We start from the raw sequence: 138,328 nt of genomic DNA on the forward strand, positions 1-138,328 counted from the left end.
CCAGAACAGACACAACCCACAGGAGTACTACACAGGGGTTTTTGGGTTTGTCTTTTTGTACTTGAAAGTCTTTAGAGAAGACACTGCTCTCAAGTTGCTACCAGTTCCCGTTTCTCCTGCGCCCAGTTCTTTTCATTCATTCATTCATTCACTCACTCACTCTACCTGATGAACCAGTCTTTGCACTTTTCTGTACTGAATGATACTGAAGACTCCATCAAGTTTAAAGAACTCCTACCTCTCATTCCAGTCATGAGCTCTTGGATGTGCTATAATGATATTACACAAAGCATACTGACACAAAATAAGATTAGCCAAATTCAAAGTCCTTAATACTTCTATGTAGCAGTCCCTCAAAATGCTTGACATTATCAAACCTTGTGCTTTCAGAAGTCTGTTCTATTAACCTTAATATTCTGTGCCTGCCAAACACCAGCCTTTAAAAACAAAATCTATTTGGAATAATTCCAAACTTGCATAAAAGTTACATACAAAAGAAACTCTGTATACTCTCTACCCAGATTCACCAACTGTTAAGTTTTTGCTCCATTTATCATTTGGATTCATACTGAGTAGCCAGTGCATATACACATACATACAAATTGGTTTTCTGAACATCTGACAGTAAGCTTCATGTATCATGCCCCATTATCCCTATAGTAAGCTCATATATCATGCCCCATTATCTCCTAAGTAACTCAAGGTGTCCTTCCTAAAATTGAGATGATTCCATTAAAAATCAATAGCAGAATTAGCAACTTCAAGAATTTTGACCATGGTATGATACTGTGATCTACCATATTACTCCTGTTTTGTCAGATGACACCAGTGATGTCCTCTGTAGCATCAGATCCGGTTCAGAATCACATATTGCATTTAGGTATTATCTTTCTTTAGTCTCCTTTAATCTGGTACCTATAGATTCTCAGTCTTTCTTTGTCTTTAACAGCAAAATAATTCCTATTTTTCAATGGCTCATAGTTTATTACGACCCTTAGTTATTTTGATGCTCAAAACATCCCAGATTTGGTCATTGGAAGCCCCTTGAGTTGGCTCCTGTGTCCTCTTGACATGTCCTAATTTGCTTTTTTTAAAGTACTTCTTCAGTTTCTGGCATAACGCATTGTTCTAGGTTCATCTTGTACCTTTCCTGCCTTAGCCTTGGAATTAACAATTCCTACCGGAGCCTAGATTCCTTTGTTAGTTTGGGAGACTGTATTAGGAACTGATCATCTGGGTGCCAGATGTACTCACTCTGGTATGTTTCTGGGCCTTTTCAGCTGACAGAGTTAACAATACATAAGTGTATGTAAGCATACACATTCAAATATATCTATGTGTTTGTGTGTATTAGAAATGTATTAGAAGTCATGAGTTTATGCTGCTATATCCAACTCCAATGTACTGCCATAGGGTATTTTTTTCCAGGCTTTGCCCCATTTCATATCTGTATCTGCCTTCTTCCACAGTGAGAATCCTGTCTCTCAACAACATCAACATATTTATTCACTCAATTCTACTATACACTCCAAATAATTTCATATTACTTATTTCTTACAACTACAATAAATCTTCTAAAAAGTTTAGGATTTGTTTGTAGACATTCCCTCCTCACTCAACTAAGGGTGAAAGTGAAAGTGAAGTCGCTCAGTCGTGTCCGACTCTTTGCGACCCCGTGGACTACAGCCCACTAGGCTCCTCCGTCCATGGGATTCTCCAGGCAAAAATACTGGAGTGGGGTGCCATTCCCTTCTCCAGAGGATCTTCCCAACGCAGGGATCAAACCCAGGTCTCCTGCATTGCGGGCAGATGCTTTAACCTCTGAGCCACTAGGGAAGCCCCCAACTAAGGGCATTCAGTCAAATGACATGTTTAGTAGTTAATTAGATTAGTTTTTCTTCCTATATGGTTATGCTATTCATTTGCAATACAACTGGGTTCATTTTTTTTCAGTTTGCTTACAGTTTTAAGGATTTTTTCCCTCTCATTCTTACTTAATATATATATAATATATATAATATTAACATGCTACCAACAAAAAACTTAAAGAACAAAGAACAATAAGCAATTATAACAAGGTCACAGGATGCAAGGTCAATAAAAATAATCAAATAATTTCTAATCCACCAGCAATGAACAATTACAATTTGAAATTAAAAATACAACACCATTTATATCAGCAACAAAATCTAAGAGAAGAAATACTTAGGTATAAATATAATAAGATATGTACAAGATCTATATGAAGAAAATGATGAAACTCTGATGAAAGAAATCAAAGAAGATCTAACTAAATGGAGATATATTCTATGTGTGCATACAGATACTCAAGAGTGAAAACCAATTGGATTTATAGACTCAACACAATTCCAGTCAAAATTCCAGCGAGTTTTGTGCCCATCAACAGACTGATTCTAAAGTTTATATTCAAAAAACCCAAAACAGCCAACCAAAATATTGAAAAAGAACAAAGCTGGAGGACTGACAGTACTCAACTTCAAAATTTACTATAAAGCTACATTAATAAAGACAGTATGGTATTGGTGAAAGAAGGGACAAGTAGATCCACAAAACACAATGGAGAGCCCAGAAAATAAACCCATATGAATACAGTCAACTTATCCCTGACAATGAAGCAAAGGCAATTCAGTGGAGAAACTATAACCTTTTTTAATATAAAAATTTTTATTTAATTGGAGACTAATTACTTTACAATATTGTATTGGTTTTGCCATACATTGACATGAATCCGCCATGGGTGTACATGTGTTCCCCATCCTGAATCCCCCTCCCACCTCCCTCCCCATCCCATCCCTCTGGGTCATCCCAGTGCACTAGCCCTGAGCAGCCTGTATCATGCATCGAACCTGGACTGGTGATTCGTTTCACATATGATAATATACATGTTTCAGTGCCATTCTCCCAAACCAGAAACTATAACTTAAAAAAAAATTATTGCAGAACAACTGAATATCCACATGTAAAATAATGGATCTAGACAAAGACTTTTCACCCTTTACAAAAATTAACCCCAGATGGATCACAGATCTCAATGTAAAATGCAAAACTATAATAAGAGGAGAGAATCTAGGTGATTTTGGATTTTTAGATACAACGTCAAAAGCATGCTCCATTGAAGAAAAAGTTCATATGATGGACTATATTACACTTAAAAAAATTGTTCTGTGAAAGACATTACTAGGAGAATGAAAAGATTGGCCACAACTGGGAGAATATATTTGCAAAACACATATCTGATAATGGGCTTGTATTAATATACAAAGACCTATTCAAACTCATCAATCAGAAAATAATCCATATTTTTAACAGGCAAAAGATCTATCTGAATAGACAACATACCAAGAAAATATGTGGCAAATAAATATTAAAATATGCTCAACATCACATGTCATTTGGAAAATGCAAATTCAAACAACAATGTGATACCATTACACACCTGTTAGAATGGCTAAAATCCAAAACACCAACAATGCCAAATGCTGATAAGGACAAAGAATAACAGTTACTGCTGGTGAGAATGCAAAATGGTACAGCCACTGTGTACGACATTCTGGAAAAGGCAAAACTATGGAGATAGTAGACTTCCCTAGTGGCTCAGATGGTAAAGAAACTGCCTGCAATATGGGAGACCTGGGTTCGATCCCTGGGTTGGGAAGATCCCCTGGAGAAGGGCATGGCAACCCACTCCGGTATTCTTGCCTGGAGAATTCCCCCACGAACAAAGGAGCCTGGCGGACTACAGTCCATGGGGTCTCAAAGAGTCGGACATGACTGAGTGACTAAGCACATGGAGATACTAAAAAGATCAGTGGTTTGCAGAGGCTTGGGAAGAGAGAGGGATGAAAAGGTGAAACATATAGACTTTTTAGGGTGATGAAACTATTCTGATAATATTATAATGGTGGATACATGACAGGATGCATTTGTCAAAGCCCAAAGAACCATACAGCTCAAAGAGTGAGCCATAATGCAAACTATAATTACATAAGTTAATAAAAAATGTATCATTATTAATTTATCAATTGTAACAAATGTACCAAACTAGTGCAAAATGTTAGTAACAGGAAAAACTGTGTGCAACAGTAGAGGGGAAGGGTATATGGGGACATATAGGAATTCTGTACTTCCTACTCAGTTTTTATGTAATTCTAAAACTATTCTAAAAAATAAAGTCTATTAATTAAAAACAATTAGCCCTTTACCACTGAGCTGCTCAGTGGTAAAGAACCCAGCTGCCAATGCAAGAGATGCAGGTTCAATCCCTGGGTCAGAAAGATCACCTGGAGAAGGAAATGGCAACCCACTCCAGTATTCTCACTTGGGAAATCCCATGGACAGGAGGAGCCTGGTGGGCTACAGTTCACAGGGTCGCAAAAGAGCAGAACAGGACTTAATGACTAAACAACAACAATTTAAAAAAGCCAATGAGCTACCACTTCACACCCACTATGATAGCTATAATCAAAAGATTGAGAGTAACAAGTGTTGGCAAGGTTGTAAAGAAATTGGACACCTTGTACATTGGTGGTGAGAACATAAAATGATATGGCTGGCCACTTTGGAAAACAGTCTGGTGGTTCATTAAAATGTTAAAGGTAGAGTTACCACATGACCTAGGAGTTCTATGCCTGGTATATATCTAGGAGAAATGAAAACATATGTTCACATAAAAACTTGTATATATATATTCCTATTATTCATAATATCCATAAAAGTAGAAACAACCCAAATGTCCATTAACTGGTAAACAGATAATGAAATTTGTTATATTTATGTAACTAAATATTATTTAGCTATAAGAAGAAATGAAGTATTGATATGTGCTAAATATGGATGATCCTTGAAAACATTATCCTAGGTGAATGAAGCCAGACACAAAAGACAACATATTGTGTGATTCCATTTATATGAAATGCCCAGTAGAAAGATACTCAGAGAGACAGAAAGCAGGCTGCTAGGGGATAGAAGGAAGGAGAAATGGGAATGACAGCTAGCTAGTATGATGTAGTTTGGGGGTTCGGGGTAGTAAAAATGTGGAATTAGATAGCAGTGATTGTTCCACAACACTGTGAATATACTAAAGTCACTGAATCCTACACTTTAAAAGAGTATATTTCATGCTATGTGAATTATATATCACTAAAGCTGTTACTTTAAAACATAAAAAAAGCTATCCAGAAAATATTTCATTTTCATTTTTTAGGGCCCAACTTGTCAACTTTGAGGACTTCCAGGGGAGTAAATCATGTGTACTTGTGAGTTAAGAGTGAGCAGTCTAAAATCTTCTCCCTGCCTCAAAATTCCTTTTTATCTGTAAAAAGAAGATAATTCTGCCTATTAGATAGCATTGTATGGTTTTAGGCTCTCAATTTAAATTGCGTTATTTTTATCTCTTCTTTTTTTCCCTCGGAAGAACTGTAGCTGTTTCTTTGGACTCCCCTGGAAAAGAAAAAGATCATATAAATAATTCCATTTCCATCTTGAGCCTTGATATGGTAATAATTATCTACTTTTATAAAACACTTACTATATCTATATACTTTATATACATTATCTTAATCTTTGCAACAACTCTTTGAGGTATGTGCTATTATTATTCCCATTTGAGGTATGAGAAAATTGAGGCTTAGAGAAATTAAATGCTCAGAGACCTACAAAGTAAGTGAGATAGCCAGGTTTCAAACCCTGTCTGTATTCATAACTAAGACTCTATGCTAAACCCTATAACAAATATTTCTAGATTTTAGAAAGAAAAATTAAGGCCTACATTGCATTAACTTTATATTTCTCTGAATATCCTTCTGATGGGCCTTTCATATACATGGATTTATACAATACATTGTCTTCTGTGTCTCCAGGTACGTAATCTTAATTAAGAAATATAAACACATAACTCAACAATTTTTCCCCTACCGAATTTTACACTGTCACTGATGAGTTTCAAGAAGAGTTTCAGATTGTAGCAATGACAAGAAGGAAATTCTAAACTTCCACATTTACCTTTTAAGAACAGGTTAATATTTATGTGAAAGCAGGACTCTGATGTCCAAAGCAAGAGCTTGCTGGTCTTCATAAAAACAGTTATTATTTAGGAACGTTTCCTCTTCCCTTTATATACTAGTTGCCATGTAGGCTTCTAAAGGATGGACGTAATTAGAGAATGGGAACAATAAAGTCAACTGTATCTAAGAGACTGGACATCATATAGAATCAGGAAAGAACCAGAACAGAGTTTAGGGATGCAGTGGAGGCCAGGTTGGGACTGGGCTGAATAGGTAGAGTGAGATAGGCTTAGTTCATCTGAGTTGGCAGTGAGAGGTGTAGCAACCGAAGGACAGGATAGGGAACAAATTGAGAGGTATATTGCAGAGAGTAAGACCATCAAGGTGGAATCTGAACACATAGCTAGAGACAGGTAAGGAGAGAAGAGAAGCACGGTTAACAAGGGAGTTTGGTACAAGGCATTATATAACTCAACATGTATATTTTTCCAGCTACCTAAACATATGTTCAAATACTAACTGGAATCAACTTTAAAAGACTTAAATAAGGCTGTGCATGCATGCTAAGTGGCTTCAGTTATGTCTGATTCTTTGCAACCCCATGAACTGTAGCCTTCCAGGATCCTTTGTCCATGGGATTCTCCAGGCAAGAATACTGGAGTGGGTTGCCATGCCCTCCTTTAGGGGATCTTCCCAACCCAGGGATTGAACCTGTGTCTCTTAATGTCTCCTGCATTGGCAAGTAGGTTCTTTACCACTAGGGCCACTTAGGAAGCCCTTTAATAAGGCTATGTAGTCCAAAGTCCTTATTTCATAGTTGAAGAAATCAGAAATGGTGAAGTAAATTGCCAAGACATACTGGCTAATATCCTACTGTGATATTTCTTTACCACTATGTCATAATCAAAGTTAAATCTTAAGTCAATCTAAAATGAGATATAAAACATAGCACACATGTGTCTTATGTTTCACTTCTTTTTTTGCTATATTTTGCATCTAACCTGCTCATACATAAACAACAGTCCATTCTTTAATATGGTCTAAGACTTTTGCTTATTTGTAGTAGTTCTTGTATTAGTTACTTTGGTTATAAATTTTTTAAAATCCATATGTTGAAAATTATTCAAGGAACTATCATCATTGGGTTCATGGAAAAATGGACTTTGGGGGTATGACATAAATACATGCCTGTGGTTGTGTGTGTATTGGTTAAGTCATTTAAAAATGATTACCGAGTACCCTTCTGCTCAAATCAGTGTGTACATATTATGCGATCAGGTGGTCTCTCTGTGGGGGAGGTGAAGGAATTCTCCCAATTAATCAATGGATTATCTTCCTTCCTCTGAATGAAATATTTCTATATAAGGCTGTTTAAGGTCAAGCAGATCTCATTTCATCTGATATAGGCCTGGGGAACTAACCAGTATGGGTGGTTGAGAGACACAGTTTTTTTTTTTTTTAAAGGGTGTTTTTAAACATTTATTTAGTTTTTAATTGAATAATTGCTTTACAGAATCTTGTTGTTTTCTGTCAAACACCAACATGAATCAGCCATAGGTATACACAGGTCCCCTCCCTCCTGACGTCTTTTACAATGTTTTGTTGGTTTCTGTCATAATTACATGTCTATCCCACATGAGCATCGCTCCCTTCCCCACATCCACCCCTCTAGGTCATCGCATAGCACCAGACAGCTCCCAGCGCCATGCAGCAAGCCCTCACTAACAATCCATTCTGCACACAATAGTGTAGATCCTGCGCCAAGCAGCAAGCCCTCACTAACAATCCATTCTGCACACAATAGTGTAGATATATTGATGCCACTCTCTGCATTCGTCCCGCCCCCTCCCCGCCCCAACTTCGTCAGCCAGTCCATTCTCTACATCTGCATCTCCATTCCTCCCTTGCAAATAGGTTCATCAGTATCGCCCCTCCACATTTCATACACACGTGTCAATATACCATAACTGCCCCTCTGTCTCTGACCCACTTCACTCTACACAGCAGGACCTATGTCCATCTACCCTGCCAGAACTGACTCAAATCCACTCTCTTCTACGGCTGAGCAATGTACCATTTTACATATGTACCACATCTTCTCCATCATCTGCCAGTGAACATCCAGGTGGCCTCCATGCCCTGGCCACTGCAAACAATGGAGAGACACAGTTTTAAAAGGAGAATAGGACACTCACAGACACAGAAGGACTAGAACTTCCAGAAATTTCAACTTATTACAAGATATCTTTTCTCCTGTGGATGAAAAGGCAGTGTTTACACAAAGTGTCACATACAGATGTATTTACATTCAAGCTGTATACTTCACTGCAATTTGATGACTTTCCATTTTCTTCCATGAACAAGCACCTGCATAAAACTAGAATCGAAATAGGCTCTATAAAGTAATTCATAGCAGCAAATGCACTATGTAAAAATGAATCAATGCAAGATATGTAATGTTTTTAGACTGAAGCTGTTGCTTCATAAAACATACATGTGGCAAAGACATTTCTTTTAGTGGAAGTAACTTGCTGTAGATGAATTTGAAAGGACCTTTTAACATATATGAAACAGACCAATCAGAAAATAAACAACCACCAAGAAAACTGAGTCTATGGTTACTCTATTTTTGAAGCAAATACAGAGATACATGAATAAACAGAATTTTTTTCATCTTTGTGAATTTATAGGAAGTCTTACAAAAGTATAGAAAATGAATCGCATTCAGTTCCTCTTTTAAAAACTTAACTGAAATGAATAAAATCACTAAATCTAAATGCTCTGAAAAAATCTTGGATATGTGGCTCAATAGTAGTTAACATAATCATGAGATCCTAAGAATTTTGCTCTCATCTTTAGAACTAGTTACTGATGACAGACTAGAGGTAAACACTTTGATGCCAATTCCAACTCTTTGTTCCACAAAGGGGGGGGGGGAAAGTAATGTATAAGAAACTGTGAAATAGCACAAATAAAACCCCATTTTGTATGCATATTATTAAAGTGAAATTAGTATTTTAAATTATCAACTTGTATAACATTTTCAAAGCCAATATTCACTTAATTATCTCAATCTTTCCAGATCCATATAACTAAGCTAGATATAGATGTAACTCAACTATCAACTTAAATTTATATCTATATATTTGTGCAAAGTTAAAACACTGAAACTTGATTAAAAATATCTGACTCAATGAAAGCAAAATCATTATTATTTGTGAAAACCGAACACTGGCCATGATGAATAGCTTAATTATGTTGATATATGAAATACACAATGTAATATCTTTATGATGAATTAATTTCAAATTTTCCTACATTTCCTGTTTAGTTAACTGATGTACAATAACTGATTTTTTCACATTTAAAAAAATGAACTTTGTTAATTTTTAAAATCCTGATTTACAAGTCATTACTGCCATCTGCTGGTTTTACAGTTTCACTGCATTTTGGCATAAAGAGAAGCAATTGCTTTACTAAAAGAAAATTGAGACAACTTTTAGACATAGATAACTGGAAAATCTCTATGTGAGGGAAACAATTTGCTAAATCAAGTTTAATCTTCATTTCAAAGAGATAGAAATAATTTGAGAATATATTGCATTATATAAAATTATAATGCACTGTTAGTTCAGCAGAAAATAAGTATTAGGAATACTGATTTAAGTCATTGTCATTAACAAGCATGTAGCTAAATATGACTGCAACAACTGTGTCCAAAATAGCTAGCTCAAAATAAATGAACACTGTTAGGGAAGTTATACAAGATGAAAACATGCCATGATTCTGTTCAACAGAATAAAACTGAGTGTCATGTTTCCCCTCACATACATAATCTATCCCTCCCCTTACTGAGAGAATGCAAAATCATTTAGGCAACTCTCAGTTTTCTCAGTTAACTAGTGAACACAGAATTCTTATTACCGTTTAACAATAGAACTAACATAAAACTAATGACAAAAATATAGGTGAGCAAAACATTAATTGGAAATAATATTCATCAGTCTATTCTAAATATGGTCACTCTAGAGCACTTTGTCTTATTTTTTGGTCACAGTGTACAACATGCATGATCTTAGTTCCCTGACCAAGAATGAAAGCCCTGCCCCTTGCAGTGGGAGCTTGGAGTCTTAACCACTGGACCACCAGGTAAGCCCCAAGATATAGCAACAATTTTAAAAGTGAGCACGTACTCTTATAGATGCTCTACTGTGCTTTAAGTGCTTCAGCGTTTTTCAGGTCAGGAGATAAATATTAGGGTGACTAAGTTACTAACTAAAGGTCACACACTGGTAATTTCCCATATATGAGTCTTCTATGTAAAAGATTTACAGGGGAGTATGTGAAGTCACTCAATTCATATCTGACTCTTTGCAACCCCATGGACTGTAGCCTGTGGGGTTACTCCTATGTATGGGGTTACTTCTATGTTAAACCTATGTAGGCTCCTCCGTCCATGGGATTTTCCAGGCAAAAGCACTGGAGTAGGTTGCCGTTTCCTTCTCCAGGGGATCTTCCTGACCCAGGGAGCAAAGCCAGGTCTCCTGCATTGCAGACAGACGCCTTACCATCTGAGCCACCAGGGAAGTCCATGGGACACAATTAATTCTATGTGTTTACTATACACTGAATCATATATACACTGCTTATTTTACCTTTAACACTATATGCATGCTAAATCACCTCAATTGTGTCCAACTCTTTGTGACTTTATGGACTGTAGTCTGCCAGGCTTCTCTGTCCATGGGATTTTCTAGTAAGAATACTGGAGTAGCCGCCATGCCCTCCTCCAGGGGATCTTTCTGACTCAGAGATCAACCCACATCTCCAGTATCTCCTGCACTGGCAGGCAGGTTCTTTACCATTAGCTCCACCCGGTAAGCCCATTTTTAACACTATAAGTATTTTCCTATACTGTTAAATTGGAGAAGACACTGGCAACCCACTTCAGTACTCTTGCTTGGAGAATTCCATGGCCAGAGGAGCCTGGTAGGCTGCAGTCCATGGGGTCGCGAAGAGTCGGACACGACTGAGTGACTTCATTTTTACTTTTCACTTTCATGCATTGGAGAAGGAAATGGCAACCCACTCCAGTATTCTTGCCTGGAGAATCCCAGGGACAGAGGAGCCTGGTGGGCTGCCGTCTATGGGGTCACACAGAGTCGGACACGACTGAAGTGACTTAGCAGCAGCATACTGTTAAATATTCATTTAAAATTACTTTATTGAATTTAGTAATGCTTCACCATCATTGGTGTTCTGTAATTCACTGTTTGACATGGGAGCTCTAATTTTCACTTATGTAAATAATAGTACAATGAACATCATAAAAATTATTTTTTAAATGGAGAATATGACCAGATTTGAACCTTTGAGGGCTAGACTAAGGGTAAGCATATGCTTTATTCTGTTTGCACATGGAGTGATCCAAAAGACAACAGGAAACTCGAAGAAACAAATTCGCAAAGAGAGAAACATAAGAAGCAGACAAAACAGACTGAAGATAAGACCAAAATCATAAATTTCAGTTCAGAGTTATACAAGAAAATGTCACTGAAAATGACATTTGGCCAACATCCCAGTAGCAGCCACTCTTTGCTCCCAGAAAATTACCCACTCCTCACAAAACACAAAGATGCAAAACATAAAATCACTTAAGTAGATAATCTATCAACAGGGACCCTCAAATTACCTTTGAAAATATTCAACAAGACATAACTTAAACACATCTAGGAAAAAATCACAGAGTTGAAGAATAAACAGATTATTTGGGAAAACACTGATTTTTAGAAAAGGCACAGGTGACCATATCGATTTCAGGTAGAAGAGTGTATAATTTAGTTGACTTGAAATGTCTGTTGGAAAATATAAATTCCCCAAACTGATACCAGAAGTAGTAGCCTGTAAATAGATTCACAATCAGGTTGATGGAAACAAACAGCCCCAGGTCATTCACCTTAAAACCTAAGAAAAGAAACAAACAGTCCGCCAACCAGAGGTGTAGAATTGGTATAGAATTTAAAGGCTCAAGAGACAGTTTTCCATGACAGTTAACCTGGGGTATCCTCTAATGCACATTAATGATGTCTCCTTTATGTACAGTTGGGAAGGTCCCCTGGAGGAGGAAATGGCAATCCACCCCAGTATTTTTGGCTAGAGAATCCCATGGACAGAGGAGCCTGGCGGGCTACAGTCCATGGGGTCGCAAAAAGTTGGACACGACTGAGCAACTAATAATATATACTATAAATATATAATGATAAAGAGAAATAAAAAAGCTTCAGAACCAGATGCTCTATCTAATACATACATAAAGGTGCAAATGCACCCAATTCATGTCTTACATAATTCTATAATTAAAGGAAAACATAATCACAGCACTCCAAAAACAATATTAGAATATTTATATGAAAAAATAAGGTATTTTTTGAATTCGCATATTTTTTCAATAATATATTTTTATCAACCACCCATAAGTGCCTTGTATTTTAAATTCAGAGTTGGATGATTTTTCAGTTGTTAAAACTTGGGTAAATCACTACATCCTTAGTCCACGGTTTCCTAATTCATAGTTTATGTCTGAATTAAATACGACTAAATACGAAAACATTTTGTTAATTTTTTTAGCCTCGCGGGGGTGGGGGTGGAGATGGGGGTGAGGATTGAATCTGGGCCCTCAGCAATTAAAGAGTGAGGTCTTAACCACTAGACTGTTAGGGAATTCCCTAAATGCGTGCACATTTTAAGCAGCAAACACAGTACCAGGAACATAGAAAGGCTCCTTGGGGCGGGCGGGAGGGGGGGCGGTAATCTTACAAACCAGCAAATTATTAAAAACACTTACTGAATTTAAGTGACAAGATTTTAGACCTGCAGAATAGGGAAATTAACCTGGGCTGGAGAAACCGGGTGGGGCTTGGAAAGTAACAAAACTGAAAGAGGCAGGCAAAAACAGATGAGAACGCAAGAGGGCTTCAGGGTATGAGTAGAGGGACAGTTACGGAGTCACATTGAAGACCTCACTTGGAATTACTGGAGAGGAAGATCTGTGTCCGGGGACGTGGGAAACTGAAGTTGAAAAGGTAGATGGGGCAGGCCACTAAAGGTGCCAATAAACAAGCCAAGGAGTTTAACTTATTTATGGGCTAATGGGAGTCCTGAGCATTTCTGACCGGTGTGGCATCCGGGAAATTAACCTAGCCGCAGGGCGTCTAGACCAGATGGGGGGAAAGGGGTTTTAGGGAGTTGGATCCGTTGGGAAACAGATGGCACGTGAGGCGGTGTGGGATCCGGCCGCAGGGCCGGGAGCAGAGGACGTGACAAGCGCCAGGGTCCCTGTGCATCTTTGCCAGTCGCTGTGGCGTCGCGTATGGCTGTGCAGTGACTGTGGGTTTCTCCTTTTATGTGGTCCCGGGTGGTTTCTGGTTCAGAAAGGTGAGAGTGCTGAGCACAGCCCCGCGCTCAACTGCTGAGGAATTCTGAGCAATCTGGTTTGGGACACAATTTCACTTCAGAATAGATGGATAAACTCTGTCCTCAAAGCGGAGAACACTGAATTCGCATTCAACCTGAGGCTGTGCGGTTAGACTCACCGGGTTCACGCCAGCTCTGCTACCTGCTGCCTGCAGCCTCGGGCCACTGCCTCGGTGTAGGAGATGAACTCTAGGTGTCCCATACCAGCCAAGTGTTCCAAGGAGGCGAGGAGAGACGCTCCTAGTAAGTGCCAGGCGCGTCACACGCTCTAGCTTCCTTCCCTCGCTTTTTTTTTTTTTTCCTACTTTTTTTTTCCCCTGTTACTTTTAAAATTGAGATCTCCTTTTTTTGTTAATAACCTTGAAACAGACAACCTTTTGGCAAAAACAAAGCTAAGGCTAAACCCGAAGAAAGGAATTAAAACGAAGAAAGTTCTTCAGTCTTGTCCCCTAGCAGGGTATGACAGCTGAGCCGCGTACGTGAGAAAATGCGCGGGGAAACGCGCGAGATGTGCTTGGGGCGCGGAGCAGTCCGCTGACTACAGAATGGACACGTGGGGGCGCACGTGGGAGAGTCCGCAAGGGGCGGTGCTAAGGACCTGCGCGCATGGGGCTGCACACGTGGTAGCGCACGCGGGAGGTTGCGCGTGGTGCTTTGGCTAAGCGCACGTGGGGCTGCGCGCGTGAGCGGCGCACGAGCGGCGCCAGGCAGCCTGGGTTTTGTTTGGCGGTCGCCTTGACGACCAGGCAGCCTGCAACGGCGCTGCGGCGAGTCGTTGAGACTGTGAGCCGAGCCAGGCCTCTTGCGGACCTCGCCTGACTGGGCCGGACCGGCGCCGGAGAGAGTACCAGCCCCATCCGAACGGGGACTATGAGAAAATGGTCGGGCAAACGAGGAATAAGCTCAGAGGTGCGGCTTCAGAGCCGTCGCACTCCCTCCGCTCCACGCAGTCTAGGCGGCGGCACCGGGCCACAGGAACTGGGGAGCGGGAGTTGGAGGAGGAGCCGAAGAAGGAGGTGAAAAGGCCGGAGCTGCCTTTGCGCACACGCAGGAGGAACCTGCCAAGGGGCGCCCGGAAGTATTCGCCGCGGAGGATCCGAAACCTGAAAACGCAGAATTGCGTGCCAGTGGAGATGGTCACGAGGCCCGATTTTCTGAACGGCCGCTTTCCGTTTCTCAGCTCTTTGCTGGAGCAGCTCTGGGACAAGGCGCAACTATTGCAAAGACGTCAGGTCTCGGGCAAGGGGCCCATCGGCATAGGTGAGCGGAACCGACCGAGGAAGGCCCCTTGCTGGAGCCCCGACAGCTCCAGGACCAGCACTCCCGGGAGGCTAGGCTCACAGTGGAGAGACCCGTGTACCCTCTTGAGCCTAGGGTTGGACGTGGTTTCCGTGAATCTTGAATATCAGTTTAACAAGAAAGTTTGGCAGCAATAATGGCGAGTTCCAATATCTGGAAAATCGCTGACAAGAATTCCGAGCCCCCTTGGTTCTTATTTTAAAACATTTTCAAAGGTTTGCAGGCACAGTGATAACTTCATGTGTCACCAACAAAATGTCATCTTAAGGCAGCCATTTATCCCTAGTGAAAATGGTAGCTTTGGGGGAGGGGGAGGTCAGACTATATTTTTCTGCACCTTGAATGAAGCAAAATAATGTGTTGGTTTTAATGAGTTGAGAATCTTTCACAGGGGAAATAGGATCAAATTAGGCAATATATTTCTCCATGTTGGTATCTATTTACTTTCATCTTGCTGAGGAGCTTGATGCCTAAATTGCCTTCTTTAAGCCCTTGAAAGATTTTTCTTTATTTGCATTCCTAATTTTTGAAGATGTAAATTTTGCTGTTTCATTAAGATCAATTTTGAGCCTAGTCCTTGCTCATAGTGGCTGCTGTTACATATTGAAACACAGATGTCTCCTAATGTAAGCTGTGATTTCTTTTCCATCGTAAGTTGATTGCTGATATTAAAGTAGAATGGATCTCCACATCTGGAGCATGTAGACAATACTTGAGAAATAATAGGGGTTCATATTTAGATTTTGTCAGATGTCTAGTTATGGAAAATGTGAGATTTTAATTGGGACCAAAAAAGGGTAATATTTGAATGTGTGGAGCAAAGAACAAGTATTAGAGGCCTATAGAACAGCATAATCAGAGCCATGGAAGTAAGAAAATATGAAATAAAAGTAAGGGTACAAAAAGAGAACATAAGAGTGTTCAAAAAATTGGTTGGGGCCAGCTGTGGGGAGTCTAATTCAAGTCTACATTTAAGGCATTTGAACTTCATTCAGTAGGATGGCACTGATGGATTCTTTTCTTTAGGAAAATAATTTTTTTTTAATGAGGTGAAATGCACATAACATAAAATTAACCATTTTTAAAGTGAGCAATTTTGTGACATTTAGTACATTCTTGATGTTGACATTGAATGACTTAAATAGAGTGACATGATCAGAAGTGTGCTTCAGAGATTGATTTGACAGCAGTGTGTAAAATGGACTGGATATGGACTGAGGTAGAAAAAAAGAGTTGTATGCTAAAATCTAGACGCTAGTGGTCTTTTTAATATTTATTACTTTATTTTTTGGCGGTAATAAGTCTTTGTTGCTGCATGTGGACTTTCTCTAGTTGGGGTGCACTGGCTTCTCTTGTTGGGGAGCACAGGCTTTAGGCACCAGGGCTTCAGTAGTTGCTACATGTGGGCTCAGTAGTTGCAGCTTCCAGGTTCTGGAGCACAGGCTCAGTAGTTATGGTGCTCAGGCTTAGTTGCTCTGCAGTGGCATGTGGGATCCTCTGGGGCCAGGGATCAAACTGGTGTCCCTGCATTGCAGAGTGGACTCTTAACCACTGGACCAGGGAAGCCCCAGGCAGCAGTGGCCTTAATGAGGGTAGCAACAGTAGGAATGGAGAAGTCAGAGGTGAAAGTTGATGGAAACATGTTGAGAGGAACTGGGTAGGTGATGAGGTAGGAGAGAAGAGGAATGTGATGAGAGGAAGAGAGAACATTTGGTCAGGCATGAGGATTGTAGACTTGGGAATTACTCATATATAAGTGAGTTGAAACATTAACATTGAATGAGATTTCCAAGATTGAAAAGAGAGCAAAGTTAAGATACTTGGGAAAACCCCTGCATACTTCGTTTTAGGAGAGAAGAGAAAAATAAAAAACAGAGAAGCATATAAAAACAAAATGGTCAGAAGATGGAAGAATTGGCAGGTTGGTATGATGAGTCTTGATAGAGAAAGAAATCTAAGGATCTGGTGAAATTCTACAGAGATTGAAAAGCAGGCAAATTGAAAGAGACTGTTGCTGATGTTGATAACTGAAGGGTCATTGGTCATTTAAAAGAGTTACAGGAACTTTATAGAAGTTGGCTGATTATCTTGTCAGACATGGCAGGGGATGGAGAAGAGAATATTTCGTAGTTGGAAGGTCTACTACATCAAGAGAAGTATTTCAAGGCCTGGGAATATTAAAGGCTTGAAGGGGAAGGACTGGGGAGAGAGGGTGAGATTGAGGTTTGAAGAGAGTGAATACCTGATGGTGCAGTCTTGGAATAATTGGGAATGATGGAGCTAAAGGCATGAATTTGAGAAGCTATCAGTAGAAAAGAGAAGAGATACTTCCTCTTCAGAGATGGTAGAGAACAGAGAAGCAAAGATCACTATATAGAGAAATGTTGAAATGGATATAAGAGATGTTGAGAGTGCTTGCGTCAAATGGTCTTTGTGTCAGTAAGGTATAAGGTTGGGTCACTTTCAGAGGTGAAATTGACAGAGGTAGGATACAGGAGACAGGCTTTTAATCACAACTTTAGAAGGAGCTGTGATAAGCCCTTCTTTGCATTTGCAGTATTGACATCATTACACCTTACAATTTTGTTGGGTAGGGAATGTGGGTTAAGGGGAGGGGGTGAGAGACACTAATATTTTGAAGATTTTGGAAAGCTAGATGGACTTAGTAGGATATTTGATTTTTTCTTAAGTATTATATTTAAGAGTAATTGCCTTGAGAATAAGAAAGAAGATACAAATATAGTTGAGTAGGACATTGTCTATCTTAGAGTTAATGAAACCTTATCAGAGTTGAGAGGGAAGGTATAGGTTTAATTTTAAAGTGGTTCATAGTATTACCGTGTATTAGATGGAAAGTTAACATATGTAGTGAGTATATACTTTTTCTGTAAAGACCCAAGTAAAAAATTTTAAACTTCAGGCCACATACAGTCTTTGTTATTTATTCTTCTTTCCTATTTTTTACAACCCTTAAAAAAATTAACAACCATTTTAGCTTGCAGACAAAACAGACCAGACAGACCATAGACCATAGTTTGCTGATTGTGACAAAACTAGACATCTGAGAAATGGTGAAGAGTGGTAGGACTGAGCTCAGGATGGTGAGAATATGGAAAAAGAGCTGAAGAAGCATGATTGGAAGCTTCCAACATTGCAGTGTTTGTTTTAAAAGTTATTAAATAGTCATTTTAAAGGCATATTATAATAAAGCAACTTTTAATGACTTTTTCCTTTTTTTCTTTTTCCAGCTGCCTTTGTGGCAATTTTGCACTGGTAAGATTAGTTTCAGTTTGATATATATATAAACATTTGGATTATAAAAATTACCATCACTGTTTGTATATATAAAAAATGAACTGCTTGCTATATATATAGAATATCTATATGTGTACCAGTTAACATATATATATGTGTGTGTATAAAACTTTTTAAAAACCTCATGTGTGAAACATTTATAAATGATGCATTATGGGAATAGTAATTTATGAATTAAAATATTTTTGCTTTACCAAAAGGTTCACTACTGTATTTCCTAAATATCTAGGTTTTGTAATATAGTTTTCATGTTTATTTCATGTAAAAAACTTCCTCATTTTATAGTAATTGAGAGTTGTTAGTGACATAAGGGAGAAGGAAATGGGAACCCACTCCAGTATTCTTACCTGGAGAATCCCGTGGACAGAGGAGCTTGGTGGGCTGCTGTCCATGGGGTCAAACAAAGTTGGGCACGATTGAAGTGACTTAGCATGTATGCATGCATTGGAGAAGGAAATGGCAACCCACTCCAGTATTCTTGCCTGGAAAATCCCAGGGACGGAGGAGCCTGGTGGGCTGCTGTCTATGGGGTCGCACAGGGTCAGACATGACTGATGCGACTTAGCAGCAGCAGCAGCAGCAGCAGCAGTGACATAAACTTAGGGTTTATGTAAAGTTTTAGAAGCACCTGCCAATTGGAAATCAGGTAGAAATGGAGATAAACACCCTGTAATGGTAATAAAGAATTAAATGAGCCTTTCAGTGTGCATACACATACACATTATTTTACATAAATGATATATATGTAAAAGCTATATGTAAAATAACTTTCCTCTGACATATCTTCATTTCTACCTGAGCTCAAAGATTTCTGCTCTTGGGAAGAATGGGATCTGCCCCGTGTCCTGTTGGGACAGTGCTTTTCTGACCATTATTCTGCAGGGAGATCTCGGTGTTGTTAATAGAACTAAGACTGTAATGGGAAGAAACATTTCCTACAGCTTGTGATACCCTGGTATATGTCCTAGGTATAAATGAAGGTGAGTGGAAGACAGGGTTGCCATATGGAATTTTGTTTTATTTTCTACTTCATTGGAAAGCATCTACTGTATAATTAAGGATAGTTTAATTGCTGACTACAATTTTACTTGTCACATATGCTCCTATTTCAGTATCTACAGCTGGGTTTTTTTTTTTTAGTCATACTGATGAAATATCTTTAAGTACAGTCGTGTTTTCTTTGGCACTTTATGTAGTGTTCTACTTATTTAAAAACTGATTTAACTTTTAAAATTATATTCTAAATCTTTTCAACAGTTAGAGACATTCCCCAAACCTGGTACATTAGAAGCACTTGTAAAACATAACAGATAAACAAAAGCATGCCTCAGTTCTGATTTAGACACCTGGAATGGGAAGAAAGATGGAGAAATCTACAAGAGTTTTAGATCTACAGTTGTTGTTGTTCAGTCTCCCAGTCATGTCCAACTCTTTAAGACCCCATGGACTGCAACTCTCCAGGCCTCCCTGCTCCAGTGGATCATGTTTTGTCAGAACTCTCCACTATGATCCATCCGTCTTGGGTGACCCTACACGGCATGGCTCATAGCTTCATTGAGTTATGCAAGCCCCTGCACCATGACAAGGCAGTGATCCATGAAGGGGAAATATACAATTATCTGTGTTATAGTGCTGGATTATAAATGCCAAAAAATATACAAATTGGCAGCCTATAAAGTTATCTCAATATTTATTGTAAAAATTTATTCTTCTATCTTATGGTTTTTATACTTTGTTTATAATAGTTTAGTCCTGCTTTTGAAACATGTTATTTTTCTCCTAGGGTACATTTGATAAGACTTTTTGAAAATGATCGTCATTTTTCTCACCTCTCAGCCTTAGAACGGGAGATGACTTTTCGCACTGAAATGGTTAGGTTCTTTCTTCTAATGAATTCATTTGTAGTTTAAGAATAGTAACGTGCAAATTTATTAGGATCTGAAATGAAGTTTGGTGAATTGTACTGTTTCTCACAATATTGTAGGTTTATTTTATTTTTGCTGTTTTTAAAAAGAATTTTATTGGGATATAGTTGACTTACAATGTTGTGTTAGTTTCAGGTGTATAGCAAACCGATTCAGTTATATATATATTCATTTTTTTCAGGTTCTTTACTTCTGTAGATTATTATAGAATATTGAATAGAGTTCTCTGTGCTATATAATAGGTCCTGTTGGTTATCTATTTTATATATAGTAATGTGTGTATGTTAATCCCAAGCTCCTAATTTATCTCTCCCTGTCCTTCACTCACAGTTCCCCTTTGGTAACTATAGGTTTGTTTTTGAAATCTGGCCAATAGGTTTGTTATTTAAATAAAAAGTGTTTTAGTCCTCACTTTGTAAGCAAAAGTACAGTCAAAATGGATTAAAGACCTAAATGTAAGACCTGAAACCGTAAATCTCCCAGAAGAGAACATAGGCAGAACACGATTTGACATAAATTGCAGCAGTGTTTATTTTTGGATCTGTCTCCTAGGGCAAAATAAATAAAATCAGAAATAAATAAAGGGGGGGTTCATGTTTGGGAACTCATGTACACCCGTGGTGGATTCATGTCAATATATGGCAAAACCAATACAGTACTGTAAAGTAAAATAAAGTAAAAATAAAAATTTAAAAAATAAATAGAGCCTAGTTGAACCTACAAGCTTTTGGGGAGCTGAAGAAACCATTCTCAAAACTAAAAGACAACCTACTGAATGGGAGAAAATATTTGTAAATGCTGTGACTGATAAGTGGTTAATTTCCAAAATACATAAACAGCTCATACAACTCAATACAAAAAAATTTTGAAAAATTGACAGAAGACGTGAATAAACTTTTTCCAAAGAAGACATACAGATGGCTAACAGGCACATGAAAAGATGCTCAACATCACAAATTGTTAGGGAAGTACAAGTCAAAACCACAATGATATATCACCTCACAACAGTCAGAATGGCTACCATTGCAATGTCTACAAATAACAAATGTTGATGAAAATTTTGAAGAAAGGAAACTCTTCTACCCTGTTGATGGGAATGTAAGTCGGTGCAGCCACTGTGGAAAACAGTGTACAGTTCAGTTCAGTTCAGTCGCTCAGTCATCTCTGACTCTTTGCAACCCCATGAGTTGCAGCATGCCAGCCTCCCTGTCCATCACCAACTCCCGGACTAAACTCATGTCCATCGAGTCGGTGATGCCATCCAGCCATCTCATCCTCTGTCGTCCCCTTCTTCTCCTGCCCCCAATCCCTCTCAGCATCAGAGTCTTTTCCAATGAGTCAACTCTTCGCATGAGGTGGCCAAAGTACTGGAGTTTCAGCTTTAGCATCATTCCTTCCAAAGAAATTCCAGGGCTGATCTCCTTTAGAATGGACTGGTTGGATCTCCTTGCAGTCCAAGGGACTCTCAAGAGTCTTCTCCAACACCACAGTTCAAAAACATCAATTCTTCGGTGCTCAGCTTTCTTCACAGTCCAACTCTCACATCCATACATGACCACTGGAAAAACCATAGCCTTGACTAGATGGACCTTTGTTGGCAAAGTAATGTCTCTGTTTTTCAATACGCTGTCTAGGTTGGTCATAACTTTTCTTCCAAGGAGTAAGCCTCTTTTAATTTCATGGCTGCAGTCTGTTTACAGGCTTCTCAAAAAACTAAAAATAGAACTACCATATGATCCAGCAATTCCCTTCTGTTTTACCACTTATTTTGATATATGGAATCTAAAAAATAAAATATCTACCACAGAAAAGTGTTTCAGGATTCTTTTGTCACATTCTCTTCCTTTCCTAAAGGCAGACTTCTTTATAAGACAGTAAAGACCAATTAATAGGATATCAAAGCAAAATGATCAGAGAAGGCAGTGGCACCCCACTCCAGTGCTCTTGCCTGGGAAATCCCATGGACGGAGGAGCCTGGAAGGCTGTAGTCCATGGAGTCACTGAGGGTCGGACACGACTGAGCAACTTCACTTTCACTTTTCACTTTCATGCTTTGGAGAAGGAAATGGCAACCCACTCCAGGGTTCTTGCCTGGAGAGTTCCAGGGATGAGGGAGCCTGGTGGGCTGCCATCTATGGGGTCGCACACAGTCGGACACGACTGAAGTAACTTAGCAGCAGCAAAGCAAAATGATAGGATACTGAAAGAGGAACTCCCTGGGTTGGTAAGTGCCCAATATGCTACTGGAGATCAGTGGAGAAATAACTCCAGAAAGAATGAAGGGATGGAGCCAAAGCAAAAACAATGCCCAGCTGTGGATGTGACTGGTGATAGAAGCAAGGTCCGATGCTGTAAAGAGCAGTATTGCATAGGAACCTGGAATGTTAGGTCCATGAATCAAGGCAAATTGGAAGTGGTCAAACAGGAGATGGCAAGAGTGAACATCGACATTCTAGGAATCAGCAAACTAAAATGGACTGGAATGGGTGAATTTAACTCAGATGACCATTATATCTACTACTGTGGGCAGGAATCCCTTAGAAGAAATGGAGTAGCCATCATGGTCAACAAAAGAGTCTGAAATGCAGTACTTGGATGCAATCTCAAAAACAACAGAATGATCTCTGTTCGTTTCCAAGGCAAACCATTCAATATCACAGTAATCCAAGCCTATGCCCCAACCAGTAACACTGAATAAGCTGAAGTTGAACAGTTCTATGAAGATCTACAAGACCTTTTAGAACTAACACCCCAAAAAGATGTCCTTTTCATTATTGGGGACTGGAATGCAAAAGTAGGAAGTCAAGAAATACCTGGAGTAACAGGCAAATTTTGCCTTGGAATACGGAATGAAGCAGGGCAAATTCTAGTAGAGGCTTGCCAAGAGAACGCACTGGTCATAGCAAACACCCTCTTCCAACAACACAAGAGAAGACTCTACACATGGACATCACCAGATGGTCAACACCAAAATCAGATTGATTATATTCTTTGCAGCCAAAGATGGAAAAGCTCTATACAGTCAGAAAAAAACAAGACCGGGAGGTGACTATGGCTCAGATCATGAACTCCTTATTGCCAAATTCAGACTGAAATGGAAGAAAGTCGGGAAAACCACTAGATCCTTCAGGTATGACCTAGATCAAATCCCTTATGATTACACAGTGGAAGTGAGAAATAGATTTAAGGGACTAGATCTGATAGGGTGCCTGATGAACTATGGAATGTGTTTCGTGACATTGTACAGGAGACAGGGATCAAGACCATCCCCATGGAAAAGAAATGCAAAAAAGCAAAATGGCTGTCTGGGGAGGCCTTACAAATAGCTGTGAAAAGAAGAGAAGCCAAAAGCAAAGGAGAAAAGGAAAGATGTAAACATCTGAATGCAGAGTTTCAAAGAATAGCAAGGAGAGATAAGAAAGCCTTCCTCAGCGAATAATGCAAAGAAATAGAGGAAAACAAAAGAATGGGAAAGACTAGAGATCTCTTCAAAAAAATTAGAGATACCAAGGGAATATTTCATGCAAAGATGGGCTCAATAAAGGACAGAAATGGTATGGACCTAACAGAAGCAGAAGATATTAAGAGGAGGTGGCAAGAATACACAGAAGAACTGTACAAAAAAGCTCTTCATGACCCAAATAATCACGATGGTGTGATCACTCACCTAGAGCCAGACATCCTGGAATGTGAAGTCAAGCGGGCCTTAGAAACCATCACTACAAAGCTAGTGGAGGTGATGGAATTCCAGTTGAGCTATTTCAAACTGAAAGATGATTCTGTGAAAGTGCTACACTCAATATGCCAACAAATTTGGAAAACTCAGCAGTGGCCACAGGACTGGAAAAGGTCAGTTTTCATTCTAATCCCAAAGAAAGGCAATGCCAAAGAATGCTCAAACTACCGCACAATTGCACTTATCTCACACACTAGTAAAGTAATGCTCAAAATTCTCCAAGCCAGGCTTCAGCAATACGTGAACTGTGAACTTCCTGATGTTCAAGCTGGTTTTAGAAAAGGCAGAGGAATCAGAGATCAAATTGCCAACATCCGCTGGATCATCGAAAAAGCAAGAGAGTTTCAGAAAAACATCTATTTCTGCTTTATTAACTATGCCAAAGCCTTTGACTGTGTGGATCACAATAAACTGTGGACAATTCTTCAAGAGATGGGAATACCAGACTACCTGACCTGCCTCTTGAGAAACCTATATGCAGGTCAGGAAGCAACAGTTAGAACTGTACATGGAACAACAGACTGGTTCCAAATAGGAAAAGGAGTACATCAAGGCTGTATATAGTCACCCTACTTGTTTAACTTCTGTGCAGAGTACATCATGAGAAACGCTGGGCTGGAATAAGCACAAGGTGGAATCAAGATTGCCGGGAGAAATATCAATAACCTCAGATATGCAGATGACACCACCCTTATGGCAGAAAGTGAAGAAGAACTAAAAAGCCTCTTGATGAAAGTGAAAGTGGAGAGTGAAAAAATTCGCTTTAAAGCTCAACATTCAGAAAATGAAGATCATAGCATCTGGTCCCATCACTTCATGGGAAATTGATGGGGAAACAGTATCAGACTTTATTTTTCTGGGCTCCAAAATCACTGCAGATGGTGATTGCAGCCATGAAATTAAAAGACGCTTACTCCTTGGAAGGAAAGTTATGACCAACCTAGATAGCATATTACAAAGCAGAGACATTACTTTGTCAACAAAGGTCCATCTAGTCAGGGGTATGGTTTTTCCAGTGGTCATGTATGGATGTGAGAGTTGGACTGTGAAGAAAGCTGAGCGCTGAAGAATTCATGCTTTTGAACTGTGGTGTTGGAGAAAACTCTTGAGAGTCCCTTGGACTGCAAGGAGATCCAACCAGTCCATTCTAAAGGAGATCAGTCCTGGGTGTTCATTCGAAGGACTGATGCTAAAGCTGAAACTCCAGTACTTTGGCCACCTCATGTGAAGTGTTGACTCATTGGAAAAGACTGATGCTAGGAGGCATTGGGGACAGGAGGAGAAGGGACGACAGAGGATGAGATGGCTGGATGGCATCACCGACTCGATGGACATGAGTTTAGGTGAACTCCGGGAATTGGTAATGGACAGGGAGGCTGGTGTACTGTGATTCATGGTGTTGTAAAGAGTCGAACACGACTGAGAGACTGAACTGAATTGAACTGAAAGATCAATTAAAATAGCTGAGGAAAGGAAAACAAAGTTTAAGAAGTGATATAGACCTATCAGAATTCTTGGAAATTGCTTTTTCCTGGGGTAGAGTTGGCCAGTTTTAGCTGGCACTTAAAAATTTTTTTTAAGCTCTCTTGATTTCCAGATAATCTCTTTTAGACAACTTTTGATATCATTTCTGTAATACTTTTTCTGTTCTTTTGACGTGGAATCTGTAAAATGGATAATGTAATCTACTGTATTTTACATAATTGTTGTTGGGGTTGAATGGGATAAAGAAAGCCACAGTTGTAGAATTTACAATTAAGAGAAGCCAAGACTCTCCAAATGAGCTAATCAGGGGCCAAGAGAAGAACTGAAATTGGCTCTGTTTGCCTTTAATTGTGACTAAATTAAAATTTTTAATTAAAGAATAAAAATTAGCAAAACTTACCATTTCAGTTATTTCTAAGTATATAGTTCTGTGGCATTAAACACACTTACATTGTGGAACTATTAACCCTCACCCATCTCCAGAACTTTATTATCACAAATAGACTGTACCAGTTAAGCACATAACTCCCCACTCCCACTGCTTTCTCACCTAGCTCCTTAGTGACCTCTATTCTACTCCTGTCTATAAATGGGCCTCATTTAGGTATCTCAGCCATTGCTTTTTAAATCTCTCACCGTATAGCCACTTAAAAGCTTTGAAGAGTTGGACATGTTAGCATTTGTATGGCATTTGAATGTTTAATATCTTAAAGGTGTTACTTCCAAAGAGAGGATATAAAATATTATTTAATAAAGAGTTGGTGATAGGTAGGGAGGCCTGGCGCGCTGCAGTTCATGGGGTCGCAAAGAGTCGAACACAACTGAGCAACTGAACTGAAAATGTAGCTGTGTCGGTGTCTGGGCTTCAGTGACAGATCACTAGATTCAGATGGCAGTTCTATGCTTTGTTGTGTAATGATGAGTAAGTTGTCTGATTCTCAGTCTCCTCTGTTAATTAGAAATAATGCCAGCCTTATAGGATTTTATTGAAAATGAAGAAAGAGAAAATGAATGAAGCACATAGCACAGTACCAGACACAAAAATAATAACTTACTAATAAAAATGTGTATGTTTTATCTTTCTGTTAGTACAGACATGCATATTAGATCTTTTTGTTGTATTGCCTTGTTTCTCTCGTAAGCAAAAAGGAAAGATCCTTATATGAACTTGCTCTATTGATACTAATTAAAATTATGAAGAAGTGCCCTTTCAGATATTAGTTAAAACAAATCTTTAATTTTAATAGTCGCCCCGTTGCTTAATCTGTAAAAAAAAAAAAATAAAGTACCTTATAGTTGTATGAAGCCAGAATGAGTGTAGAGTTGAAGGTTACTTTTAATGATTTTGAGAGGAACATATATTACAAACTATGTGGCCCTTTAGTTTTTAGGAAAGAAAGCACAAAATTGATGAGCAAGTAATATGAAGCAGCATACTTTCGTTAGTCTTTGAATTTTAAATAGCAATTTTACTAGCTTAATAAAATAATCATTTCACATGCTGTAGTAATACACTAGAATAACCCCTCTTTCAGGACACAACATTTCTGTCATGAACAGTAGCTCACAGCTTTCACTTTGTGCAGAGCCAGTCAGTGGAACTGGGAAGGAAAAGGAAAGCATGAAGTGCCATCTGATGTTCTTGTGACCATTATTTATTATTTCTAAAGAGTTGGAGAAATATAAGTAATTATGCAAAGTTGTACACATACAATGACACAAAGTCATACTTATGCCAGAATTATCAGATCTCAGTCTCTAGGTGTCTCACAATACAGGGGAAAAATCAGGCTTGGTAGAATTAAAATGTATTGCTTACTTATAAGGTGCGGTTAGAAAAATTCCTTAAAACGTTGAATACATCCCTTTAACTCTTTCAAACCTATGGAAAATATGAAAGAATAGTATAGTGATGACCTGAAAAGTTATGCTTTTGTTTGCATTCAAGAGTGCAGTAGTAATTAGAAATTAGGAAGTCTTATTATTGATCTTTTTTTCCTTTTCAGAATAAATTGTCTAAAAAGAGTTAGAAAAATAAGTATTTTAAAATTTTACTTACATTAACAATTTATACTTTTTAAAAGGGACTTTATTATTCCTACTTCAAGACCATTGTTGAAGCACCTTCATTTTTGCAAGGACTATGGATGATTATGAATGACAGGCTCACTGAATATCCCCTTGTAATTAATACAGTGAAACGCTTCCATCTTTATCCAGAGGTAAGCAATGTTTTGGGAAAAATGTTTGTAGAGGGGTTTCTTTTATCAGATAGAAGTTATAAGCACAATGAGGATGTTATAGGAAAGAAGGGATCTATAAAGTTTATTGATTATAGTTGAGCACCGCATCAAAAGTTCCTTTCCTAAATCAAAAAATCCCAGAAATTATTCTCACATGAACTTAAATAATAGAACCTTAGGGCAGTGATGGCCAGTGTAATAGACAAGCCAGATGGAAAGGAGCCACGGATTCACAGATGGAGATGGTTCATAGGTTATCACATTCGTGGGCATAGGGTTGTTCATTATTCCTTTTGTTGTGGTGGTTTAGTTGCTCAGTCAGGTCCAACTCTTTTGAAACCCCATGGACGATAGCCTGCCAGGATCCTCTGTCCATGAGATTTTCTAGGCCAGAATACCTAAATGGATTGGCATTTCTTTCTCCAGGGGATCTTCCTGACCCAGGGATCAAACCCATGTCTCCTGCATTGGCAGGTGGATTCTTTACCAGTGAGCCAGGGAAGCCTCATTATTCCTTTACTATCCTTTTAATGTCTGTGAGATCTATAAGGATGACCTGTCTTCCATTTCTGATATTAGTAATTTGTGTTCTTTCTCTTTTTTTCTTAGCCTGGCTGGAGGCTTATTGATTTTATTTATGCCCCGTTGTTAGATGCAGGCACATTGAGGATTGGCATGTCTCCTTTTAGAACTGACCCCTCTATCATTATGTGATACCACTTTTTATCCCTGATAACTTTTCATGAAGTTTTGCTCTGTCTGAAATTAGTACAGCTACTCTGATTTTTCTTTTAATTAGTTTTTACATAGTATATCTTACTTTATTCATTCACTCTTTTTAAAACATATTTATTTTTGGCTGCACTGGATCTTTGTTGCTGTGCAAGGGCTTTCTCCAGTTGGGGCAAGTGGGGCTGCTCTTGTTTGTGGTACATAGGCTTCTCCTTGCGGTGGCTTCTCTTGTTGCAGAGGATGGGCTCTAGGGTACATGGGCGTTGGTAGTTGTGGCTCACAGGCCTAGTTGCTCCGTTGTACATGGAATCTTCCCTAACCAGGGATCGAACCCATGTTCCCTGCATTGGCAGGTGGATTCTTAACTACTGGACCACCAGGGAAGTCCTCTTCATTTACTCTTAATCTATATGTGTCTTTATATTTAAAGTTAGTTTAGACAAAGTATGTTTGAGTCTTGCTTTTCTGATTTACTCTGATAATCTCTGTCTCTTGATTGGTGCATTTAGATCATTGATGTCCTAAGTAATTATTGACATAGATTGATATCAACTATATTTGTTTCTACAATATTTTATATTTGTTGCCCTTGTTTTTTGTTCCTATTTTGAGTCCACTCTTCTCATGCCTTTTGTGGTTCTAACTGAGATTTTATATTATTTCATTTTCTCTTTCTTACTGTATTAGTTATAATTCTTTTTTTTTTTTTTTTTTACTTTTTTTGGTGGTTGACCTAGAGATTGCAGTATACATTTAAAATGAATCTAAGATCACTTTCAGATAACACTAAACCACTTTCAGGGCAGTGTGTGTGTGTGTGTGAGGACCTTCTAATAACAAAATAATTCTAATTCCTCCCTTCCAACCCTGAATCATTGCTGTCATTTATGTTTATTATACATAAGTTTAAGTACATGCGGACCTTTAGTTCAGTTCAGTTGCTCAGTCATGTCCGACTCTTTGCGACCCCGTGAATCGCAGCACGCCAGGCCTCCCTGTCCATCACCAACTCCCGGAGTTCACTCAGACTCACGCCCATCGAGTCAGTGATGCCATCCAGCCATTTCATCCTCTGTTGTCCCCTTCTCCTCCTGCCCCAAATCCCTCCCAGCATCAGAGTCTTTTCCAATGAGTCAACTCTTCACATGAGGTGGCCAAAGTACTGGAGTTTCAGCTTTAGCATCATTCCTTCCAAAGAAATCCCAGGGCTGATCTCCTTCAGAATGGACTGGTTGGATCTCCTTGCAGTCCAAGGACTCTCAAGAGTTTTCTCCAACACCACAGTTCAAAAGCATCAATTCTTCAGCGCTCAGCCTTCTTCACAGTCCAACTCTCACATCCATACATGACCACTGGAAAAACCATAGCTTTGACTAGACGGACCTTAGTCAGCAAAGTAATGTCTCTGCTTTTGAATATGCTGTCTAGGTTGGTCATAACTTTTCTTCCAAGGAGTAAGTGTCTTTTAATTTCATGGCTGCAGTCACCATCTGCAGTGATTTTGGAGCCCAAAAAACTAAAGTCTGACACTGTTTCCACTGTTTCCCCATCTATTTGCCATGAAGTGATGGGACCAGATGCTATGATCTTCGTTTTCTAAATGTTGAGCTTTAAGCCAACTTTTTCACTCTCCACTTTCACTTTCATCAAGAGGCTTTTTAGTTCCTCTTCACTTTCTGCCATAAGGATGGTGTCATCTGCATATCTGAGGTGATTGATATTTCTCCCGGCAATCTTGATTCCAGCTTGTGCTTCTTCCAGTCCAGTGTTTCTCATGATGTACTCTGCATAGAAGTTAAATAAGCAGGGTGACAATATACAGTCTTGACGGTACTCCTTTTCCTATTTGGAACCAGTCTGTTGTTCCATGTACAGTTCTAACTGTTGCTTCGTGACCTGCATACAGATTTCTCAAGAGGCAGGTCAGGTGGTCTGGTATTCCCATCTCTTGAAGAATTTTCCACAGTTTATTGTGAGCCACACAGTCAATTTTGAACAAAGCCATTATACTTTAGATCAATTAAGAGTAAGAAAAAGAAAAGTTTTTTTATCTTCACTTATTCTTTCTTTGATGCTCTTTCTGTGGATCCACGTTTTCTAATCCGTATCTTTCTTATTTCTCTAAAAAATATACAAAGCCTTTCAATTTTTGTTTGAGAAAATATTTCTCCTTCACTTTTAAAGGATAATTTCAGATGATACAGAATTTTAAGTTGGTTTTTATCCTCTCAACTCTTTAAATATTTCATTTTCTTCTTAAATTGAATAGTTTCTGACAAGTCAGAGGTACTTCTTAACCTTTGTTCCTTCTTAAGTAAGGCATGTTTTTCTTCTGACTTCTGTAAGGAATTTTTTATCTTTAATTTTTTAATAGTTTGAATGTTATATACATATTCAATATGTATGATTTATGAATAGGTATAGTTTTTTGGCATTTATCATGGTTGGTGTTCTCTAAGCTTTCTGTACCTATAGTTTGATGTGAGGAAATTCCCAGTCATTGTTTCTATTCATAATAGTTTTTCTGTTTCTTTATCTTTTCTCCTATGGCATTCCCATTACATGTATGGTGTACCTTCTGTGGTTGTCCCACAGTGCTTGGGTATTCTGTTCTCTTATTTTTGTCTTTTATATTTTTGATTTTCAGTTTTGGAGGTTTCTTATTGAAATATACTGAAGCTCAGAGATTCTTTCCTCAAGCCAGGTCCAGCCTACCAATAAGCACATCAAAGGCATTCTTGATTTCTGTTGTAGTGTATCCTGTTATAGTGTATAGAGAACTTCTCTGCTAACATTGCCAATCGGTTCTTGCATGCTCCTTTCTTTATCTGTTAGAGCCTTTAGCACATTAATTATTGTTGTTCTGAATTCCCAGTCTTACAATTTCAGCATGCCTGCCATATCTAAGTCTAGTTCTTATGCTTGCTCTGTTTCTTCAAACTATGTTTTGGCTTTTAGTATGCCTTATGATGCCTCTCTTAATAGCTAGCTTGAGGTACTGGGTACAAAAAGCTGCCATAAATAGGCCTTTAATAGTGTAAGGGAAGCATTCTGTAATTAGGTCTCAATCTTTTGTGAACCTGTAACTCTAGACTGTGAACTTTGCAAGTGCTTCTTGGTTTTTTCTTTCCCATTTAGGTACAGCAGGATGACTAGAGTGGGCTGGAACTGGGTATTTCCCTTCTCTCACATAGAGGGGTAGAGTTGGGTATTACTCTGCCACCCTATAGTTTGCTGCTGCTGCTAAGTCGCATCAGTCGTGTCTGACTCTCTGCGACCCCATAGATGGCAGCCCACCAGGCTCCTCCGTCCATGGGATTTTCCAGGCAAGAGTGCTGGAGTGGGGTGCCATTGCCTTCTCCGACCCTGTAGTTTAGGCTCTGATAAAACCCTAGCCGAAGAATTAATGCTTTTGAACTGTCGTGTTGGAGAAGACTCTTGAGAGTCCCTTGGACTGCAAGGAGATCCAACCAGTCCATTCTAAAGGAGATCAGCCCTGGGATTTCTTTGGAAGGAATGATGCTAAAGCTGAAACTCCAGTACTTTGGCCACCTCATGCGAAGAGTTGACTCATTGGAAAAGACTCTGATGCTGGGAGGGCTTGGGGGCAGGAGGAAAAGGGGCAACAGGATGAGATGGCTGGATGGCATCACCGACTCGATGGATGTGAGTCTGAGTGAACTCCGGGAGTTGGTGATGGACAGGGAGGCCTGGCATGCTGCGATTCATGGGGTCGCAAAAAGTTGGACATGACTGAGTGACTGAACTGAACTGAAAACCCTAGCTGGTTAGGCCTACTTGTAGAATAGTCTCTTTCAAGGGCAGGCCTTGTTAAGAATGGAGTGCTCTGGTGTATTTCAAAATGTTCCTTTTTCCACTTCCCCCTCAGAAACAGATTTTTTTCTGATATCACTGTAAGAAACTAGTGATCTCCTAGAAATAAAATTCATAAATATGTAGGCATTATCCCTATTACTGGGTCTCCCTGGAGTTTTTGATTCTCAGAATTGTCTATACTGTGCCTCTAGCAATTCATCAATTATAATTTAGGTTTTCCATCTCTCCATCTGGTTCCCATGGAGGTTTCTACCCCTGGGTTTTTGCTCCAATAAGTTGTGATTTTCTGTATTTGCCTGTCAACCTTTACAGTCTGGGAGAAGCAGTTTGCCTAGTGACCTCACTTCTCTTTTGGATCCAAGAAGAGTTGACTTTTCAACTTGTTTAATTTGTTTCTTATTAGAATGGAGTGGCAAATTATAAGCTTCTTACATGCTGGATCTGGAAACTTTATACTTAAAAAAAATTTGATTCAATATATTTTATTTCCCTTGAGGTTGCTTACTTGGTCCATGGACTTTTTTTTTAGTGGGTTTAGTGGTTTTCTTTTAGTTTTCAAGTGTTTGAAGATTTATCTTTGTTATTAATTTGTAGCTTAAATTCGTTGTGTTTAGAAAATTTAAAAACCTAGATTAAGTTTTTATTTACATACTCCATTTGACTTCTACTGAAGAGAATGGTACTATATATATGTGTATGTGTGCATATATATATATATATATATATGTGTTGTTTTTTGAGTGTTTGGTTGTTTTTTATTGTCTAAAAGTTATCTATTTCTAGGCTGCCACTTTCCTAGTCCTTTGGCTAGAAAAGGCTAGTAGGCCTTTTCTGAATGTCATGTAAGCTCCCAGTGGTGTTTCTGGTTGCCAGATTCTGACTCCAAATCTGAGAAAGTAAGGCAAAAGGAAAGTCCAGGGAACTTACAACCATGTCATTCCTTGGGTCCTGAGATTCCTAGCTAGTGTGCCTTCTTTTTTCTACCTTTCTTCTTATGTTTGATTTATATGATTTGCAGAAGTTCTAGGTGTTCTTGCAGGAATAGAGAAAAGTACATCTACTCCATTTCCCCAAAGTGGACATTTACCTTATTTAAATATTGCCTTTTTTTTCATCTTCAGTTAGTTTAAGTGATTTTCTAATATTCCATGTGGTTTATTCTTTGATCCATTGGATATTTAAATATTGTGTTATTGAATTTCAAAGAATTTAGGGGTTTCTCAGATTTATTTCTTTATTTGATTTCTTTAAGTGCTTTTCAATCTAATTTGTGGTAGTAACAATTGTATAGACCTACATAAGATTTAAGATGAAAGAAGTGGTTTTCTGCAGCAGCTTTCTCCATATCCCATCTTACTTTTCAGAGGCACTTTGACCTTATTTCCTCTAATGATTATCTGGATAATTCTAGTGAAAATAGAAAAATCAAAGAGAAAAAAAAAACTATTTGTTGAATCTTCAACTTTAATTAATGTTGACTTACTCTGTGTAAATAAGATAAGGATTTAGCTTATTGGACTAGGCCAAGTTCTTCCAGTGTTTGATAATTATTATTTTTAGTTTTGAGTTATTTTTATAATTTTATATCATTAAATCTCTGTTTTTTGTTCCACTAATTTCCATCAGTATGGTCTCTAAAACATTAGCTAGTTTTTTCATTTTACTTACCAAAAAATTTATTGAATTTGCACAATTTTCAGTTTCTTTGATCTTATGAAAAAATAATCATGATAATTAGTTCATTCATTTTTAAAACTTGAAAGCATGTAAATGACAGCCAACAAGGACTTGTCCAGTCTTATTTTTATATTGCATAAATACAATATGGAGAACACTTAAATTTGCTTGCAGCCTTATGTGGTACTTCAGTGTTGAAGTAAATGTCCATACTTTGTGTTCACAAGGAGCTTAATTTCTCATCTTAAAATATGAGTGTGAAACAATGTGTTTTAAAAGGGTAAAGGCATTTAATGCTTACTCTATACCAGCACTTATATATGTGAGCTCTAATCTCCCATCACTCTTGTAAGATGGTCATTAATGTTATTTTAGAGATAAAGTAGCTGAGGTTCAGAGGCTGAAGGATTATTTCACACCATAGAAATTGTAACTTGCAGAGTCAGAATATTTTGTTTATTTTGACTTCAAAGTCATGCCTTCTTCCTATATTGAATGACATCTCATAAAGGAGTATAATTCTAGATTTTGCACATTTAATGTGACACATTTTTATACATTTGTGAAAAATACACAAGTTATAAATTTGAGCAGAATGTCAGTTTTACAAAATTAAGTGATGTAGTAAATCTATATTATACGTGAAAAGTTGTTTATGATGTTTACTAATATGTATTACATTAACTACGTGTATAATATTGTGCAATGAATAACTCTGCATGTGTGCATGCTAAGTCGCTTCAGTCATGTCCGACCTTGTGTGACCCTATGGACTGCAGCCTGTCAGGCTTCTCTGTGATAGGGATTCTCCAGGCAAGAATATTGGAGTGGGTTGCTGTGCCTTATCCGGGGATCTTCCCGACCCGGGGATGGAACCTGCATCTCTTATGTCTAACCTCCATTGGCAGGCAGGTTCTTTGTCACTAGTGCCACAAGGGAGGCCCCAGTGACACTAGCTACCTGTCCTTTGTGCCTAGGGAGAAGCTGGAAGGATGGTCACCAAAACAGTTTACTTTCCCTCTGAAATCTTTATTTTTTAACTCGCCCCCACACCCCCGCACAGTGATCTGCATTATTTTTCTCAAATCTATAAACTTATCTGTTTAAAGTAATCTCCCAGGAATCAGCACTTTTTTGTAATTTTTTGTTGCTAATTTCCTTTGTCTTTAAAAATTTTAAGGCAGATTTCAGATTGGGAAGGATTGGTTAATTAAATCTGCTTAATCAAATGTTAATGCTTAATGGGCATAGGAGCTATTATTCCACGTGCAGTTGTTTTATAGACTATGAGTTGGTTTTTAGACTATGAAGATAATAAGTTCAAGGGCCTAAAAGAAATGTTATAAAATACTCCTGTAAAGCTTTGTATGTTTGCTATTAATTGTCTTCATATTTTAATTATATACTTAATGCTTGATTTTACAGCTACTATTCTGTTTCAGTTGTTTAAAAAGAGTATAGTACAGAGATGTCAATCACAACATAAATTGTATAGCTGTGCATTATCAGTAATACACAACTTTATAGTGTGTGTGTACATAAAATTTTTTAAATGACTGTTTCCCACATGAAATGATTTAAATAAATTAATCAAAGTTTATAATGTTATAAATTCATCACAGCCATCATAAAATGATATTTTGGAAAAATTATAAAGATAATGTATATCTATCATCTTTTTAATTTTATCTCTTTTAGGTGATTATAGCCTTCTGCTATCGCACATTTGTGGGAATAATGAATTTATTGGGGTTAGAAACTAAGACCTGCTGGAACGTGACCAGAATAGAACCTCTAACTGAAGTTCAAAGCTGTGAAGGCATGTTTCTTCCTAAAATGCTGCTGTATATTGTCATTAATATTTACATAAACATTTTATAATATTATGACTCTCTAAGAATTATTATAAATTACTGTGATTGATTTTTTCTTCAAAAACATTATAGAACTGATTCACCTAAATAATTACCTTTACCCTTTAAAATAAATTTTTGGGAAGGCAATGTACTTACTAACGTTAAGTATTATTTTGGAATTTAATTTGAATATTAATATATATCTGTGTAAGGTCATACTGATTATAAGACATTCCTTCATTTCAGAAGGTACAGAAAAGGTTCTGAGGTGGCTTGAATATATAAATTGGGGCGATGTAGATCAAATAGCCACAGTTCTATCTGTAATAGTTAATAAAGTTAATATAAACATTTAGTCATGCATAAATATTTAAAAATCAGACATATATAATAATAGATTACTTTAGAAGTTCTACTTTTTTGTGCTCTCACAGTCCATGAATAGTTCTTCATATATGTCTTCTACGTTAGTATCTGTCAGAGAACCACTTTAGAATCATTTAACAGTTTTACAGAATCCGTAGTTGTCATTGCTATTTAAGATATTTGTGATTTAGCACTATTACAATCTAAGTATGATGCTGTGCCTTGAAACTTTGATTTGCAATCACATGTATCTACTTGCATAACACTTACATAGTTGTTTTTTTCTTTTTCATATTCTCTACAACTTTGTTTTATATATATATATTTTTTCTGTTAACTTGTGTGCAATAACATTCTGTTCTCAGACTATATCCTAAATCTGTATTTTCATGTTTCCCTTACATTTTTACTGATTCCCTCAGATGGTCTTTATAATATCTAAAACAGTGGTGGTAGAGGATATTTGAGGACAGTTAAACTTTTTTGTTCAAAGGAATTGAGAGAATGCCTCATAAAATGAGAGATTCGGCCAGCATGGAAGGTAGAACCTTTTCTGAGGGATGGGAAAAAAATCACCTTATATATGTATATATGGTATTTATTAAGTTGCCACTAAGTGATAGGTTAGTATTGGCACTTGGGATCCTAAGATAAACCTGGTAAACATGGGGCCTTACCAGCATAGATTTTACAGCATAAGAGGGATGTTAGAAGGTACAACTGTGGTGGATATTACAAACAAGAAAATAAAATTGCTGAGGATAAGAGAAGTGTTTCCAGAACAGGGACCAGCATATTCCAAAGTTCTGAAGCAAGAGAGAATTGAAGGAAAGCTAGACTTCCTTGAGCAGTTAGAGAAGACAACATGGTGTGAAATGATGTTTGGAATGTAAACAAGAGTCAGATAATGAAGAACCATTTACTGGCTAAGGATATTATATGTATTCATTGAAGAATTTTGACATATTTTTATTTTTGAAACATGATTTTGGCAATTACATGGAAAAGATAATTAGTAAAGGACAAAAATGAATTAAGTGGGTCCAGGTAGGAAACTATTTTGCTCTCAGCAAGTGATTAAAGGAAAGATACCTGGAAAATGAATGGATTTGAGAGAGAGTATAAAGCAGAAATGAAAGGATTTGATGATTGATGGGAAAGAGGAAAGAGGCTGGATTTATGTAATATTGTTGGGTTTCTGGCTTAAGTAATTGAATCCCTCCATTCAAAATGGTAAGAAACATTATAAAAGTAGCAAGTTTGAATTGGTTCATTAATTTGAAGTATCTGAGAGATTCCAAAGTAGAGATGTCAGGTGGCTACCTATGTACATACATACAGGAATAAGAAAGTGCTCATTTGAATGTAGACTTGGCATCATCTGTATGTAGATGGTAATTGGAACCACGGAAGTCAAAGAATTTCCTTAAGGAGAACATGAAGACTTAGAAAAGAAGAGGGCATATGATCCTAAAGTAGGCCACCGTTGGAGGAGGGTGTGTATAGGAAGAGGAATTATTAGGACAGACTGAAAAGGAATGATCAGAGAAGTAGAAGAAATCAGAAAGGCTAGCCCTCAAATCCTGCCTCCATCAGTTACACCTAAATAACTTTTGGCAGGTTAAGTTTTCTGTGGTGTTTTCTCAACCATTGAAAAACTTACTTTCACACCAGGTAATTTCAAAGATTTGCTCTGAGTATTATGTGAGATGATAGTGGAAAAGCACCTAGTAGATTATGTCTGTGTCAATATATCACATGTACATGATATTTATACATGGAATGTATTAAATATCATGGTCCTGGTTATACATAGTAATGGATCAGTTTATCTCCTATAGACTAAAGCTGCGCCTTAAGGTCAGGGGCCATATCTGAATCATCCAGGATAAAATTTATGTAGCAGATTTTGTCTTGTGATTTATCAAGTAACCCTACAGACAGTTCATAGGAGCATCACCTAAATAAAATGAAGCACCAACTAATCATTACAGTATGATAATACTTCGGTGGAGAAAAATACAAATGTAACCAATAATACCTCATGTATGGGGAAAGTACTAATGTAACTATTAAACAGAGCAGCAGTATGAGCCACAAAGCTTTCAGCTAATTCATGAGCTCTTGATTACAAACCACTGAGATAATTATGCTCAATTGCTATATAGTCATTTACTCATTAAACACTTAATAATCTGTGTCTTTTTAAAGGATTGGGAGACCCTGCTTGCTTTTATGTTGCTGTGATTTTTATTTTAAATGGAATAATGATGGGATTGTTCTTCATGCATGGTGCTTACCTGAGGTAAGATTACTGTATTAAAAGACATTTCAGTGGACTTTCTGACATTTGTTGATTAAATTAAAAGGCTAATTAAGAAGATTAATTGACTAACAGATGGAAACATTTATATTTTATTTTTTTCAAAAGCTTAGCCAAATATGCAGCCTCAGCCTAGAGCTAGTCACTAAAATAAAATCTTTAAAATATTAAAAGGCCTCCTTTTTATCCTTGTAGGGTAATCCAGACTTATGGATGTGGTATCCAAACTTATGCTCATTAATTTGACAATTATTATTAGATGCCTACTGTGACTGAGAGCACTATTCTATAGGAGCTAGGAATACAAAAATAAATAATCCCTGTCCTTATGGAATTTATAGTCTAGGAGGTAGACAAAATAAGACCACCCAATTGAAAACTGGAAAAAACATGAAAAGACATCTTCCATAAGAGTTCCAGATTGCCAACAAACATATATAAAATTGATCACCATATTAATTATCAGGAAAATACTCATTTTAACCACAGTGAGATACTATCTTACATCTACTAGGTTGACAAAGGGCTTCTCTGCTGGCTCAGATGGTAAAGAATCTGCCTGCAAAGCAGGAGACCTGGATTCGATCCCTGGGTTGGGAAAATTGACAACAGGAACTTTTATCCCCGGTTGGTGGACATATAAATTAGTACAACTATTTTGGAAAAACATTGTGCATTATCTAGTAACTTGAAGATGTATATACCTTATAATTCAGCAATTCCAGTTTGAAGTAAATATGCCTAAGAAACTCTTCTACATGTACACCAGAAAATATGTACAATAACATAACATCATTGTAGTAACTCCAAACTAGAAACAACTTAAACATCCCTCCATGGAGAAATGTACACTTTTAAGTTTATTAGTATAGGGAAATATTATAAACAGTGAGAATGAATGAACTATAGGTACCAGCATCAACATGGAAAAAGTCTTACAAATATAATATTGAATGAATCAAAGCAGGCACAAAATTTGAAAATACTGCAAAATTATATTTGTATAAAGTTTGAATACAGGTGAAAGTAAATGATAGTATGATGCATATAGAAGCAGTTATGTTGATAATTACAAAACTCAAGATAGTTCCTGTCTCAAGGGATGGCATGTGAGGTGTCAGGATGTGATCTGTTTTCTGTTTCAGTGACATATGGTGGTTAAAAGAATATTCACTTTGTAAGTGTTCTGTAAACTATCGGAAAATCTCAATGCACTTTTCCATATGTATGCTATATAGAAAAATATATAAACTCATCAGTATTTTGAGGGAAAAGAATTGCTTTTAGATTATGCTAACAGGCTTTAAGATGTTCTATTTTAAACAGTAGTTTGTATTTATTATGCTTTTTTCAAATATGGAAAATTTTACACTAGACCAAGACATTTTAAAAATTAGTATTTTTCATTAGGAAAGCTACCCATGAGGAAAGCTACAGTCTTCTTTAAATTAGTTACACAGTTCCAGGATATCAGTACTTTATTAAGCTCCAGTCTTTAAGAAGGATATGTAGATATAACATATGCTGACTGTAAAAGTGTCACCAAAATTGTGAGACTAGAAACTATGGCATATGAGGAACAAAAGAAATAGGGGCTTGGGGAGAAATTTTCTATTTCTTAACCATGGCGACTCTCCCCTCTGGGCACTAACTTGGGACACCGGTATTCTGTTTCTGTTCTTTTGGTGGCTAAAGATAAAACTTTACCATGCATATTTAACTTGACCAAGTCTAAAATTGATTGATATCTTTCCTCTTCTTTTTGATCAATACAAGGAATTTAGAACAGTGTACTTGAAAACAGTTCCTAGCATCTTATAATTATTCTAACTATAATAATTAGAAGTTTAGTACTTCTAGTACCCCTCCACAGTAGTCACCACTGTTTCTTTTATGTTGTCAAGTCTCTTTAGATTTATCTACATGTTCCTAGTTTCTATATGCAGCATTTATTCTTGCTTCTCATACCTTCTTCCTCTCAATTCCTTCTCCAAAGTGTGCCCTTTGAATTCCCCTTAGTGAAAATATCTTCAAGGTAAATTACTTCCAACTGGCTTTCCTCTGCTTGTTTTGTTGAACTCATTCTTCCCTTTTTTCAGTCATTAAACCAGTATTTGTCTTCTGAGTGTGAAGCTGTGTGTATAATGATGAACAATACTTTAAAGAAAGGCAACCTTAAGAAATGGTTCTTAATCTTTGATAATTATCAGGCATCCTTGATCTGAGTTTTATATTCTACAATGTTGTTCGTTGGGACTCAGCAAAAGAATATTTGTAGTAGTTTAGATGGTTCAGTTACTGCTAAATGAAACTGTTAGACTCTTCATCTTTCAGTCACTGATATCCAATTTGATGACAAAAATTTTCCTCCACCCAGAATATTCAAAGAATGGAGTATATACACTCTAAAATGCTGGCCTGTGTTAAAAAATATTTTATGTTCACATCTAATATTATACTTAGAAAATATTTTAAATACAATAAATTGTAAGATTCAGACTACTTTATATCTATACTTTGGATCCTTATACACTCAAGAGTAAAAGATCAACTACATGAGTACTTTTGTAATTTTTATTGTTATTTTATGTGGTTTAGTATTGAGGCATTTTAAAATCTAAAATAATTTTGTGAAAAAGTCACTATCTTTTACATGAATTTTGATTATATATATATATATTTTTTACAGTGGGACTCAACTTGGAGGTATAATTACAGTCTTATGCTACTTTTTCAACCATGGAGAGGTTTGTTTTCTAGAAAATAATTTTTAGAAATAAAAGGGGCAGTATATTAAAGCAGTATTTAATTGTATCTTACTTAGGACTTTGCAATATTTTAAAGAACCTTGTGTGGTAAGTTGTTTTTTTAAATCATGTTGATCCACATTTTTACAAAGTCATTAGAATTTATGATATAAAATATCTTGCCTGGTTTTTAGCATGTATATGTGTTATATATATTTTGTAGAAAAAGGAAACATTATACTTGTTGAGTTCAGGCACCTTATATACATTATCTCATATACTTCCATCAGACTTTTTAGAGAGGTGGTTGATATCTTCATAGTAGAAGATATGAAATTGAAATTTGGAGTGGTTAAATTACAAAGTCAAGATTCCAGATTGACTCCATGATGAAGCTGGGTTTCCTCTTATCCTTCTCTCTGGCTCTAAAACCTCACTTCTATTACATCATGATCCTTTTAATAACACAAGCTGAATTCAAAACAGAAATTAATTTGGTAATTCAGTCCACCAAAACAGGATTCACCTAAAAAGAGCTCATGAAAGCTTATTTAGAATATGATAGATTCATTCAACAAAACAAGTACAAAATGTGTGCCAGGTTCTGTGTTAGATGCTGAGGTTTTGGCAGTGAAAAGTGGAAGAATCTTGACTGCTAGTTTTTGGAATCAAAATATGTAATATCTTATGGCAGAGATTATATAGGGTAGAAGTCTCTATTCATTACATTGGGAAAAGTAGATACACGGTTATTTTTTTAAAAATCAATTAGACAAATGTGTGCTAAGTTGCTTAAGTCATGTCCAACTCTGTGTGACCCTATGGACTGTAGTCTGCCAGGCTCCTCTGTCCATGGGATTCTCCAGGCAAGAATACTGGAGTAGGTTGCCGTGCCTTCCTCCAGGGGCTCTTCCCGACTCAAGGATCAAACCTGTGTCACATCTTCTGCATTGACAGGCAGGTTGTTTCCCACTAGCGCCACCTGGGAAGGGAATCATAAAATTATACATAAATATCTTAAATATATTAACTGAAATATATTGTCAGTCAACAATGTGTTATACAAAAAGATGTGTCTTGTCTTTATGCAATGACAAGGCTTTTCTTTTGAGTACGCATTATGTTTTAATCTTTTTCTACATATCGTGTGTAATTCATCTTCTAAGGTTTACAATTTGGTTTCCTGTAGGAAGAGCAATGAATTTTAAGACTCTTGCAATGTTATAAGAGTTTAGATTCTTTTCTAGAATTTCAGAATTCTTGATATAAAATTTTGTAATATTCCCATCCATTTATCTGGGTTTACCTGGTGGTTCAGATGGTAATGAATCTGCCTGCTGTGCAGGAGACCCCAGTTCTACCCCTGGGTTGGGAAGATTTTCTGGAGAAGAGAATGACTACCCACTCCAGTATTCTTGCCTGCAGAGTTCCATAGATAGAGGAGCCTGACTGGCTACAGTCCATGAGATCATAGTCCCATTTGTCTTGAAAATAGTTTTAAAGACTATGAAATTTATTGATAATTAATACTTACATTATAAACATCATATCAGTGATTCCCAAATACTCCTTGTTTTTAGAAGTTTGCAGTTAACTCTTCCAAAGGTATATTTCACAAATTCAAAGACAGTCTTAATTATTTATAGTGTATGTCTGTACTCATTATATTTGTCATGTACAAACTCTTGGTGTTTGTGAATGCCCTAGGTGACATTTGTTTATTTTTTTCTGAGCATGCATAAATCCCAAAGCCCTGGGGTGCCACAGTTATCACTGCAGAGCTAGAATGTGGATCTGGTTTATTGTTCCCAGAATCCTCACTGCTCCTAACTCTATCATCTTCTTTGTCCTTTGGGTGTCCTTACATTTGACCTGATCTATCTTTCACTTGTTTCTGGACTTGGTAGTTAATGGCTCTCTACCTAATGACTATGTCCTATAAGAGTACTCCAAAAACTGAGAAGCTATACAGGTATTCAGAAATAAATAAGCCTAATATGAAAGTTCTAAGACCAGCCAAGGCCAACCAACCCATGATTATTAAGTTAATGATGTTTATTGCAATGGAACATAGAGTAAAGTAAGCATTTTATTGATTTCAGGCTACTCGGGTTATGTGGACACCACCTCTCCGGGAAAGTTTTTCATATCCATTTCTTGTACTTCAGATGTACATCTTAACTGTGATTCTCAGGTAATTTTAATTTGTAAAACAAATCTAGATAAATTATGAGTTTCTCAGAGTTACTTCAACCTATTGTTATAGTTACTAAATTATGTTCAGTTTTTAAATATTATTCAAAGTTAAATTGTGTCCAGTTTAAAAAAAAATCTAAAATCACTATGTAAAAAAATTGCTTTCCACTTAAAATAGTTTCGGCTACAGATTTTAGATAATTACATTATGCTTTAATAAACCAATGTGTTTGTGATCATATATATTTGGTAAAGTTTCAAGTATCACAGTAATCCATTCAGCATCACAGTAATCTGAGTCTACATCCCAACCACTGATGCTGAAGAAGCTGAAGTTGACCAGTTCTATGAAGACCTACAAGGTCTGCTAGAACTAACAACACAAAAGATGTCCTTTTCATCATAGGGGATTGGAATGCAAAGGTGAGAAGTCAAGAGATACCTAGGATAACAGGCAAGTTTGGCCTTGCTGAACAAAATGAAGCAGCAGGGCAAAGTCTAACTGAATTCTGCCAAGAGAATGCACTGGTGATAGCAAACACCCTTTTCCAACAACACAAGAGATGACTCTACACATGGACATCACTAAATGGTCAATACCAAAATCAGATTGATTGTATTCTTTGCAGCTGAAGATCGAGAAGTTCTATACAGTCGGCAAAAACAAGACCTGGAGCTGACTGTGGCTCAGATCATCAGCTGCTTATAGGAAAATTCAGGCTTTAGCTAAAGAAAGTTGGCAAAACTACTAGGCTATTCAGGTATGACCTAAATCCAATCCCTTATAATTGTACAGTGGAGATGACAAATAGATTCAAGGGATTAGATCTACTGAACAGAGTGCCTGAAGGACTATGGACAGAGGTTCATACAGGAGACAGTGACCAAAACCATCCCAAAGAAAAAGAAATGCAAGAAGGCAAAGTGGCAGTCTGAGGAGGCTTTACAAATAGCTGAAGGAAGAAGAGAAGCAGAAAGCAAGAGAGATAGGGAAAGATATACCCAACTGAATGCAGAGTTCCAGAGAATAGCAGGGAGAGACAAAAAGCCTCTTCAATGAACAATGCAAAGAAATAGAAGAAAACAATAGAATGGGAAAGACTGGAGATTTTGTAAAAAAAAAATTGAAGATATCAAAGGAACATTTCCTCCAAGGATGGGTATGATAAAGGACAGAAATGGTAAAGACCTAACAGAGTCAGAAGAGATTAAGAAGAGGTGGTGGCAAGAATTGTACAAAAAAGGTCTTAATGACCCAGATACCCATGATGGTGTGGTCATTCACCTAGAGCCAGACATACTGGAGTGTGAAGTCAAGTGGGCTTTAGGAAGCATTGCTACCAATAAGGGGCTTCCCTGATAGCTCAGTTGGTAAAGAATCCACCTGCAATGCAGGAGGCCCCAGTTCTATTCCTGGGTCAGGAAGATCCCCTGGAGAAGGGAAAGGCTACCCACTCTAGTATTCTGGCCTAGAGAATTCCATGGGGTCACAAAGAGTTGGACATGACTGAGTAGTTGGACACTACCAATAAAGCTAGTGGAGATGATGGAATTCCAGCTGAACTATTTCAAATCCTAAAAGATAAGGCTGTTGAACTACTGCACTCAATATGTCAGCAAATTTGGAAAACCCAACAGTGGCCACCAGACTGAAAAAGGTAAGTCTTCATCCCAATTCCAAAGAAGGTCTGTGCTGAAAAATGTTTGAACTACTGGACAGCTGTGCTCACTTTCCATGCTAGTAAGCTTATGCTCAAAATCCTTCAAGGTAGGCTTCAGCAGTGCATGAATTGAGAACTTCCAGATGTACAAGCTGGGTTTAGAAAAGGCAAAGGAACCAGAGATCGAATTACCAACATTCACTGGATCATGGAGAAAGCAAGGGAATTCCAGAAAACTATGTACTTCTGTTTCATTGACTACACTAAAACTTTTGATTGTGTGGGTCTAAACAAACTGTGGAAAATTCTTAAACATATGGGAATACCAGACCATCTTACTTGTCTCTTGAGAAACCTACAACAGTTAGAACCTTACATAGAAAAACTGACTGGTTAAAAATTAGTAAAGGAGTATGACAAGTCTGCATATTGTTACCCTGCTTATTTAACTTATGTGCAGAGTACATCATGCAAAATGCTGGGCTGGATGAGTTACAAGCTGGAACCAAGATTGCTGGGAGAAATACTCACAGCCTCATATAAGCAGATGATACCACTCTAATGGCAGAGAGTGAAGACGAACTAAAGAGCCTCTTGATGAGCATGAAAGAGGAGAGTGAAAAAACTGGCTTAACACTCAGCATTAAAAAAAAAAACCCAAGGTCATGGCATCTGGTCCCATCACTTCATGACAGATAGAAGGGGGAAAAGTGGAAGCAGTAGCAAATTTTCCTCTTCTTGGGCTCTAAAATCACTGCAGATGATGACTGCAGCCTTGAAATTAGAAGAAGCTTGCTTCTTGGAAGGAAAGTTATGACAAATCTAGACGTCACTTGTGCTGACAAAGGCCCATATAGTCAAAGCTATGTTCTTTCCAATAGTCATGTACAGATATGAGAGGTGGACCATAAGGAAGGCAGAGCGCCAAAGATATGATGCTTTTGAACTGTGGTACTGGAGAAGACTCCTGAGAGTCCCTTGGATAGTAAGGAGATCAAACCAGTCAATCCTAAAGGACATCAATCCTGAATACTCATTGGAGGGACTGATGCTGAAGTTGAAGCTCCAGTACTTTGGCCACCTGGTGAAAAGAGCAGACTCTTTGGAAAAGACCCTGATGCTGGGAAAGATTGGAAGGCAAAAGGAGAAGAGGGCGACAGAGGATGAAATGGATGGCAGCACCAATTCATTCAGTGGATGTGAACTTGGGCAAACTCCAGGAGATAGTGAGAGTCAGGGAGGCCTGGCGTGCTGCAATCCTTAGGGTCACAAAGAGTCAAACATGACATAGCCGCTGAACAACAAGATTCAAAGGGTTTTGAGAAGCTAATACTTTTTCCCCTCAATCCTCTTGTATTCTGACTCATTATTTTCCAATCTGTGATTTGATGAAGCATGAAATAAGTGTTTGATGCACAAATGAATTTGAGAAATGCTGAGTTACATAAGGAGTATCTATGTTCATATGTCTATTAATATTTCTGAACTACAGATATTTCTAGAGGTTTAACCGAGGTTTCATCTCAACTTTTTTCCCTGGACATATATTTTGGTTGGGATTAACTTTATAAGCATGTCAGAAAATTTGAAAGTCTGAGCAACAACATCAGAAGCATAAATAGTAGAATGCTATAAATAACTTTATCACATAGATAGGTTTCATAGAATGTTATTGAGATCTATCACTGAATCAAATAGTGATCACTGTCCCCTCCAAACTCCCAGAGAAATGGGAGAGGGATCATTATTCATGATTACTTATTAGTACCCTTCAGATTTTGCCTATATTAAGATCATTTGTGTACATCTTCTTTCTTTCTGAAAACCATAAATTTGTTAATACAGCACACATGCACAAATGTCTGAATATACACTTAGTATAGTAAAATGCCACTGAAAACAGAGACCATGCTACATTTGTGTCTTTAACCATGGAGCACTTAGCACACTGTCTTGTAGCCATTTAAAGCCCCTTATATTTACTTAAAGAAGATATATAAAGGGGAACTGGGGTAGTAACAACCTCTAAAAAGGTGCAAACTACCTTACCTACAGGAAAGGTTTTTTTTTAGATTGAATTTGGATTTGGAAATCTAATTTTTATCCATTTATTTTCTATTTGTTTAAATTTTTTGAAGTGATATTAGTCTGGCCAGGCAGAGATTTCATGGAAGGAAATAAGTGAATTAGAACACTTAGAATTGTATGCTTGAATGCATGTGTTATACTCCATACTTTCAGTTCAGTTTAGTCACTGAGTTGTGTCCGACTCTTTGTGAGCCCATGGACTACAGCTCGCCAAGCCTCCCTGTCCATCACCAGCTCTCAGAGCTTACTCAAACTCATGTCCATTGAGTCAGTGATGCCATCCCACCATCTCATGCTCTGTCGTCCCCTCCTCTTCCCGCCTTCAATCTTTCCCAGCATCGGGGTCTTTTCAAATGAGTGAGCTCTTTGCATCAGGTGGCCAAAGTATTGGAGTTTCAGCTTCAGCATCATTCCTTCCAATGAATATTCAGGGCTGATTTCCTTTAGGATGGACTTTAGTCAAAAATAATTTTTATTTTATAACCATAACTGAGTACTTAATATATTTTGTGATATATTACTAAACAGTATGATCATTACAATTTTTACTTTTGAAAATTTATGTACCATATTATACTAGTGTATCACCTTTAGAAAAATAACAGTGTTTTATAGTTTACACAAAATGTTTGCATTTCTTTTTTTCATATTCTAAAAGATACTAACGTCTTATATGGTAAAAGGTATTGGTTACTGATATATCTCATAATGGAAAAATAGACAGTTTAAATTTCAATATGCATTAGTTTAATTGTATTCCAGAATCATTCCTTTGAAGTCATTGTTGAAACTGACCTTTAAATTTCTCTCTTAGTCATTAGCTTATAATTTCACCAGCACTTAACATTTTTCAAAACTTAAAAGTGGTGGTATATGAAAGCTACTGCTGTTCATATAATATAAATATCTCAAGGTATGCAAAGTCAGTCCACATTCTATTTTCTGACCTTCTTGCTGGAGTATTAAATGTCTAATGTCATACATCATTAAAGGAAAATAGAGTTTTAGTTGAATATAGTTGTTTTACAGTATTGTATTAGTTTTAGGTATACAGAAGTGTGATTCATTTTTTTATGGATTATACTCCATTAAAAGTTAATTAAAAAATAATGACTGTAATTATTGTGTTATATGTTTAAAATACTTACTGATAAACTAGATACAATATCTTATTTAAAGCTAATTTTGATTGTTTTATTATAAGTGTTTTTATAATTCAAATATTTTGTTCCTTTTAATATGCTTTTAAAAGTTAACTGTATTTTGTTATCTTACATCAAAGGTAAGGGGATAATTAGATTTTAACATTTTGCAACCAGTCTTTCAGTTCAATGGTAGGCTACTTTTATATATAGTAAAACTTATTGGTGTCAATTCTCTTCATTAAGGACCAGGAACAATAGTAGAAGGCACTTTATTGTACTCTGCCTTTCCAATGTTGCTTTTATGCTTCCCTGGCAATTTGCTCAGTTTATACTTTTTACACAGGTAAGATGATTTTAAACTTATTTAAGTTGAATGCAAGATATACTTGGTTGTTTCCACTGAAAAAAATTTTTTGTTGAAGTATAGTTGATTTACAGTGCTGTGCTAATTTCTGCTATACAGCAGAGTGACTCAGTTATACACATATATGCATTCTTTTTTAAATGTTCTTTATCATTTTGGAGAAATTTTAAATATGATTATATTTGTGTCCTAATAGATTTTCAAAATATTGAATGATTATAAAGTTGACATACATGTTTGATTTTTTAAAAATTATGTAATCCTACCTTCTGTTAATGTGTTGGTTAGGCAGATATTACCTATAAAACAGGATTTTTGCTCTTATTTCAATCCATAATTTTTCCTATTGGTATTTGAGGTGATCTCTGTAATTCTACCTGTAGATTCTCCTTTTGCCTGAGTAATCATTTTAGGTGCCAATCTGCATAACCTGATAAGGGCCACTTAAACTCTTCATGCTAGGGGATTTCTGCTTCTAATCCAGCTAAATGTTGGCTGTTTTGTATGAAGAGCAGAATCTTACTGGACACCATTTCTCAGAGCTTTAATCTTGATATTATGGAGTAAACTGAGACCATATCCTGTTACCCCAAACAACTAAGTAATTAATGGCAAGAAACTGAGCTGGGGAAGCAGAAAGTGAAAGTGTTCGTCACTCAGTTCAGTTCAGCTGCTCAGTCATGTCCAACTCTTTGGACCCCATGGACCGCAGCATACCAGGCCTCTCTGTCCATCACCAACTCCCGGAGTTTACCCAAACTCATGTCCATTGAGTCAGCGATGCCATCCAACCATCTCATCCTCTGTCGTTCCCTTTTCCTCCTGCCCTCAATCTCCTGCATCTGGATCTTTTCAAATGAGTCAGCTCTTCGCATCGGGTGGTCAGTTGCCAACTATTTCTGGCTCCATGGACTATAGCCCACCAGGGTCCTCTGTCTATGGAATTCTCCAGCCAAGCATACTGGAGTGGGTTGCTATTTCCTACTCTGGGGTATCTTCCTGACCCAGGGATCAAACCTGGTTCTTCCGCACTGTGGTCAGATTCTTTACCATCTGAGCCACCAGAGAAGCAGAGTAAAAGATCAATTTTGATGAAATTTCCTACTATGAATTTTTGTTAGAACTCCTTTCCACTTAACTGACAAACACTGGTAATGTGTAATGATATTCTTTATTGGCAGTGAGAAATTCTTCCAAGAATCTTTTGTATGTGCAATTGTCTATAAAAAATGAAGTTATAATCTCAATTTAGTTTATGCCACATGTCTAAAGCATATTTAGAATATTCACTCTGCCCTACTTCCTTATATTTGATCTAAGTATTAATAACACGGAATTTCTATGGTTTTCATTATTTGCATATGCCAACATAGTAGAATAGATTTCCAATGTACATCATTTCCTTACAAGCAAATGTATTAATTTGGTGGTGCTGATGAAACTGTTTAGTTCCTTGGGTAATTTTGATATTGCCTTAATGATTTTTTATCCATTCAAAAGATGAACTAGACTTATTTTTTTAATTTTTTTTATTGAGCTATTATTAACATTTTGTAAAGTTAAAGTGTACAGTGTGTTGATTTGATACATTATTATATTACAATATGATTATCACCTGGTTAGTATCATAGTGTTAACACCTCTATCAAGTCACATAATTATTATTTCATTTTTGTGGTGAGAACATTTAAGATCTAGTCTCTTAGCAACTGTGGCTTATCTAGTATAGTACTGACTGTAATAACTATGCAGTACATTAGATCTCCAGGACTTATTCATCTTCTCAGTTCAGTCTCACTCAGTTGAGTCCGACTCTTTGCGATTCATCCTCTAGTTGCAAATTTATATGCTTTGTCCAACATCTCCCTCATTCCCCTACCCCAAGCCCCCAATCAACATTATACTCTCTGTTTTGACAAGTTTGGCTTTTTTAGATTCCACATAAGGTGATATGAAGTGTTGAGTTGGCCAAAAAGTTCATTTGGTTTTTTTCCTGTGAGAAGTTACCAGAAACCAAACAAACTTTTTGGCCAACCTAGTCTTTATCTGAATTCTCTCACTTAGTATAATGCCCTCAGGGTCCATCTGTGTTGTCGCAAATGGCAGAATTTCCTTCTTTCTCATGGTTGAGTATTACTCCATAGTGTGTGTGTGTGTGTGTGTGTGTGTGTGTGTGTGTGTATACACTTTTTCTTTATCCATTCATCTATTGATGGACACTTAGGTTGTTTTCATACCTTGGCTATTGTGAATATAGATGTGCAGGGATGTCTTCAATATTCTGTTTTCATTTCCTTTGGAATATGTACCCAGAAGTGGGATTGCTGTCTCATATGGTAGTTGTATTTTAAATTTTTTGAGGAACCTCCATACTGTTTTCCATAGTGGCTCCACCAGTTTACATTTCTACTAACAGAGTATGCAGTACAACTAGTTAATCCTAAAGGAAATCAGTCCTGAATATTCAGTGGAAGGACTGATGCTAAAGCTGAAACTCTGATAGTTTGGCCACCTGATGTGAAGAACCGACTCAATGGAAAAGACCTTGATCCTGGGAAATATTGAAGGCAGGAGGAGAAGGGGACAACAGAGGATGAGATGGTTGGATGGCATCACTGACTCAATGGACATGAGTTTGAGTAGGCTCTGGGAGTTGGTGATGGACAGGGAATCCTGGCTTGCTGCAGTCCATGGGGTCGCAGAGTCAGACATGACTGAGTGACTGAACTGAACTCAACAGTGCATCACAAGTGTTCCCTTTCCTCCACATCCTCACCAACATTTGTTTTCTTTTGTCTTCTTGATTATAGCCATTCTAATACGTGTGAGCGGATATCTTATTGTGGATTTGATTTCATTTCCTGATAGTTAGTGATGTTGAGTGCCTTTTCATGTACCTGTTGGCCATTTGGATGTCTTTTTTCAAAAAATATTCATTTTTCTTCTGCCAATTTTTAATCTTTTTTTGTTATTGAGTCATAGAGTTCTTTATACACTTGAGATATTAATCTTTCACCTAATATATGCTCTGCAGGTATTTTCTCCCATTGCATAGGTTGCCTTTTCATTTTTTTTTTTTTTTTGGTGTGCATGAGGTTTTTTAGTTTGATGTCGTTTCACTTGTTGATTTTTGCTTTTGTTGTTTGTGCTTTTGGTGTTACAATCCAAAAGATCATTGAAAAGACCAAGGTCAGGGAGCTTATTTCCCAGGTTTTCTTCTAAAAGTTTTGTGGCATCTGGATTTATATTTAAGTCTTTAAAATCCATTTTAATTATTTTTTATGAATGATGTGGATAGAAGTCCAATTTTATGTGACTATCCAGTTTTCTTGCCACCATTTATTTAAGACACTATCTTTCCCCCTAAGTATTCTTGGTGTCTTTGTCAAATATTAGTTGACTGTATATACATGGGTTTATTTCTGGCCACTCAGTCTGTTCCACTGGTATGTATATTATTTATTCCTGAGCCGTACTATTTTGATTTCTATAGTTGATAGTGTAATGGCAACTTCTTTTTTTCTTTTGCTGCTTTTGGGGTTCTCTCTGTCTCTGATTTTTGACAGTTTCATCATGGTATGCTTTAGGGAAGGTCTTTTTGAGTCATAGTGATGGGGTGATTTATTAGCTTTGTGAACTTGAATGTCCAGATTTCTTTGTAGGTTTGGAAGTTCTCAACTGTTATTTCTTTAAATAAACTTTCTACCTCTTCTCTTTCTCTTCTCATAAAACTCCAGTGATTCTGATGTTTGACCATTTGATGTTTTCATATAGATCACATAGGCTTTCTTCACTGTTTTTTCATTGTTTTTTACTTTGTTCTCCTCTGACAGAGTATTTCAAGAGTTCCTATCTAACTCGCTGTTTTGTCTGCTGTTTGGTCTCTTCTGATGTTGATACTCTGTTGCATTTTTCATTTCATTGATTGAATTCTTCAGTTCCAGAATTTGTTTGGTTCTTTTTAAAATAATTTTAATCTCTTTGTTAATCTTCTCATATTGTTCACATACTGTTTGCCTAATTTCATTGAATTGTGTTTCTGTGTTTTCTTGTAGCTCATTGAGTTTCCACAAAAATAATTTTGAATTCTTTATAAGTTAAATCATAGAGTTCTGGGTAGTTGATCAATAGAATAAACCTGTAACAATTTATGCATTCTGTGACTCTGAGGTTCTATGGCCTTGCTTGAGCTTGCTCCATGAGGCACTTGATAATGTGTTAAAAAGAGGTTTGCTGAGACATTTGTGTCCTTGCCTTTTTCCCCATACCACCAGCAAGTAAGTTTCTTTAGGGTGAAGATAGCATTGGCCCTCTGGTATCCATTGAATAGATTTGAATTTATAGCCTCATTTCCAGAAAACTGTACTTTAAGCTCCAAGCAATTAAGTTATAAGCAAAATTCAAGGAAACTATATTCAGGTAAATTGGTTGTTATTTGGAAGTCATCAACCATCTCCAACTGGTACTTCTTGAAATAAAAATCTCTTTGGAAATCTTAAATGAATTATCCATCATTGTTCTACTTCTACAACAAATCCATAATCTGATCACTGCTGAATGTTAAGTTGCATGGGACTTTTCAAAGGCCCAAACAAAAGAATTCCTGGGTCCAGTCATAATTGTTATTGTGAATGCAGTCATCTAAAATACAAGAAATGTTAATACTGTAATTCACAGTTGAGCTCTGCAATTTTTAATGAAATAAAATACAGCCAGAATAAAATGTCATATAGTTAGAATCATATATCATGTCACTTTTTAATTTTTATTTATTTATTTTTAAATTTTTATTTTATTATTATTATTTTTTACTTTACAATACTGTATTGGTTTTGTCATACATTGACATGAATCCACCATGGGTGTACATGAGTTCCCAATCCTGAACCCCCCTCCCACTAGCCTCCCCATATCATCTCTCTGGGTCATCCTAGTGCACCAGCTCCAAGCATCCTGTTCATGTATCCAACCTGGACTGGCAATTCGTTTCATATATGATATTTTACATGTTTCAATGCCATTCTCCCAAATCATCCCACCCTCTCCCTCTCCCACAGAATCCAAAAGTCTGTTCTATACATCTGTGTCTCTTTTGCTGTCTTGCATACATGGTTATCATTACCATCTTTCTAAATTCCATATATATGTGTTAGTATACTGTATTGGTATTTTTCTTTCTGGCTTACTTCACTCTGTATAATCAGCTCCAGTTTCATCCACCTCATTAGAACTGATTCAAATGTATTCTTTTTAATGGCTGAGTAATACTCTGTTGTGTATATGTACCACAGCTTTCTTATCCATTCATCTGCTGATGGACATCTAGGTTGCTTCCATGTCCTGGCTATTATAAACAGTGCTGCAATGAACATTGGGGTACATGTGTCTCTTTCAATTCTGGTTTCCTCAGTGTGTATGCCCAGCAGTGGGATTGCTGGGTCATAAGGCAGTTCTATTTCCAGTTTTTTAAGGAATCTCCACACTGTTCTCCATAGTGGCTGTACTAGTTTGCATTCCCACCAACAGTGTAAGAGGGTTCCCTTTTCTCCACACCCTCTCCAGCATTTATTGCTTGTAGATTTTTGGATCACAGCCATTCTGACTGGTGTGAAATGGTACATCATTGTGGTTTTGATTTGCATTTCTCTGATAATGAGTGATGTTGAGCATCTTCTCATGTGTTTGTTAGCCATCTGTATGTCTTCTTTGGAGAAATGTCTATTTGGTTTTTTGGCCCATTTTTTGATTGGGTCATTTATTTTTCTGGAATTGAGCTGCGTAAGTTGCTTGTATATTTTTGAGATTAGTTGTTTGTCAGTTGCTTCATTTGCTATTATTTTCTCCCATTCAGAAGGCTGTCTTTTCATCTTGCTTATAGTTTCCTTTGTTGTGCAGAAGCTTTTAATTTTAATTAGATCCCATGTGTTTATTTTTGCTTTTATTTCCAGTATTCTGGGAGGTGGATCATAGAGGATCCTGCTGTGACTTATGTTGGAGAGTGTTTTGCCTATGTTCTCCTCTAGGAGTTTTATAGTTTCTGGTCTTACGTTTAGATCTTTAATCCATTTTGAGTTTATTTTTGTGTATGGTGTTAGAAAGTGTTCTAGTTTCATTCTTTTACAAGTGGTTGACCAGCTTTCCCACTACCACTTCTTAAAGAGATTGTCTTTAATCCATTATATATTCTTGCCTCCTTTGTCGAAGATAAGGTGTCCACAGGTATGTGGATTTATCTCTGGGCTTTCTATTTTGTTCCATTGATCTATATTTCTGTCTTTGTGCCAGTACCATACTGTCTTGATGACTGTGGCTTTGTAGTAGAGCCTGAAGTCAGGCAGGTTGATTCCTCCAGTTCCATTCTTCTTTCTCAAGATTGCTTTGGCTATTCGAGGTTTTTTTGTATTTCCATACAAATCGTGAAATTATTTGTTCTAGTTCTGTGAAAAATAACACTGGTAGCTTGATAGAGATTGCATTGAATCTGTAGATTGCTTTGGGTAGTATACTCATTTTCACTATATTGATTCGTCTGATCCATGAACATGGTATATTTCTCTATCTATTAGTGTCCTCTTTGATTTCCTTCACCAGTGTTTTATAGTTTTCTATATATAGGTCTTTAGTTTCTTTAGGTAGATATATTCCTAAGTATTTTATTCTTTTCTTTGTAATGATGAATGGAATTGTTTCCTTAATTTCTTTTTCTACTTTCTCTTTATTAGTGTATAGGAATGCAAGGGATTTCTGTGTGTTGATTTTATATCCTGCAATTTTACTATATTCATTGATTGGGTCTAGTAAATTTCTGGTAGAGTCTTTAGGGTTTTCTATGTAGAGGATCATGTCATCTGCAAACAGTGAGAGTTTTACTTCTTGTTTGCCAATTTGGATTCCTTTTATTTCTTTTTCTGCTCTGATTGCTGTGGCCAAAACTTCCAGAACTATGTTGAATAGTAGCGGTGAAAGTGGGCACCCTTGTCTTGTTCCTGACTTTAGGAGAAATGCTTTCAATTTTTCACCATTGAGGATAATGTTTGCTGTGGGTTTGTCATATATAGCTTTTATTATGTTGAGGTATATTCCTTCTATTCCTGCTTTCTGGAGAGGTTTTATCATAAATGGATGTTGAATTTTGTCAAAGGCTTTCTCTGCATCTATTGAGATAATCATATGGCTTTTATTTCTCAATTTGTTAATGTGGTGAATTACATTGATTGATTTGCAGATATTGAAGAATCCTTGCATCCCTGGGGTAAAGCCCACTTGGTCATGGTGTATGATCTTTTTAATGTGTTGTTGGATTCTGATTGCTAGAATTTTGTTAAGGATTTTTGCATCTGTGTTCATCAGTGATATTAGCCTGTAGTTTTCTTTTTTTGTGGCATCTTTGTCAGGTTTTGGTATTAGGGTGATGGTGGCCTCATAGAATGAGTTTGGAAGTTTACCTTCCTCTGCAATTTTCTGGAAGGGTTTGAGTAGGATAGGTGTTAGCTCTTCTCTAAATTTTTGGTAGAATTTAGCTGTGAAGCCGTCTGGACCTGGGCTTTTGTTTGCTGGAAGATTTCTGATTACAGTTTCAATTTCCATGCTTGTGATGGGTCTGTTAAGATTTTCTATTTCTTCCTGGTTCAGTTTTGGAAAGTTGTACTTTCCTAAGAATTTGTCCATTTCTTCCACGTTGTCCATTTTATTGGCATATAATTGCTGATAGTAGTCTCTTATGATCCTTTGTATTTCTGTGTTGTCTGTTGTGATCTCTCCATTTTCATTTCTAATTTTATTGATTTGATTTTTTCTCCCTTTGTTTCTTGATGAGTCTGGCTAATGGTTTGTCAATTTTATTTATCCTTTCAAAGAACCAGCTTTTGGCTTTGTTGATTTTTGCTATGATCTCTTTTGTTTCTTTTGCATTTATTTTTGCCCTAATTTTTAAGATTTCTTTCCTTATACTAACACTGGGGTTCTCCATTTCTTCCTTTTCTAGTTGCTTTAGGTGTAGAGTTAGGTCATTTATTTGACTTTTTTCTTGTTTCTTGAGGTATGCCTGTATTGCTATGAACTTTCCTCTTAGCACTGCTTTTATAGTGTCCCATATGTTTTGGGTTGTTGTGTTTTCATTTTCATTCGTTTCTATGCATATTTTGATTTCTTTTTTGATTTCTTCTGTGATTTGTTGGTTATTCAGAAACGTGTTGTTCAGCCTCCATATGTTGGAATTTTTAATAGTTTTTCTCCTGTAATTGAGATCTAATCTTAGTGCGTTATGGTCAGAAAAGATGCTTGGAATGATTTCAGTTTTTTTGAATTTATCAAGGCTAGATTTATGGCCCAGGATGTGATCTATCCTGGAGAAGGTTCCGTGAGCACTTAAGAAAAAGGTGAAATTCATTGTTTTGGGGTGAAATGTCCCATAGATATCAATTAGGTCTAACTGGTCTATTGTATCACTTAAAGTTTGCGTTTCTTTGTTAATTTTCTGTTTAGTTGATCTGTCCATAGGTGTGAGTGGGGTATTAAAGTCTCCCACTATTATTGTGTTATTGTTAATTTCCCCTTTCATACTTGTTAGCTTTTGTCTTACATATTGCGGTGCTCCTATGTTGGATGCATATATATTTATAATTGTTATATCTTCTTCTTGGATTGATCGTTTGATCATTATGAAGTGGCCTTCTTTGTCTCTTTTCACAGCCTTTGATTTAAAGTCTATTTTATTGGATATGAGTATTGCTACTCCTGCTTTCTTTTGGTCTCTACTTGTGTGGAATATCTTTTTCCAGCCCTTCACTTTCAGTCTGTATGTGTCCCTTGTTTTGAGGTGGGTCTCTTGTAGCAGCGTATATAGGGGTCTTGTTTTTGTATCCATTCAGCCAGTCTTTGCCTTTTGGTTGGGGCATTCAACCCATTTACGTTTAAGGTAGTTGTTGATAAGTATGATCCGTTGCCATTTACTTTATTGTTTTGGGTTTGGGTTTATACGCTCTTTTTGTGTTTCCTGTCTAGAGAATATTCTTTAGCATTTGTTGGAGAGCTGGTTTGGTGGTGCTGAATTCTCTCAGCTTTTGCTTGTCTGTAAAGCTTTTGATTTCTCCTTCATATTTGAATGACATCCTTGCTGGATACAGTAATCTGGGCTGTAGATTATTTTCTCTCATCACTCTAAGTATGTCTTGCCCTTCCCTCCTGGCTTGAAGAGTTTCTATTGAAAGATCAGGGGTTATCCTTATGGGAATCCCCTTGTGTGTTATTTGTTGTTTTTCCCTTGCTGCCTTTAATATTTGTTCTTTGTGTTTGATCTCTGTTAATTTGATTAATATGTGTCTTGGGGTGTTTCGCCTTGGGTTTATCCTGTTTGGGACTCTCTGGGTTTCTTGGACTTGGGTGATTATTTCCTTCCCCATTTTAGGGAAGTTTTCAACTATTATCTCAAGTATTTTCTCATGGTCTTTCTTTTTATCTTCTTCTTCTGGGACTCCTATAATTCGAATGTTGGAGTGTTTCATATTGTCCTGGAGGTCTCTGAGATTGTCCTCATTTCTTTTAATTCATTTTTCTTTTTTCCTCTCTGATTCATTTATTTCTACCATTCTATCTTCTATTTCACTAATCCTATCTTCTGCCTCTGTTATTCAACTATTTCTTGCCTCCAGAGTGTTTTTGATCTCATATGTTGCATTATTCATTATATATTGACTCTTTTTTAATTTCTTCTAGGTCCTTGTTAAACCTTTCTTGCATCTTCTCAATCCTTGTCTCCAGGCTATTTATCTGTGATTCCATTTTGATTTCAAGATTTTGGATCATTTTCACTATCATTATTTGGAATTCTTTATCAGGTAGATTCCCTATCTCTTCCTCTTTCGTTTGGTTTGGTGGGCATTTATCCTGTTCCTTTACCTGCTGGGTATTCCTCTGTCTCTTCATCTTGGTTATATTGCTGTTTTCGGGGTGGCCTTTCTGTATTCTGGCAGTTTGTGGAGTTCTCTTTATTATGGAGTTTCCTCACTGTGGGTGGGGTTGTATCAGTGGCTTGTCAAGGTTTCTTGGTTAGGGACGCCTGTGTCGGAGTTCTGGTGGGTGGAGCTGGATTTCTTCTCTCTGGAGTGCAATGAAGTGTCCAGTAATGAGTTATGAGATGTCAGTGGTTTTGGAGTAACTTTGAGCTGCCTATATATTGAAGCTCAGGGGTGTGTTCCTGTGTTGCCGGAGAATTTGTGTGGTATGCCTTGCTCTGGAACTTGTTGGCCCTTGGGTGGGTGCTTGGTTTCAGTGTAGGTATGGAGGCGTTTGATGAGCTCCTATCGATTAATGTTCCCTGGATTCAAGAGTTCTCTGATGTTCTCAGGATTTGGACTTCAGCCTCCTGCTTCTGGTTTTCAGTTTATTTTTACAGTAGCCTCAAGACTTCTCCATCTATACAGCACTGATGATAAAACATCCAGGTTAAAGATGAAAAGTTTCTCCACATTGAGGGACACCCAGAGAGGTTCACTGTTTTTGAAGACAATGATCTGCTTTTCTGGGTGCCTGATGTCTTCTGCCAGCATTCAGAAGTTGTTTTGTGGAGTTTACTCAGCTTTGAAATGTTCTTTTTTTTTTTTTTGAAATGTTCTTTTGATGAATTTGTGAGGGAGAAAGTGGTCTCCCTGTCCTATTCCTCTGCCATCTTAGGACCGCCTCTCATGTCACTTTTTTTAGACTGTCTTCTTTCACTTAGCCATATGTATTTTAGGTTCCTTCATGTTTTTTCATGAAATGATAGCTTGTTTCTTTTCACTGATGAATAATATTCCGTTGTCTGAATGTACCACGGTTTGTTTATCCATTCACCTCTTGAAAAGGTCATGACTAGACACCAAATAACATGATTTGGGATTCTGTAAAAATTCATGTGAAGCTTTTGAGTGGGCAAAAGATTTCAGCTTAGTTGGGTAAGTGCCCAGGATTGTGATTGATGGACTGTATGGTAAGAGTGATTTTGTAAGAAATTGCCAGTTGTGTCAAGTTTTTGAATTTCAGCCACTCTAATAGGTGTGTTGCAGTATCTTGTTTTTCTCCAGTAGTCATGTATGGATGTGAGAGTTGGACTGTGAAGAAAGCTGAGCACCAAAGAATTGATGCTTTTGAACTGTGGTGTTGGAGAAGACTCTTGAGAGTCTTTTGGACTGCAAGGAGATGAACCAGTCCATTCTGAAGGAGATCAACCCTAGGATTTCTTTGGAAGGAATGATGCTAAAGCTGAAACTCCAGTACTTTGGCCACCTCATGTGAAGAATTGACTCATTGGAAAAGACTCTGATACTGGGAGGGATTGGAGGCAGGAGGAGAAGGGGACGACAGAGGATGAGATGGCTGGATGGCATGACTGATTCGATGCACATGAGTCTGAGTGAACTCCGGGAGTTGGTGATGGACAGGGAGGCCTGGCATGCTGCGATTCATGGGGTCACAGAGTCGGACACGACTGAGCGACTGAACTGAACTGAACTGAATGTAGTATTATCTTTCTCATCTTTATATGTGCTTATTTGCCCTCTGCATATCTTCTTTGATTAGGTATTTGTTCTGATATTTTGCCCATTTTTAAATTGGGTTATTTGTTTTCTTATTTCTGAGTTTTGAGAGTTCTTAGTATTTACATACTAGACCTTTATTAGATATGAGTTATGTAATGACTTTCTCACAACACCTGGCTTGTCTTTTAGTTTTTTTATAGTGTCTTTTGTGGAGCTGGAATTTTTAATTCTAAGGAAGCTCAATTTATCAGTTTTTTCCCATGAATCATGCTTATGCTTGTCTATCTAAAAACTCATCCTTAAACAAGATCACCTTGACTTTCTCCTGTATTATCTTTTAGAAGGTTTTTAGTCTGTGTTCTACATTTAAATCTAAGATAAATTTGAGTCAGTTTTTGAAAGACGTAATGTATAGATCTAGATTTTTTTTTTAATATATGCATGTCCAAGTCTTCCAGCACATTTTACTGAAAAGACTGTCATTTCTCCATTGAATTACCTTTGCTCTGTTGTCAAAGCTCAGTTGCCTGTGATTGTGTGGATCTGTTTTGGAACCCTCTATTTTATTCCCTTGGTCAGTTTGTTTATTTTTTCTCCAGTACCGTGATGTCTTGATTACAGAAACTTTATAGTAAGTCTTAAAGTCAGTTTCATACTCTATTTAAGTGTTTACTCTTTGCCTTTGGTTATAAGCAGTTTTTACTACGACATGTCTAAGTGTGGTTAGGTTTTATTTGTTATTTAGCCTTTGCTGGGGGTTTGTAATACTATATGAATCAGGGCTTGATTTTTTTTTTTTCTGTAGATTTTGGGAACTTCTCAGGTATAATGTCTTTTAAGTATAAATCCCTCAACCCTTTCTGAGATGTAAAGTATGATCTTTACACTGTATGTTTTACGTCTCTTAAGTTCTTTCATATGTTGTTCATCCTTTTGTCACTTTATACTTTCTTCTGGTGTATCTTCCAATTTATCATTTATTTTTTTGCTTGTGTTTCACCTGCTTTTAAACCCATCTTTGACTTCTTATTAATGATTATTGTAATACTAGTTGTACATTTTTATTTTATTTTTTATGGCTTTCAGTACCCTCCTGGAATTTTCAATCTTCTGTATTATTTGTGTGCATATGTGAAACATAAAGTCTATGTCTGATGATACCAGACATGTTTTTGAGTGGTTTGTGAGCTAAGAGTAGTTTTTACATTTTTATAATGTTGTTTAAAAAACATAGAAGAATATAGAGTTGAGTCTGTATGTGGCCTATAAATCATAATACATTTACTATCTGGCTTTTTCCATAAAAAGTTTGCTGACCTCTGAACTAGATTTAGATTCTTCTTAGATCTGTTTCTGTTGTCTTAGTGATAATGTCATATCTCCTCCTATATCTGATTAGTTTTGATATGGTATTGGACATTGTACATGAACAATTTGAGTTCAGTAGAGTTATTCTGAGACTAAGATGATATTCACTTCTTTCAGAGAAAAGTAAATTTTCTTCCAGCAGGCAAATACAGGGACTTACAATCTTTAATCATACTCCTGCAATCAGAGAATGAGATAATTCAAAGATGGGATTCAGTATTTTGGAGCGATGCTTTGATTTCTGGTTGCCTCTCATCTAGGGGCTTCCCAGGCAGCTTAGCAGTAAAGAATCCACCTGCCAATGCAGAGACACAGGAGACATGGGTTCAATCCCTGTGTCGGGAAGATCCCCTGGAGGAGGAAATGGCAACCCACTCCAGTATCCTTGCCTGGAGAATATCAGGACAGAGGAACACTGGGGGCTGCAGGCCATGGGGTTGCAAAGAGTCAGACATGACTGAGTGGCTGAGCACTCACGCTTGCAGTATAACTCTTCGAAGTCCCAAACCAAATCTTGAGGACTTAGCAGGGATCTCACTTTTGGGATTACTTGACTGCTGAGTATGTAGAAACCTCTCAACTGCCTCTCAGCTGGCAGGCATCTGCTACTGATGGAATTGGCAGATGCCTCTGGAAGAAAAGTGATCCAAAATGTCATGCTCATCTGTGTAGATTTCTATCTTTTCTCTGCTCTTAGCTTCCTAATTCTTTTACACCTTATTAGTAGTCTGTGGCTTTCATACAGGTTGTTGTTGTTTAGTTGCTAAGTCATGTCTGACTCTTTTGCAACCCAATGGGCTGTAGCCTGCCAGGCTCCTCTGTCGATGTGATTTCCCAGGCAAGAATACTGGAGTGGGTTTCCATTTTCTTCTCCAGGGTATCTTCCCAAGCCAGGAATTGAACCCATGTCTCCTGCTTGGCAAGCAGATTCTTTATCACTGAGTCACTGGGAAGCCTTTCATACAGGTAGTTTTAGTATTTTTTTGAGCTGTTCCAGTCATTAGTGAGGAGGTTGGTTCACATTATTCTGACTTTAATTATTAGAAATATGACTGTCCTCTTACAATTACTTTGCTAATGAATAGGGAAATGCTTTTCTACATTTTTTTCACTTCTGCTTTTTTATGTTTTTATTTCAGATAGCCTCATTATTTCCTATGTATATTGTGGGGTACATTGAGCCAAACAAGTTTCAAAAGATAATTCATGCAAACATGGTAAAGTTTTAAATACTTATAAGTCATATATTAAAATAAGATTTCAGAGTTTATAAAATAGAACTGACTGTTTTATTTACCTCCTCTCAGGTAGTGTTTAATACATATGATGTTGATAATATTATAGAAGGATAACTGAATGACATATTAGAGCAACTCTGCTTTCAACTAGACTGCAGATGTTTTGTACTCAATGAAACTTAAAAATTTTTTGTTTTATTATTGTTGTTGCTACTTTTGAAACTGCCTTTTCTCTCTGAGACCTGAGATTTTTTAATACTTTGCATGACTGTAAATGTTTTTCCATTATTGTTTTTATATTAGTTTCCAAACACATCTCCATTAAGAAAATAAATGAAAATCTTTAATAAGAATGTAAAATAAAACTTCCTTATTGAGAGAAGTTCTCAAGTAGTTTAACAAAACTCAGATTAGAAAACTAATACTTATAACTAAGTCTTTCTTTTTATATCATTACATTATTAAATCAGTAGAAATAATTGTTTTTTCTTTGTGCCAGGTTGCAAATGAGAAAAAAATTAAATTCTGTTATATAGTATTTATGGTGTTGAAGGTACTTAGAGCCTGTCAGTGTGTTGAAATTGTTATCACTTGGTCAAGATCTATTTATTAATATTCTATGCAAATAAAGTTTATATTAGAAATGACTGTATCCTTGTAGACAAAGTATGCATTATGATATTTATCTAATAACTATAAAATGTATTTATTCAATTTTCAGATTTCAGTTTTCCTTTGTTTTGTATTCATGTTTGGAAATCCAATGTATTTATCTTCTTACTATTCTTCATCTCTGGTAATAACGTTGGTGAGTGTTTGTTAAGCTCATAAAGATTTTTTTTACCTTCAAGTAGCAATTTTAACCATTTAATGTAGGTTAGAAAGAATAAATGGGTTTCCCAAGTGGCACTAGTGATAAAGAATCTGCCTGATGATGCAGGAGATGCAAAAGATGTGGGTTCAATCCCTGGGTTGGGAAGATCCCCTGGAGTAGGAAATGGCAACCTGCTCCAGTATTCTTGCCTGAAAAATTCCATGGACAGAGGAGCCTAATGGGTTATAGTCTCTGAAGTCACCAAGAGTCAGACAAGACTGAGCACAACAATTAACAAGAACAAATAGGGCCCTTTCTGGATTATTACTCACAAGAAAAGTTTTTCCGAGATAATGCTTTTCTTTATCTCATCCTTAAAAAATAATATAAGGTAATAATAATAATATTACCTTTTTAAGCCAATACCCCAGTAACTATTTTTAAATAATAAAGTAATGACTTACTTTTTAAAATATGCCATAATTTATGATAAAAATTATTTATTTCCTTCTAAGTCACTTCAGTAGGCTAAGTACTTACTGCAGTGACACTGCCATTGCCCAAAGCATTTTTGGAATTCCTCTGAATTGCCTTCACAGACTGTGGCACATTCTTTTGAATATCCTCAATGGTGGCAAATCTTCGTCTTTCAAGGGTGGATTTGATTTTTGGAAACGACCAAAGTCTTATGACTAAGGTGGGTGATTGGACTGGATAATACAGATCTTGATCAAAATATAGTGTGACAATAAAGTGATAAGACCGATTTTCTTGCACCCATAAGGAAATAAACTCTGAATTATAAAGTTTATAAAGGAGTTTCAAACTGTTTTGAGCAATGGCAACATAAATTAGAATAAGTGTATAGTCTCCTCATGTAACTTACTTTCATGGAATAACTCTCATTTGAAGTTGTATTTGGAATGGTGGTTCAGTAAATCAGTTTTATTACCTTATAGTCACACTTTTGATGTTCATATGCCAGTACTTGGAATGTTCTCCCTCACTGGAATGTTCCTGGGATATTCCCTTTCCACAGTGATCAGAAAATGATAATACAGAAATACCAAAATACAGCACTTTTCCATATATGGTGCATTGATTGAATCTTTCGAGATTTAAGGTTTCTTCCCCCACTCTTCAAAGTTGAAGTATAGTTGTTTTACAATGTTGTGCCAATTTCTGCTGTAGAGCAAAGTGACTCAGTTATATATATACACACACACACACACACACACACACACACACATTCTTGAAATTTAGGTTTTTAACATTTTTATCTCCCCATACTTTTTTTTTTATTTTTTGCCTCACAGTGAGTAAGCTCTCCTCTTTCTATCTCCAAAAAACACAGGCTCTTTTCAGCATTTTGTCAAACATTTTCAGCATTACAGAGTAGAGAACTTGTTATATTCTGCTCATCCACCTCTTTTTATGAAAACCTTTTTTATTTTAAAATATAGCAGATGTAGAAAACTTTATAAAACCAATATTTCATATACTGACTAATACTGATAAGTATTAATAATACTGTTTTTAAGGACTGTTATACATCCTTAAAATACCATCACATCAAAGCCAGAACTTTCTTAACCATTCGAGAAGCCCTCCATGTGACCTAGAGGGGCTCTAAAACAGTAGCGTCTATCTTGGCTATGGTCAAGATTGCTTGATCACTCCAAGCTTTTCCTTACAATTTTATCAAGCTTCTGTTTTTAATCTACAGGCTTCTAATACGTCTCTATGTTTTCTTCCTGGAATATTTATTTGTTGAAAAACTTGGGTCATTGCACATGTGAAGGGTTCTGTGATCTAGATTTAACTCTCTGAGTCATTATGAGGCAGCTTTACATCTTCTTTGTCTTCTGTATTAATACTTGAATCTAAAGCTTAGACATGTTCAAGTTTAATACCTTTGGCAAGTCTATAGTATTGTTCTTTAAGCAGAAAGCACTTATTATCTGGTACCTCTCTTTTTATGATCACAGCCTCCAGTGCTTAGTACCAGATTCATTAATTCAATAAGGATTGCAAAATTCTGATCTTCTAATCCCCCAGTTACAGTTTATATATGAAAAGTACATGTCTAAATCAATGGAGTTGGGAGGAGGTAGAAAAATATTTGAAGAAATCATGACCAAAATTTTTCCAAATTTGATGAAAATTATGATCTTCTGGATGAAGGATTTCAATGAATCTCAAGTACAAGAAACATAAAGCTATATAGTAAGGCATATTATCAGTTTGTTCAAGGTCAGTGATAAAATCTTAAGAGCAGTAAGAGAAGTAAGACATATTAAATATAGAAGAACAGAGTAAGGATGTCAGATTTTTCATAAGAAAAAAATACAAGCAATAAAACAGTTAAGCAACATCTTTAAAATACTTAAAAATGCTATCTACAATTCTATATTCAGCAAACATGTTTTTCAAGAATTAAGGCAAAATAAAGAGTTATGACCAGCAGTTTTACACTAAAAGGAATATTAAAGAAGGTCCTTCACATGAAAGGAATATATTATAATATTAGATATCAGTCTGGCTCTATGAAAGGCAGTGGAAATAGTAGCTAAAGATTTTCCTACCATTTGTGACAACATGGGTAGACCTTGACATAATACTATGTGAAATAAGTCAGACAGAGAAAGACAGCTACAGTCTTTCCATTTGTGTCTTCTTTAATTTCTTTCAACAGTGTTTTCAGTGTATAAACCTCTCACCTCTTTGGTTATGTTTATCCTTACTATTTTATAATTTTTAGGCTCTTGTGAATAGCAGTATTTTCTTAACTTCCTTTTTAGGTAGTTCATTGTTAATGTCTAGAAATACAACATAGTTTCTTTATTGAGTTTGTACCCTGCTACTTTGCAGAACTTAGTAGTTCTAACACTGTGTGTATGTATAGAATCTTTAGTGTCTTATACATTTAAGATGATGCCATCTGTGAACAGAGATAATTTTACATTTTCCTTGTTCCTGATCTTAGAGGAAAGCTTTTAGTTTTTCACTATTGAGTATGATGTGAGCAATGGCATTTTCAGATATGATCTTAATTATGTTGAGATAATTTCCCTTTAGTTTGTTGAGAGTTTTTATCATGAAAGGGTGTCAGATTTTATCAAATGTTTTTCTGCATTGATTGAAATGATTATGTGATTTTTATCCCTTGTTATGCTGAACCATCCTAGCATTGCAAAGATAATTATCACTTGACCTTGATCCTTTAATGTGATGTTAAATTTGGTTTGATAATATTTTGATAAGAACTTTTGCATCTGTGTTCATCTGGGATGTTGGTCTATAGTTTCGTTTTCTTGTAGTGTCCTTGTCTAACTTTGGTATCAGAAACATGCTGACTTTATGTAATATGTTTGGAGTTATTCCTTTCTCTTCAATTTTTTGGAAGAGTTTGAGAAGGATTGACATTAGTTCTTCTTGAAATATTTGGCAGAATTCACCAGTAAAGCCAACTGGTCCCACTTTTGTTTTTTGAGAGATTTTTGAATATGATTCAATATCCTTACTAGTTATAGGTGTGATCAGAGTTTTCCTTCCTTCATGATTCTGTCTTGGTAGATTATATGCTTCTAGAAATGGATCCATTTTTTTAAATAATATAATACATTGACATTTAATTGTTCATAGTAGTCTCTTACCTATTTTGCTTGTGTTCAGTTGTTAAATATGGGAAAGTAAATTTCTTTCCTGTTGTACCAACTTTGACCACAAGCAAAAGTTCCCTCTTGATTGATTTTAATTATTTTTGTGGTGAAAAGTACCATGTTTCTAGGAATAAGAAATATACATCTTATACTCAGAAAAATACCACTCTCTCTCCTCTCTTCCACCTCATTCTCTCCACTTTTCTTTTTACTTTGGTCCTGCCTATTTCTTTTAAAAAAAGTATTTATGTATTTGGCTGTGTTGGGTCCTAGGATCTTCATTGCATAATGTGGCATCTTTCACTGTGGCACATGGACTCTCCGTTTGTGGCGAGGGGGCCCAGTTGCTTTGAGGCACATGTGATCTTAGTTCCCCGGCCAGGGTTGACCCTGCGTCCCCTGCATTGCAGTGTAGATTCTTAACCACAGGGACTTCACCAGGGATGTCCCCTCCCTATTTCTTATGAGATAGCTCATTGGTTTTCTAGTTTACCCATTTACTTTTTTCTTTTTTGTACTAATAAATATTACATATATATTTAATCATAACCCCTCTTAATGACATGAAAGGTAGCATACTATAGTTTTTTGCATTTTTGATTTATCAACCTATCCTGGGTATCACTTAGTAACCTTTTCTGGATGGAGATCTTCAACCTTCCTTATAATTTCATAGTAAGTATTCCCTTCTGCATATTCTATAGATAATTTAACCACTGTCCTATGTCTGAGCACTTGATTTATTTCTTGTATTTTGCATTTACAAGCAATTTTGCATTGTATAATATGGTACATTTATATTTTTCTGTTGTTGGAAGTTCAGGAAATCTGGTTCATCTTGGGCCAAATAGGTGATAGAAAATTCTCCTCCAGATCTAAACAATACACAGGCCTAAGATTTGTTTCTCTTTGGAGCCTTTACTTTTCAATACCAACTTGAGAATAAACAAATACCTTACCAACTTGCAGAGATAGTAGTAGAAGTATTCCTAGTCCCTGTACATCTTTGTCAGTTTAGACTACTATAATAAAAATACCAGACTGGGTAGCTTTTGTAGAAATCTATTTCTTACAATTCTAAATGCTGGAATGTGCAAGATCAAGATGTCACCTAATGTAGTAAGTGGTAAGAGCTTTCTTTTTGATTTGTAGACAGATATCTGCTTTGTCCTCCCATGATGGAGAAAGGGATTTTCTTTATGTCTCTTCTTAGAAAGGCATTAAGCCCATCTATGAAGTTCCCACTTTCATAATGTTATATAATTACCTCACAAAGTTTCCACATCTAAATATGTTGCATTTGAGATTATCATTTCAACATATGGATTTGTACAGGGATATAAATATTTAGTTGATAGCATCAAGGATCCCAGGGATTTTGAGGATCCCAGCTGTCTGCATGAGTCTTAATTAACCTTACATAGCTTCAAGTTACTTCTGCTGCCCTCCCTTTTAATATAAGCTCACATTTGTAACCCTGTAACTCTGGTCTACAGACCTCCTTAAAAACTGTCATAGGTTCTCTCCTAATTAATGGTTTAGTTTTTAAAAATCACCTCCTTTCCTTGGCACCTGATAAGTACCTTTTCTTTCTTATAAATTCGGTTAGACATATTTTTTAACATTTTAAAATATGTGGGAGTTTGGAGAGGAAGAATGCTCCTTTTGCTGGGTAACTTCTGTGTACACTTGCATGGAATGTACCTTTCCCACACCATCTGCCTCCTCAGAGGAGTTTTCATACATAAAACATCCCAAGTAACTTAGTGAGGAATTAACTTGATTCTAGAGTCAACTTTTTGGCACAGAAAGCATTTGGCTCTCACACCCCTCAAAATTTTCCATGTCCAAATTCAGAAAAATCAACAATGAAGGAAAACATCTGGTGATAACCAAGGTAGAAGGGGTTGGCTACATGATTTTTGAAATGTATCATTCATATAAAATATAAATGTTAATTTTATTTAATTATTTTATTTTATATCATATGCATTTTAGGTGATAATTCTAAAGAGAAATAAAATTCAAAGATTTGCAGTATCTGAACTCCACTTTTGGGTAAGGTTCAACATTTTTACCACAATTTCTTCAAATCCTTCTTTATTTCTATAAACTGAATACAAATAATGTACTTTAAGAATTGAATGATTTATAGTTAATAAATATTAAAGCTACTTTCACAAGATGGAAAATAGTCCTTAGTAACACCTACAAGTCCTTTTCAAGAAGTTAGTTCATTTATTTCAGCACTACTTTCAGGCCGTTGTTCTTTACTTTTCATTCTGCTATAGCCCTACTACCTGGCTTTTAATTTTTTTTTTTCTATTTGCTTTGAGTTTTTTTTTTTCTTTAGACTTAGTAACCTTCTCTTCAACATAACTCAATCTGTAGTTCTGTCTCTGCTGTCCCTGTTTGTTTTTTCTGCATTTATTCATCATCAATCTTTCCTTCATTTTCCATCTTTAGATTCTTATTATCTTTGTCTTTTTAACATTTTCCTTACAGTCCCTTTTTAATTTCAACTCAGCCACTACCTGATCTTTGTTTCACTTGTTCCCAAATGTACAAATGAGTGGCCCAGGTCACCTTTATACTTGTGTGTTATGTTACAAAGTAAAGTAAGTATTTTATTAGGTAGGTGTTGCGATGACTTACCTCTTATAATATCAAGCAGATAACATTCTTTTTCTCTGGGTCTTTAATGTACTCTTTCTAAAAAATAAAATCTGCCATATAGAAGAACTGTGTGATTACATATTATATATTGTTATGGTAAAACTGGAAAATATAAGGTAAATATCTACTCAGAATGCAAATGAACAAAATGGGATGAGTTGCCAGTTTCTCATTACTGGAAGCATTCTCCCATAACCATGATGAAAATACACTTAAGTTATTGAATCACATTACGTTTCTAATATATGATGTATGAGTTTATTTTATTTTAGAAAAATTGGCAATGCCTGTTTTTTAAAAGATTAAACCAAGAAATCAGAAGAAAATTTAAAGATTTTTATTTAATAATTGAACTCAAAAGAAAAGCAAAGTTTTAATTACAAATCATTGTAAAATGACAGCAAATCAGCAGTGCCTGTGGATATTTAGGGGATTCTGCCAACATTGTGCTCAGAGGAAAGTTTATTGTCTTGTATATTTTCAGTTTTAGATCAGAAAGAATAAAAAGCTTTCAACTCAAGAATTTCAAAGAAACAAAAATCTGAATGAGAGAAAAGATATTATGAATATTCAGCTTATATATATGTTTTTAAACTGATATAATTAATACCACCAGTCTCTTGCAAAAGGGAGAAATGAACCATCATAGTCATCTAAACAGCATAAAAGATATTCTTGCTTTATATGGCTAATTTTTTTTGAAAAGAGTAAAAGAAAAGGCAAAACTGTTTTGAACTGACACTTTTTTTTTTTTTACAAAAACATCTATTTTATTACTCCAAATAATTCTTACATGCCTATGGAATAACGATTATGTTGCATATCTTATTCTGTCATAATTGGGAAATTTTAAAACAAGGAAATCCTTATGTTTTTGAATTGAATGATAGTAAAACAATGTATAGGAAAATTGTCACTTATGAGTGATCAAACCCTAATTTTAATATTCTTTACCATCATATGGTAAGTTGGAAGAAAGACTCTTTTTCCCCTTGCTAGGTACTAGGTATTCTCTATTTTTAGCTTCTGTGTATCTTTAGCAAAGATAAATATTTATGACATAAAGCCTAAACAAGTACTTTTAGGCCTAAGTGATTCACTTACAGTTTTCCTCAATAGGAGCAAACTCAGTGCTTAATGGGAGACCTCAGTTTTTAGTTGCAAGGTAAATATTGAATTGAGCTTATGCTGAAATTTACTCAAAACCCAAGGGGAACTCTGTGTGTATCATAAGGAATGTAAATCCTTACAAAAAGGAAAATAAAATCTTACTAGTAATCTAAAGCTGAACATTCAGAAAGCTAAGATCATGGCATCTGGTCCCATCACTTCATGGGAAATAGATAGGGAAACAGTGGAAACAGTGTCATACTTTATTTTGGGGGCTCCAAAATCACCACAGATGGTGATTACAGCCATGCAATTAAAATACGCTTACTCCTTAGAAGGAAAGTTGTGACCAACATAGATAGCATATTGAAAAGTAGAGATATTACTTTGCCAACAAAGGTCCGTCTAGTCAAGAAGGCTATGGTTTTTCCAGTAGTTATGTATGGATGTGAGAGTTGGACTGTGAAGAAAGCTGAGTGCTGAAGAATTGATGCTTTTGAACTGCTGTGTTGGAGAAAACTCTTGAGAGTCCCTTGGACTGCAAGGAGATCCAACCAGTTCATTCTGAAGGAGATCAGTCCTGGGTATTCATTGGAAGGACTGATGCTAAATCTGAAACACCAATATTTTGGCCACCTCATGTGAAGAGCTGACTCATTGGAAAAGACTCTGATGCTGGAAGGGATTGGGGGCAGGAGGAGAAGGGGACGACAGAGGATGAGATGGCTGGATGGCATCACTGACTCAATGGACGTGAGTTTGAGTGAACTTCGGAGTTGGTGATGGACAGGGAGGCCTGGCGTGCTGCGATTCATGGGATCGCAAAACGTCGGACACGGCTGAGCGATTGAACTGAACTGAAGGTCAGGCATGAACAGTATGGTTAAGCCTAGGTTTACTTATGAACACTCAGGGAGACCTGGGTTCAATCCCTGGGTTGGCAAGATCTCCTGGAGAAGGAAATGGCAACCCACTCCAGTGTTCTTGCCTGGAAAATCCCATGGACAGAGGAACCTGGTAGGCTGTAGTCCATGGGGTCGCAAAGAGTCAGACATGACTGAGCAACCTTACTTTCAACTTCACTTTACTCATGAACTTAGATTTTTAAATTCCATCTATACTAAAAATTACTCCATGGATCTAAAATACAAAAGATTAGCAACTCAAAAGTAGCCGTATGCTTGTGTATGTGTGTATGTATGTATGTATATATATATAAACACTGAATCCAAAGTAGGATAAAGCTAACAAAATCCATGTCAAGGCACAATCATAAACTGCTGCAAACTAAAGGCAAAGAAAATGTTTTGAAAACAGATAGGGAGAAATGGGACATTACCTTTAGGCCCAAACAGATTTCAATCATACCAGACTTCTTTTCTATAAGTATGGGAGCCAGAAGGATGTGGCACAGCATTTGAAAAATGCTGGAAAGAATTGTGAATGATAATTTATATATACAGTGAAAGTGTCTTTTTGGAATGAAGAGGAAAGTAAAACATATTCTCAGATGAAGGAAAACTAAGAATTTGTTTTCAGTAGAGCAACCCTTAAATGGAAATCCTTGAAGCAGGAAGTAAATGATGAAAGAATCTTAGAACATTCAGAAGAAATAAAGGATGACAAAATGGATACACATAGGTATAAATATAATTGACTATTTTTCTCTTGAGTATTTCCTTTCATGTGTTTTTATTTTTTAAATTTTGTTGTTTTTTTGTCTAAGTATTTGAGTCAGGCTTTTCATTTATTTTTACTCTAATTTTTACAAACTTTTTATTTTGCATTGGGATATAGCTGATTAACAATGTTGTGATAGTTTCAGTGGAACAGCAAAGGGACTCAGCCATACATATACATGTATCCATTCTCCCCCATATTTTTATTGATAAAAGTTTTTGAGGCCATCCATTTTCTTCTGATTACTGTGTTACATATATTCCTTAGTTTCTAGTATGTAGTTTTCATTACCTTATTTAAAAAAAAATTCTTCAAGTTTGTGTTTCCCTTTCACTTAGGACTTGTTATTAGAATGTTTGTTATTAATCATTTCTAAGAGAAAGGGCTTTTTAGTCTTCTGACTTCTATCTATTTTGTTTATTTTCTAGGTAATTCAAGGTAGTGCTTGGTTTTTTGGAACAATCATTTTGAAATTTCTGACATCTAAAATTTTAGGTGTTTCAGACCATGTAAGTACTTTCTAGTTAGAATATTAAAAGTTCTGTAAATGCATAGTTGGAGAAGACTTTGAAACCATCTCTTTTAAAATGAAACCTCTATATTTTATGGAGGCTGAGTACCTTCTTCAAAGTCCCAAGCTAGTTATTGGCAGAGTCAGTACTAAAATCCTGTAGATTTTTTTCAGCCCACTTAGAAAAAAATACATTAATGAATGGTGACTAAACCTTCTTGGAAAAATTTATGTTAAATAGTTGTTTACATTTTGGTTAAAATACAAATAATTTGTTTAGCAAGTTATTGATTAATTATAAATGTAAATATGAACAGTCTGTCCTCAACTTTGAAGTATAGAACTCAAAGTTTTATTTATAATTAGACACTAAAATTAAGGTGTGATTTGATATCTTTAAAGTTTTTCTTATATAAAGAATATGATAAAAATTCTCTATCTTTTCATCTTCTAGAACATATGTGGACCACATCCCTAATGTACAGTGTTTCTGTCTGTTTTAAGGCTAATGCCTCAAATGATGGCTCTTTTCAAAGATAAATTCCTGTCAGCTAATTTGCTTAGGGAATATAAAGCAGTACATGAATTTAACTTTTGATTTTTAGCACTTTCTGTTTGGATAGACAATAGATGAGTACATCATGCAATAATCTACCCGGAAATTTACCATATCTAGTACTCTCCAGTTAGAACCCTGTCTGCTGATGAAATTGCTTCAAACTTAACAAGGGATTATCGTAGTTAACTCTCTTAAAATGACAAGTGCTATCACTATCCAGTACAATTAACCCTATATACTTATTAATGGTAAATGAAATTTCAAAATATAAGGATTTGTCATTTACTGTTAGCTCTGCATTTTGGTTTATTAGGTTTATTTGTCATTCTTAAATTTTTATTCTTTAGGGGATGTATATTTTACGGTAAACTTTATTTAGGCATCTTAAGTTATTACTAAGTTAATCTGTGATTTTCTTTCTTGACTTGCTCTACATTTTCACTCAACTCTTTACAAATCCTAAAACACACACACACAGGCATACACCCTTGGTATTCTTAAGTGACTTCTATGTGACAGCTGTGAGAAAGACTTGAAACTAAAGTGGCTTGGTTAAATTATCATTAGTCACCAGCCCTACTCTAAATTAGAAAAATAAAGTTAACTGTAAATTATGCTTGGAACTGGTAGATAATGCAATGATGAGTAATTGAAAACCATAATCATCAAAGTTGATATAAAATAATTTATGTTCTTGTAAAGTAATTTGAATTACTGCTTTGCATACCAGATATTTTTCTTACCTTCTAAGGATGCAGTGTAAAAATAATTGTCTCACCGAAGTAAATAATAAATGATCAGTAGAAAATAGTTCTACATTGGATTTAGTTGATGGTATTTATTTTAAAGGCCTTCCCAGGCCAAGTACCTAAATCAGAGTTGTATGGATAGTTGTTGTAATTCTCTTGAAGAATAGCTTCATTGTTAATAGCTTCAACATATGTCTGAAAAATTCAAGAAGCACCAAAAAATTGTGCTTAATGTATGAGGCTTTGTGAAAATGACAACACATGGAAAATTTGCTAATGATTTACAATATGTGGTAAAAGGGGTTAACATGAAATGTTTTGTTCTTGATAAATGATCTGATCACGAAATTTCTTGGTCAGCTGCATGGTGGTTTGTGCCCAGCAAATGTTGATTTTAGCTCATTCTTTGTATTAGCATCTTATCTACTTATTTTTCCTGACTTCTTTTTCCTTTTCATTTCTCTTGATATTTCTGTTTGTTTTCAATTTTGTTCATTACTCAGCACATAATGGGGTTCACTGTATTTTTTGTTTTCTTGAAGAGGCATCCTTGTACCGTGGATGTATCTTCTCTGTAGACATTATTACTGCTGCAGCAAACCAATTATTATTAACTATAGTTATTTTTGTGATTTTAATTTTTCTTCCAGATTCGCCTGAGTGACCTTATTGCCGCCAGAATCTTAAGATATACAGATTTTGATACCTTAATTTACACCTGTGCTCCTGAATTTGACTTCATGGAAAAAGCAGTATGATGAGTTCTTGCTCTTAAGTTTCTCTTTAATCTGAAATTCAAAAATTTTATTTAGAAACACCCAATTTATTTATTCTTATCATTTTTTATGATAACCTTTGCTAATAATATGGCCATTCTCATATAGTTTCTTACATGTAAAATCAGTAAACAATGGCCCCTACCAGGGCAGGTGCACAGAATGTGACCTATGGTCAATTACTATTATTGCAGTTCAGTTAATTTTAATAATCTGGGTCAGTTGGTGGTATGAGAGCATTCAGGAAAAATAAACCCAAATTATTGTTTTGTTTTTTAAAAATTCAGTTTTCTTTCACTTAATATCTCAAATATTACAAAATTTTATAATAAAACATTGCCAAGTAAATATGCTAGTAATAATATATGGTTATCTCTTATCTGTCAAATCAGTCATACATTCATTCAAAAACAATTATTGACCATTAATTATCTATGAGGCAGTTTGTAATAGGACTACAAAGAGTTAAATAACTTGGTTCCTGCCTTTAAGAAATATATAATTTGGTTAAGTGGTAAATCACTCCCTATCACAACTCATGAGAATTATTTACCTGCTGCTTTTGTTTCAGTATTTATTTATACTTACAGTAATTACTTAGTCTTTCTCCCTTGTTAGTCCTATAGTTTCACAAATGAAAATAAGAGAAACTTAAAGCCCAGGAGATGATAATCTAGGGCCCATGGATCAATAAACACACATTTTAAAACTTACTATTATATAAATAAAGGAAAGATAAAACTCAAGAAAGGAAAAAATAATAACCATGGCTAGTTTTGCTTTAATAGTTTTTATCATTATAATTTTTGATATATTTGTGTAACTCATTATAATTTTGATTCTTATGTTAGAATATGAAACTTGATAATATATGTTCTGTTAATGACAAAGATATCTTTTACCTTTAAGAAATCTCATTGTGACAATTTGAAATACACTTTTATAGCATAAAATTTAATAAAAAATATTTTGAATAATTTGCTATATTTCAGACGCCAGTGCAATACTCAAAGACATTGTTGCTTCCAACTGTTGTGGTGATTACTTATTTTATCTTTAAAAAGGTATTAAAAATTTTTTTTTACCTGCTTTTGGGTTTAAGACAGGGACTTAGATTAGTGCTAATAGCTCAGAATTCTGTCTTACTTTTAGGATGACTCTTCCCCTCCCTAAAACCTTTTTTTATTCAGATTTTTCTTTACCTCACTTTATATGGAGTTTTTAATCTGCCACATTAGAAAAGATATTTTTATTTATTCTTTCAAAAGAAATGTGTCGATTACCCACTATATGGTAAGAACTATATTAACACTGTAGGTACACTGGGATAAATAAGACAAGTCCACCCTATCTTGAAACTCGCAGTCTGATCCAGTGGGAACAATGAACAAATAATTTCCCAAATGATTAAATAATTGCAATTGTTATTGGTACTAAAAAAAGTAGAATGACCATTTTGGTATCTTTCAAAATAAGACACATTCAAAGAAGTCTTGATCCATTTTGAAACATGAATAGAAATCTGTATAGCCATTAAAATATCATTCTCTACTGTTCACTGTTTTCATACAAAAAAAGAAAGTATTATCACCATAGAAGAACTAATGTTTAAAATACTACTGGAAGATTTTGTTGGTCTGGGAGTAGTTTATCTGAAAGCCTGGTTAAAGACAGTGGGTCCTCAGTTTTTAGCAATTTTGAACCACCTTTATTTATATTATTGAAAAATTGCCCTGCCTTTAGTCAGTAGGTGTTTTATGCTTTTAAGCAGATAGCAGTAACATTATTTCTCTACTGCCACAGCAAGTTGTCTCTACTTCAGCTGGTTCTGTTGAAGTCAGTATTCTATATTTAAAGTCAAATTGCCTATCTTTCTATGTAGTTTCAATTCCCACATTTCTTATTATTTTGTTTTCACATCGAAGATGACTAATTTATGAGTGAGAAAGGCATTCCCTCTATATCTATGCTGCTTCACCCTTGGTCTAGTTCCCTAGGCACCACTTGGAAAGAGTCAGGATAGACAGAGGTGATGAGAGGGAGTGAGTAAACCACACACAAGTTTGCTGCTCTCCCTTGCTTTGACCCTGCCCAGCTCGAGCTGCAGGTTTTCTCTGTTAGCCAGTTTCTCTATCCCATCATGTTGGCTTGTGTCACTCTTATGAGGTGTCCCACTTGTAAGTACTAATGCAAGAATTAACTATCCAGCACAGGAGAAAATGACAGCTAGATCTACTATTAACTATTTTAAAAATAAAGATATAAAACCTCATAAACGTAATACTAGCTCCCAAGCATACCACAGTTCAAACCATGTTTGTGCAGTAGCTGGCATGCACATACACGTATCCCCAGACGTATACACAGACATAACCATCCCTGCATGTATACACAGACATAACCATCCCTGCACGTATACACATACACAGACATAACATACGGTATACACAGACATAACATCCCCACACGTATACACAGACATAACATACAGTATACACAGACATAACATTCCCACACATATACACAGATATAACATACAGTATACACAGACATAACATCCCCATGTATACACAGACATAACATACGGTATACACAGACATAACATCCCCATGTATACACAGACATAACCATCCCTGCAGCCACTAAAGCTTAACTCCACTTTTGCATCCACATAACTGCCTCAGTCTTTATTTGCCCTGTTATGGCTTATTTTCCACGTCAGGGATACTTCTGATGTTCATTTAATTTTTCACTTGTGTGAAATCACTTCTGGGAAGGAAAGGAGCAAGACATGTGTAGTATCATTTTACCATGACACTACTGAATCTTAGACTCCTATAAATGTATGCGTTCTGTTGTCTGTGCCTTTGAATAGGCTTTTGCTTGTCATAAGGAGTGTAATCTCATTTTTGTTATTTGAAACATTCTTCCATGCAGGAATCTCTTGGATCAATGAGAGAAGTTAAAAATTCTAAACTTAGATATAACATCTGAGTCCAAATTTTATTATGTATTTTTTTCAATGTTTATCTGTGAGTTATAAGCCACGTATCATGCAGAGTACAAAATTTTAAGTTCTTGTAAATTTCTTGTCTATAAATGCTGCTGAAACCTCTTTGGCCAACATAAGCTTCATACTCATCTTTACTCCTCCCTCTCTCCCTCTCTCATCATTAGCTGATACATCTTGATAAGTGCTCTTAAGCCTTCTGTAGCAGTCACTTCAGGCTGAGGTAGACCAGGGAGGCAGGCATGCCACAGCTAATTTTATAATAATCAGGAGTTTGAGTAGGAATATAGTCTTTGTAGACAGAGACAGAGAGAGACTCCTAATTTCTTAGAAGTTCGACATAAAATAGCCTCTGAAATACCTGGAGAAACCTGCCTCCTTTGTGGAAACCAGTCCCCCCACTACAGCTCACTTGCATCTGGTAAAATATACACTTAAACTCCAGTCAGAAGTTACCCATATATAAACCTTAGAATTTTAGACCCCAAAGATTTACTCTAAAGCACCTGTCATTTTCATGGAGAAGGAGGTTACAACTTCAAGATATTGCTTTCCTAAGGCAGAGCTGGAACTAAATTGTTTCCAAGGACTTGTTTTAACAATAAAAATACTTCTTTCTAGTAGGGATGTCTTTGTTAATGAATCAGGGCATTTAAAATATCACTTAATTCCTTAGACGTTTCATCAATTTGATTCTGTTCACAGGCTATTCGTGATATTCGGTGTGTCTTATGTGCAAACACTTATCTAAGGTAATTATATCATAGTTGTTTTTAATATTTGGTTATTAAATAACTTGCTATAATATCAGTTTTCCAAATGAATGTACATTAAATTTCACCATCATGATTATGAAAGGAAACATGAACCAAACTTAGATTTCTTCTTCTTGGAAAGAAGAAAAGACTGTATAATGGCTGTGTCTTTTTTATGCATTTGGACTTGTTTTAAAGGATTTATATTTGTGAATTACCTCAAAGTTTAAATTGGTTTAATTTAATATACCACTAGAATTTAAAGTCAGTAAATAAGTAAGCTGAAGTTTTTTTTTTGGTGATTTTTTTTTTAACTTTCAGAGAAAGCAAGTTGCTTTTCTGAGTATTCATGGAATAGTTTTTCCTACATTTAGTGTTAAAACTGTTTTATTACATTTATTTGTGGTTTTAGTAGTCACTAAAATTATAGTATAAACAAATACAAGCAAAATATAACTAAAGCACACACTGTTATAGGACATGAGAAGTAAATTGTGAGGAAAACTTCCTCTGAGAAAAAATTTTAACTCAAATTACATTATATTTGTACATATAGCCATTAAATTTATTGTTTTTTTAATAAAGTTTATTTTTTAGGACAATTTAGATTTACAGAAAAATTGTAAAATTAGTGCACGGGCTTCCATGAACCCTATGCCCTCTGCTTATATTTTCAGTAAACAACTTTGTATGGTAGCCAGAAGAGCTAATTAGAATCTTATAGTTGAAATGGTTAAATCTTATTTGTTGAAATTGTTTCCAATTCAAGAGAGTTAATAGGTCCACTCTACCTTGTTCTGGTCAGATAGAGCCCTGAGAATGTGTCTTGACATTCTAAAAACAATGTTTTTAGAGCTCTGAAAACTATTCACATAAAGAGTGCATTAAGAGACTTGAGATATTTAATTGAATAATAGAAGATGAAGGGGTGCATGGCAAGTGTGCTAAGCTAGTTCAGTCTTGAATGACTCTTTGCGACCCTGTGGACTGTAGCCCTCCAGGCTCTTCTGTCCATGGGATTCTCCAGACAAGAATATTGGAGTGGGTTTCCACGCCCTCCTCCAGGGTATCTTCCTCACTCCGGGATCAAACCCATGTCTCTTATGTCTCCTGCATTGGCTGGTGAGTTCTTTACCACTAGTGCCACCGGGGAAGCCCATGGTACACAGCTGCTGTCTCAAAAAATTGAGAGGGTATGGTGGCTCAGTCAGTGGTGCAGAATCCACCTGTCAATGCAGGATATGCAGGTTCCATCCCTGGGTCAGGAAGAACCTCTGGAGAAGGAAATGTCTCGCTCTAATATTCTTGCCTGGAAGTCCCATGAACAGAGAAAGAGGAGCCTGGTGGACTATAGTCCTCGGGGTTACCAAAGAGCTGGACATGATTGGTGACTGAAACAACAGCAATGTAGAGGGCAGACTTGAGTGGCAAGTTGGTGGAAATGAGATCTTTCTTGGTGATTACATTCCTGAAAGTTCTGGCTCTCCATGGGTATCTGGGCGGGAGGGTCCTTTAAACCACGAAAATAATACAGTTGACTGTTGAACAGCATGAATTTGAACTGCACGGTTCCACTTACTCGCAGATTTTTTACAGTAATAAACACTGCACTATTACTAGATCTGTGGTTGATTGAATTTCAGTATTCACCAAGTATATGGAGAGCCGACTGTAATTTATACTCAGACTTTCACCTGCACCCCTCACTGTTGTGTCGTTCAAGGGCCAGCTATATGCTTATGGTGATACAATCAGAAAAAATAGTATATCAAGAAAAGAAGAAATACTCCCCTCTCTTAGATGTATTCCTCAATTAGTGCTGTTTATAAATGGCTTAGTATGTATCATTTCAGAAAATACTTCTGAAAGCACAATGTATTTTTTTACTGGTATTATTCTGTCACTTTACTTTTATTTAACAGCTTCTCTTGAGCATCTTGCTCATACTTTATAGTAGTCCCCATGTTTTATTTATTCATTATCACGCGTGACTATCATGTACTTAGCCATTCTCACATTAGTGGAGGTTTAGATTATGTTTCTCTTTTTGTCATAACAACCAATGCTATGAGTAATTACCAACTTTATACACATTCATTTGAACACTTATTTCAGTATTTAGAATATTTAACATATTTGAAATGGGACTGCTGGATCATAAGCTATGAATATTTTACAATTTGATGGATACTGAGAGAATAATGGTGAGAGTGTCCATTTCTCTGCATGTCAATGAACGCCAATGTTATTAAGTTTTCTTAATCACATTTTCTTACTGGTAGTTTTTTAAGAAGTAACTCATTTTACAAAGTGAAGTGAAGTTTTACATATTTACCAGTGAAGTACATCTTTCCATATGTCTGTTGGCTATTTGTATTTCTTTCTTGTCCATTTGAAAATTTATTTATGGTGTCTTTTTATAGTGTAGACAGTAATCTTTTGTCTGTTATGTGTATAACAGGCTTTATTTTAGAATGTCAGCTTATAACTTATTGATGGTCATTTCTCTATAGAAGGTTAAAATTTCTATACAATCACAACTGTGCTCTCTCTGTTATCTGTTAATTTCTGTGCTTAGATACACTTCCCCACATCCATATCATAAAAATAGTTCCTCATATTCTCTTTCATAGTTTTTTGCAAAATAAATATGTGTAAAGTAGATGATGCAATGATTTGATATTCATAAATGTTGTGAAGTGATCACAACAAAGTTAATTAACACATTCAACAAATCTATCAACTCACAGAGTTACTGAGTATTTGTATGTGTGTAGATACTTAAGGCCTACCTTCTTAGCAAATGTCAAGTATACAGTGCAGTGTTATCAGCTATAGTCACTATGCTGTACATTGCTTCCTCAGAATTTCTTCATCTTATAACTAAATGTTTGTACTCTTTAAGGAACATCACGTCATTATGCCCAGTCCCCAGACCCTGGCAACTACCATTCTGCTCGCTCTTTTATGTTTTTGGGGGGTCACTTTTAGATTCCACATACGAGTGATACCATAAAATATTTGTCTTTCCCTATCTGCCCTATTTCACATACCAAAATGCCTTCCAGGTTTGTCCATGTAGTTGCAAATGACAGGATTTCCTTGTTTTTATTTTTTATTTTTAGTGGTGGAATAATAATCTACTGTATTAGAGTATACGCACATGCCACATTTCCTTTATTCATTGTTGACCTAACAAAACAATTGGACTGCCAGATAATTTCTTCAGCAAAATTGGGTTTATTGGGGATCAGCAGAGGATTGCACTTTGAGGTTTACCACTATGGTGAGCCACATGCAAATCGCTGCACAGCAAGGAGAAGAGAACACTTTTATGGAAGGGAAAACAAAGTTGTGAGATCTATAGTAAACAAAAAATTCATGACTTTTCATTGGCTGAATACTTGCCAGGAAAGAAGAGGAATCCTTATTCTTGTTGGACTCTTCTGTAGTTTCAGGGCATGAAAGTTCCCCCTTCTTGTCTCCCAACTCCTATTTAATTGAGATTTCCATTTTTTTTTTCTTTCTCCCTTTTGATCAAGACCTTTCTCTGAAAGCAGCATTGATCGAGAGTCAGGTTTTCCAGTTTCAGTAGCTTTCTGTCCCTTAATGCCAGGAAGGACTTTTTCTGCGTGTAGTGTCTGCAGAGGAAACATATACTGATTAGAAACCTCTTGAGGACACATGCAAGTAACAAAGAGAGATGGGAAGGAGACCCTCAGGGACTTTTCAACTAATGTTTATGTGTTATCAAGATCCTAGATCTTTGTGATCATCTAAAGTGCTATGTCATCCTCAAAGGTTTGATGATAAACTTCCAACAGACCTGATCTGGATATCCTGGGATATCCTGTATCTCTTGTTACATTTTTCAACTTAGGCTGTTTCTCCTGATTTTATAACACACACACAAACACACACACACACACACACACACACCCGTTCTTTCTTTTCATTTCCATTTTAGTGGAATATTTTTTTACCATCCATTCACTTAAAAGTGTGTATCCTTCATGTGTATCCTTAAAACTAAAATGAGACTCTCATAGGCAGCATGATTGGGTCTTGTTTTTTATCCATTTAGCCACTCTCTGTCTTTAAGTAAGTAAGTAAAGTCGCTCAGTCGTGTCCGACTCTTTGCGGGTCCCATGGACTGTAGCCTATCAGGCTCCTCCGTCCATGGGATTTTCCAGGCAAGAGTGCTGGAGTGGATTGCCATTTCCTTCTCCAGGGGATCTTCCCAACCCAGGAATCGAACCCGGGTCTCTGGCATTGCAGGCAGACACTTTACCATCTGAGCCATCTAGAGAATTTAATCAATTTATACTTTAATTATTGATAGATAGGGATGGCTTATTTTTGCCATCTTGTTTTCTTTCTGTTTTGTAGTGTCTGTCTTCCTTTCATGCTATCTTTCTTCATCATGTGATGATTTTCATGGTGGTATACTTTGATTCCTTTTTCTTTTGTATATCTGTTACACATTTTTACTGTGTGGTTATCATAATACATCTTATAATTATGAGTCTATTTTAAGCTGATAACAGCTCAACTTCATTTATATATAAAAATGCTGTGTTTTTACTTCCCTTGTCCCTATTTTATGCTTTTAATATCACAATCTTTATCTTCTTATATTGTATATCAGCAAATTATTGTAACTATATTTATTTTTTAATGCTTCAGTCTTTTTATACTAGATTTAAGTGATCTACACACCACTATTACAGTATTACAGTATTCTGAGATTGACTATATAGTTACTTTTACTAGCAAATTTTATACTTTCATGTATGTTTATATTACTAATTAGCATTCTTTTATTTCAGCTTGAAGGACTCTCTTTAGCATTTCTTATAAAGCAGGTCTAGTGATGATGACCCCCTCAACTTTGTTTTTCTGGGAAAGTCTTTCTCACCTTCTTCTGAAAGACAGCTTTTCTAGGTAAAGTATTCTTAGATGGCAGATTTTTTTATTTGAGCACTATACAGTCTCTCCTGGCTTGCAAGATTTCCGTTGAGAAATCTGCTGATAGCCTTACAGGGGTTCCCTTATATGAATGATTTTTTGTTTTTGAAGTTCATTTTTTGCTTTTGACAGTTTTATTATCCTAGTGAATTTGCAGTGTGTGGGAGGAGTTACCTATGAACTTCATGTACTTGAATGTCCATATCTCTCTCCAGAGTTTGCAGGTTTTCAGCTGTTATTCTTTAAATAAAGTTTCTGCCCTATTTATATAATTATTCATGGAAATTTTAATCTGAACACTCAAATTTTTCTTTAGCTCAAGGGATATTCTCTCTCCCTCTCTCTTTTGCTTTAGCCTCTCTTTTTTGAACATCTATTATTACATTTATTATATTTTTTATTTCTTTTTTCTCTTCTCAGAATTTCATGAATGCATCTTCAACACAACTTTCAGTTGTGTACACTGCTATTTGACCTTCGAGGTTTTAAATTTGGCAAATTAGTTTTTTTCATTATCTCTGAAAGCTCTTTTTTAGTACAGCTTGTTTTATTTGTATGGATGCAGTGTTTTCTTATGGAGAAGGTGATGGCACCCCACTCCAGTACTCTTTCCCTGAAAATCCCATGGACGGAAGAGCCTGGTAGGCGGCAGTCCATGGGGTCTCGAATAGTCGGACACAACTGAGCGACTTCACTTTCACTTTTCACTTTCATACATTGGAGAAGGAAATGGCAACCCACTCCAGTGTTCTTGCCTGGAGAATCCCAGGGACCGCGGAGCCTGGTGGGCTTCCGTCTATGGGGTCGCACAGAGTCGGACTTGACTGAAGCGGCTTAGCAGCAGCAGTGTTCTCTTAAGCATCTGTGAAGATAATAATTGGAACTTTCATTTAATACTCATTACTTATATTAACACTTTCTTGAGAGTTCATTTGCTCATTTATCTTGGTGTTTTTCTTTTATCCTATTTGTTTCTCATGATTTGATTGTATACTGATATTCTAAATTAGTTACTAGATTTATTTGTATCCATAGTTATTGTTGGGGCCTTTGGTGATTATAATACTTACCTACCAGGCCTCTCCCTTACATGCAATCACTCACTACAGGATTCTGTTGTGACTGACAGGTTTCTGGACATGTGGGAAACCATCCATCCACCCCCACTTCCACTCTTGACTGCAGAAGTCAGGAAGGAGCTGCAGTGGTGGCAAAATAATTTAGTGGTTTCAGTACTCTTCTAAGAGGCCTTCCCCTCACTACTATTTTTTTTTTTTTAAATCTCTGGATCTGTGTGTGCCCCTGAACTTCCTTGTACTTCATACTTTCATATTTATACTGTCTTACTTCTCTTGCCAAACCCAAAATCCATATGAGAAGGCCTTTTATACTACAAAGCTTTGTTATAAAAGTGAAATATTGTCTTTACAATGGGCAATAAAATAAGCAGTCTTGTACCTCTTGCCAATCTAACATAAACTGTGGAGAATAAAAACAGGATCTGTTCTGTTCACACTGTGTTCACTGCACAGTGTCTGGAACACATTAGGTATGCCATAAAATTTTAGTAAATTTTTAGACATAAATATTTAGAAACTTTGTAAAACAACTTTTGTGGAACTAAAAATATTTATATGCTTTACCCAAAAAATTTATTCTAGAAATTTATCCTAAGGAAATACTCAGAGATGCTTACAGAGTTTTAAGTACAAGGATGTTCATATTTATAATTGTGAAAAATAAAAATAACTCAAAAGTCACAGCAGTGCTTATCTAAAGCATAATATATGTATGTGATTGATTATTTAATAAATATTCTTTTTATTATTTATTTCTCCAGAGGTAGTATTTAGCAATCAGTAAAACCCAGTTTATCTTAACCAAAGAAGAGCATTTTGATATACTTTAAATAGAATGACTATAAATCATGCCTTTTAAATTTCCACTATATTTAGTAATTTTTATCTAATTTAGTAATTTTTTGGTAGAACTTAGTAATTTTTATCTAACAGCTTTATTTATATATTAATTTATTTAAAATATAAGAACAAATAAGTGGAGGTTCATTCTGATATAGTCATAGTATAATGAACAGTCAGTTAATAGAGAATATTTTTGTTTTATTCCAGAAAACAGCTCCTTGAACATGGTGAGGTAAAGCTTTCATTTTAATCTCTGCTAGATTTGTGTATTATATATAAGTTCTAGGATATTCACAAAGGTATAATCTTGCTGCAGGTACACCATCAGCAGTGCTAAAGTGATTGAATACTGGTAGTAGATTTCTGCTGATCCTTCCCACTTTTTAAGCTGCTCTCAGTTTTGAAGAGTGGTAAGGACTTGACAACCAAAAAGCTGATTTATGACCACCGAGTATAATTAAATTAAATTATCTTCATTCACTCAACAATAATAAACATTAATTTCTAGCCTGCTGAGCCAATCAGCTATGGGCCATCAGGGGAGGTACTGTGACTGGTGACTTTGCCACACACAGACTTGATGGTCAATCAGTTATAATCTTAGCAGTGTTATAGGATACAACAGATGGTATAGCAGTGTCCCTGCTCTGAGATACATCTAATTTTCCAGTGGAGAACAAAACAGGATAGACTTTTTTTATGGTGCTAAAGTGTTTTGCAATAAGAGAAAAAATAGCATGGGCTAGAAATATGATTTCCTAAGTAATAGAACTTTGAGTCTTAAGGGACAGGTCAAATTTACATGAAAGGACAACTGATTGTGAACTTAGTAGGAATAGCTTATGATGATAAACAGTATGTTTTGAATAGTTACTATGTGTCATGTACTGTGCTCTTTGAGTCTCATATTATTATTCCCACTTTGCAAAGAAGAAAATCATGTTAATTAAATGATATTAGCTGTTAAAGATAAATTATAACATCAAAATGACTTAACTCAGTGGAGGTTTAATTCTTTGCTCATATAAAGTTAAAACCAGAGCTTCAGATTAGCAGGTGGTTCTCCAACAAGCAGCGTTTCAGGGACCCAGATTCCTTCCACCTATGGTTCTGCCATCTTTAACATGTGGTTTTCAGGCTTGATTTGTACAAGTCAGCAAAGAAAAAAGAACACTGCACACTGGAGGCTTTGTAAAAGCTAGCCCTGGAAAAGAGACAAATATCGCTTCCTGCTCACAGCCAGAACTCAGACATATGGCCACACTTGACTGCCAGTGAAGGTGGGAAGTGGAATCTTGCTGTGTTTCTAGGAATAAGAGCAAAGAGTCTCTGCCAAGAACTGGAGACCTGGAGAAATGAAATAGTCCACCTAAGGTCTCACAGAAAATTTGCAGTAAATCTTGAATTTATCCACTACAATCCATTTCCAGTGCTCTCAGAGGAGTAGTCAGCACTTTACTGTTTCCTATGTGCCGGGTATCTTGGTTGGGGAAGGGGTAGTTATTTACATACTTTAATACTTTCATTCTCACAACAACCCACTGATGTAAATACTACTTTCTATTTCACAGATTAAAAAAAATGTGGCAAAGAGATGGTTAGTAATTTGCCTAAAGTCAGAAAGCTAGAGTGACCTGAGCTTTGTAGAGCCAAGTACTATGAATCCAGGCAGTGTAGCAACAAAATCTATCTGTTTGTCATTCATTTTGCAACCACCTAATTCCATAAGTATTCTTTAAGTTTCTGCCTCCCTTTTTCACATCAGTTTACTACCTTCTCATTGTCATTCATTTCTCCATTTATTCTTATTTTGCCCACTTTTATCTTTTGTGTTAATTCTGTATATTTATCCATTCAGTCTTTATTATGTGCCTACTATACACCAAGTTTCTACTTCTATGGAAATGAAGGGATATAGTAGAAGGAAAAAATGAGAACATATAAGTATATGTGCAGTGACAGGGAGATATAAAAGTAGTACAGAAGAAGTGATTAAATCGGTGTGGAGGGGATGTGGTAGTTGGAGAAAGGTTTTTAAAATGTATATAGAGGAATAGCTAGCTAAAGACAAAGGATGCACGTATGCAAGGAAGACAGAAAGTGAAAGAAAGTGAAAGTGAAGTTGCTCAGTCGTGTCCGACTCTTTGCGACCCCGTGGACTGCAGGCTACCAGGCTTCTCCATCCATGGGATTCTCCAGGCAAGAGTACTGGAGTGGGGTGCCACTGCCTTCTCCAGGGGAATCTTCCCAACCCAGGGATCAAACCCAGGTCTCCCGCATTGGAGGCAGACGCTTTAACCTCTGAGCCACCAGGGAAGATCTAGGAAGACAGAAGGTGTAATGAATTTATCTGGTTCAGCTCAGTTCAGTCACTCAGTTGTGTCTGACTCTTTGTGACTCCATGGACTGCAGCAGGCCAGCCTTCCCTGTCCATCACCAACTCCCAGAGCTTGCTCAAACTCATGTCCATTGAGTCAGTGATGTCATGCAACCATCCCATCCTCTGTTGTTCCCTTCTCCTCCTGCCTTCAATCTTTCCCAGGGCCTTTTCCAATGAGTTGGTTCTTCACATCAGGTGGCAGAAGTATTGAAGCTTCAGTTTCAGCATCAGTCCTTCCAATGAATATTCAGGACTGATTTCCTTTGGGATTGACTGGTTTGATCTCCTGGATGACTCTCGAGAGTCTTCTCCAACATCACAGTTCGAAAGTATCAGTTCTTTGGCACTCAGCTTTCTGTATGGTCCAGCTCTCACATCCATACATAACTACTGGAAAAACCATAGCTTTGACTAGACAGACCTTTGTCGGCAAAGTAATGTCTCTGCTTTTTAATAGGCTGTCTATGTTTGTCATAGCTTTTCTTCCAAGGACCAAATGTCCTTTAATTTCATGGCTGCAGTCACCATCTGCAGTGATTTTAGAGCCCAAGAAAATAAAGTTTCTCATTGTTTTCATTTTTTTCTCCATCTAGTTGCCATGAAGTGATGGGACCAGATGCCATGATCTTAGTTTTCTGAATGTTGAGTTTTAAACCAACTTTTTCACTCTCCTCTTTCACTTTCATCAAGAGGCTCTTCAGTTCTCTTCACTTTCTGCCATAAGGGTGGTGTCATCTGCGTATCTGTGGTTATTGATATTTCTCCCTGCAGTCTTGATTCCAGCTTGTGCTTCATCCAGCGTGACATTTTGCATGATGTACTCTGCATATAAGTTAAATAAGTAGAGTGACAATATAGAACCTCAGTGTACTTCTTTGCCAATTTAAAACCAGTCCGTTGTTCCATGTCCTGTTCTAACTGTTGCTTCTTGATTGGCATACAGATTTCTCAGGAGGCAGGTCAGGTGGTCTGGTATTGCCATCTCTTTCAGAATTTTCCACAGTTCATTGTGATCCACGCAGTCAGAGGCTTTGGCATAGTCAATAAAGCAGAAATAGATGTTTTTCTGGACTTCTGCTTTTTCAATGATCCAACAGATATTGGCAATTTGATCTCTTGTTCCTCTGCCTTTTGTAAATCCAGCTTGAACATCTGAAAGTTCTTATTCACATACTGTTAAGGCCTACCTTGGAGAATTTTGAGTATTACTTTGCTAGTGTGTGAGATGAATGCAATTGTGCGGTAGTTTGAACATTCGTTGGCATTGCCTTTCTGTGGCTACTGCTGAGTTTTCCAAATTTATCCATAGATATAAGGCAAATCAGTGTTGCTGATGGGTAAAAAAGACAAGGAGGTGGGAAAGTAAGCAGCTTTAGACTGTGGGAGCTTTGTATGCAAAGAAGCTGGACGTTATTAGGACCTTGCTGTAAAGTTGGAGATGGTATGGTCAGATCTGAGTTTTAAATACCAAATGTCTGTTGGCACTAAAGAAGATTAGATATATATTTTTGAAAGGCAATTAGAAATCAAGCTGACTAAAAAGAGGACAGTGATAGAAAATCTCTAATTTTTTTAAACTAAAGTGGGTATTTTAAACTCCTAATACATAAACAGATTAGAGATTTAAATTTCTAAAAATAGTAGATCTTATAGAAGGAGATGATAGCTTTCTTGGCAGTACCCAATGTGAAGTCTTGTGTCTTCCTGGCACCTAATCCTACTCCCACTTGTGACTTACACTTGATAAATCTCTTTGGTTTGGGATGGAACTGTTTTCACCTTGACTTCCCTTGTGGCTCAGATGGTAAAGCGTCTGCCTACAATTCGGGAGACCCGGGTTTGATTCCTGGGTAGGGAAGATCCCCTGGAGAAGGAAATGGCAACCCACTCCAGTATTCTTGCCTGGAAAATCTAATGGATGGAGGAGCCTGGTTGGCTACTGTCCATGGGGTCACAAAGAGTTGGACACGACTGAGCGACTTCACTTCACCTTAGGGATGACAGGGTGTGAGAGGCAGAAACGTTGACAAACTCCGAATGTGATATGATAACAAAAGGTTGTACATTCCAGCTTGTTTCAAAATTAGGTGAGAATTCCTTAGAATAATTTTTTCACCAGGGAGTAAGTTCTAAGTTCCTTGCTTTGTGCCAACCCTCTGAATCAGGGACAGTCTGCAAATCTCAACTCACTAAATGAACCCCTGGGTTACCTTCTTACTGTTGTGATATTATTAAAGTTTGTTAGATCAATGGAGTCTATTGTGATTTTTTACTCATAATTTAATGTACTTGTGTTTTATTTATTCCATCATATTAGTTACTTTTAGCCAACTGTTCTATGTTACAAGCTTAGAAATTAGTGAAGGAATACTAAATCACAGGAAAGAAATAGTAATTCACAGGAAAGAAAAAGAAAGAGATTTAGAAAGAATGTTTAGTTCCAGAATATCATAATACTGTGAAGAACTTGTGAAAAGATAGGCTAGGGAGAGATAACATTTAGAATTAACTCCTGAATATTCTTTTGACCTACTCATACCTCATTCTGAGCATGACAGTCAGTATTGCATCAGCCTTCATTTTTGTCTAGTCCCTAGTGTATTATATTATGTGATTACTTTCTATTAGATCCTTTATATTTAAGTCCATTTTATTTTGTGTTTTATATTAGAAACAAAGTTTTTCTGTTATTGCCAAAGGGCTTTATATGACATACAGCTGAAGGCATATGTCATAACATACAACTTATTTGGAGCTATTCCGTTGAAAAAGTGAAGTGATAACAGAATTTGGGGGAGGAATTACTTCTTTTGAGAAACTGGTATTGAGTAATATATTTTGGGAATCCGTACACTTCTGTATTCACAGATTAATAGAACTGGTAGGCTGCAGTCCATGGGGTTGCTAAGTCGGGCACAACAGCGACTTCCCTTTCACTTTTCACTTTCATGCATTGGAGAAGGAAATGGCAACCCACTCCGGTGTTCTTGCCTGGAGAATCCCAGGGACGGGGGAGCCTGGTGGGCTGCCATCTCTGGGGTTGCACAGAGTCAGACACGACTGAAGCGACTTAGCAGCAGCAGCAGCAGCATTGTTGAATAGTTTGTTGTTTGGAGAGAAAGCATAAGTTAATAGTGCAAAATTATTATTACAGTTTTTAGATAATTGAGAACTGAGATGCACCAATAGGTGTGGAAGTTACAGGAAAACACTAGTTCAGTTTTAGAAAAGATTTTCTCACATATATCAGCATCTATCTTTGTAATAAGTGTATTCCTATTCCAGAAATGGTGAATATTCTATTCATAGATTTATAGAAGTGATCCCTGTTTTGGGTAGTTGATTAAAGTAGATGGCTCACATAATCTACCAATCTGTGATTTAGTGGCCCTCCAAAAAAGGACCTATTTGGGTGTGAAATGTGTAGGTTTCTTTTCTTTCTCCAAAGCATGATTCAGATTTTGTCCAAGGGTGAGTCTGACTAAAGGAAAATGAAGGGTTGATTTTGAAATAAATTTTCCACATTCCAAACTTGGGTTCAAGAATTATTTTTAAAAATTAAAGATGGCAGGTTTTAAACATCATTTTAAAAATGAAAAAAAAATAGCGTTAGGTACAATTTTTGCCATTGTTTTATTTTTATTTTATTTTAATTTTAATTGGAGGCTAATTACAATATTGTGGTGGTTTTTGCCATACGTTCACATGAATCAGCCATGAGTGTACATGTGTTCCCCATCCTGACCCTCCCTCCCACCTCCTTCCCCATCCCATCCCTCAGGGTCATCCCAGAGCACCAGCCCTGAGCACCCTGCCTCATGCATCAAACCTGGACTGGCGATCTATTTCACATATGACATGTTTCAATGCTGTTATCTCAAATCATCCCACTCTCGCCTTCTCCCACAAAGTCCAACAATCTGTTCTTTACACCTGTGTCTCTTTTGCTGTCTCACATATAGGGTCATAGTAACCATCTTTCTAAATTCCATATATATGCATTAATGTACCACATTGGTGTTTTACTTTCTGCCTTACTTCATTCTCTATAATAGGCTCCAGTTTCATCCACCTCATTAGAACTGATTCAAATGCTGAATAATATTTTATTATTAATAATATCGAACATTAATATTAATAATATTAAATATTAATTAATTGTTATTAAAATAATATTTTTAATAGCTGAGTAATATTCCATTGTGTATATGTACCACAGCTTGCTTATCCATTCATCTGCTGATGGACATCTCAGTTCAGTTCAGTTGCTCAGTCGTGTCCAACTCTTTGTGATCCCATGAACAACAGCACGCCAGGCCTCCCTGTCTATCACCAACTACCGGAGTTCACCCAAACCTATGTCCATTGAGTTGGTAATGCCATACAACCATCTCATCCTTTGTTGTCCCCTTTTCCTCTTGCCCTCAATCTTTCCTAGAATCAGGGACTTTTCAGATGAGTCAGCTCTTCGCATGAGGTGGCCAAAGTATTGGAGTTTCAGCTTCAACATCAGTCCTTCCAATGAACATCCAGGGCTGATCTCCTTTAGGATGGACTGGTTGGATCTCCTTGCACTCCAAGGGACTCTCAAGAGTCTTCTCCAACACCACAGTTCAAAACCATCAATTCTTCAGCACTCTGTTTTCTTTATAGTCCAAATCTCACATCCATGCATGACTACTGGAAAAACCATAGCCTTGACTAGACGGACCTTTGTTGACAAAGTAGTGTCTCTGCTTTTAATATGCTTCTAGGTTGGTCATAACTTTCCTTCCAAGGAGTAAGCGTCTTCTAATTTCATGGCTGCAATCATCATCTGCAGTGATTTTAGAGCCCAGAAAAATAAAGTCTGACACTTTTTCCACTGTTTCCCCATCTATTTGCCATGAAGTGATAGGACCAGATGCCATGACCTTCGTTTTCTGAATGTTGAGCTTTAAGCCAACTTTTTCACTCTCCTCTTTCACTTTCATCAAGAGGCCCTTTCATTCTTCTTCACTTTCTGCCATAAGGGTGGTGTCAGCTACATATCTGAAGTTATTAACATTTCTCCCAGCAATTTTGATTCCAGCTTGTTTCTTCCAGTCCAGCGTTTCTCATGATGTATTCTGCATAGAAGTTACATAAGCAGGGTGACAATATACAGCCTTGACGTACTCCTTTTCCTATTTGGAACCAGTCTGTTGTTCCATGTCCAGTTCTAACTGTTGCTTCCTTACCTGCACACAAATTTCTCAAGAGGCAGGTCAGGTGGTTTGGTATTCCCATCTCCTTCAGGATTTTCCACTGTTTATTGTGATCCACACAGTCAAAGGCTTTGGCATAGTCAATAAAGCAGAAATAGATGTTTTTCTGAAACTCTTACTTTTTTGAAGGTCCAGCGGATGTTGGCAATTTGATCTCTGGTTCCTCTGCCTTTTCTAAAACCAGCTTGAACATCTGGAATATCATGGTTCACGTATTGCTGAAGGCTGGCTTGGAGAATTTTGAGCATTTTCTTACTAGCATGTGAGATGAGTGCAATTGTGCAGTAGTTTGAGCATACTTTGGCATTGCCCCTCTTTGGGATTGGAATGAAAACTGACCTTTTCCAGTCCTGTGGCCACTGCTGAGTTTTCCAAATTTGCTGACATATTGAGTGCAGCACTTTCACAACATCATCTTTTAGGATTTCAAATAGCTCAACTGGAATTCCACCACCTCCACTAGCTTTGTTCGTAGTGATGCTTTCTAAGGCCCACTTGACTTCACATTCCATGATATCTGGCTCTGAGGGTGAGTGATCACACCATCATGATTATCTGGGTCGTGAAGATCTTTTTTGTACAGTTCTTCTGTGTATTCTTGCCACTTCCTCTTAATATCTTCTGCTTCTGTTAGGTCCATGCCATTTCTGTCCTTTATCGGGCCCATCTTTGCATGAAATGTTCCCTTGGTATCTCTAATTTTCTTGAAGTGATCTCTACTCTTTCCCATTCTGTTGTTTTCCTCTATTTCTTTGCATTGATCACTGAGGAAGGCTTTCTCATCTCTCCTTGCTGTTCTTTGGAACTCTGCATTCAAATGGGTATATCTTTCCTTTTCTCCTTTGCTTTTCGCTTCTCTTCTTTTCACAACTGTTTGTAAGGCCTCCTCAGACAGCCGTTTTGCTTTTTTGCATTTCTTTTTCTTAGGAATGGTCTTGATTCCTATTTCCTGTACAATGTCACAAACCTCCATCCATGGACATCTAGCTTGCTTCCATGCCCTGGTTATTGTAAGCAGTTCTACGATGAACATTGGGGTACACGTGTCTCTTTCAATTCTGGTTTCCTCAGTGTGTATGCCCAGCAGTGCGATTGCTGGGTCATATGCCATTCTGTTTTAAATATCAATTACATGTTTATGATTATAAGAATAGCACTTGTTTTTAAAATTTGAAAAATTACCACCATTCAGAAATAATTTCTGTAAACTTTTTAAGTATACTCTCTTATAGTCTTTCCCCCTGTGCATATATACTATATACACAGATAAATGGTTTTCACAGAATTAATATTATTTTGTAAATATAGAATTTTATATTCTGAAAACTTTGGTTCAGTTGCTAAGTCGTGTCAGACTCTGCAACCCTGTGGACTGCAGTACGCCTGACTTCCTTATCCTTCACCATCTCCCAGAGCTTGCTCAAACTCATGTCCATCGAGTTGGTGATGCCATCCAACCATCTCATCCTCTGTCATCCTCTTGTCCTTCTGCCCTCAGTCTTTCCTAGTATCTGGGTCTTTTCCAGTGAGTCGGTTCTTCGTGTCAGGTGGCCAAAGTTATTGAAGCTTCAGTATCAGTCCTTCCAAAGAATATTCAGGATTGATTTCCTTTAGGATTGACTGGTTTGATCGCCTTCCTGTCCAAGGGACTCTCAAGCATCTTTTTCAACACCACAGTTGAAAAGCATCAATTCTTCAGCATTTGGCCTTCTTGATGGTCCAACTGTCATTCTGTACATGATTACTGGAAAACCCATAGCTTTGACTATATAGACCTTTGCTGGCAAAGTGATGGAGATGCTTTTTAATATGCTGTCTAGGTTTGCCATGGCTTTTTTTGCAAGAAGCAAGCGTGTTTTAATTTCATGGCTGCAGTCACCATCTGCAGTGATTTTGGAGCCCCCCCCCAAAATAAAGTCTGTCACTGTTTCCATTTTTTTCCCCATATATTTGCTATGAAGTGATGAGACCAGATGTCATGATCTTTGTTTTTGAAAACTGTTCCACACCGTTAAATAGTCTTCTGATATATTAATGTCTATATAACATGTGATAATGGAGCTTCTCTGGTAGCTCAGACGGTAAAGAATTCGCTTACAATGCAGGAAATGCAGGAGACCTGGGTTTGATTACTGCATCGGGAAGATCCCCTGGGGAAGGGCATGGAAACCACTCCAGTATTCTTGCCTGGAGAATCCCATGGACAGAGGAGCCTGGGGGCTACAGTACATGGGATTGTAAAGAATCAGACACAGCTGAGGAACTAACACTTTACTTTTCACATGTGAAAATGCAATAATTTACTTAGTCTTCTATATTCATTTAGTTTGTTTCTATTTCTGGTGTGAAAAACTCAAGTTACCATCTTTGTAGAAGTATTTTTATGTTTTGATCATCCCCTTTAATACCTAGAATCAAAATTTAGGTTGGTTTGGTTCTAGGGTCTTGGCTAGACCCTAGCCAAGGTTGGCTCTTTTCTAGGATCTTGATAAATATTGTTAAATTACAAAAATATACCAATTATTACAGTGTGTGGTTTCATGGCATCCTCTCTAATACTCAATATTAATGTAATATTTGTCAGTTTTATAGATGAAAATATTATTTTTACTATTTACCTTGTTTTAATACTAGTAGTTTAGAACATGAATTTTTAGTTACTTTTACTTGTATTAATTCCTTGTCCATTTATGTACTAAGAAGTTTGTTGATATTTTATGAATATGTCTGTTAGAAAAGTTTTGTTTGAAAACTTAGTGAAACTCCATCTTAATCAAAATGGGGTGTCCTACCAATTAGTACAAATAGTTATACAATCCCACTACTTCTAAAATAATCTAGATTGTGTTACGATTTTTGTTGCTGACTGAATATCACAAATTTTTGAAGCATCCCATATTTTTAAATCTCTGTGACTCTCTTTCTCACCTGGTATAGGTCCTTGCTCAAATACCACTTTTTTGAGGAGTTCCACTCTGATGATCCTAAGTACACTTGCACCTTCTGCTTGTGACCTCACACCACAGCCTGCACTTGAGTCTTCTTTTCATCTCTCCTTCCTTTTCCATCATACTTACCACTTTCTGAAAGACTGTTTAATAGGCTTTGTTATTTGATATGTCCATTTATTTTCTGTCTCTCCTTACTAAATGTACTAAAATGTGAGTCTCATGAGGACAGGAAGTGCTCAGTGTTGTTTTAGCACCCGACTATATCCAAAGCACTCAGAACAGTACCTGGCATATAGCAGGCATTTGATAAATCTTTGTTGAATAAATGGACGAATATTAATAGATGTATTACTGAGTTAAAAGATCCTTGTCCTAGTGAATAACAATAGTTTTAATATACTTTATTTTACATATACTAATTTTAAAATATGAAGTGACAATTAATTTTGTTTTGTGTTTTCATAGGTAATTTTCCACACATTGCAGTTGTTTGCATTTACTCCCCTTGCCATTTTAATTATGAGGCTGAAGCTCTTTTTGACACCTCACATGTGTGTTATGGCTTCCCTGATATGTTCTCGGCGGGTAAGGTATTCATTCTTTTATAACTCATCTGTAACAGTATAGCAACTACAATGTAGTTAATCATGGTTTTGCTCACTAATCTAAAACATAAAAGCACTTGGTGTTTGTTTATCTTAAGTGATTTAAAGTACTAGTTTGTGACTCATTACAGCATAAGAAAAGCAAATTCAAGTAGCTTTGAAATTTATTCCTAGGCTTTAGCTGATAATTCTGTGACTTTCCCCTCTATTAGTATTCTCACTAATATAGTTTTTGAAATTTAGGTCAGTGTAACCGCTTCATGGCCCATCAAAACTATCCTCAAGTGCCCTTGTAATACTGGAGAAGATGCAGTGCAGTTGCTCTAGTATTATCCTGTTGGGCTTGGATAATCTGCGGAAAAACTGTCAGTTTCTAGGGTTCTGTTACTGTAGCTCATAAGCAAGACAGCTAGATAAAGTAGCTAGAATTTTGGGACCAGGTTACTTCTAGAGACCCTTTACTTGGTTTTGATTATAAATGTTTTGCCTTAGAATATCATAATACTTAAATTCCTGAGAGGATAAAAATTGTCAGTGTTTCCCTAGATATTCAAGATGTCCATAAAAGACATCCAGATATTACAGGATTTAGTCCGAGGATATGTCAGAATTATGATTTGTTAACCCTAACTCCTGGTTGTTAATCTGTACTGGAAGGATCAGGTATTTCTTCTTTAATTCTTTCAAGAGGAAAGTAAGCTCCATTTTTAACTGGATCATATAATTCTAAAATATTTGCTGGTTTTAAACAATAGATAATTATTATATTCTGTATATTATTAGTATCAAATGGTAATCCATCTTGGTTTAGGTAGAAAGGTGAGAATGTATTATTGACCCAAAAGCACTGTTCATATAAGAATTATAAATAAATGGTTTCTTTCATTTCAGCTCTTTGGCTGGCTTTTTTTCAGAGTTCGTTTTATGCCTCTTATCCTCAGTCTTGTATCAATAATGTCAATACAAGGTTATGCAAACCTCCGTTATCAATGGAGCATAATAGGAGAATTTAGTAATTTGCCCCAGGAAGAACTGATGCAGTGGATCAAATACAATACCAGGCCAGGTATGTAGCTGTTTTGATTATATGTATAGCTAGCACACACACATACACTTATACACATTATATGTTGTTATACATTTGTATATATTATATAGTTGTCATTTCATATATATGTGTGTATATATACAATTTAAAAAAACACATGCATTCATACCTTCACACATTTTTAGAGTGTTAATTGCAGCGTTCACCAAATCAAACTTCCGAAAGGAAACTTTGTGTCCTCTTTAAACCCCTCCTGGATATCTGTCAAAAAGAATTTTAATTGATACCTAGAGTTAATAATTGTTCACAAGTTATATAACTCTGAGATTATTATTATATTTTAATCATAACAGTGACACCTCAAAGTAAAAAAACTTTAATGACAAACTTTTGCACCGTGTGACAGGCCGCTGGATAATCCAGTTTTGACTGTGGGGAGGTTAACAACACCCTTCCCATGACTTCCACCAGTGCATACCCTCTGATTCATGTCTATAAAACCAATCACATACAGAAGGGTTAAAAGCTTGGACGTTCGGGTTTTTTCACTAACTCATCTCAAAAAGATGATTATACATGCTACTTATAAATAGTTTAAAATATTCTTTTAGTTTTTCTTTTCTTACAGTCTTTATCTAAGACCATCTCAAGCAGATTGATATTTACTTCATTTTTAAATACCTTTCCAGAGAATGCATATATTCTATGCTATTTTCTGCAACTACTGTATAGTCCTGTCCGAGACAGTTTTTTTCTGGCTTAATTTCTTCCCTATGATTTATTTAAGTTTATCCTGTGACTCTTTGAGCCACTTTTCCCTTATCTCTTATTTGGTAGTCATCATTTTACTAATCAGCTATCATTAAGGTAAACTTCTTTGAGAAGCCTATATGCAGGTCAGGAAGCAACAGTTAGGACTGGACATGGAACAACAGACTGGTTCCAAATAGGAAAAGGAGTACATCAAGGCTGTATATTGTCACCCTGCTTATTTAACTTATATGCAGAGTACATCATGAGAAACGCTGGACTGGAAGAAGCACAAGCTGGAATCAAGATTGCCAGGAGAAATATCAATAACCTCAGATGTGCAGATGACACCACCCTTATGGCAGAAAGTGAAGAGGAACTAAAGAGCCTCTTGATGAAAGTGAAAGAGGAGAGTGAAAAAGTTGGCTTAAAGCTCAACATTCAGAAAATGAAGATTATGGCATCTGGTCCCATCACTCCATGGGAAATAAATGGGGAAACAGTGGAAACTTTATTATTGGGGGCTTCAAAATCACTGCAGATGGTGATTGCAGCCATGAAATTAAAAGATGCTTACTCCTTGGAAGGAAAGTTATGACCAACCTAGAAGCAAATTACAAGCAGAGACATTACTTTGCCAACAAAGGTCCGTCTAGTCAAGGTTATGGTTTTTCCAGTAGTCATGCATGTGAGAGCTGGACTGTGAAGAAAGCTGAATGCCAAAGAATTGATGCTTTGAACTGTGGTGTTGGAGAAGACTCTTGAGAGTCCTTTGGACTGCTAGGAGATCCAAGCAGTCCATTCTGAAGGAGATCAACCCTGGGATTTCTTTGGAAGGAATGATGCTAAAGCTGAAACTCCAGTACTTTGGCCACCTCATGGGAAGAGTTGACTCATTGGAAAAGACTCTGATGCTGGGAGGGATTGGAGGCAGGAGGAGAAGGGGACGACAGAGGATGAGATGGCTGGAATACATCACCGACTCAACGGACGTGAGTTTAAGTGAACTCCGGGAGATGGTGATGGACAGGGAGACCTGGCGTGCTGCGATTCATGGGGTTGCAAAGAGTTGGACATGACTGAGCGACTGAACTGAACTGAACTGAAGGTAAACTTATAAACTTCAACTCAAATATTTGGTCTGTGGCTTTCAAAAGATGACAATGACAATGCTTCATCACTTAGACTCTAAGTCTTAGAGTTTCCAGGCTCGTTTAATCAGAATTTTTGAATTAATACTTAATTTTTTCCCTATAAGGTACAAGGTAGTTACTGCCTTTACTCTCTCTCACCCCTCACCACTTATACCTGTTTTTCCAAAGCTTTAAAAGGTATCTATTCTTTTCATGTTTGCTTGTGTCTTTGTTCCAGTGTTTTTCTTGGGTTCTTGGCAAAGAAAGCCTATGTTTAGCAACTTATCCTTCTAAGAGATTTCCCACAAACTCTTACCTCATTTTTGCCTCTTCTTTGATCCTACCAATTTTTCTCATCTCTGTATTATGAGTTCTTTCATGGTTACCACATGTTTTATTAAAAGAAGCTTGAGATTCAGTAATTAAGCTGAGACTAGAGCTTACATTCAGGTCTACCATGTAGCTTTGCATAGTTTGTACACAGCACAAAGGTGCTCAGTTGAGAGGACAAGTGGGAACTCTAATCCAGCCTGTGGTCCACTCACAAGTCATATATTAGTGAGGTTCTGTCAGATCTGAAGGGATCTTTTTTCTAATACATGCAGTAGGCTAATTGGAGATTTAAATATATAATAGAAAAGATCCTGTGGTTTCCCTGTCATGCTCATATTTGATGCTGTATTCCCAAGAGGAAAGAAGCAGCTAAGGAGTATTTCTCCCTTTCCCTCTGTTTCATAGAGAGTTTCTTCTCCATGGTTCCAGTTTTTTCTGGACAGGCTTCCCTAGTTTCTTCTGGATGACCCTGGTCCTGAGCTTGGGTCCCTCTAGCCAAGAGTTTCTCAACTTTGAAATTCGGGGCTACCCTTTACACTGGCAGAATAATATTTAGCAGCATTAGCAGCATTCCTTTCTTCTACCAATCAGATGTCAGTAGCACCTCTCCCTTAACAGTGTGGTAACCAAAAATGTCTCCAGAAGTTGCCAGGAACAAAATTACTCCTGACTGAGAACTACCATTCTTGTCTAAGAGCTTTTCATCATTAATTATTGAATCTTATAGTAATAAAGATATGTTTACTTCAGTTTATTTGTATATTTTTTAATTTAAGGCATACGAAGAGATATAAATCCCTCAGAAGAAATGTAATAGCCCACGTAGTCAACAAAAGAGTCCAACATGCAGTACTTGGGTGTAATCTCGAAAACAACAGAATGATCTCTATTTGTTTCCAAAGCAAACCATTCAGTATCACAGTAATCTAAGTCTATGCACCAACCACTAATGCCAAAGAAGCTGAAGTTGAATGATCTGTGAAGACCTACAAGACCTTCTAGAACTAACACCAAAAAAGATATCCTTTTCATCACAGGAGAATGGAATGCAAAAGTAGGAAGTCAAAAGATAACCTGGAATAACAGGCAAATTTGGCCTTGGAGTACAAAATAAAGCAGGGCAAAGGCTAATAGAGTTTTGCCAAGAGAATGCATACACCGTCTTCCAACACAAAAGAGACAACTCTACACGTGAACATCACCTGATGGCCAGTACTGAAGTCATATTGATGATAGTCTTTGCAGCCGAAGATGGAAAAGCTATATACAGTCAGAAAAACAAAACCAGCAGCTGACGGTGGCTCAGATCATGAACTTCTTATTGCCAAATTCAGACTTAAATTGAAGAAAGTAGGGAAAACCACTAGTCCATTCAGTTCAGTTCAGTTTAGTCACTCAGTTGTGTCCAACTCTTTGCGACCCCATGAATCGTAGCACGCCAGGCCTCCCTGTCCATCACCATCTCCCGGAGTTCACTCAAACTCACATCCATCAAGTCGGTGATGCCATCCAGCCATCTCATCCTCTGTCGTCCCCTTCTCCTCCTGCCTCCAATCCCTCCCATCATCAGAGTCTTTTCCAATGAGTCAACTCTTCGCATGAGGTGGCCAAAGTACTGGAGTTTCAGCTTTAGCATCATTCCTTCCAAAGAAATCCCAGGGTTGATCTCCTTCAGAATGGACTGCTTGGATCTCCTAGCAGTCCAAAGGACTCTAAAGAGTCTTCTCCAACAGCACAGTTCAAAAGCATCAATTCTTCGGCACTCAGCTTTATTCACAGTCCAACTCTCGCATCCATACATGACCACTGGAAAAACCATAGCCTTGACTAGATGGACCTTTGTTGGCAAAGTAATGTCTCTGCTTTTAATATGCTTCTAGGTTGGTCATAACTTTCCTTCCAAGGAATAAGCGTCTTTTAATTTCATGGCTGCAGTCACCATCTGCAGTGATTTTGGAGCCCCCCAAAATAAAGTGTGATACTGTTTCCCCATCTATTTGCCATGAAGTGATGGGACCAGATGCCATGATCTTTGTTTTTTGAATGTTGAGCTTTAAGCCAACTTTTTCACTCTCCTCTTTCACTTTCATCAAGAGGCTTCTTTAGTTCCTCTTCACTTTCTGCCATAAGGGTGGTGTCATCTGCACATCTGAGGTTATTGATATTTCTCCCGGCAATCTTGATTCCAGCTTGTGCTTCTTCCAGTCCAGCGTTTCTCATGACGTACTCTGCATATAAGTTAAATAAGCAGGGTGACAATATACAGCCTTGATGTACTCCTTTTCCTATTTGGAACCAGTCTGTTGTTCCATGTCCAGGTCTAACTGTTGCTTCCTGATCTGCATATAGGTTTCTCAAGAGGCAGGTCAGGTGGTCTGGTATTCCCATCTCTTGAAGAATTTTCCACAGTTTATTGTGATCCACACAGTCAAAGGCTTTGGCATAGTCAATAAAGTCCACAGTATGAAAAGGCCATTCAGATATGACCTAAATCAAATCCCTACAATTATACAGTGGATGTGACAAATGGATTCAAGGGGTTAGTTCTGATAGAGTGCCTGAAGCACTGTGGACAGAGTTTCATAACATTGTACAGGAGGTGGTGATGAAAACCATGTCCAAGAAAAAGAAATGCAAAAAGACAAAATGGTTGTCTGAGGAGGCCTTACAAATAGCTGAGGAAAAAAGAGAAATGAAAGGCAAAGGAAAAAAGGAAAGATACACTCATCTGAATGCAGAGTTCCAAAGAATAGCAAGGAGAGATAAGAAAGCCTTCCTAAGTCAACAATGCAAAGAAACAAAGGAAAACAATAGAATGGGAAAGACTAGAGATCTCTTCAAGAAAATTAGAGATACCAAGGGAACGTTTCATGCAAAGATAGGCTCAATAAAGGACAGAAATGGTATGTACCTAACAGAAGCAGAAGATATTGAGAGGAGGTGGCAAGAATACACAGAACTGTACAAAAAGATCTTAATGACCCAGATAATCACGATGGTGTGATCACTTGCCTAGAGCCAGACATCCTGGAATGTGAAGTCAAGTAGGTCTTAGGAAGCATGACTATAAACAAAGCTAGTGGAGGTGATGGAGTTCCAGCTGAGCCATTTCAAATCCTAAAAGATGATGCTGTGGAAGTATTGCACTCAATATTCCAGCAAATTTGGAAAACTCAGCAGTGGCCACACACTGGAAAAGGTCAGTTTTCATTCCAGTCCCAAAGAAAGGCACTGCCAAAAATGCTCAAAGTACTGCACAATTGCACTCATCTCACCTGCTAGCAAAGTAATGCTCAAAATTCTCCAGACTAGGCTTCACTAACCAAGAACTTCCAGATGTTCAAGCTGGATTTAGAAAAGACAGAGGAACCAGAGATCAAATTGCCAACATCCATTGGATCATAGAAAAAGCAGATGAAGTTTAGAAAGGCATCTACTTCTGCTTCAATGACCACGCTAAATAAAGCCTTTGACTGTGTGGACCACAACAAAATATGGAAAATTCTTCAAGAGATGAGAATACTAAACCACCTAACCTGCCTCCTGAGAAACCTGTATGCAGGTCAAGAAGCAACACTTAGAACTGGACATGGAACAATGGACTAGTTCTAAATTGGGAAAGGAGTACATCAAAGCTGTATATTGTCACCTTGCTTATTTAACTTATATGTAGAGCACATCATGCAAAATGCCAGGCCGGATGAAGTACAAGCTGGAATCAAGATTGCTGGAAGAAATATCAATAACATCAGATATGCAGATGACACCACCTTTGTGGCAGAAAGCAAAGAGGAACTAACAAGCCTCTTGATGAAGGTGATAGAGGAGAGTGAAAAAGTTGGCTTAAAACTCAGTGTTGAAAAAATGAAGATCATGGTATCCAATCATGGCAAATAGATGGGAAACAATGGAAACAATGACAGACTTTATTTTCTTGGGCTCCAAAATCACTGCAGATGGTGACTGCAGCCATGAAATTAAAAGAAGCTTTCTCCTTGGAAGAAAAGCTATGACAGACCTAGACAACATATTAAAAAGCAGAGCCATTACTTTGCAGACAAAGGTCTATCTAGTCAAAGCTATGGTTTTTCCAGTTAGTCATATATGGATGTGAGAGCTGGACCATAAAGAAAGTTGAGTGCTGAAGAACTGATACTTTTGAACTGTGATATTGGAGAAGACTCTTGAGAGTTGGCCAGGAGATCAAACCAGTCAGTCCTAAAGGAAATCAATGCTGAATATTCATTGGAAGGACTGATGCTGAAGCTGAAGCTGAAGCTTCAATACTTTGGCCACCTTATGTGAAGAACTGACTCATTGGAAAAGACCCTGATGCTGGGAAAGATTGAAGGCAGGAGGAGAAGGGGATGACAGAGGATGAGATGGTTGGCTGGCATCACCGACTCAATGGACATGAGTTTGAGCAAGCTCTGGGAGATGGTGAAGGACAGGGAAGCTGGGGTGCTGCAGTCTATGAGGTTGCAAAGAGTTGGACATGACTGAGCGACTGAAGAGCAACAACAAATTCATTCAAAGTTACATTTAGAATGGTTCATTATATTTGGAAATAAATATTCCATTGTTTCAGTAGATCTGAGTAATATGCCTAATTCTTATTGGTGGTTTTACTTTGCTGATTAAAAGTGATAATGATCGTCATAATTATATAATCATTTATTATATGATTATAATAAATCATATTTATTTCTTTCCATTTGGTCTTTTTGTCTCTCAAGAAATACAACTAAAACTGAAGCCACACAGTAGATTTTGGTGTATCACTAGTTATAACCAAAAAGCAATGAATTTATACATGGTATTACTCCAGAAAGTACTACTAATACGTAATGAAATGGTTTGATGAAATGTATATGTTTATAAAGTCAAGGCTTAGTTATGAATATTTAAAAGTGATCTGAGGGAAGAAAACAATGCCTTCATCTGGCAGGTTCTCAGGATTACAGTTCATAACCCACGAAACTCACTTTAAAACATGTACCATGAGACTTGCCCTTTATAAGTCTTTTAGTTCCTAGAACTTTAGACTATTGGAACAAGATATGAAATTTTGCAATTCTTTCCAGTCCCGTCTTTGTAGTGCTGTCTGTTAGTATAGCACTTGAACAGGGCAGTGTGCTCTAGTGAAGTGGCTAAGAGGGTGGGCCCTGATAGTTCCTCACTATGCTGTCTTGGGCTAATTGCTTTGCTGTCTCTTAGCTTCCTAATCTACAAAACAGGTATAACATAGAACCCACCCCCAAAGCTGTGCAAGTTAAATTGTATAATCACCAAGTGTATGCCACCAAGATAACATTTAACAAAAGTTGGCTATTATTATTATGTAGACTATCAGTAAATATTAACTGAAAAAAAAAGAATGCTGTCAATGATTATTATTTTAACTGTACTTCATCTTTGGAGAAGGCAATGGCATCCCACTCCAGTACTCTTGCCTGGAGAATCCCATGGATGGAGGAGCCTGGTGGGCTGCAGTCTATGGAGTCACGAAGAGTCAGACACGACTGAGCGACTTCACTTTCACTTTTCACTTTCATGCATTGGAGAAGGAAATGGCAACCCACTCTAGTGTTCTTGCCTGGAGAATCCCAGGGACGAGGGAGCCTGGTGGGCTGCCGTCTGTGGGGTCGCACAGAGTCAGACATGACTGAAGCGACTTAGCAGCAGCAGTACTTCATCTTTCTTGGGCTTCCCTGGTAGCTCTTCTGGTAAAGAATCCGCCTGCAAGGCAGGAGAGCCTGGGTTGGGAAGATCCTCTGGAGAAGGGGTAGGCTACCCATCCCAGTATTCCTGAGCTCCCCTGGTGGTTTAGATGGTGAAGAATCTGCCTCTGATATAGGAGACCTGAGTTCGATTCCTGGGTTGGGAAGATCCCCTGGAGGAGGAAATAACAACCTACTCTGGTAGTCTTAAAAATCCCATGGACAGAGGAGCCTGGTAGGCTACAGTCCATGGGGTCGAAAAGAGTTGGACATAACTGAGCAACTAAGCACAGAACATCTTTCTTAACTGGGTTCAAATATTACAGATGAGTAACTTTTGGTTTTCTTTAAAACATGTTGTTAAGAAATATAATCTTGTTTTCCAGATGCTGTTTTTGCTGGCGCCATGCCTACAATGGCAAGTGTCAAGCTTTCCACTCTTCACCCCATTGTGAATCACCCACATTATGAGGATGCTGACTTGAGGTGGGCAACTGATAGAATACTACAACCAGACATACCAATGACTTCTACTGACTTATAGGAATAGGGAAAATTTTTATATACACACATACACATTCTTTCATCCTCATGTTCATTCTAGAAGTTAAAAAGTAGTAACAATTCAGAAATTACAACATGTACCTGTTAAAGCAACCTTAATAAATTGCTGAAAACTGAAAAAAGCAAAACTGAATTTTGCTCAAAGTAAAAAATAGATCACATTTATGACTAGCCTCTGTGTGTTTCTATGGGTGTGTATATTCCAGTGACACTCCTAAGTAGTAGTAACAAGAAGGGAATAGACTTGGCTCATGGCCATCATTTGCCAACCCCTGTTCTAGATTCCACAGCCCCTCTGCCTGATTTAAGAAACTACTCTTGATCTTACTGGTGGCCAATGATTAGCCTTTTTTGCACAGATAAAAAGAGTTTATGAAGTCCACTATGTTAAATGCTTTTACGAAAATTTGGGTTGCTCTTTTATTAGTTGATTATGGGAACCCTAGTTTCCACTGAAATCTGAAAGTTTTGTTTTCCTTAAGTGACTTTTAAAAATCATTTTAATCATCCTAGTAACTGGATAATCTTTTCCTTTTAATGTGACTTTGGTTTATTGTTAAAGTAATATTTTAAATTAAAGTTTTATGTTTGGCTTTGAAGATTGGGCATTCTGTATGCTTGAACGCTTAAGAAAAGTCTAATGTATAATTGATCATTTACTTAGGATTTTATAAAAACTCCCATTTAGAACTAAATCATCTGTCTACCATATTTTAGTAAGCATTCCTGTTTCTCAAGCTTCTGTTAGGGTACTTTCTCTACCTGACTACTACTATAGGTGCTCACTGTCTAATTATTCTATTTACTACATTCAACTTCAACTCATATGTCTTTCAAACCTTCTCTAAATGAAATTATCTACTGAAATCTGTATTTTTACTATATTTAACCTCTATCTGAGTTTCTTCCAGATTAGTTGATTTTATAAATTATGCAAAGGTAATTTTATATTCTGAACTATTATATTGCTACCTATCTCTAGATTCTAAACTGGCTTATACACTGATAATCAGTACCTGCAAAATTCAAATTTCTGTAAGTTTTAGAACATTTAAAATGTAAGTAAAATGTGGAAATTTCTATCCCCAAATAATTCATGCTGTTTGGGGTCATGTATAATCAGTGCTCCATCCAGTAAGCATTGGGGTTTTAATTTGGTAACAAAATTTCTTTAGTCAACTCTATTATCACTTATTTAGAAACTTTTTTTTTAACTTGTTTGATTTAAAGAGCTCGGACAAAAATAGTTTACTCCGCATATAGTCGAAAATCTGCAAAAGAAGTGAGAGATAAGTTGGTGGAGTTACATGTAAATTACTACATTTTAGAAGAGGCATGGTGTGTTGTGAGAACTAAGTGAGTATGAGCCCTATGCTCTATGATATATGGTATATTTTAAAGCAATGAATGTTTTACTTCATTACAGCTGTCCTGATTCTTTAAAAATTTTTATTTTAAATTAATTCCATTAAATTGTTATCTTGGTATTTTATTTAAAATTCTTGCATGGAATTATACTATTTAAGCATAATGTAATTTCAGAAATGATAGTGTATTTTGCTATCCTAATTCTTTCATTTTAACATCTGAATGTAGCTTTTTTCCATAATTTTCAAGTTTTTTAAACTTTTATTAGATATCTAAAATACAGATTTGAATTCACAGCAAAGTGAGATACTAGCATTCTGCTACTGTTACATTGGCTTTATAAGACATATAAGAAAAGTTTCACATAACTCAGAGGACATAATAAGAAAATGTTTCTAGTTAACAGTTTTAAATTTCTAAATTTTGAATACCTAAAAATACATCACATTCTGAGATGTGTAATGAATATCTTCAGGCCTTTGTTTAGTCTCCTTGATTTAAAAAATCCTTAGTTGTATTAATCTTGACATTAAGAATGTTCATTTCTCCTATGAATAATTAGGAATTGGCTATATGAGACTTTTGAAGAGCTAATTTTTGAGATTTTAGTAGCTAATTTTTGTATCTAATTTTAAAATCGAATAAATAGTGTATAGGAAGAAGTGTATCAGTACTTGCAAATGTGCGTGGGGACTAAACACTCCAATCAAATGTCAGAGGTTGAGACTGAATACAAAAGCAAAACCCATCTATGTCCTTCCTTACAGGAAGATGCATTTTAAGTACAAATACATGAAAGAAAGGTTGAAGTAGAAAGGATAAAAATGTTACCACTTGAGTAACCGTGTGTGTAGCATATGCTAAATATGTATTTTCTAGCATATTCTAAAAAGGCAACACTATACTGTGGAAGGAAGATCAGTACTTGGCTGATGTTTCAGGGAGAGGATTGAGTATAAAAGGGTCCAGGGGAACTCGTTGAGGTGATGGAAATTTTCCATGTTATGATTACGATGATGTTCACACACTTATACACATTTACCTATGCTTATGAAAATTTATGCATAAACTGGGTGAACTTTATTGTACGTAAATTATACCTCAATATAGACTGATTTTGTCTGACTTCTTCCCTGTAATGATTCCCGTGCAGGGTTATTCTCTAGTGGGAAATATCTCATTCCATCCACTCAGAAAGGGAAGAGTTGAGGGGAGTAACAGTGGCGGAAGAGCTTCTCTTTCCTGCTTTGGACTTTATATGTTATCATGCTAATTTAATTCAAAATTTAAGTTCAAGAATATGAAGTAGGTAATTCATCAGGAATTAGATTAACTATTAACTTTCCTTTAATTTGTCTCATTTTACTGTAAATGGGTATTATATTTGGATAGCAGTACCGTTTAGAACATATATTCATTTATATTTCACTTTGAAGGTGGATTTTTAAATATATGTTTCTGAATTACATTGAGCTCTTATTATTTTATTCAATAATATATTGGTTATTTGGTTAACTAGAATATAAGAATATAGCATAATTTCATTTTATTATTAATATCTCTAAATTTTAAACATGTTTTTTGAAATGTACTAAGATCTTTAATTTATTAAATGTTTCTAAAAATCTGAGCTATTTTATAATTATAGTTCTTCTAGATATGAATGCATTTTTAATATATATATGTGTGCTTATTTTTTCAGGCCCGGTTGCAGTATGCTTGAAATTTGGGATGTGGAAGACCCTTCTAACTCAGCTAACCCTCCCTTATGTCACATCTTGCTCAAGGATGCGAGGCCATACTTCACCACAGTGTTTCAGAATAGTATGTACAGAGTGTTAAAAGTTAATTGAGAAAAGACTGCCCTTTACACTATGGTGCAAAGAGGTGCACAAAAACAATCACTTTAGTTTATTTACATTAATAAAAATCACAAGCTTTAATAAGGACTCTTAAAAACAAGATAAGAAAAATGATTTAAACTTTTTCTAATTTCTAAATGATAAATTATTTCATTGTTTTCCATTGAATGTCAGCCTTATTAAACTTGTCATATAAATGAGTAAATCATTTCATATTCCATAAATAAATGTTCATCTTAAAGTTTTAAAGGAGAAAAATATATGTAAGAGAACAATGAAATTGAATAAATCAAGACTATATAAGTCCTTTTGTATCCAACTAGGCAAATTGCTTCTAATTTCCTCTAGTTCTAGGATGTACCAACTCAAACTCTTTAAAGCACTTAGAAGAGACTAATGCAGTTTCTGAAATGACACTTCCTAAGATCCTGCTACTGATCACAACCTCTATCTTTGTGAGGAAATTTGTTTGTAACCATGTGTCTATTAAGGTTGTTTTTGCTTTTAGTAGCCCTCAGGAAAGATCTTTAGTAGCTTTTAACAACTTTAAAAAGAAAATCATTTTAAGTTAAGTATTTTTCAAAACAGCTTACTTTGCAATGTTTTCAATCTTTTTAAATTTATTTATCCAGCCAGATATTTTCCATTGATCAGTTCTCAATTTAACTTCAGCAGGTTATTAATCTGTCTTTTAGAATGCAGTGGGGTTTTTTTTTTCTTGTACTATCCGTAAAATTGTTATTGTACACAGCCAAATTTAGGGCTTAAGCATAATCAGAAAAGAAAACCCAGTTAAATTTATCAAATAAAATTGAAGAAGCAAAGTCATTTTCATCCTGAAGTCCTGTGGCTCACTGGTCATAGTCATTTTTACCCCAGTCACCATCTTTTTAAATAATATGTTTAAAGTCCTTATTTAGTTTTGGTTTTGGATGAGGACAGTAATGTTTTATAGATCCTCTCTTCCAGTATAAAACCTATCCAACAGTAATGCTTTGAAAAGTGTTAGTTATCTAGAAAATATGGTTGCCAAGTGGAAGGTTAAACACTCTCTCTGATTGATAGATGTTGAATACGCCATATCTGTAATATTTTAATGTGCATCTACTTTAATAATCTTGGAATGTTTGTAATTCCCTTGTTTTTGGCCCTCTCTGTGTTTGAGATAGCAAAATGGCTTAATTCCATAGATTAGTTCATATTTTATAGTAGGTAGAAAATTACATATACAGGAAAACCAATAAATTATTTTGCAACTTTTATTATAATTGTAAAATATTTTAATACAAGATACAGAACAGCTAAGAGTACAAAATTGTATATATATTCATATTTCAGATACTTTGTTTTGATCTAAGTATGGGGCAAAGAAGTAAAGGAGATAGAACACCTAACACAGAAATTGTAATATATTTTGGATGATGCTTTCATAGGAACTATTCTAAAGAAGTTGGTAGAATTTTTAAAGAACTTTATCAGTTAATAAAATATGCAGTACAAGTATATTTACATGGGTTTATGTATAGGGAATCAAAATTATTTTCAACTTTTATAGTTGTAAAATATTTTAATACAGGAGGCAAAGCCACTAAGAAAGCATTATTTTAGCATTTTCAGATATTTCATTTGGTATAAATGTGAGATAAAGAAAAGAGCCACAACACCTAAAATTAATGAAATTAAAATAGCACATTTTGGATAGTATTTTCATAAGCAACATTTAAAAGAAATTGCTAGAATGTAGCAACAAAAATGGATGAGTTGGATTAACTAAAATATATTTCATATAAACATAATGTATTAATATGGATTTATGTTATTTTCGCGTGCTATATATGTTTTAAATTAAAAAAGCCCTTGAAGACCCTGGCATGTGTTTTCTGTCTTTCTTCATTCTTTACTAAAACACATTTGGAAATTGAAATCACTCTGATATGAAAGTAGAAATCATGGTTTCCTGACCATGTATTTACATTGATAGTGTTTTTCTAACCATTTTAAAACAATTCTGTGTAGTCTCACACAAAAGGCAATGTACTATGGAGGAAATAGTGTGGCTTTGTAACCAGGTGGATTTCAGTGTGAATCCTGATAACTTTCATTTACTAGGTATATTACCTACCATCCATTGAAAAGATATTTCTTGAACACTTACTGAATGTCAGGCACTATTCGTGGCTATGTGGCTTGACTCTGAAAACTTCAGTTTCTTAACACAAAAAGGAGACTCACACTACCTACTTGGCAAAGTCATTTTGAGGATTAGTGAGATGATGTGTTACAGCACATACAGGCCCTCGACAATTGTTAGCCCATTTACTCTTTCTCCCCTACCCACCAATAACCAGTTCTGTAATACCATGTTACCTGGTGTGTTGTCTCATTTCAGAATTCCAAATAGTCCTACTTAAAAGAAAAATTTATTCTTTAGTTGGAGGGAAATGGCTTTACAGTATTATGATTGTTTCTGCCATACAACAGTGCAAATCAGCCATAATTATATATATATCACCTCCCTCTTGAGCCTCCTTCCCGAGGCTTCCTCCCATCCCCAACTCCCACCCCTCTAGGTCATTACAGAGTGCCTGGCTGGGCTTCCTGTATTATACAGGAACTTAGTACCAGCTATCTATGTTACGCATGGCAGTGTGTATATGTCGCTGCTAGTTTCTCCATTCACCCCACTCTCTCCTCCCCGCACTGTGGCCACAAGTCTGTTCTTTACATCTGTGTCTCCATTCCTTCCCAGTAAATAGGTTCATATACTAAAGCAAATAGTCCTACTTTTCTTTAGTGCCTATAAGTAAGAATACTGGACCACTGCTTACTTTTTATATAAATTAGGTTATTAGATTCTTGTCTGTGTACATTTTATTATTTATTCTTTGGAAATCTGAAAAAAATATGCATGAATGCTGTTCATTGAGTAATGGGTAGATTTTTCCTCAGTGCAAGGAAGCATTTTCCTTAGTTTCCTATGGTCATATTTTTGCACACTTACTTGAAACCATGATAAAAGTGAGTTGTGCACAAGCTCAGCAATTCCCTCCACCATCAAGTTGTCAGAAGCTGATATACAGCTTCAGTGAATAATACGTGTGTTATATGCTAGTCTTTTGCTGCTAAGAACACTACATCAAAAATCATTGAATATTTTTCATGGGGGATTCCCTGGTAGCTCAGCTGGTAAAGAATCTGCCTGCAATGCAGGAAACCTGGGTTCAATCCCTGGGTTGGGAAGATCTCCTGGAGAAGGGAATGTCTACCCACTCCAGTATTCTGGCCTGGGAAATTCCATGGACTATATATCAAAAAGAGTTGGACATGACTGAGTGACTTTCACTTTACTTTTCAGGTTAATTTTAATAAAACTATGCTTATATTTTATATGTTTGTATTATATAAGCCATACAAACTCATTATGGAAAATTAGTTTTGAAAAAAACAGAAAATTTAAAAGGGGAAATGTTCACCAAGACATTATTAATATCTCATTGTTTTCTTCCAGACTTTAGGCATAAGTTTTTGTTGTTTTAATGTAAACAGTTTTATCTTTTGTTCTTCATGTAATAAATATGGAAGTGTTACATACAAACTATTTTTAATGGCTCCATAATGCCCTATTTTGTATATAAATATATGCACAGATATTTGTATCTTAACCATTATTTAGCTGTTTCCACTTTTGCGACTATGTGGATATCATAGTACAATATATAAGATATGTATAGAACTCTGCCATGAATTCTTTTTTTAATTTTCAAATTATTTCTTTAGGGTACATTCCCATAAATTTCTTTCAATAAAACACTATGCATACTGTCAATGCAGTTTGCCTCAAATTACCTCTGCAAAAGTATTATATGCATCATCAAAAATCAGTGTGTGATAATGCTCATCTCACAACGACTCATTAGCATTGGGTTTTCAATTAATAATTTTTTGCTAATTTGTGACACCCCAAATGGTATTCATTATCATTTTAATTTGCATGTATCCCATGGTTTGTCGATGGCACCCCACTCCAGTACTCTTGCCAGGAAAATCCCATGGACAGAGGAGCCTGGTGGGCTTCAGTTCATGCGGTCACGAAGAGTCGGACACGAGTGAGCAACTTCCCTTTCACTTTTCACTTTCATGCATTGGAGAAGGAAATGGCAACCCACTCCAGTGTTCTTGCCTGGAGAATCCCAGGGATGGAGGAGCCTGGTGGGCTGCCGTCTGTGGGGTCGCACAGAGTCAGACACGACTGAAGCGACTTAGCAGCAGCAGCATGGTTTGTGTGATTGGACCACCTGTTCATGTTTGTAAGTGGTTACATTTCCTCTTGTACACTGTCTGTTTACATTTGCCTGCATATATTTTATGAAAGCCCAGCCTGGCACTGAGACCAGCTGTGTTACAGATTCTCACTGTTGCTGATTCTGTCTTGTCATTAAGCATTCCGTAAAGTCGATAAAAATGCCGTATGAGTTTACCTACTCCTCAATAAGCTGGGCATGGTGCTTCAGCATGTCTAAAATAGTTTATAATTTATACTCTATACTTTATACTATATAATATACTTTATAGTATATCCAGGATATCCTATTTAATATTAAATGCCATGTTTAAAAATCTCAGTGCTTTCACTGCTTTTAAATAAGGATTCAATGATCATAATTTCATGTTTGGACACCATTGACTTTGTAAATTGTGTTTTATGTTTGAAATTTCTTAAACCATTATTATTGATCTCATCTGAGCTGCTTTTTATAGGTTATAGAAGGCAGAATTATTAAAATTTCAAACCCAAGAATGTTCATGGAAGCATTATTTGTACCTGGTGGAGGGAGCTGGAAGCAACCTAAAGGCACCAATAGAGTGAGTAAAACAAAACAGTTCCATATAATAGAATATTATACAGGGATAAATCCTCTATTCACATGTCAATAGGAATGAATCTCAAATATAAGGTTAAGAATAAAAAGCTTGGAATTTTCCTGGTGGCCCAGTGATTAAGCATCTGCCTGCCAATGCAGGGAACATAGGTTCAACCCCTGGTCTGGAAAGATCCCACATGCCACAGCTACTGAAACCTGCCTAGAGCCTGTGCTCTGCAGCTAGAGAAGCCACCACGGTAAGAAGCCCGCTCAGCACACAGAGCAGCCCCTGCTCACAGCAAACTAGAGAAAGCCCATGCTGCAGTGAAGACCCACAGCAGCAAAAATAGATAAGTAAATTTTTGAAAAAAAGAATTAAAAAGTTGTTTAATAGTTAAATGCAAATTTGTTTTTATTTTTTCAAAGGTCAAGGTTTTTATTACTCAGCAGTACCTTAATTAGAACTTCAAATTGGCCTCCCTGTTTCTCTTGTATCATGCTAAATTACCTTGTTTTCTCCCCCTGTTGTTAACTACAAAGATTAGAAAAAATACAAAATGTACACAGTTAATAGAATACTATATATATCCATTAGATGTTTTTTCAAAAGCAAAATTTCTAGCATGTTTCACTAATATTAATAGGGTACACTGCTTTTCTTTGAAATAAGATCTAATCAAGTATGTGGTGTTGGAGAAGACTCTTGAGAGTCCCTTGGACTGCAAGGAGATCCAACCAGTCCATTCTGAAGGAGACCAGCCCTGGGATTTCTTTGGAAGGAATGATGCTCAAGCTGAAACTCCAGTACTTTGGCCACCTCATGTGAAGAGTTGACTCATTGGAAAAGACCCTGATGCTGGGAGGGATTGGGGGAAGGAGAAGAAGGGGACAACCGAGGATGAGATGGCTGGATGGCATCACTGACTCGATGAACGCGAGTCTGAGTGAACTCCGGGAGTTGGTGATGGACAGGGAGGCCTGGCGTGCTGCGATTCATGGGGTCGCAAAGAGTCGGACACAACTGAGAGACTGAACTGAGCTGAACTCTTTGTATGCTCTGTAGCTCTTAGAGTCCTGTCTTTGATCTTTTCAAAGTACATTGTTTGCCAACTGTATAGATAGAATATACAAGAGTCTGTTCAGGTAGCAGGTGATAATCATCACGCTGTAATCAGTGCTGGAGCACAATGGAAGGAAAGACGACTGGGTCCTTTCATAAAAGATATCCTAGCAGACGTGCAGCTTGATCTGATCTTAAAGGGAAAACAGGAAGTAACCAAGTAAAGGGGTCCGCAGTGGTGGTGGGGGTCTTTCCAGGCAAAGGAGGCAGCATCTGCCACAGCATGGGATCATTAGAGGACATGGCTCAGTCCAGGAGCTGCACTTTGGTTCAGTGAGAGCACCTGGGTGTTGAGGTATTTGCCGTAAGTTGGATAGATGGGGAGATCCTGAAAGCATCAGGGTCTAAAGGAAAGTTAGGCCTCTGGAGTGGAAAGACATGCATGCCTTACTCTCCAATCTGTTACCTCTCAGGCTCTGTTTCTTCATCTGTAAATTGGTTATAACACCTTCCTCACCTTGAAAACCTTGAATTGTGTGCATAAATAAGATGTTCCATGTGGAAGTGTGTTAGAAAGCACCACCCATGCAATCTAGACTGAGTCAACACTGACCTAGGTGTTAATAAGGAAGATCTAAGCAGAGTACATCATGAGAAACGCTGGGCTGGAAGAAGCACAAGCTGGAATCAAGATTGCTGGGAGAAATATCAATAACCTCAGATATGCAGATGACACCACCCTTATGGCAGAAAGTGAAGAGGAACTAAAAAGCCTCTTGATGAAAGTGAAAGAGGAGAGTGAAAAAGTTGGCTTAAAGCTCAGCATTCAGAAAATGAAGATCATGGCATCTGGTCCCATCACTTCATGGGAAATAGATGGGGAAGCAGTGGAAACAGTGTCAGACTTTATTTTTCTGGGCTCCAGAATCACTGCAGATGGTGATTGCAGCCAGGAAATTAAAAGACACTTACTCCTTGGAAGGAAGGTTATGACCAACCTAGACAGCGTACTGAAAAGCAGAGACATTACTTTGCCAACAAAGGTCTGTCTAGTTAAGGCTATGGTTTTTCCAGTGGTCATGTATAGATGTGAGAGTTGGACTGTGAAGAAAGCTGAGCGCCGAAGAATTGATGCTTTTGAAGTGTGGTGTTGGAGAAGACTCTTGAGAGTCCCTTGGACTGCAAGGATATCCAACCAGTCCATTCTGAAGGAGATCAGTCCTGGGATTTCTTTGGAAGGAATGATGCTGAAGCTGAAACTCCAGTACTTTGGCCACCTCATGTGAAGAGTTGACTCATTGGAAAAGACTCTGATGCTGGGAGAGATTGGGGGCAGGAGGAAAAGGGGACAACAGAGGATGAGATGGCTGGATGGCATCACCAACTCGATGGACGTGAGTCTGAGTGAACTCCAGGAGTTGGTGATGGACAGGAAGTCCTGGTGTGCTGCGATTCATGGGGTTGCAAAGAGTCAGACACGACTGAGTGACTGAACTGAACTGACTGAAGAATTATTAATCCAAAAGAGCAAACATGTAACAAAATCACTTATATTGACTTTGTCTTAAGTTAGAGGAGCAGATGGTGATTGCAGCCATGAAATTAAAAGACTCTTACTCCTTGGAAGGAAAGTTATGACCAACCTAGAATGCATGTACACCCATGGTGGATTCATGGCAATGTATGGCAAAACCAATACAGAATTGTAAAGTAAAATAAAAAATTAATTAATTAATTAATTTAAAAAAGAAAGAAAGAAAAAGCAGAGACTTTCTAGTCTGTCTAGTCAAGGCTATGGTTTATCCTGTGGTCATGTATGGATGTGAGAGTTGGACTGTGAAGAAAGCTGAGCGCCAAAGAATTGATGCTTTTGAACTGTGGTTTTGGGAAGACTCTTGAGAGTCCCTTGGACTGCAGGGAGATCCAACCAGTCCATTCTGAAGGAGTTCAGTCCTGGGTGTTCATTGGATGGACTGATACTGAAGCTGAAACTCCAATACTTTGGCCACGTCATTTGAAGAGTTGACTCATTGGAAAAGACTCTGATGCTGGGAGGGATTGGGGGCAGGAGGAAAAGGGGACGACAGAGGATGAGATCGCTGGATGGCATCACAGACTTGATGGACATGAGTTTGGGTAAACGGGAGATGGTGATGGACAGGGAGGATTGGCGTGCTTCAATTCATGGGGTCTCAAAGAGTCGGACATGACTGAGCAACTGAACTGAACTGAATTGAACTTAGAGGAGCCTTTGCAGATACTAACTTCCTTATTATGCTTGCCTGATACTAAAATTCATCTGTAACTTTTTAAACACAAACAGCAGTCTTTATTTTTTTTTTAATTCCATAAAAGAGGTACGTATGATTCACGTGTAGACATCGAGATTTTTCAAATGAAGCTGAAGGTCCCTTCATGGAATATTCTGGATTGAATCATAACCCAAAAATCTAGGAGTTAACATCTGTATAGAAATAGCACCTCAACTACTGGAAAAGAAACAGCCTGTTCACACACCTTCATCTGAGAGAGACCTAAAGAATACAAAAAGAATCTTAACATGAATGGAGTTTGTTTTAACTAGGTTAGTGTGGCAGCCACAAAGGTACACCAGCCCTCAGACCTTCTTCGGGGAAAAAACTAACTGTCCACCTACAGTTTACTGACGGCTTCCTCCTGCAGCCCCTTCTGTATCTGCCACTAGTGTTCAAGCCAAGGTCACACTCTTCCGAGAAGTCCCCAGCCAGTGACAAAGCATAGCAGGGTACCAGGGCCTGGCCGTTTCTGCCCAGTGCTGGACTTTGGAACTCCCTACTGAGTAAGTCAAGACCTGGTTGGATCCCCCTGGCTCTCCTTTCTTGCTCCTTCTGTTGTAGATATCAGATCCACCTCATTCCTAAAATCTTCCCTAACCAATCCAGCTCCCTCCTCTAACAGCTGATCCCCCTTCCAATAAGCCTCTTGTCCTCTCTCAGCGTCTGTTTCCTGAAGAATCTGAGCTGACCTAGGTGGATGCCAGCCCGAATTCCAAGCAGAGCAAGTTCAGGGTTTTGTCTCAGTCTGCCTGGAGAATCCCACGGACGGAGGAGCCTGGTAGGCTGTGGTCCATGGGGTCGCTAAAAGACACTGAGCAACTTCACTTTCACTTTTCACTTTCATGCATTGGAGAAGGAAATGGCAACCCATGCCAGTATTCTTGCCTGGAGAATCCCAGGGACAGAGGAGCCTGGTGGGCTGCCGTCTGTGGGGTCGCACAGTCAGACACAACTGACGAGACTTAGCAGCAGCAGCAGCAGCTAGGGATTCTGGAGAATTGTGCTGTTCTGTGTGTGCAGGGCTTATAAATACAAAACAAAACAACTCTGACTGTAGGAAAATCTAGTTTTCCATGAATTTTCCTGACCACTCAGAGATGGTGCCACCAATGAAACTTCTTTTTAGAAGTTCACTGAGGCCCTGAAGGTAATCCCTTTTGAGGCTATATTGTGGTAGCTGTTGTCAGGAGAGGGGGACTGCATGACTGTGAGATACCCATGCTTCTCACACCCTGGACTTTAGTCAAACCTCAGAGTTCCCAGAATCAAGTGCTATGTGAACCATAGAAGCCAGGCATTCAAACCATCAAAGCTTAGTAAATACATATGCACACTTCTTTGAGGATTTAGACACTGAAATTTGATCACAAATTATTCTAGCCAAGTCCAGTTATCTTAAATGTAACAGTTGGGCTTTATTAGACACTCTCTAGTATACTGGAAAGCAAAGCTATCATAATCTGAAACATAGTTCATGTTTATTCCCCATACTTACCAAAATGATTTGCTGTATTATAAAAGCAATTTCTTTTTGTAATAACTAGGAAGGAATGTCCACTGAAAAGTTATAGTGCACAAAATGTTTATTTTATGCAGGCCTAGTGCCATCTGCTGGCTATGACATATTATAACATTTGTCATGAAATAGTGTCCTGCTCTTTGTGACTCCAAGGGCTGTGTTCCCCAGGATCCTCTGTCCATGGAATTCTCCAGTCAGGAATACTGGAGTGGGTTGCCATGCAAACTGGTTCCTTAACACTTTCTATAGGTATGTTATTTCAGCAAACTGATTCCTTAACACTTTTTGTAGGTCATGTTATTTCGTGAATGAAATATGTTTCATGTTTGCATGTGTTTTAATAGAAAATAGGGGGCGTCCCTGGTAAAGAGTAAGAGTCTGCCTGCAATGCAGGAGACCTGGGTTTGATCCCTGGGTTGAGAAGATTCCCTGGAGAAGAGAATGGCAACCCACTCCAGTATTCTTGCCTGGAAAATTCCATGGAGGAGCCTGGCAGGCTACAGTCCGTGGGGTCTCAAAGAGTCCAACATGATTGAGTGACTAACACTTTCACTTTAATAGAAAATAGGAAAAATCCAAAGGAAAAATGAAGGGAACTCAAGGGCATGAACTGCACTTTTTTGTTTTTGTTTTTGTTTTTTTACATTGTGATTTACTCACAGTGATAGAAGCATAATTCCGGCTTCTCTCCCTTGCCCCCACACCTCTGCTATTTAATTCATCCAACTCCCACCTCCCATGCCTTAGAAGGTTCTGTTTGATTTCATCCCTCCCTCTCTGTCCAGGACCACGGATACACTGATACTCCCAACACAGCACTTTCACTGCAGCAACAATGAACTGCTTGAAATCCCCATGTCCCTTTCTCTTGCCTGTGCTCACACTCTCCCCTCAGTTCTCCTCTTGCTCCTCTTTCACGTCGCTGCTCAGAAGCCCCCTCCTCCTGGAAGCTGGGGTCCTGCCAGCTCCTCCATAGTCTGCTAATGTCACTTCTCTTTCCCATGTTGTTTGACCATTTAAGTTGTCTGATTATCCTTGGGAGTCTTTAATTGAGCTGTGAGCTACTAAAATACAAGATTCGATTCTTACTTATTTCTGTTTCCCACCCACCACAGTACCTGGCACTGTACTAGGTACACTAGTGCACTAGGTAGGTACTCTGTGCTAGATGCTCTAGGCACTCCCTAGTAAAATTTCAGTAAATACCACGCGAAGGGGTAACGTGGAAAATAACTAGAAAAAATGAGTGGTAAGTGATCCCTTTAGGTCTCTCTTCCTGATTGCTGCTGCTGCTGCTGCCAAGTCACTTCAGTCGTGTCCGACTCTGTGTGACCCCATAGACGGCAGCCCACCAGGCTCCCCTGTCCCTGGGATTCTCCAGGCAAGAACACTGGAGTGGGTTGCCATTTCCTTCTCCAATGCAGGAAAGTGAAAAGTGAAAGTGAAGTCGCTCAGTCGTGTCTGACTCTTCGAGACTCCATGGACTGCAGCCCACCAGGCTCCCCATTGCCTTCTCCACTTTTCCTGTTTACTGTCCCTCTTATACAGTTATTACTAGTTTGCTTGTGTGCCCAGTCATTTCCAACTCTTTGCAACCCCATGGACTGCAGCCCACCAGACTCCTCTGTCCATGGGATTCTCCAGGCAAGAATATTGGGGTGGGTTGCCATTTCCTTCTCCAGGGGATCTTCCCAATCTGGGGATCGAACCTGCGTCTCCTGCATTGCAGGCAGATTCTTCACCTGCTGAGTCGATTACCCCACAGATGGATCAACATAGTCTTAATTATTTTCAAGTATCCAACACTGTATTAGGTGCTCTGAGGATCAAGTTCAAAATATCAGTATCTAAATTAAGACTGAGTTTGGATCCCTGCTCTGTCACTCACTAGCTGGGCACTTCATTTAACATTTTAAAAGTTTACCATCTACAAAATGGAGGTAATAAAGGTATATCCCTCTAAATGGCCTTTTGAAGAAAAAGAAAATGAGGTAACACATGTAAAGAGTATAAAACAGAGTTAAGTGTACAGTTAAGCTGCTTGTTGTTCTTTTTGTTGTTGTTCTTATGAAAGTCCAGGAACCGACTGAAGATCAGCACAGAGAACTGCTGCCTAGGTTGGGGTTCTTTATTCCTTAGGGACTCTCTGCCCTTTCTAGAGTCCATTGTCAGCATTTTGCTATGTCAATTTGCAGAAGCTTTACTACTGTGTTGTTTCTCTGATCAGGGCTAATTTCATATATTTAATGTTAAAAAGCCATTCTGCTAAAAACAGAAATGTGCACAGCCTAAATATATGACTGTATTGGGCTTCCCTTGTGGCTCAGCTGGTAAAGAATCTGCCTGCAATGCAGGAGACCTGGGTTCAATCTCTGGGTTGGAAAGATCCCCTGGAGAAGGAAAAGGCTACCCCTCCACTATTCTGGCCTGGAGAGTTCCATAGACTGTATAGTCCATGAGGTCGCAAAAAGTCAGACACGACTGAGCAACTCTCACTTATGGCTTATTCTTCAAAAGCTGGTAACTATAGTGTAGCCAGATCACATTGCCTTTAAAATAACTTAGAATTTACTCAGTTGGCTTTGCCTTTAGGTATAAAATAAGAAACCCAACCATCTCAGGTCTCCAAAGTTTAGCTTCTGATTTAACTTCTTACTAGTAAAGGCAAGGCAAATTAAAACAGAAAAATAACTGCTTTTAAAAAGGACACGAATACTATCAAGGGAGTTGATGTCCTGTGTACAAATTTTACCTAATGTCACAGGCTCGTTGGGTGGAGATTGGTAAAACTGGCTGTCTCAGTTTACTTCTAGATGGAGTTTGCAAATATTTTTCTGAATTCCTGTTCTTATAGATGACTTAACCTTAAGAGAGTCAAATAGGAGAAAGAGTAAACAGAGGCAAGGGTTTGTGGCTTGGTTCTTTAACAAGTCATTCTCTCTCTCTTCTCTACCTCTCACTCCTGCTACTGGAATCAAGGTTCGGAGAAAGGAAGGGATGGTGGAAGAGGGAAAGTTGTGGAGGGAAATGAAGGAGATGGCTGGTGGTTGAGATAGATGATAGTAGCTATCTGGTTTGTCTAGAACAGCTTCCCAGAAGCTCTTTTTCACATAATTGGATAAAGCCATGATGGTGGACAGTCATAGTATAAAACTTGTCTTGTATGACCAATCTTTCAGATTATCTACTTAGGCTGGGGACTCAATCTCAACCGAGCCAACTTTTCCACACTCTTCTCCCCTCAACAGGTGATTTATTTTTTTTCCCTAGGCACTATTTTCCTACTATTACTATCACCCAAGAGAAAATAAACTTTGATTTTACAGTGTTTTAGCTGATGCCACTTTCTCAGCTTAGGTGGTATTTAATTATGGATTCATACACACTTGTATGAAATTACTTTCATACTTAGAAATCTGACATACACATAAAACCATCCTCATATTGGGTGTATCCACAGCCCTCCTGAGTCAGAAGCAAGGTCATAGAAAAGTAGAAAGAGATCCTCTATGAAGAAACATTGCTTTCTCTAGAAGCACCCCCTCCTGCAGGAAAATGAATGTAGTCATTATTAAGGCAAGACATTTTTGGCATTATAACAGTTTTCTTAACTGAGTCTATTTCAGAAGATAAATATGAGAGTTCGGTAAAAGTATACAAAGACTTTTCACAAGGTCACCTATTCTGTTCTCCAGACCAGAAAAATAGGAATGAAATTTCTGCTTCCTCCTTTATGCCTCCACCATAGGATAAAGACTTCCATTGCGGGATCAACATTTCAGTGGCTTTCACTCTATTAACCTTCATTTGGTTTCCAGCCCTTTTGAGCTGGGGCCCATCAAGGATTCTCCTGCTTGATGTTGCTTGCACCAATGGAATAAAACCAACTTTGGTGCAGAAGCAAAGGAAAGCTTCATCCTTTGATCAGAGAATGGAGAGGTATGACCTTGTGCTCTAGACACATGCTTTCCCCAAAGGGCTGCTTTATAGAGTTTGGAGGTGAAGAGTAAGGAGCTCTCTAGGGGCAGGCACAGTCATGTTGCTCAGGGCTCCAGCTTGCAGTGTTGGGTGCAATGTCTCTGCAGGTGGCCCACCAAGTTGAGGTGTCCGTGCAGTGGCTCACACTGGTAACTCTAATCTGATGTGTTAGGTACCAGGCCTCTGCACACAGCCACCTATAGGTAAGTGGAACTGAAAGGTTGTTGTTGAATCACGATGCCGGGATTCTTGGCCCCCGGAGAAGAAGAATTCAATCCGGGGCCAGAGACTAGGCTTGATCGCTCAGAGCTTTTGTGTAATAAAGTTTTGTTAAAGTATAAAAGAGATAGAGAAAGCTTCTGACATAGGCATCAGAAGGGGGTAGAAAGAGTACCCCCTTGCTAGTGTTAACAATGGAGTTATATACTCTCCAGTAAATCAAAAGAATGTCTGGAGGTTGTAAAGACCTCATCAGACCTACTCCCATAATTTACATTTTAAGATAACGGAATTAGCCAGAAGGTTTAATCCAGAGACTGTCCTCAGGCATAATACATTGTTGTTATATAATCCTAAGGAATGTAGAGAAGGAAAAAAGTTTGTCCTTTCTTCCTCCTTGAGAATTCCAGACCCCTCTCTCCTTGGGGACCCCTAGACTTCTTATCAACCTGCCTAGGAAATGACTCTCAGAACTAAGCAGAAAAGAGATTAGGCCTTATCACCTAGATTACATCTTACTAAAATTTTTCCTGGGTATCCAGTGGGCTTTGCTGGTGACAATTTTCCTTAGGAGTACAAAACAGGCCTTGATAGAAAAGCCTTCCTTTGCATGCCCAAGACCTAACTCAATGCCTGATTTTCATAAGTACTTGGATGAATTTATCTATACAAACAGATTCTGTGTACATGGTTTCCATGGAGAATCAGACTAGGCAAATAAGGGAAATCAATGGGTCTTGAAATTTAAAAAAATAACCAAGCATATTATAATATTGGATTCCACTCTTTTATGATGGATATCTGTCTTTCTGTTTGCAGCTACTCCTCGCTTACCTGACCAGCAGGAGTCTCTTTTGCAGGCAACTTGCTCTAGTTGGCTTCCCAGGTGGCCCTAGTGGTAAAGAACCTGCCCGCCAATGCAGGAGATACAAGAGACATGGGTTCAGTCCCTACGTTGAGAAGGTCCCCTCGAGGAGGAGACGGCATCCCACTCCAGTATTCTTGCCTGGAGAATTCCATGGGCAGAGAAGCCTGGCAGGCTACAGTCCGTGGGGTTGCCTAGAGTTGACATGACTGAACACATGCTTCTTATCCCCATTCCACTCTTAATTCAGATGATCTGTAAGGCCTTTGGCTCTTAAAAGCCCATGATCTGTGAAGACTCATTGCCACTGACACCTTAATTTCAGGAGGAGGGGAAGAGCAAAGCAGTTTACACTAAAATGTGAAAATGGCAGACATTTTTAGATTCAGGTGAGAGAGACGTAAACACTGGAGTTCTAGAGTTCTACCTTCACAAGAAATTTTAGAAGATAGATGAAATAATGTAAATATTATTGTTGCAAAACAAAAGTGAAAATGGATAACAAATAGACTGTCTCACAGCATATGCTATCAGTCATTTGAAAGGTAAGGAAGTTTCCATTCAATAAGTTTTCAAGAAAGGCCTTCCAAAAGTTTATGTTGATAATTTTTTTAGTAACACACTTAGACCCTGAATTCAACCCAGTTTAATTCAGTTAAGTACTTTGTAAGCATTTTTTTCATGGCTGGTGACAGAAGGAGCAGTGGTAGGGTTGATATAGCCTGGGCGTGCAAGGCAAGGCTGAACCTGGGGGTGGGGAACCAGTCTTGGCTGGTGCGCAGAGGAGAGGGAAAGGGAGGCAGGCACACAGGTCATTCTGTAAACCCGGGAACTCCAGCTCACAGCAGGACCCTTGCTCTTCTATTCTCACAATAATAGGTCAATTATATCTCAATAAAAAGGGAAGAGAAAATTTTTAAAAAGTGATTCAGTGGGGAGCTGCAGAGACACTGAGTTGCACAGCTGACTCAGTGCCAGGCTCACTGGCAGACTTAGGGACCCTGTTTGTTCTTGGGGAAGTTCAGGTTTCTGCTGTCCAGACTACAGGCTTCTCTGCTGAGTCAAGCACAAGATTAGCCTTGAACAAAAGACAAGGGCACAGGCCTTTGCAGCATTTCTTTCTTTCTTTTTTTTTTAAAATAGAGCCCATTTGCTGGAATTTAAAATGCTCTGAGGCAACTTTGTGATGGTGGGAGGTGTGTGTGCAACTGCGTGTAGCTCCTGAGGGTGTGGAGCTGTTCCCAATAATATAAATGGAGCATTCAGCCAGACAGGGTAGATGCTCAATTTAGAACATGGAGGTGAATGGGTGATGTGACATCTTGCTGATCCCTCTTGAAGACAAAGTTCCCCAAGTATGTAAAAGACTTGAAAAATAACATAAAATTGCCTTGCACTCATAAACCAGCAGAATGTAAATTAAAAAAAAAAAAAAAAACGAAAAAACATTTTCAAGGCTTTTGCTCCACGAGAAGATGGAAATGATATGGTGGTGGAGGAACAATGATGAAGCATGGCATGCTGCTGCATTTGATTGTGAAGCATGGCACGCTGCTGCATTTGATTGTTCATGTAGCCAGAGATACAGAGGAAGTCAGAAAACCTATTAAGTGATGTCTAAATACAAGAGTAAAAATGAGTGTTACTGTATATTGAACTGTCAACTAAGCAGCTGAGGGCAACTGAGATCAGAACTGCTACGAGTTTGGGTTGATGCAGATTCCCTATTTCAACTTCTTCATGGTGATCAGTAACTTTAGGGTGAGTCCAAAGACATTTGGCTTTGCCATGGTTTAGTTTACCTGTCCCTGAAGTAGAGACTATTCAGTGTGACCACGCCCGACAGCTAAAGAACACTAATGTTTGTGAAGTGTCCTCTCTCAGGGAGCAGAGCCTGTGATTACAGGATAGCTCTCAGAGATGTGTGACAGGTTATTATCCTCAGACATGGTTAACAGACAAGAAAATGCTGGCACTCATGCCAAGCATCACTTTCAAGGCAAAATCAGACAATTTTAACAAATGATCACCAGCCTGCCATGCCTCTGAAAAAATTCTCTGCTCTCAAGTACCCTCAGGAGGAGACAGACCAATAAACCGACAGTTACACCCAGTATTACAGGCACCATATATTTCCAGAATGTGAAAATAAACACAAACACGTATGAACACTGCATGGACACTGGGTCATAATGACTCATGGGAGGTTGAAGTTATCAGTTTGCAAAAGAGCTGCATATGGACTAATGGACACCTCCCTTCCCCCCGTGAAACTCTCACCCCCCTTCCCCCCGTGAAACTCTCAGCACTTCTCAGTGAAAGCAGAAGTCAGATTCCCACAGCATCTCCAAAATCCCCACAAATTCGGCATTCTAAAAATCCTTCCCAGAAAGGGAAGGACAGGAAGATGCAAATTGTATATAGAATTCAATAATTGTTAGGTATTTAATATTATTGCAACTGCTGTTGTTGGCCAAAATGAAGTAAGCCCTCTGTACCCTCTTTCTCTAACTAGGGCTAAAATCGACACAATGAAACTCAGATATTTAAGGAATCTGAAAAGTAAGCAGAGGAAAGTAAAAAATTGAAAAACCAGTATTTGGGGTCATTTTTCTTCCTTTATTTCACCCTTCTGCCAGGAAAGTGGCCCCAGTTATGGAAATGGACAGCAGTCAGAGACATCAGAACTCTGAACCTACCTTTGTCAACCAAAACAAGAAAGGGGGCCCCCTGCAACCTGAAAAGTGTGGAACACATCCCAATTTTTTCCTCTTCTTTTTTTATTTGTAACACAAGGGTGGCCCCAGTCTGGAACTGCATTGCAGTGGTTGTGTTATGAACACCTAAAGCCCTGAGGAAAAAAAATTGAGTCTCTCTGGTCAGAGGATCAGGCAAAAGTGTTCTCTGTGTCCCAAAGATGATAGGGGAAAGCTCCATTATTGTTTCCTCTCTTTTATCTCACCACTCTGCCCTGAATGTAGTGCCAGTCACAAAGAACTGCAGAACAGGTGCAAATAAACTATGAGGAGTCCATTTTTCTGGCCAGAAGAACTAGGTACCAGTGGCCCTGGGAACTGGAGTTCAATTCAGTGCAGTTCAGTTCAGTCGCTCAGTCATGTCTGACTCTTTGCTACCCCGTGAATCACAGCACGCCAGGCCTCCCTGTCCATCACCATCTCCTGGAGTTCACTCAAACTCACGTCCATCGAGTTGGTGATGCCATCCAGCCATCTCATCCTCTGTCATCCCCTTCTCCTGTCCCCAATCCCTCCCAGCGTCAGGGTCTTTTCCAATGAGTCAACTCTTCGTGTGAGGTGGCCAAAGTATTGGAGTTTCAGCTTTAGCATCAGTCCTTCCAATGAACACCCAGGACTGATCTCCTTTAGGATGGACAGGTTGGATCTCCTTGAAGCCCAAGGGACTCTCAAGAGTCTTCTCCAACACCACAGTTCAAAAGCATCAATTCTTCAGCACTCAGCATTCTTTATATTACAACTCTCACAACCATAGCCTTGACTAGACAGACCTTTGTTGGCAAAGTAATGTCTCTGCTTTTCAATTTGCTATCTAGGTTGGTTATAACTTTCCTTCCAAGGAGTAAGTGTCTTTTAATTTCATGGCTGCAATCACCATCTACAGTGATTTTGGAGCCCCCCCGAAATAAAGTCTGATACTGTTTCCACTGTTTCCCCATCTATTTCCCATGAAGTGATGGGACCAGATGCCATGATCTTCGTTTTCTGAATGTTGAGTTTTAAGCCAACTTTTTCACTCTCCTCTTTCACTTTCATCAAGAGGCTTTTTAGTTCCTCTTCACTTTCTGCCATAAGGGTGGTGTCATCTGCATATCTGAGGTTATTGATATTTCTCCCAGCAATCTTGATTCCAGCTTGTGCTTCTTCCAGTCCAGCGTTTCTCATGATGTACTCTGCATATAAGTTAAATAAGCAGGGTGACAATATACAGCCTTGACGTACTCCTTTTCCTGTTTGGAACCAGTCTGTTTTTCCATGTCCAGTTCCAACTGTTGCTTCCTGACAGAATGTGGTCCATTGCAGAAGGGAATGGCAAATCACTTCAGTATTCTTGCCTTGAGAACCCCATGAACAGTATGAAAAGGCAAAATGATATGATACTGAAAGAGGAACTCCCCAGGTCGGTAAGTGCCCAATATGCTACAGGAGATCAGTGGAGAAATAACTCCAGAAAGAATGAAGGGGATGGAGCCAAAGCAAAAACAATACCCAGTTGTGGGTGTGACTATGATAGAAGCAAGGTCCAGTGCTGTAAAGAGCAATATTGCCATAGGAACCTGGAATGTTAGGTCCATGAATCAAGGCAAATTGGAAGTGGTCAAACAGGAGATGGCAAGAGTGAACGTCGACATTCTAGGAATCAGTGAACTAAAATGGACTGGAATGGGAACTGGAGAGTGTGTGGGAAACCCTGGAGAGGCCAGAACTGGAGAAACAAATGCTTTAAATTGTGTATACAAACCAACACAGCTCTGGGCTTACTGCCCAGGCTGCACATGAATGAGTCAGACCTAAAGCCGTAACATAGTCACTTTGAGAACTGACCTGAGGTGAAACCAGTTCCACAGAATTTTTTATCTGTACCTAATAAGGTTAATTAGTTGCTAAAGCAAACAAACAAAAATCAATATTATCACTACACAAAGCAATCTACAGATTCAATGCAATCCCTATCGAGCTACCAACGGTATTTTTCACAGAGCTAGAACAAATAATTTCACAATTTGTATGGAAATACAAAAAACCTCGAATAGCCAAAGCAATCTTGAGAAAGAAGAATGGAACTGGAGGAATCAACCTGCCTGACTTCAGGCTCTACTACAAAGCCACAGTCATCAAGACAGTATGGTACTGGCACAAAGACAGAAATATAGATCAATGGAACAAAATAGAAAGCCCAGAGATAAATCCACACACCTATGGACACCTTATCTTCGACAAAGGAGGCAAGAATATATAATGGATTAAAGACAATCTCTTTAACAAGTGGTGGTGGGAAAACTGGTCAACCACTTGTAAAAGAATGAAACTAGAACACTTTCTAACACCATACACAAAAACAAACTCAAAATGGATTAAAGATCTAAATGTAAGACCAGAAACTATAAAACTCCTAGAGGAGAACATAGGCAAAACACTCTCCGACATAAGTCACAGCAAGATCATCTATGACCCACCTCCCAGAATACTGGAAATAAAAGCAAAAATAAACAAATGGGATCTAATTAAAATTAAAAGCTTCTGCACAACAAAGGAAACTATAAGCAAGATGAAAAGACAGCCTTCTGAATGGGAGAAAATAATAGCAAATGAAGCAACTGACAAACAACTAATCTCAAAAATATACAAGCAACTCCTGCAGCTTAATTCCAGAAAAATAAACGACCCAATCAAAAAACGGGCCAAAGGACTAAATAGACATTTCTCCAAAGAAGACATACAGATGGCTAACAAACACATGAAAAGATGCTCAACATCACTCATTATCAGAGAAATGCAAATCAAAACCACAATGAGGTACCATTTCATGCCAGTCAGAATGGCTGCGATCCAAAAGTCTACAAGCAATAAATGCTGGTGAGGGTGTGGAGAAAAGGGAAGCCTCTTACGCTGTTGGTGGGAATGCAAACTAGTACAGCCACCATGGAGAACAGTGTGGAGATTCCTTAAAAAACTGGAAATAGAACGGCCTTATGACCCAGCAATCCCCACTGCTGGGCATATACACCGAGGACACCAGAATTGAAAGAGACACATGTACCCCAATGTTCATCCCAGCACTGTTTATAATAGCCAGGACGTGGAAGCAACCTAGATGTCCATCAGCAGATGAATGGATAAGAAAGCTGTGATACATATACACAATGGAGTATTACTCAGCCATTGAAAAGAATACATTTGAATCAGTTCTAATGAGGTTCATGAAACTGGAGCCTATTATACAGAGTGAAGTAACTCAGAAAGAAAAACACCAATACAGTATACTAACACATATATATGGAATTTAGAAAGATGGTAACGATAACCCTGTATGCGAGAGAGCAAAAGAGACACAGATGTATAGAACAGTCTTTCGGACTCTGAGGGAGAGGGAGAGGGTGGGACAATTTGGGAGAATGGCAGTGAAACATGTATAATATCATATATGAAATGAATCGCAAGTCCAGGTTCAATGCATGATACTGGATGCTCGGGGTTGGTGCACTGGGACAACCCAGAGGGATGGTACAGGGAGAGAGGAGGGAGGGGGGTTCAGGATGGGGAACACATGCATACCTGTGGCAGATTCATGTTGATGTATGGCAAAACCAATACAATATTTTATTTTTTTTTTACAATATTTTAAAGTAATTAACCTCCAATTAAAATAAATAAATTTATATTAAATTTTAAAAATCAATTGTATCCAGGAATTTGAGGAGAGAAAAACTCCAAAAATCTCCAGTGGATTTGAACAGATGCCAATCTACTCCAAAATAGCAAAAGTCACATTCTTTTAAAGTGCCTATATGGGCATATTCTGGGTCATTATATAAAACCTAAATTAAAAAAGAATAATTGAAAGTGCTCAGGTATGTAGACAGCAATAAATATGTATGACCATAAAATAATTTTAAAAAATCAAAAGCAGAAAGATAGCTAGAAAACATCCAAACATTTAGAAGCTAAACAATACTATTCAAATAGTCCATTGGTCAAAGAAGTAAGGGAAGTTTGAAGGGAAATAAGAAAATATTTTAAAATGAATAACAATAAAAGTATAACAATTGGAAGTGCTTTGAGAAAAAATTTATAACATTAAATGTTCATATTAAAAAAGAAAATCTCAAATCAATAGTCTAAGCTTCCAGATTAACAAATTGGAAAAGAAGAACAAATTCAATCAAAAGTATGCAGAAGGAAGGAATACATAGAGATAAGAGCAAAAATCAATGAAAGTGAAATCAGAAAACAATAAACAAAGTCAATGAAAATATCAACAAAATGCATAAAACTCCAGTTAAACAGATAGGGATGGTGGGGGAGCAAAAACTACCAGTATCAGTAATGAAAGAGTAGACATCACTAGGAATGCCACCAGGGGCCCCATGTTCTCAGGGGACCCAGGTCCCTTGGAGACACTGGACATTCACTGGAGGAAGATATCAATACCTCAGAGCTTAGATGACTCTCAAGGAGGGGCTGTGGACAGTAACTGCAGACCCCAAAAAAGGTGCTAGCGCAACTAGTGATGGGGATTCGGCCCAGGGCTAGTTTAGGGGCCATGTGGGAGGAACGTGGTGGTCAGAACTGATACTCGGAGTCATGTTCATCCTAGCTCTTGAGGGGCTTTTAATAACTCTCATGACACCATGAAGTGTGCCCATTGACAGGCAAAGATTCCCTCAGGGGTCGCAAAGACAGGGAAGTTCTGGGAAGCACAAACTTTTGATTCAGCCAGAGTTGGTTTCGAACTCAGGCTCCTGGCTACGGCAAAGTAACCTTCTCCCACTCATGCTGCAAAAGGGAAATCCTGGACAGCTAGGAAAGACATGGCCAGACACCCTGCCATTTAGTGGGGAGCTCAATGCAGACTGGTTTCTTTCCATCCACCTGAGAGGCCAGGCTTCTCATTTGCCAGAATTGTCACTTTGGGTCAGGAAGAGCCAAGTCCAGTGGGAGCTGGACAGAACCTGTGGCAGCCACAGTGGCCGTTCCTTGAGGAGGATGGGGATGCAGGAGGCAGTGCTCCCCAGAGCAGGTGTGAAGCAGCGGTGGTGTGAGGCTAAGCGCGAATGACCAGCAGACGAGACGTGGACCTGCAGCAGCCAGTTTGTACGGGCAGAAGAGCATGCTGGAAGAGATGCCAACTGGGCCCACCATGGGCTGACTCTGTCGGGAGCTGAACAGGCCCCCCGGGGTCAGGGGGAAGCCCTTCCGAGAGAAGAGGTTTGAGGGCAGGAAACTGGCCCTGACAGCACAGGCTTCACTGCTGAAGAGAGTGAAGAACCCAAGTCCGGTGTAAGGGAGCTGTTTGCGCCCACCCAACACAGCCCCTGGGATGTAGGTGCTTGTCTGTTGCTTGGGGAGAGGAAAGAAAACATCAATGCCTATTTAAGAATGACCATTCTATCTGTAAATTTCGAACACAGAAAGTCACAAGGAGCCCTGCTCAGCATCCCTCCCACAGCTGTTAACACAGAGATGGTTCTCTCCCCACACTTTGCGGTCAGCTTTGCTCAGGTCATCAGAGCAGGTGGGTGGCAGAGAAACTGGACCTCTCTTCTCCCATCAGGGGAAGCTTCCAGGCTGTGGCAACTGAAAGCAGGGTGTGCTGGTGACAGGCAAGGAACAGGCAGATGTGCAGGGCAGTCAGCAGGCTAGTCCTCATACACCTGATAGACATGTCCGGAGAGTCCCAGAAATGCTGGTGTGGAACTTACAGTGCGGGATGCTCAAAGGTTCTGCAGATGTGAGCCAGCCGAGCAGTAAAATAAATTTAAATAGCCCTGTGAGTTTGACCTCATTTGTATCTTCCTGGTGAAGAGGCCTTGGAGAGACAAGGCAGAATAATAAAGATCTATAATTGCATTTATTGAGTATCTATCATAGGCCAGGCACTGTGCATACTATTCTAAACATAATATTTACTCTCTATCACAATGCTGAATTCTCCCTCATTTTCTTCCCCTCCCCTTTCTTCTTCTTCTTTATGTTTAGGAATTCTTTGATTAAAGGAGACCTAGAAAGCAGCAATATAAATTTGGCAAAAAAATTTTAATTGGGCTTTGATTTTATGACAGGCAAAAATAAACTAGTTCTCATTTTTTAAACAAAACTGATTTGATATCTAATCAAGTCAATACTTGATCAATATTTGTTGATTTCATTCATGTAATGTGAAGATTAAATGAAAATACACTACATACACTTCAGAAATGAAAAAGAGTACTATTTTTGCCTAGCACAGAACACCATAGGACTGCTGTACCCTGGGGTTGGGGCACCATTCCCTTGGTTTTTGCTGTAAATGCCTCCTCCTTGACTTACAGGACAACCTCACGAGTCTGAGTGAGTGCTGGCCACCCAACAGCCCTGAGCTCATTACAAAGTAAAAATGATTTTTATATATTTTATGCCTTTATAACAATCTATTTTCAAAAAGCAGTTGAAAGTTTACAATTTTAACAGAGAATGTTTATGTTAGAACAGAAGCTAGATTAAAAGATCAGCTGGGGCCTAGAACACACATATTTTTCCTGCAGACCCAGCCAAATGTGAGACCAGGGACTGGACATAATTCATCAGAGCCAAGCTACACTCTGCAGGCAGGCTGTGTGGTAACTACCTACCTTTGCAATGCTGTCTGCTTTCAGTTGTAAACACAGCCAACCAGCTCATCAGAGTAGGGCTGGAGGGAAAGCCAAGGCTGGCAGCAGGCTTGGCACCTGTTGGTGCCAGAAGCCACCTGTACACAGCATGCTGCAGAGAAATAGCCAGAATGCCCTGGAGCCAATTCCTTCTAGAAACCAGTGACAGTGGGGCTCACCCATGCCATCTACCTCCAGCATGGAGGAGCTGCCTTCGGGAGGAGGTGTAAGGTGGAGGCCCTGATTGCAGAAGGTTTGGGCAGTATCTTATTCTTGTCTGGTCCCCAGGGGCCACACCTCTCTGGTTATTAAATACTGCATTGAATGGAATGAACTGATTCCAGCCCCAGCTCCATTGGGAAGTTCCTTAGTGATTTTGGAAAGTGACTTCTCTTAGAGCCTGCTGCACAGCAAATCATTCCTAACTTAGTGGCATAAAACAAATGAGCATGTATTATTGTTCACTGTGTGGGGGTTGATGGAGCCCAGTGAGGAACTTTTTGGTCCTTCTACAAAGTTGCACTGTGGCCGGGCTCCAGTTTTCTTAAACTCTCCTCCATTCATATGTCTGGTCGCTGGCCTTCGGGAGTCCTAGACAGCTAGGGACTAGAACATCTCATCTGGGGCTCCTCAGGATACTCTTCCCTAACAGTGTGATCTCTCCGTATGGACTCTTCAGCACGGTGGCTTCAGGGCAGCTAGACTTCTTATACCAAGGCCCAGGCTCCAAGGGCACTTGTCCCAAGAGAGTGGAAAGCAGAAGTCAAGGGCCTTTTGTGACCCAGCCTCACAGGTCATTGTTTTCAAGGAGGTGTGGACAGTCATGCCTTTGTTCTAGGGGAGGGAATATAGATGTCTCGTATTCATGGCAAGAACTCAAAGAATTTAGTTTTGCATTGAAACCTCCACAGAGCTTTTGTTTCTCCTAACACTGAATGGGAATAATACTTCTTGGCTAGATTCTTTTGGGGGGAATGGAGGTTAAATGGGGCTAATGCAGATTAACTCATGACCAAAGTCACCTCGCTGACCTGGTGTCAAGGGGCCAAAATGCCCAAATGGAAGCCTCCACATGTCCTGGGAGAAGTGGTTATTCTTCCTCCAATGCATGTGTGCCCAGTCATGTCTGACTCTTTGTGACCCTATGGACTACAGGCCCCCAGGCTCCTCTATTCATGGGATTTCCAGGCAAGAATACTGGAGTGGGTTGCCACTTCCTGCTCCAGGGGATCTTCCCGACCCAGGGATGGAACCCAGGTCTCCTGAATTGCAGGCAGATTCTTCACCAACTGAGCCACCAGGGAAGCCCCCCAGCATCTGTCGTTTGTTGTGTCAAAGAGGAGAATTCTCAACCAGGAGTGATTTTATCATAGACTATAAATACTGTGGCTTCGGGGGCTTCTGTCCTGTATTCTTGGCAGGCGGTAGGATGCCCCGAAGCTTATCTCTGCAGGCTCAGCTGCAGCAATGTGATGTGTATGTTCCAAAGCCAACTCGTTTACTTGCCCACTTTTCCAGAAAGCACTGCGCTGGGAGGCCTGACACAAACTGCTGATATCTAGTTTCACCCACCTTCCAGCTACTTTATCCAACTCAGTCACATAAATATCTTCCTCCTTAGGTCTATTTTCCAGGCTGGCGGTTCCCACAGTGGTGGTGTGACAACCCGCTGGGGTGTTGCAGTGGGCTGTCAGTGATGGTGCCAGTCATCTGTTACTAACAATAGGGTTCCCAAGTCTGCCAATGACTTATATTGAAAACAATATACAAATTAAAGAGAACTCAAGTTAATCCCCGTGATCTGCCACACTCGGTTGCCCTGAACATTCTTTCTTGTGAAAGCCTGTAATTGTTGGATAGCCTTTATTTGGAAGGAAGCAATTTTTAGCTCTTAAAGGAAACCACAATTCACGGTGTCTGTCTTTTAAGAATGTTCCACCACACAAGATTGCACGGACTCAAGGGTGAGGCAGGGTGGCCCCGTGGGGTCCCTACCCCAGCTCCCTCTAACCAGCTCTGCCCCTGGGCAAGTTACTCAGCCTCTCTGTGATTGCTCCCCTTCAAAATGGGGATAATAAAAGCATGCACCTTGTAGGTTGCTGTGAGGAGGATTAAATGATGTATATAAAAGACACAGAACAGTGCCTGAAATCTAGCCAAGGCTAGTTTTATAGCAGCTACTATTATTTGTTATTGTGAGCCTTTCCCTTTTTTGAGGGTTTTCCTCAATGTTTTGTACGTCATGTTGTTTTGGGATGTAAAGAACAAATATATCATTACTGTGTTGCACTCTGCCTGAATATAAATACATTGGACATCTCAGCCTGGATTTCTTTTGTTTTCAAGATACTTAAAATTCCATAGGCCTCTTCTTTGGCTGGCTCCAGAAATATGTCTTGGGCTTGGATAGCTCCAGGAAAAATGAGATTTGGCACAAGGAGCTTTTCTCCAAAATACTTCATGACTCTCTTCATTGGCTCTTCATACTTGTACCTTGATTCATTTTTCCTTCCCTACGTCCATCGTTTTCAGGCTCTTTTGTTTCTGCTCAGTCCAGGGAGGGGGCAGGGAGAAGGGGAGATTCCTGCTCAAGGTTTCCAAGCTGAAGTAAAGCCAAGGCTGGGCTGAGTAGAGGAGTAGAGTTTAGCAGATGAATCCTGGCTTTCCAGGTTGAATTTCTAAAGAGTTTTCAAACCAGTGCTGTGTACTACTGTTGTCTGCAGATTAAATGAACATTTGTGAGCTGATCTAAGGGTTGAAGAGGGACTCAAGTAGAGATGAGTGCCATGGACAAGATATGCCTCTGATGTGGGAAAGCCGCTTTTTTTGATCAGAACAGCATCCTGCATTCCCTGAATGTCTGTGTTTTCTCCTTTACTGCACAGACCCTGCATAAAGATAAATTAATATATGCTAAAAATACGTCATGCAGCTAAGGAATAAAAACAGAGATCAATTTCCTCTTTCCCTAAAGTTTTGGATCTCAGCCTCACTGTTTGGCAGAGTCACCAGGGAGCTTCTAAAAGATACAGATGCTCATTCTTTCTGATTTCATTGATTTGAGTCAGGTCTGGGCTTTGGCATCATTTCTTAAAGGCTCCCAGGTAACGTTAATGTTGCCAGAGCTCCAGGCTGTGACCTGGCAGGCCTGAGGATCCACACTGAGTGCCTGTGGGTATTCCCTGTACCTCCTTACTCAGACCTCATGTTCCAAGAAAAGGGTCAGGTGACAACATAGATGCTTCTGGCAGGACTCATAATAATATATTGTGTAATCTTTCAGCAAAGTTTTATTAATAGTACATAGCCTATTGTTACCTACTCATTTTCTGGGCAGTATTTTCAAGACTTATTTCCAAGATCCATCTTAAACTACTAAAGAAGAATTATTATGGACATTAATAGCTATTCATCCAAAATATAACCCCAAAAAGAAGGATGAAGAAAAAACTTTATGAAGATGAATCTCTATTGCTTTGTCCATTTCTTTTCTATAGGCACAATTTGTTTGCTTATCCTTCTCAAATGTACAGATTATTAAATACTAATAGTAATACTATTAGATTAGTATTACTATTAATACTAAATACTAATACTAATAGATTATTAAATACTAATAATATAAATATTAATAGAGGGATTTGAGAAAAACTTTGTCTTCAAAAAATGCAAAATAGAAGCAAAACAATCTTAATTTACTGGGAAGTGCAACCACCAAACACTCAGAATGAACTCATATAAAGTAAGTAACTCTTATACTATCACCCAGGCCAGGTTTTCTAATGTGTTGTCAGAAGTCTCCTGGCTAGACACACAAGTTACCTGTGGCTTCAACTCCAACTTCTCACTTTCTAGGGGCATGAGCCAGTCATCTGCATTTTAAACAGACTTCCAGGTCTCCCTGGTGGCTCAGCGGTGAGGAGTCTGCCTTCCAATGCATGAGACCTGGGTTCCATCCCTGGTCCAGGAGGCTCCCACATGCCACAGAGCAACTAAGCCTACGGGTCACAACTATTGAGCCTGTGCTCTGGAGCCCTGGAGCCACAAGTACTGAGCCCATAAGCCAGAGTGCTAGAGCCCGTGCTCTGCAACAAGAGGGGCCACCACAATGAGAAGCCCATGCATCACACCCAGAGTGTGACCCCCCACTTGCTGCAAAGAGAGAAAAGCCTGTGCAGCACTGAAGACCCATCAGAGCCAAAAACAAAACCGGAAAACAAACTTCCAGGTATTTTGCTTGGCTCTACTCTTTAAGGCAGCAATGCTATCTCTAAAACAAAACTGTGCACTTAGTTCCAATAAATAAATTGGTAAAGGTTAACTCCTCCAGTGAAAGTATTGACGAGGCAGGTCTGGAGTT

General features: G+C 37.6%; 1 protein-coding gene across 1 annotated transcript; it reads left to right on the top strand.

Moving 5' to 3' along the window:
* Positions 1-14,291: 14,291 nt before the first annotated feature.
* DPY19L2 (dpy-19 like 2) lies at positions 14,292-110,741 on the top strand. Its single transcript, XM_040260205.1, has 22 exons — positions 14,292-14,756; positions 18,044-18,068; positions 19,894-19,981; positions 27,341-27,478; positions 35,444-35,564; positions 38,179-38,272; positions 40,980-41,037; positions 43,140-43,231; positions 48,371-48,470; positions 62,515-62,592; positions 63,335-63,421; positions 69,088-69,147; positions 72,984-73,064; positions 75,025-75,126; positions 76,143-76,214; positions 78,866-78,912; positions 86,013-86,037; positions 96,848-96,967; positions 97,879-98,053; positions 106,358-106,457; positions 107,766-107,891; positions 109,606-110,741. Exons 1-22 carry the CDS (start codon positions 14,375-14,377, stop codon positions 109,754-109,756), a joined length of 2,322 nt encoding a protein of 773 aa, XP_040116139.1. The 5' UTR covers positions 14,292-14,374; the 3' UTR covers positions 109,757-110,741.
* The last annotated feature ends 27,587 nt before the right edge of the window (positions 110,742-138,328 follow it).

The sequence above is a fragment of the Oryx dammah genome, unplaced genomic scaffold (assembly GCF_014754425.2).
Source record: "Oryx dammah isolate SB20612 unplaced genomic scaffold, SCBI_Odam_1.1 HiC_scaffold_18, whole genome shotgun sequence".
In the NCBI taxonomy this organism is placed as follows: domain Eukaryota; kingdom Metazoa; phylum Chordata; class Mammalia; order Artiodactyla; family Bovidae; genus Oryx; species Oryx dammah.

Bases quoted from the DNA above. Each gene is read 5' to 3' on its own strand.
- DPY19L2 (XM_040260205.1), top strand. From the start codon at position 14,375: ATGGTCGGGCAAACGAGGAATAAGCTCAGAGGTGCGGCTTCAGAGCCG. The intron at 19,982-27,340 runs GTTAGGTTCTTT...ACTTTTTAAAAG, and splicing joins TGACTTTTCGCACTGAAATG to GGACTTTATTATTCCTACTT. The intron at 106,458-107,765 runs GTGGGCAACTGA...TTTGATTTAAAG, and splicing joins TATGAGGATGCTGACTTGAG to AGCTCGGACAAAAATAGTTT.